This window comes from Spermophilus citellus (assembly GCF_964194105.1).
Source record: "Spermophilus citellus genome assembly, chromosome: 3".
Classification (NCBI taxonomy): Eukaryota; Metazoa; Chordata; class Mammalia; order Rodentia; family Sciuridae; genus Spermophilus; species Spermophilus citellus.
In genome coordinates, this window is record NC_138184.1 from 111,101,623 (window position 1) to 111,245,801 (window position 144,179).

At 36.2% G+C, this 144,179-nt stretch overlaps 1 protein-coding gene and 2 pseudogenes across 5 annotated transcripts; 1 reads left to right on the forward strand and 2 right to left on the reverse strand.

Moving 5' to 3' along the window:
* Positions 1 to 15,390: 15,390 nt before the first annotated feature.
* HORMAD2 (HORMA domain containing 2) lies at positions 15,391 to 98,178 on the reverse strand (the record flags this gene model as incomplete). 3 transcript variants are annotated; one of them, XM_081286144.1, is made up of 10 exons in its annotated part: positions 15,391 to 15,495; positions 64,579 to 64,832; positions 65,000 to 65,151; positions 67,644 to 67,711; positions 79,964 to 79,990; positions 80,650 to 80,670; positions 85,794 to 85,830; positions 86,322 to 86,385; positions 88,229 to 88,370; positions 98,128 to 98,178. In XM_081286144.1, 10 exons carry the CDS (start codon positions 98,176 to 98,178, stop codon positions 15,391 to 15,393), a joined length of 921 nt encoding a protein of 306 aa, XP_081142270.1. The 3 variants fall into 3 exon arrangements, with proteins under 3 accessions (XP_081142270.1, XP_081142269.1, XP_081142271.1); XM_081286143.1 differs by lacking the exons at positions 79,964 to 79,990; positions 80,650 to 80,670 and having other exon boundaries at positions 85,755 to 85,830; XM_081286145.1 differs by lacking the exons at positions 85,794 to 85,830; positions 88,229 to 88,370; positions 98,128 to 98,178 and having other exon boundaries at positions 86,322 to 86,351.
* On the forward strand, positions 36,126 to 39,449 carry LOC308645243 (archaemetzincin-2-like; annotated as a pseudogene). Its single transcript has 2 exons — positions 36,126 to 36,189; positions 38,466 to 39,449. The product of its transcript is annotated as an archaemetzincin-2-like (transcript).
* On the reverse strand, positions 95,652 to 96,210 carry LOC308645245 (histone H1.0-like; annotated as a pseudogene). Its single transcript has one exon. The product of its transcript is annotated as a histone H1.0-like (transcript).
* Positions 98,179 to 144,179: the final 46,001 nt, after the last annotated feature.

The window sequence follows — 144,179 nt, forward strand, 5'->3', positions numbered from 1 at the left end:
GGCTTTGTGGTTTCTAGCTCCAGTCCCTGACTAAAAACCAATTACGCGCTTGGGTTCCATGATACACCCCTGCATGTTATAACAAATGCTCCACCTCCTTTTTTTTTTTCCTCTCTAGATTTTGCTTAAGCTAACTCAAGCTTGTTTCTGCTGCTTTCAATTTTAGAGTTATAATATACTCTGCAAAATATATGTCCAATCTAGTTCATAGGAGTATTATATGACCTAACTGAGATACCGTCATATGTCATATTAGTATTACATAGGTGACATAGGGTAGTGGGGGCTAGATTGTTAGCATTAATGCTAATTTATCTTATAGTATTTTTGTTATTACTGTCTGAATGTCCCTTTTCCCCTTTGAAAAATACTGGATTTCTAAACCCAATATTCGAGTGTTCTCTTATTTGGAATAAAGCATTAAAGACTGGAAGGGGTTTTGAAATGCAAAGAAGAGGGTGGGGATTTCAAAAAGCAAATATTTTCAAGTAAGAGTAACATACCTGAAAAATAATTGAGCACTTTCTATGTTCCAGGAAAGGTGCCAGGAATATTCATTCACTCCTTACTTGTTTGCCCAGAAGCTCCCTGTTTCCTTCCCCTCCAGAGCTTACCCTCTACTGTGGGAGGAGAGGACAGTTACTGTGTGTTCTGTGTGCAAGAGGAGAAGAAAGACAGGAAGGGACACAGAGGAAGGCATCTGACTCAACTCAGAAAGCATTCCTGGAGGGAATGATGCTTACACTGAGATCTGAAGAATGAATGCAAGTTGGAAAAGGTTACTGAGAGAAGAGTGCTGTAGGAAAAGAGTCTGCTCAAAGCCCTAGGGGTGAAGCAGCATGTGCCAGAAGCTCTGCATAGCGGGTGCTGGTGAGGTGAGCAAGGCCCTGAGTGTGCAGAACTTCCGAATATGTCAAGGTTTAACTTAACCTGGGGTCCTGGGAGCTGCTGCAGGTTTTAGGCACACAATAAACCTGGAAAAGCTTATACTCTGGAAAGATCCTATCTTCTTTGCCTCGTGGAGAAAGGTGTAGTGGTGACCATGTCTAGAGTAAGGGAGACTGGACAGGAGGCTGTTGCAGTCCTCTGGGTAGGAGAGAGGACACTGCCCTGAAATGTGTGTTAGGAGTAATAGAAGGGTGTGGGGAGAGAGAAGGAAGTAGTTGGGATGATAATATTCCAAATGATTTTACTTGCTCCTCACCTGTAAATAATTATGATCCTCATTTTATAGGTGACATAGGGTGGTGGGGGCTGGATTGTTCCAAGCTCACATAGCTAATAAGTGGAACCGAGGGCCCTGGAGTACTAGAATATGGTCATTGCTCTCTTGTAGTCTCTTAGTACAAATTGGTCCCCTAGGAAGACTTAAGAGAGATGAGATATAGGACAAGTGACTTTAATTTTGAGAGAAAAGTTGTAGATTCAAGTCCCAAATGGTTTTCCAGGAGAGCAGGCCTGGTGGAGTGTGGTCTATGGAGGACCTGGGGAAATGAGAGGAATAGCATGAGAGGGCAGGAACAACAAGTACTAGGGGCTTCAAGAGGGGGTACCTCAGGATAGGGTAAACGGTCCCAAAATCAAACACTAACTACTTAATAGATTTGTTTAACTGATCAGTATGTCTTAGAGAAAGACAGCCTTTGAGAGCAGTTTACTAAGGCTATAGTAGAGCTGCATAGTAGATTTGGACAAGAAGTGGAGCAAGACTCAGGGTGAGGGGATAACCAAGGCACAGGACACATGCACAGCATTCAGACCTGGCTCCTGCATAAACTGTGTGATCTGGGGCAGCTGACTCAGCCTCTCCTGGCTGTGGAGCTCTACTTAATGACAATAACATGTCCTAAGAAATGTGTCACTAGCAATTTTGTTGTGTGAACATCATAGAGTGTGCTTTTACAAACAGAGATGACCACGACATCACTGGGTGACATAATCTCGTGGGACCACCATTGTATACGCAGTCTGGTTTTGGCTGAGATGTTGTTATGCAGCATCTGACTATATATCATCCAGATATATTGCTATTATCTATTTAAGCCTTCTCTGAAGAAAGACTGTCAGTCTGGTCCTTGGCACTCACTATTCCCCAAATCTTCAACCCTTCCCTAGGAGGAGTCTCTTTGGAATTGCAAGATTGGTAAATTGAATGGTGACCTTCAATAGCTGTCAGTGGATGAAACAGCTAATTAGTTTCCTCTCCCAATGCCTTGTCATTCTCCAAAGATTAGAGGGAAAGACTCAGAAAGAATTAGAACTGGTTTTCAAAACACTTGAAACAAAGAGAGATGACTTTAGCTTTAAGGATAAAGAAAAATTTCCTTTTATCCATTTGGCTGCCTGGTACCACATCTTAAATTTCAAACTTCTCCAAGGGCACCTAGGACCAGGGACTGAGAGAAATGGAGAAAAGGGAATTTTAAAGGGAAAAATAAGAGAATAGGGGAGAGATTTAGGGATTTAACTCAAGTTAGTGAGTTTTGGTTTCAAGAAAAGTTCAGTTTGACTTAGCAACCCAGATGTACCTGATTTTCAAGTAGCACAATTCAAGTTAGAACACTGGACAGAGATTTGAAAGAGCGACTAGGTTGTATCAAACTCCAGAAGGTACTTATTGTGGAAATTTATGTGCATACAGAAGTAACTCACAGAGAGGACCCTATGAGAAGGTTGGCCCTTGCTTTTCCTCTCCACTTTCTCACTGAAGAAAGGGCAAGACAGCTTGGGACAGAGGGCGGGTCAATGCAGCCCTGTCTCTAATGACTCCACGAGACTCAAGACTCAATTGTTTTTTTTTTTTTCCCTCTCCAGAGATGAGTGTCATTCCTTAACTTTCCCTTTTGAATATTGTTTTCTGTCTGCCTTTTTAATTAGAGCTAGATACTCAACTAACAAGGAAGAAAAAAGAGAAAGTCTTTTCAAGCCAATTTCCTTGTGCTTCAAGAGTGCTTCTGAGGTTAGGTCAGCACCTACTGTGTTGTTTACCTCTGTGGCTCTTGACAGGATGGCATGTGACTTGGCCAAAAGCTGTAAATGGCCATAGCAATGATCACTACTGTCTTTGCTTCAGAGACTGCTCTTTAATGTATTGGCAGACAGTAAGAGTTTTGTTTACTAGGATAATGTTTTTTTCAAAATATTATTATCATTATTAGTATTGCAACATCTATCAAAGAAAGAGAAAGCAACCATACCAAGCCAAAATTAGAGGCCACTGTGCTGTATCAAGGACATTGGGTTTCCTGTTGATTAGCCTACATTTTTCTTCACACCAAGACTTACCGCCCCATCTCACCCCTCAGAAAACTGAACAGTAAGAAGTAAGAAGTGGACGGGACATAAATGCTTTGAAGGGAAACGGCACACTGTTTCTAGGCTACAACACTTTTTTTCAGGTTGCTTAAAAGAAGTTATATTTACTCTATTTTTAGGGCAGTTCTTTGAACCTGGGGGAAATAAGACATCTGCCAAATTGGCAACTCCCTGCCTTACCCTACTAATCATAAGTGCTTCCAAAATTTACTGTGCTGGTATTTATGAAGCAAACCAAGAAAATGGTTTGAGTGTTCAATGAAATTAATCTTTATCTATGGAAGAATGTTTACAAGGTATAATTAACAACAACAAATCAGGAAGTTAGTATATATAGTCCACTAAATGCTTGCATACAAAATATTCTAAAATAGGTGGTAAGTCTGCAGGTAATTTTTAAATTTTTTATGCTTTTAATAATTTTCCAAACTTTTTACCATAAGCAGATATTATTCTCTGCTGGTAGTTAAAAGCACAGTCTTTGAAGCAAGGTTGCCTAGTTCAAATCCTGGTTTTATCACTTTCTGTTGTGATATTAAGCAAATTATTCCATTTCTCAATGCCTTAATTTCCTCATATGTAGGGTAGGGATAAAGATTGTAACTATCTCAAAGGGTTGTTATGAGAATAAAGAGTTAATATAGATGAAGAGCTTAGGATTTTGAGTTCAAAGCCAGCTTCAGTAAAAGTGAGGCACTAAGCAACTCAGTGAGACCCTGTCTCTAAATAAAATACAAAATAGGGCTGGGGATGTGGCTTAGTGGTCAAATGCCCCTGAGTTCAATATCTGGTGCCCCCCCCCCAAAAAAAAATAAAACACCATGCAACATATAGTAAGTATTACATATTTGCTATGTAGAGAAAGCATTACTTTTTAAATTTGGTCAAATTATGGTTAATTTTCTCTGGCATGCTACTTGTCATATTTTCTAGAACATTCTGACTAAAGTCAGGACACATATATACCTATTCCTGTGTTTTTCCTCAACTAATACAGTGGATGTATGACACTTGGTGGGTAACTAAAATTCTTAAAGGTTTTTGCTAGGATATGACAAAGAGCAGGGATTTCCCAAGGATATACCGTACCCCATCTCCATTTGGTCATAGTTGAATTATGGAAAGCCTAATTCTCCACCACAGGCTGTACTGTCACAATTAGATTAATGACATTCACAGACCTGGAAGGATCCTTTACCTTTAGTAAATTCTACCCCCTTGCCCAGGAATTGAAATGCCTTGGGTAAACCTGTGTTCAGTGATACGTGTTTCACTTCCTCATGTAGGCCTAGGAGGAGTAGAGGGAAATGAAAACTGGCTTTGCGGTAGATATTCAAATAATTGTGAAATTGTTAATAAATGACAGCAAAGATGAAGGATGTAATCACAAGGCAGCATGAATTTGAAAGGATCTTTTCCCATTGTTAATAGAGTTTCCACACAAAAGCAAACCATAGTTTTAAAAAAAATCCTAATGTGTGCAAAATGAGAAACATACTTTTATATTATCTTGCAGACAACAGAACTGAATGAGACAATTTTTTATTTTTAAATAAAAATATTATATTGGAGAAGTGTAATCCAAGAACTGACAAAAAGAATTGAAAAAAAAAATCACAAAGTTTGGGGAGGGAATATCCTGCCCAGGGAAGAGAGATCAGGATGGCACTGAAAAGTCATATAAAAATCACTACTGATTCCGGTTTCTTTCAGTCAATAAAGAATCTTCCAGAAAAAGGAAATTCCAAATCGTTTGTTTACCCAGCTGTCTGTACAAAGTGAATTATTCATGATTAAATGTGAATAATAAGCCTATGCAAATATTTGTCATAGTCTCAATTTTGAGGAGGTTAGGGGAGCAGCAGGAAATGAAATCACTTTGAAGTGATTTAGTTAACTCTCGTCTTTAGAAATAAGTTGAGAATTTTTAGATTTTTATTGTTATTTATATTACCCCCCCCCAAAGAAAAGAGCAGGTTGTTTTTCCTTAGGAGACTTATGTCCTATTAGAAATGACAATTTGAGGCTATTCTTGTTATCATGACCTTCATATAATTTCCTTAGAAACTAACCATGAAAGTTAAAATTTTTTTTTTCTGACTTTAGAGGGTTAAAAGCTTACAAACAGAAGTTCTTCTATAATGGGAAACCTTAACTGACAAGTTTCCAAGTATTTTCTGCTTACTGTAAATTCTTACCTATAAAGTTCAGTTATAGGTTTTTGATAAAGGGAATATTACAATAATACCGATACCTGGCAGTTTTAAGTTGTTTATCTTTTTGGTTGCAGAATTGGTTGAACAGTTTCCATCAGAACTGTTAGACTAATGACTTTTAGCTAGACTTTGTTAGATTTTATTTATCCTATCCATTCTAAGAAGCAATAGCAAGATCTTGAGAGGTGTTTTATTATCATGTAACCTCAGTAACTTAGTTCTAAGTCACTTTATACTCTGTGTATCACCATAATCTCCTAAAGAGTGTATAACATGTCAATGACTGTTTTATATACTATAATCCTGAATGAATTTCATTAATAAAAACAACTCCCCCTTGAGCTTCATCCCAAAGGCTGTTGATTCTAACTGAAGCATATGTTTTAGTTAACTATGAACTAAGTTCAGATGAATCTTGCTTTTGCTCCACAGTAACACCAATGCCTGGGGGAGGGGATAGAGAACTGGTCTGTTCTCCCCTGGTTCCTGGGGATCAGGCCTTTTCTAGATTCACTGATAGATGGGCTGGTTCCCCCCCATTTTAAACCTCTCTATCCATCCTCTCAGGTATCTTAGAGCCCAGAAACTGTGCCAGGCTTGGATAGGCTGATATTACAATCTACTATTTATACTTCCTGCTTGATAAAACCTCTGGGTAGGAGGTGGGTTCACCATCATACACATTTTTTTTGTGTGTGGTACTTGGGATTAAACAGAGTGCCTCTTGAATGCTAGGGAAGTGCTCCACCATTGAACTATATCCCCAGCTCATCATTACCCTCATTTTGCAGCTAAAGAAACAAAGGACTAGAAAGCTTAAAGACTTGTCCAGGAATAAAAGAATATTAAGACTAAAATCCACACTTTGACAAATCTCTAGTAAATTCTCCATGTTACCCTGCTATGTACTATCCCCCACAATCTGCCTAGAAACCATTAAATTTGTGGATTGTCAGTTACCAGCACAAGCCCTAACAAAATCTTCTGCTATTATCTTCTTCTTCAGTTATTGCCATTTCTAGAGATTTTCACAGTGTGAAAATGGACCATAAAGAAGAACAAGTGAGCCAAAAGTTATCTAATCTAATCCCCAGGTTTTAGTTGAAAATTTAGAAATTCCTAGAAATTTAGGACTTAAATAACGGTGGTAATAAAGAATTTGATAAATGAGATGGTATCAAACTAAAAAGCTTCTTCACAGCAAAGGAAACAATTAAGAACGTAAACAGAGAGCCTACAGAATAGGAGAAAATCTTTTCCACCTGCACCTCATTTACAGCATTAATCTCCAGGATATATAAAGAACTCAAAAAACTTAATACCAAAAAACAAATAACCCAAACAAAAAATGGGCAAAGGAACTGAATAAGACATTTCAGAGAAGAAGAAATACGAATGGTCAACAAGTAATTGAAAAAATGTTCAAAGTCACTAGAAATTAGAGAAATGCAAATTAAAACTACAATGAGATTTCATTTCACTCCAGTCAGAATGGCAATTATCAAGAATATAAGTAGGTCTAGGATTGGGGCTCAGTGGTAGAGTGATTGCCTAGCACTTGTGAGGCACTGGGTTCAATCCTCAGCCCCACATAAAAATAAATAAATAAAATAAGGTATATGTCCATCTAAAACTAAAATAAATAGATAAATAAAAAGAATACAAGTAACAATAAATGTTGGCAAGGATGTTGGGGAAAAGGTACATTCATATATTGCTGGTATTTCTGCATATTGGTGCAACCACTCTGGAAAATAGTATGGAGATTCCTCAAAAAATTTGGAATGGAACCACCATTAGACCCAGTCAGTCCATGCCTCAGCATATACCCAAAGGACTAAAAATCAGTATAGTATAGTGATGCAGCCATGTCAATGTTCATAGCAGATCAATTCACAATAGCTAAGCTAGGGAACCAACCTACATACTTTTCAATAGATGAATGGTTAAAGAAAATGTGGCGCAATACCCAATGGAATATTACTCAGCTAAAAAGAAGAATGAAATAAAATAATATTAAGACTAAAATCCACACTTTGACAAATCTCTAGTAAATGCAAGAAAATGGGTGGAACTAGAGGCTATCATGCTAAGTGAAATAGGCCAAACCTGGAAAACCAAAGGCAGAATGTTCTCTCTGATATGCAGATTCTGACTCACAAAGGGGAGGAGAAGGAATGGAGGTTCACTGGATTGGAACAGGGGAGGATGACAGAAAGGAAGAGGAATGGGAATAGATAGTAGAATGAATCAGACAAAACTTTCCTATGTTCATATATGAATACATGACCAGTATAACTTCACATCATGTACAACCACAAGAATGAGAAATTATAATCCATGTATGTATGTCAAAATACATTCTACTGTAATGTATAACTAATAAAAATTTTAAACAACTTTTAAAAAGTTAATAGGCAAAAAAAACTTGAAAAAAATATGATATGTATCTAATAAACCCCCATTGGAGAGTGAATATTGGTTCCATTAGTAACATTTTCACTATCCTGTTTCTCATGGTGTCTATAGTTATCTTAGCAAACTACATTTCATTTGTTAAGAACTTATCTCCATTATGATTTAAGTCAATGGTTTCCTTCTCATATTGTTATAGCTGGGGAGCCATTTCATCAGATTGGGAAGTTTCTGAACATTCATGTCATTAATTTCTCTAATAGGCTGCTCTTTAGGGAAGGCCCATTAGTAGGCATCACTGTGAATTAACATCTTAGTCCAAGAGAAAAGCTCTTTGGAGGCAACAGTAAAATGGATAAATCTTTGTTGAGAGATGTGACCAGGGGACTTAACCACATTCCTTGTGGTTTCAGAATGACATGCATATTCTGGGACCCATAGATAGGCAGAGATAGTTGTAGTTCTTAGTAATACCCTGACCACACCAGTTCTTTAACATAAAGAGATAGTTCTAAATGTTTTAATTTCTTAGAAGAAAACAGCGTGGCTGGTGTGCAAGTGAAAGCAGGGGAATGAAGTCAAATTCTGCCCACTAATCAAGAAAAACTACTGGCTGTTTAAAACATGCTTGAAGTTTGCTGAACAAGTTGTTTCTATATTACCCTGCTAAGGATTCCCCCCTCCATCTTGCTGAATAGTAGTGAAGTCTTTCTGTTGGGACTTGAGTGTCTTTATTTTCATAAACGGTCTTTGGAAGCAGATTGTTTTGGTTTCAAAATTCTGGCTCTTGCTATTTACTAGCTGTTCTTTGGGCAAGTGATTTCACTTTATGTCTTAGCTAACTCATCTGAAACTGGGTTAACAATAGAACTTGATACAATTAGTTGTGCTCATTAAATGAATGAGCACATATATGTGCTTAATAGACTGCTTGGCCAAGCGAATGTCATGGATGTTGACTGTGATTAGCCATGCTAAGTAGAGATCCCACCACATTCAAATAGACTTATAACTCTGACAAAGCAGAGGACTGGGTGCCTAGGCCTGAGGAGGGTGGGCTGGCTGTGACAGAAATGATCTATATCTTGATTGTAGTGATGGTTACTGTAGTGTAATTTTAAAAAGCCTCCAACAATTCTTTCTCTATCTCCTCAGTACACTAGTCCAGAATTGGGGTTGTAGCACAATGGTAGAGTGCTTGCCTAGCAAGTATGGGCCCTGGGTCAATTCCTAACACCACACCCACACACCCACACACCCACACAGTCACAGTGTGTATGTATCCTAGGTCTCTCCTCTCTCCCTCTCTCTCCTTCTCCCTCTCCCCCTCCCTCCAGGGCCTAGTCATAGTCTATGGTTGATATTTCTGCTTCTGAACTTTTTCTTTTCTAATTCCTCCTTTGCATACCCACGCTCACCCTCAAGTTTGGGGCCACTTCAATAATTATGCCTACAGCAGTGTAAGATGTTATTTGTTTAAAAAGGTGGGAAAGAAATGAATGTGCGTAAGCAAGCATGTTTCCTTGTTTATGCCAAAAATAGCTCTGGAAAGATATATGAGAAAGCGGTTGTAATAGTTACCTGTGGGGAAGGGAACTCGACGGTTAGCGGGCAGGGGAAGGAATGTTTTTCTCTATATATCCTTTTGTTCCTTTTGAATTTAAAATCATGTGAATGTATTACCTAATCAAAACTAAGTAAATAAAATGTAGGAAATAATAAGAACCATGCCAAGTTCATCTGTTCATTGAACAAATATTTACTGGGTATCTACCACTTGCCAGGCACATAGCACCATAAGGGTGTCCACAGCCATGATTGTGTTTCATCAGAGGATCCTTTGTAAATTGCATATCATATCACAGCCTCTTCCTGCTTGTGCAGTTTTAAAACTAGTTTATACGAAAGTGCACTCACTGGTTCATCACAGTGGCCAAGGCTGGCAACTGATTCAGGAGAAAAACCAGGTCAGGGTCAATTATGCTATTGATGATGTGCCTCCACATACTAAAAAGATGTAAAAAGCTTAGAAAAGGTAAGGGTATCAGATAATACCTCATAACTAACATTGACTGAACATTAATCTTCTGTGTGTGTGTCAGACATTCTTCTAAGCACTCCACCTGGATTACAGTACTTATTTAGCTCTCACAATAACTTTGTGAGAAAGACACTACTATTGACCCCATTTTATAGCTAAGGAAACTGAAGTACAGAGAGAACAGACAACTTGCCCCGAGTCACACAGTAAGTAAATAGGATGACCAGGGTTTGAATTCCAAGACTTCAGTTTTAACCACTTCACTGCCTTTTGGAAATTATGAAAGAAAGAATTATGAAATATTCTTTGCTTCAAAATATCTGTTAAAATTGTACCATTAATAAAAGTGTCATAGAAATTTATGGCCAGAAGAAGGTTAGTATTCAGTTGGTTCAAATAGAAACATTCTATACAGTTAGGCTTGAACACTTCTAATGGTGGGAACTCATTACAGCCCGAAGCAGTCACCAGCTGGCAGCTCTAATTACTAATAAAAACAGGACAATGTTGGTTGCCTTCCATGTGCCAGGCACTTTGTTAGAGCATGGAGGAGAAATATTTTAATATCAAGGCCAAATTTGCCTCTCTGACTTCCTCCACTGGCTCTGTGTTCTGCTGTTTGCAACAAAACAGAATGTATCTGTGGTTCCCTGCATTTCATGCCCTTCATTTATTTGAAGATAGCTACAAAGTTCTCTTTAAACTTTCTTCTTCCGTTTATTCAGTCTGTTCTTATATGGCAGTCCCAAGTGAGACTCATTTTTGTTATTAACAAGCTTCTGTTTTAAAATGCAAATGTGGGAGGGCAGCTCATTAAGCATAAGTTGATGTTTCCCTTTTAAAAGCTATGCTAAGAGAAAGGGAATTTTTATTTGGGAAAAAGGAGTGGGCAGGTGCTGAGAACACGGGCAAAGTCAAGTGCTTGGAGAAGATGTTGATGCAGGTAACTCTAGATAGACAAAAAGCAGCACAGGGATCCTAAGCTCCTGGAGACTACAGTAGAAGAGGACTTGTTGAGAGTTTAAAAAAATAGCAATAATGATGGATATCTGTGGAGCACTGGCTAAACGAATGGTGGGCAGTTTGCTTGAATTGCTCAATTTAGTCCTCCAAAGAGTTATAAGCAGATACTATTATTATCCACATTTTATAGAATCATTACTGAGGGCCAGAGAGGTGAAATAACTTTCCTACAAAATGGCAGTCAGGTTTTGAATGGTAGTTCAAGTTTGTTCTTAACTTCCTTGTTAAAAGGAAGATGGAAAATTAACTTTGCTTGTTTATCCTAGAGCCCATTAGTAATTATCCTAACAGAAGCTATATGTCCCAGACCTCTCCAGCCTTCAGGAGTGCTGAAACATTCAAATAACAACTCCTCAAAAGTCTCTCTTATAGGCTAGTGTTGTGGCTCAGTGGTAGAGTGCTTGACTAGCATGTATGAGGCCCTGGGTTTGATCCTCAGCACCACATAAAAGAAAAATAAATAAAGGTATTGTGTCCATCTACAGCCATATATATATATATATATATGTGTGTGTGTGTGTGTGTGTGTGTGTGTGTGTATTTTTTTTAAAGTCTCTCTTACATCAGGTTTCTGTCCTTAAGTATTTGAGACCTCAATGCTTATTCACTCCACCAATGTCTCCTAAGTGTTTATGGCTGCTTCAACTAGGCTGCCCCATCTCCTGCTACAGAGAAACCCTTGTACTGCTGACCCTGTGGCACAGTTAAGACCAGAGTAAGGTGGAGATGTAACTCAGTGGTAGAGCACATGTGAAGCCCTGACTTTCTCCCAGCCCCAAATAGCAGTACCACCACCACCAAAACAACAAAAATCACTCTAAAACATTTAGTGAGAATTTACTGAAGGTTCAGGGATAACACAATCAAATTATAACACAGGAAAAACTCAGATGCTGAATAAATCAGCACAGCTGGCCAAACCCTTTCCCAGGGTTCCCTACTGAGCAAATCTAAAATCCAACTTCTGGCTAGGCTGCAGGGACCAGTTTCCCCTGCAGAGAGTGAGCCAGGGTAACTATGAGCTATAAGAGTGAATCTCAACAACTTTGACCCTCCCAGAAGATGAAGCCCTATTTTATTTGCAGAGATGTAGTAAACCCAAGAGGACATAATATGAGCAGATTAGCTACTTAGACCCTTAAGCATTGCCATTTCTGATTAGAACTCGACTTTACCATTGCATAATCAAAAGGCCCACTAATTTAAAAAAGGGCCCTTTTATTTACCTTATTTATTTATTTTTGGATACCAGGGATTGAACTCAGGGGCATTGAGCCATATCCCCAGCCCTATTTTGTATTTTATTTAGAGACAGGGTCTCGCTGAGCTACTTAGTGTCTCACTGTTGCTGAGACTGGCTTTGAACTAGTGATCCTCCTGTCTCAGTCTCCCTAGCCACTGGGATTACAAATGTGCGCCACTGTGCTCGGCTATTTTTTTTTTTTAAACCAAAATAATGATGCCCTCACTGATGCTCTCTCTGTCTTCCATAGAAATGGAAAATTATGTATCAAGTCTCAGCCAGGACCTCAGTACACAAATCACATAAACACACTTAAAATATTATCTAAAAAACCCTTATAGTTTCTAAAGAGGATACATTTAGGCATTTTCTCACTTGTATAGAATCTAGATTCACAGTGTGGAAGATTTTGCCTTAACTCTTTCAAGCACAGTATAAATTTCATCTTATTACTTGGGATGACATATTTCTAAATGACAACTATAACTGAGAATTATTTTTACTATAAGAATCTATGAAAGTCCCTAAAGATCCAATATTGTTTGGTTTGAAACCATACATAAATTGACAATTTTAAGTTACATTGAAAATTGGCTTTAATGGTTAGTGAAAATTTAAAAGTAACTTTGAACTTAATGTGAATGCAACTTCAACATTGATCACTATTTCCAGCTTCTTCCTGGCAGAAGTGAGCTGGAGAATGAAAGAACCCAGACACCAGAGGGACCTGCAAGAGGGGAAATGAAGGTGCGGTTTCAGTGCCTGGCTTCAAAGGCTGGTGGCAATCACGAGCCTCACCCATTTCTTTCCAGCTAGACTAACTTTCTGTAAAGACAGAAAAACCCCAAACAGCCAAATTCAAACTTCCTCTGCATAATTTTTTAATTTAACAATGTCCCAGTTTCCAAGCTATCGTCATCTAATCTTTATAATTGTGCTGAAGAAGCAAGCACAGTCAGGGTGAGGGAGGGGCTAGTCTGGTTCAGCTCAGGCTTCCCAGCTCGAGGCCTAGGTCATCTTTTTTTTTTTTTTTCTTGGAAGTTCCAGCTCCCTGTGTTTATTCATATCATTCTGTTAGGGACAGAAATGGATCGACTAGAGAAAAGATTTCTTTCCTTCTAATAAATCATTTGGTAAATGGAATTGAATACCCTCTGATCTTGATAGCTGGTTGCATATATGAGCTATGCTGTATAAAATCAGCTAGTTCATATTTTCATGTTTCTCAGATCTTCCTGATAACAAATCTCCTTCCCTGTGAGCCCAGCCAAAGGCACAGGCTCAGCAACTTCTTTCTACTGCTTCATGCTGCATCAGAAACACACATTCCACCCACTGGCAGCAATATAATCGTTCCATCGGGAGAGGAGTATTAACAGATAATAAAATCACTACAGAAATTTTCTAGAAACAGATTGTAGACTTTGACTTAAAGGATTTGTCAATCTTACTGACAACTGTAAGATTGAGAACTCAATTCCCCCTTTAAATAAAATGGTTCCTTCTGAAATCCAAATTGACTGATTACATAATTTGCTTTGCCAGGTCAAAGACTCTAGAGTCTCCGTAAAACTCCATTGTATTCAAAGGCTTGCAGTGAAGGTATGATGATTACCTCACAAGGTAGCCTATTTAAAATTTTTGACAACCTGTGAAGTTAAAAGCTCCTCCTTCTACTGAGCCAAATTGACCTCCTGTAGCTTTCGCCAATTTGGTCTTAGATCTGCTCTCTGGAGAGACACAAAACAAACCTAATCCCTCTACTAGACAGCTAATCTCTTTATGTGATGCTCTTAAAAGAAATTATGGTGACTCAGGCTACAATTCTATCAAGGATATAATAAACCCAATACCTTTTCCCTCCTTCTCCTTTAGTGGCAGAGCAGGCTTACATGAATCCACTTAATATACTGGGCAGGGAAAATGTACTCCCTTTACCCCCCTCCCCCCAGGTCCTGGTGCTTCAGCCCAGATCAAGGTCCCACTTGGTAGGCTGCCCTGGATGGTCAGAGTCCAGCAAGGGGTGGTGCTAGACAGGCAGACTCCCTTGGATTTTCTTCCCTGTTACTGTAACACATAGCTTTCTGCTGGTACTTGTGTATATCTAGCCCAGAGGCTCTCTTTAGTCTGGGTCAGAGGTCACAGATTCTCAATTATTTCATGTGCATTAAAATCCTGAGAATTTTCTACAGGGTCCAACTCCCATGAGTTTAATTTAGTAGAAATGAGGCAGGCTCAGTAATCCATATCTTAATAACCACTTCAGGTGCTGATTGCCTCACTACACTTTACATTTGAAGAAAACACACTGATCTAAGTGAAGACACTATACAATGTGGAAAAAAAAACGAGTAAAAAATACCTTGCATTTTGGTTTTATTTAACTATAAAACACATACATTTAACATTAAAATTGTCCATTAATAGAAATAATACTTTAAGTCTATCAAAATTATTCCAGATTAAGGAGGGGACAAATAGCATCATTTGTAGGTTACAGATGGATAAACTGAAGTATTTACTGGGAAATATTTAACATAGGCCTTAAAAGGGAGACAGACACTTGAATTATAGCATGTCCCTTGGTTTGGACTGGCCAACAGAATAGGGGTAAGAATTGAGGAACTTTACAAGGAGAGCACATGCTGGTCCACACTTAGCTGATCAACCTCATGACTGAAGTTAACACAAATCACACCTGGCTAAGCATCACCACACATATCCTATGTAACTCTGGGAGAATTTTAATAAAGCTATAGAGGCATTCCAGCATACAGGTTACAACAAGTTAAAACATTTCAGAGTAGTCTAAATACCTGGATAGTTTAATTACACAAAGAAAACCCTTCTTTCCTTTGGGAACAACATCTTATAGCTGTTGTGGTTCTTTTACAAATAAAAGGGTTGTCTTTAACTCAGGTTTGAAGTAATGTTATTCCAAGGCAGCCCTGGAGATTCGAGGCAAAGTGAACCCATATCCTACTCAGTAGCTTAACAGTAAATTGACTAAAGAAGTTGAGTAACAAATTTAGAAAAAGGTTTTGGTGATAAGATCTTACTTTCCAGCTAAGATACTTAACACATATCTTTGCAAAATAAAATTATTTTAAAATAAATGTAGTGAAGGCATCTAACTTTCATTTTCTGTTAGGGATGAAGACTTTCACTGGTTCGCTGACCTTCCTCTTCTTCCTGGAGCTTTCAGAACTTTGCTGACTGTACACAAAATTCATTCTTTGAATCTGTGAGAATCACCAGAGAAAGACACAGTTCAGCAGAGATTTTGACATCTGCACAAGACATATATAAGACAGGTAGACCAAAAATTAATCCCTCAAGCTGCATAACGGATCCAAACCTGCTTTCCTGTGGGTTGGTTTGGCCCTGCATGAAGGCCTTACTGCCAGTATCAGAGTCTGGTATTACAAGTTTCAGGAGTTGAGGTCTCCTGGAGGCAGCCAGTTTTGGGGACAGTTTCTTGGATCTCTCTTGTGAATTCAGCACATTCAACTCTTCAAGAGAGAGTTGTCAAGGTGTGGGGCCAACTAGGAGCAATTCAGGGTTAGGAGAGATTTAGAGCATTGATTGCTTTAGAGACAGCCATAATTTAAGTCCCTATTTCAGTTAGCAGAGATACAGTCTTATTTTTTTTCTATCATATGTTCAGATTCATGAATTAAGAAAGATCCCTCTAATATGATATTGATTAAAAGCAAGTTGAGGGCTGGGATTGTGGCTCAGCGGTAGAGCACTCGCCTAGCATGTGCGGGGCCCGGGGTTCGACCCTGAGCACCACATAAAAATAAATAAATAAACAAAGATATTGTGTCCAACTACAACTAAAATAAATAAATAAATATTTAAAAAAGCAAGTTGATTAGTGAGCCATCATTAACCATCATCATCTCCATTGGGCTTAGCTTTGGTAAGGATTTTAGGACTTGTTTTTGCTTAACTAAGTAAAAATCTGGATATAGTATAATCTGTCAGACAATCTCTAGTGCCTGGAATTCCAAGAAATACATAGAGAACATTTATATATTTTCTAGCTGCTAGATGGGAGAAAAGGGTTTTCCATATCCTTTGTTCCTTCTTTGAAAGGAAAATGGAATATGATTTTTTTTTTTTTTTTTGGTACTGGGGATTGAACCCAGGGGCACTTAACCACTGAGCCATGTCCCCAGCCATTTTAAAAATATTTTATTAGAGGCAGAGTCTCAATGAATTGTTTAGTGCCTCACTAAATTGCTGAGGCTGGCTTTGAACTCGAAATCCTTCAGTCTCAGCCTCCTGAGCTGCTTCGATTAGAGGTGTGCACCACTGCAACCAGCTGGAATAGGATATATTTTAAATCAAGACTTGTCAGAATGTCTAGCACAGGGTCCCACATTATCCCTTTTTAATTTTGTACTAGTTTCATGTTATTATTATTATTATTATTCATATGATGTTACTACACAATAGTGGTACTGTAACTAAAGCATTTGAGTACCATTTAGAAACAAACATTGGGTCTTAAAAGGGTAATTTAAGTACTAATTTATCCTTTAGTTGTAGAAAGCAGTTAAATTCCTGATCTCAGAAACCATAAATTCCTTCTGGCTTAAACGGAGACATTGACTATATATAAAATAGTGGAACTCTGATGAAATAAATAGAGCTGCTAATCGAATAACTGGTTTGCTTATACATGCAAAAGTTTGAAATGGTCTACTTAAGGGAAAGTAGTAGAACATAAAACCCCCCAAATACATAAACCAACTTCTTTATCTAGGAAATAAATTTGCTATAGTTTGATTGTAAGAAAAAGTACTTGGTGAAATTCAACTTGTCTAGAAATGTTGCTTGAGCATGCTTTCCATTCAAACAAAATTATTCTTACTTCTGTCAATTCTGAGAAGAAGTGAGAGAAGAGAAGATGGGTTTACAAATTCTCAAGTGACAAGTTGGCTTCATGGTTTAATAGTTTTGTTCTTTTTTTCTTCTTAGTTCAAATAAGCCAGAATTTTATTACAAGTTGCAGAACTACAATTTTATTGCAATGAATTAGTCAAAAACATTTTCTATAATGTGTATATTCTCAAGGCAACCAGTGAGGCTTGGGAGTTCTCAATGATTTACAGAAAATTAATGGATTCTAAAGCAAGTTTGTTATTAGTCCAGGGACAATTCCTAACACAGATAAATAATATATATGAATGATATAAACCAATAAACTCATCTATGCAAAGGAACATTTGAGAAACATTTTTCAGGTATATCCCAACTGGCTGATTTTAGCATATTTGATGCTAAATCTGACTGGCCAAACAAACAGCCAGTAATCAGATAGGCTAAACAGATTATCTGGGTGAAGTGAACATTAAACAAGCATCAAATTGTTTCTAATGCAGTTCATATTTTAAGGTGTTTCTTGTATGCAGACTAATAAGAGTATATGTTTCTAAAAAAGACCTGATGATATGCTTTTTTAATTTTTTATTTTGAGACAGGTTCTCACTAGGTTGCTTAGGACCTAAATTGCTGAGGCTGGTCTCAAACTTGCAATCTTCCTGCTTTAGCCTCTTGAGTCATTGGGATTACAGGTGTGTGTCACTGTGCCTGGCTGAAGATATGCCTTTTCCTGCTCCTATTTTCCATTATTTTTGGTTTAATAACATTTTCACCATTTGAGAAACCTAAGAACAGCTTTGCCTTATACATAAATAGGGTAGCAGCTGATTTGGTAGCAATTATCTATCTTTTTATCTATCTATCTATCTATCTATCTATCATCTATTTATCTGTAGCAGTATTTAGATAGCACTGGAAAGAGTCCCTTCTTCTAAATGATTCTTTTTATTATTTATTCTTTTATTCATTCTCTTAAAAATGCATATTACTTGAATATTTTCCTTGAGTTCTGTCTTTGGCTGTCTTTTTTTTCTTTTCTCTAGTCTGTGAGTGATCTTGTCCACTCCCAGGAATCAATTATCACTCACAAGATTCCCACTTTTTTTGGAGTGGTGGTGGTGGGTACTGGGAATTAAACTGAGGGACACTCAATCCCAGCCCCCCAGCCTAATTTTGTAATTTATTTAGAGACAGAGTCTCACTGAGTTGCTTAGTGCCTTGCTTTTGTTGAAGCTGGCTTTGAACTCAGGATCTTCAAGCCTTAGCCTCCAGAGCTGCTGGGATTACAGGGATGAGCCACCACACCCAGAAAAGACTCCCACATTTATATGATCAAAATCTAGATCTGCCTTCAGAATTCCACAGCCATGTGTCTACCTGATTGCCTATTAAAAGTCTCCACATAGATTTTCCAAGGAAAACTCAAATGCAGTGTATCCAAATTGGAATTCATCACCTACTTTTCTAAGCCTACTTCCAATCTTTGATCTCACTTACTTAAGGTGTCCAAGTTAAAAATCTGAGTCATTTTTTGATCACTCCATCATTCTTACTATAACAATCAATCACTAAATCTTATTGATCCTACCTTCTTAACATCTCTCAAATCTGTCCATTTTTCTCTGTCCCTACTACTTCTACTTTATTGGAGGCCAACATCATCTCTCCCAATTACTATTACTGCTTTTCCAATTCACTCTCTAGTCTGGAACACAAGTTGTCTTATACGTAAATCTGAACACATTCTTCTGCTTCATCATTCACTCTTTAATGTCTTCTTATTGACTTTAGGATAAATTCTAGATGTTTTATGGCCCTGCCCTATCTCTGTGGCTTCATCTTGATCCCACATTGCTTCTTTACTTGCAGATCTTCAAATGGGCCTGGCTTGCTTCCCTCTGGACTTTGCCTTTAATGTTCACTGGCATGCTGTGCTCTTCTCTCCCCCAAGACAAGTCATAGAAACTCTAATTTTATCACCTTTCTTTGAAATATCTTATCTGATAAGATAGTAAATGATAAGCCTCCCCCCCATTTCAGAAGGGATATTGTCCTATACCCAGGAGGTAGGAATGCTATACAGAGAGACCAGGGAGACTCTGAACAGACAGGCCTTTCTAGGTTTCCCCACCAAGTCTATTAGTATTAGATATGCAATGAAATGTTCATTAAAATCCAAAAGGATAGGGTTTGAAGAGCTTCCAGATAACTGAACATGTGGAAATTGCTGGTCCATAGAGAGCATGTGCCCCTTCTCCTTTCTCTTACCCAATGCATGTCTTTATCTGTATCCTTTGTAACATTTATAGTAAACTGGCAAACATAAGAGTGTTTCCCTGGGTTCTATAAGCTACTTAAGCAAATTAGTCAAACTTGAGAAGAGGGTTGTGGGAATGCTGATTTATAGCCAGTTGGTCCAAAGCACAGGTGAAACAACCTGCAGCTTGTAATTGGCACTTAAAAGGTGTGTGGCTGCATCCTCAGGGACTGAGCCCTCATCCTGTGGGATCTGACAGTATCTCTGGGTAGACTGTAACAGAACTGAGTTGGAGTAGAGGACACCCAGAAGTTCTTGCTTGCTTGTTGGTGAGGAGAAGTTCCTAACTTTGTAGGTCATAGAAGTCTCTTGTGTTGATTTTGGCATGAGAGCAGAGGAAAGAGGATTTTCTTTTTCTATACCACTTCCACCCAATTAAGTTAGATCCCCCAACCATACTCTTTGTAGAAGTCTAGGAGAGCAGGAACAGTGGTCTTGGTCACATTTATCATCAACCTCTAAGAAGTGAGCACATAGTAAGGGCTGAATAAAATTTTTTGATGAATAAGTGAATGAATGAATTATCAAAAAGCACTCCACCTGCAGTGTAGAATTAATTATTCTGGAGGCATTAAGTGCATTTAGGGTGATGGGTCTGCTATGGTGGTAGTCAGGTGATAATTGTGTGGCAGTAGAGATGCAGAAAAGTTGACATTGAGAGAAACATTTAAAAGGAAGAGTCAGAAGGATGACCAATTGGATATGATAATAAGGAAGAGATAGGTGTGTCAACTATAACTCCCCAGTTTCTAATTAGGCTAGTGCACGGATGGGAGTGCTGTTCTTAGGAAGGTAACAATGGGAATTTTGAGTCTGCTATATTCAAAAACTCCCCCAGGGAAACACAAATAGGTGGCTGTTTGTGGAAGTGTGAAGCTCAGGAGAGAGGTCTGCATTGGAGATGTAAATCTAAAAGTCACCTGCATATGTAGGATAATTAAGGCCATGCGTCTTGAAGAGCTTGCTTGTTGAGTGGGAGAAGGGAGAAGGGGAAGGTGCCAGGACACAGCCTTAAGGAACTCCAATATTTAAAGATTAAATGAAAGATGAGTCAACAAAGGAGATGAAGGAAAAGAGAGGTCAAAGACTGTTGTGTCAAGAAAGCCAGGAGAAAAGCGTTTTGAGAAGACCGAATAGAGAAAATAAAAGGTGGTGGTCAGTAGCATTGAGTGTTGCTGAGAGGTCAAGGAAGACGAGGACTGACGTACGACACTTGATTTAGCCACATGGAGGCTATTGGGTACTTTGGATTGGTGGGAATATAAGTTGCTCAGAAGTCAATTTAAGAGTGCATAAAAGATCAAAGAAATTGAGACAAGTACACAATGTTTTATAAAAGTCAAAAGGGAATAAATAACCAACTTAATCTGGGGAATTAGAGAGGGCTTCTTAAAAAAGGGACATTGATCCGGGTCTTGAAGAATGAGTAGCAGTTCACTGCACTGGAGGTTGTGGTGGAGGAGGGTGATTCCAGGAAGAAGGTTCAGCTTGTTTAAAGCCCCTGAACCATGAAAAGACATGGAAAGTATATGGAACAGTGAGAACATCCCTTTATTAGATTGGCTCCCAGGGTTAGGTATTATGTCATCTAAAACACTACAGATAATAATGCAAAATCTCCTGGAATTTTTACTCAATATGATGTTAGTGTAATTTATCAAACGATCTCTAAATGGCAGACTGTTGGAAGCAGTTTCCTCACATTTGGAAAACAGACACAGGTATGTTTTCATACAGAAAGAGCAGTTCAGGCCACAGAGATTGTTTTGTATTTGGAGGTAGACCTGTTTGGGAGAGGAAGAGAGAGGTAGCCTCAGGCAACCAGGAAATACTGTGAGTACTTTATGTACCTGGGATAAGAGTGTAATGAATTTTGTTTACTTCAAAATTATTTTTCAGGTCAAATCTGGCAAAATGTATTCTCTTTAGAAAATAAGTCCTCACCAGTATAAATTTATAAATAAGGCCCCAATCCAAAATCTCTGGATTTGGCAGTTCTCAAATCAAGAAATTCTTTGGTTCACAGAGTCTGTGCCCCTTGCCCCTATAAGGAAGTTATAGCACTGATGTTAGTTTTGATTTCTCTCCCATTTATCATTTGGCACAATGAAATATCAATAGCAATTATAAAATAAATAACATTAATATAAATGCAGCTTATGTTAATATTCATGATCAAAGAGCAGAAAGAATGCAAATGCTTTAAAAGAATACTTATCTCCAACTCCAGTAGAACTTTAAGCTCTCTGATATGTTGGGAAGTGTCCCATGTTTTACTGGGACTTGTGAAGGGTTTGCCAATTTGCTTAATTTCCTTTTCTTCTGTAGTTTACACTAGGGTACTGAACCATCACTATCCCTAAATATGAGATAAATATATATTCTTTGTAGGGTTGTGTGAATATCCAAAAGTAATTGTATCAATACTCCCTCCTTATTATCTAGGGCATAGTATGACTTCAAATGTTTTATAATTAATTAATTAATTTAACAAATGTTTTCTGAGCACCTTCTCTGTTCCTGACATTGTGCTAAACACTAAATATATACAAAGCTGGTCTCAAAGAGAGCTTCATAGGGTGAATCAAACACATTACAGATGAAATGATAAAGTCAGATATAAGGCACACCAGAGGTTCCAAAAAGATCATATCAGTTCTTCCTGGGGAGATTTGGAAAGGCTGCAAAGGGGATGTGAAGTTTGAATTAAGTAGTACAAGAGGAGCAGAAATTGACCAGGCAAATGGTGTTGGAGAGTGGGATGCAGATAAAACATTCTAGACAGAAGGACTACAGCTATAAGGATATAAAGAAGAATACCTCTGGAACCAACAGCAATGGGATGAGGATATCATTTTCTAAAATTTGGATTTTGTCCTGTAATAGAATACCACTGAAGTATTCCAAGAACAGATCTATTTTAGAAGGATTCCCATGGCAGCAGTGTGAAGGGTGACAGGAGAGAACAGAAATGAGACGAAATGAGGCTACTACAATCTGAGCAAGAACAAAAACAGTGCAAAGGATAGAGGGATAGTGCCAATAGGATAGTAGGACAAGGCAAGAGAAGATGAACCTAAACCCTGCTGAAGCCAGGGAGCAGAAAGATGGTCAATATAGATAATAAATAATCAGGTCCAATCAGGAAGGTGGGGGCTGGTTGAAAAGGAAATCAAATGCTGTCCTTTCTCCCCTCCTCTTTCCAAAGCCCCCCCCCCCCACTCCTGCTCCAGCCTGTTGCTAAGGTAACCTGCCTCAGGAATTATTCCTCTCTGCAGGGAGTTATAAGAGTTGCTAATTGATACCTACTGGCTTGTACCTTACTTCCTGGATCACTCCAGATTTGGCCCTTTTCCCCTAGTCCATTTGCTTTTTGGTGCATTCCCCGCGCCCCCCCCCCCCCTCCCCTGCCAACTGGTCCCATACACAGGATGGGAAGAAGAGGGCAGGAGAACAGAGAGAATTTAAAATTTATTAGAGGGGCAGGATATTCCTACTTCTTTGGATACCAGCTATGGCCCCTTTCTTCCTCCCAGGAAAAGTCTGTGTTACTATTTTTTAAATAAAACTTGCTTTCTATGCTTGTCTCAGCACTTTTTGGAGGTTCCCACTTCAACACCTGGGGAAACAGAACCTATCACTGGTAACTAGCAGTATCACTATCATGACTTGACCGTTAACTGGAATGGGCACAGGGATGAGAAGGAAAGAAGGGAATAAAAAATGACAAATATTACTGGAGTTTCTGATAATGCCATTGACCAATATTGAAATAGAAGAAGCTGAGGACATGGGGTGTGGGAATATGGTAGGAAGGGTGAATGGAGAAATAATTGACTGTGTTTTCAAGATTCTGAATTGGAGAGAAAAGATTCAAAATAAAGATGTCCATAAAGGTGTTGATTACATGACCTGGAGCCAAAGATGGAAGAAGTTGCAACAAGAACACATATGAAAAGAATTATTCACTTTGGATAAAAAAAAAAAAGAATATTTCTTCTTCTGAGATCTAAAAGAGCTAAAGTGAACATATAGATTCTTCTGAACTTATGATGGGTTACATCCAAATTGACAAAGCCACTATAAGTTGAAAATATTCTAAGTAAAAAATGCATTTAATACACCTACCCTACTGAACATCATAGTTTAGTAAACACAGTACTGGAGGGTGTCTGTTGTTTATCCCTGTGATTGTTTTGTCAACTGGGAGCTGTAGCTCTCTGCCACTGCTCACCATCATGAGAGAGTATCTTATATTGCTATCTCATGAAAAGATCAAAATTAAAAATTTGAAGTACAATTGATGTGTATATAATTTTAAAGTAAAAAATTATGAGTTGAGGACATCATAAGTTGAGTTCCACAAGACAAACCTTTAAATATGAGGACAGAGGTGTTCATGCTTGATGGCCTTAATTATCTTTATGAGTTTAGATTATTCTCTTAGAAAGGGAAAGAATTGGTGTTAGGTAGCTCTTATGAACTTCAGTGACGAATATGAGATACAGAATAGTCATATGGATAATGGGAAAGGGAGCTGAAAATAGACTTGCAAAAATAATGTTAACATTACTTAGGATCCAGCTAGCTTTAAGATATATCACCTTCAAATTAAAATACTTGTGGTTGACATATTTACATTTTTGTTGTTCTTTTCATAAACATTTGAAAGTTTATAACAGTCTGCACACTTAAATGTCATATATATCATGTCATATATTCCTCACGGATGTGGAAATTGAAGCTCAGAGAAATAAAGTGATTTATCTATTTCACAAATTTAGTAAGTGGAAGTCATGAACCCAGTTCTGATTTCACTCAGTGCTCCTTATAAATTGCTTCTTCTGAAGAGAAGAGCTAAGGTAGAAAATTGTAGGTGAGGGCTGGGGTTGTGGCTCAGTGGCAGAGCACTTGCCTAGCATGTGTGAGGCACTGGGTTTGATCTAGGCAGCACATTAAAAATAAATAAATAAAATAAAGGTATTACAATCATCTACAACTAAAAAAAATTTAAAAAACCCAAATAAAACAAAGTAGAAAAGAGTATAACCATTTAAAAGAAAATTGTAGTAGGTGAGGTCATCAGAACTTCTTGCAAGGCTTCTATGGGGGATTGACACTTTCTTGGGCTTCGCCTACTGGGACCTCAAACTAAATGCAGCCAAAGCTGAATTCATTGCTTTTCCTTTGTAACCAATTTTTCCTGTGACTTTCAATTTCTATTAATCATCATTTCTCAGTCATCAAAGATGGCCTACACAGTGTTCTTGTAATGAGTAAATGGAATAGCACAGAGAGAGTGCCTAGTACAACACTTGTGTGCAAGTCATTCAGTAACTGACAGTTGTTATCATTCCTATTACCCCAAGAATCCCCTATCCCAGCCAAACTGGATCCTTGTGGTAGGTTGAAAACTGGGTCCCAAAAGATGTCCATGTCCTAATCTTTGGAATGTGTGAATATTACCTTGTGTGGGAAGTGGAGAGGGCGTCTTTGCAGATGTGATTTAGGGTGTTGATATGGAGAGATTATTCTTATTTATCTAGGTGGGTCCTAAATGTAATCACATGTAATCCTACAAAAAGGAGGCAGGGAGATATTTGAACACAGATTGTAGAAGAAAATGTGACAACACAGGAATAGACTGGAGTAATATGGCCACAAGCTAAGGAATGCCAACAACTACTAAAAGCTGGAAGAGGCAAAGTTCCTCAGTTGCCTTAGCCACATTTCAGGTATTCAATACCCACATGTGATGAGTGTTATCTATCAGACATCACAGACATAGAACCTTTCATTATCACAGAAAGTTCTATTGGACAGAGCTGCTCCACATAGGCAATCTGGGTATAACATAAACAAATAGAAAAAGTACTAGGAACCATGGTGGTAATAGGAATATAGGGATTAGGAATAATGTTTCCTCAAAATACAAACTTACTATTATAAAAATGTCAACTTTCTCAAGACCAATTTATCAAAATAACACAATCTTGGCCAAAATTCCAATAATATATCTGTTGGAACTTGTTAAGCTGATTCTAATAGTCATGTGCAAAAGAAAATGTGTGGGTAAACATTAAAGACACTGAAAAACAAGAATAATGAAGGGGAGTCAGGTGCCCTTCCAGATATCAAAACATACTATAAAGTTAGAGTGACTACAATAAGAATAGGTGGGTGTGGTGGCCCATGCCTGTAATCCCAGCTATTCAGGAGGCTGAGGCAGGAGGATCACAATTTTGAGGCCAGCAATGATAACTTAACAAGACTCTGTTTCAAAATAAAATAAAAAATAAAAGAGTTGGGGATATTGCTTATTGATAGAGCACCATGAGTTCAATCCACAGAACTTCAAACAAAACAATAACCAACCTATAAAATTTTTAGAATAAAACACAGGGGAAAGTTTTATAACATTGGTTTTGGTAAGGATTTCTTGGAAAAACACAGGCAATAAAAGAAAAAACAGGTAAATTGGACTCGATCAAAATTAAAATTCTGTGGTTCAAAGGACACAAAATGGAATGGGAGAAAATACTTGTAAAATCACATATCTGACAGAGGATTAATACCCAAAATATATATAAAAAAACCCCTACAACTTAACAATGACAAAACAACCTGCTTTTAAAATGGGCAAATAATTTGAAGAGACATTTCTCTAAAGAAGATATACAGTTGGCCAATAAACACATAAAAACATGTTCAACATCACTAATCATTAGAGAAATGCAAACCAAAACCACAATGACATATCACTTTACACCTATCAGGATGGCTATTATTTAAAAAAAAGAAAAGAACAAGTGTTAGATGATGTGGAGAAATTGGGACACTTGTGCATTGCTGCGGGTATGTAAAATATATAGCAGCCATGGAAAACAGCAGGGTAGTTACACAAAAATAATAAAACTACCTTATGATCTAGTAATTCCACTTTGGGATATATTTCCAAAAGGACTAAAAGCAAAACCATGTAAAGACATTTGTACACCCAGGTTCACAGTATTATTTACAGTAGCCAAAAGGTGGAAGCAGCCCAGATGTCCATCATTAGATGAGCTGAAAAATGGATAAACAAAATATGGTTTATACATACAACAGAATATTATTTAGGCTTAAGAAGGATGGGGCTGGGGTTGTGGCTCAGTGGTAGAGGGCTTGCCTAGCAGGTGGAAGTGCTGGGTTTGATCCTCCGTACCACATAAAAATAAATAAATTAAATAAAGGTATAAAACAAAGTTTTTAAAAAAAGGAATACAATTTTGATACATGCTTCAACATGGATGAATTTAAGGAAGACTAAATGAAGTAAGGCAGTTACAAAAGGACAAATATTCTTCGATTTTCCTTGTACGCGGCATCTAGAGTAGTCAAATTCTTTTTTTTTTTTTTTGTACCAGGGATTAAACTCAGGGTACTTGACCACTGAGCAACACTCCCAGCCTTATTTTGTATTTTTTATTTAGAGACAAGGTCTCACTGTGTGCTTAGCACCTTGCTTTTACTGAAGCTGGCTTTGAACTCACTATCTTCCTGCCTTAGCCTCCTGAACCACTGGGATTACAGGTATGAGCCCCCATGCCTGGCTTAGAGTAGTCAAATTCCTATAGACAAACATAAAAAGATAGTTGCCAGGAGAAGAGGGGAGAGAGAGATGAGGAGTTATTGTTTAATGGTTATGGAGTTTTAGTTTGGAAGGATACAAAGTTCTAGAGATGGATGATGGTGATGGTTGCATGACAATGTGAATATACTTAATGCCATGAAATGATACAATTAAAAATGGCCAAAATAGTAAATTCTATATTATGTATATTTATGATAGTAAAAAATAAAAGCAGCACATGATTATTTTAAAAAGACGAGACCACAAGGGAAAATATATTTCCTATATTTGAATAGGACAGTTTAGAGATAATTTCAAAAGAATGTATCTTCTGATTATTAGAAATCAATTTATACACACATATACACACACACACATATAATAGTGTTATCCAATAGAAAAAGAATGTAATACATAGACACAATTATAAAGCAAATATATAATTTTAGAGTTTGGCCATATTTTAAAAAGTGAAAAACAGATAAAATTAAATTTTAATTATATATGTATATATATAAGTACATATATATAAATATATAATTATAAACTTAAATATATATATAATTATATAATTATAAACTTAAATATATAATTATATATGTATATATATTTAAGTATATAATTATATGCACATAGTATATATATATATATTTAGAGAGAGAGAGAGAGAGAGAGAGAGAGAGAGAAAGTGTGTGTGCATGTATGTTTGTGTATATCTATGAGGTACTGGTGATAAAACCCAGAGCCTTGCACAGATTAAACACTTATTCTACCACTGAGCTATACCTCCATCCCAATAATATTTTTATTTAATCAAAAAGATTATCATTCCAATGTGATCAATATAAAATTTATTGAGATATTTTGAATTACTACTTTTTTTTCAGTATTGGGGATAGAATTCAGGCACTTTATCCCTGAGCTACATCCCCAGTCCCTCTTTTTCTTCTCTTCATTTTGAGACAGAGGCTAATCTAAATTGCCCAGGCTGCCCTTAAACTTTCCATCTTCCTGCCTCAGCCTCCTGAGTGGTTGTGATTATAGGCATGCACCATCATACCTGGCCTACATTCTTTTTTGGTAGTACATGTACACATTCCAGTATATTTTTTTATACTTATAACGCATCTTAATTCAAATTAGTCACATTTGAAGCGCACAATAGCCATATGTGGCTAGTGGTTGCCATATCACACACCTCACATTTTCTGTGTGTGCCTACACACACACATGCACATTTTAAATGTGAAATAAAAGGTACAGAATATCCTCACTAGTAATTTTTGAACCACTAAGATAATGTATTTGTGTGTAGCTTGCACTATTAAAGTTTAAATATGACATTCTAGGGCTCAATGGTAAAGTATGTGCTTAGCATGAACAAGGCCCTGTGTTCAACCTCAATATTCAAAACAAAAAATAAAATATGACATCTTATATTAATTTATAAGTTCTGTTAAATTTATTACTTTTATTACTTGATGTTTATAATCAATATGCTTATTACTTTCATCTCTTATTTTACTTATTTCAATATGGTAAAAACGTTATTATAAAACTCTTTTTATTTTCAAGTTGAAAAGATAATAAAATGATATTTTTTAAAAACCTTAAGCTAGGTGGGTGATGTAGCTCAGTGGTAGAGCACTTGCCTGGTATACATGAGGGCCCTGGATCCCCAACACCATAAAACAAACAAATGAACCAACAGAAAACCCCTTAAAATTCTTAAAATTAATTTGACTTATTTTTTAGAAAATATTCTAAAATATTATATGCTTTTTAAAAATTAAATTATTTATTCTAATTAAATATTATATGATTTTAAATTGAAAAATGTAAGTTCCATACTTTTAAGTGCCTGAGTAATTAATTTTGAATTCCATGGTAGCTAAAGATGGACACATAAAGCACAGCAACATCCTCAAGAACATACTTAAGTAGTTATAAAAATGAAAAATTTGTTTTGTGGCATGAATGGAAGAAATCCACAAGCAATGACATGATGGTGCTATTATATGTACTAAAATCAGAAGTTTTGCTGATTCTTCAAAAAAGAGAGGTACAGATTATAGATACAGAATTGGAAATGTGATATGCTGCTTGTCACAGACTTGCTATGTAGGTCATTTGCTTGTATCTGAGGTTCTACAAAGTGCTTTAACAGGTGTGGAAAGGAACACATAAAACTGTAAGTACAGAAATGACTACAGAGCTAGATCTTATACAATACCAAAGACCACTTTGTCTGCAATGATCTCTATTAGTGAGATATCCAAACCTTGGGTCATAGAGCTGCCTATTCTTGCTGGCAGGAAGAAGAGAGAGAAGATGACCTTTGGGAACTCTGGCATCCCCTGAAATGTTTTTCCACACAAGGAGGAGGCAGAATGCAAGACATGCTCACTAAGAATTTGGGTTTTCATTTTATGTTGGCATAAGCTCACCTGAAGAGAAGAAAAAGAAAACTTCTAAGAAGTAGCTGGATATTCAGAGTGTGGATATATTTTATATAAGAGATAGATACCTAAACTGAATTTTCATGTCATTTATGAAACAATGAAACAATGAAATTAAGTTCCTAACACAAAATAATCATATCTTTCATCCTGATACACTTTTATTTTTTTTAGTACATTTGAACCCTTTCCTATAAATAACAGAATTTTCTGTCATCATTTCAGTTCAAGTCTAGTTATTTAATTGCCTGCTTCCATTTTTGTTTTATTTACCTATTTCAATAGCTAATGCATTCACCTAGTATACAGTTCAAAAGGTAATGTAAGAGTATATAGCAAGAGTCTCCCTGCCATCCCAGAGTAACCCAATTCCCCTCCTAGAAGACAACTACAACTGCTAGTTTCTTGTATATCTGAAAAATGGAAGAGTAAAGAAGGAGGGTCAGGAAAGCAGAAGATTCAAGTTTCCATCAAGTGCCATAGTGCTGATGGGAGCAGGGCAGGGTGCAAGCAAGATGACAAGAGTTGACAGTACAATGTTTCAAGATGGCAAGAGACACAGGCATATAAGCCACAAACTCTAACCAGGATCCAATACAGAAAAGAGGAAGTAAGGGCAATTAGTGTGCTGTAGGAATATAGAAAGAAAAGAATGGAGGGAGGGACTTCATAAATTAGCCCAGGGCTGATTAAGCATGTCCGATGAGACTCCTGTTAGAACATACATGTTTTTCCCCTGACTCATGAAAACCTGTGAGAAAGCCAGACTAGTGTGCTGAACCTCAGTCAGTAAGGAAGTCGTTTGGAACCAATATGGAGATGAAAAAACTAAAAACCTTGCATGCATATAAATAGCAAGAATAATAATTAAAGCCCCACTGCAGCCCATAATTGGTCTTAAGCTGTGAATCAGAGAAAAAACATGGACATTTCAAAAGCTTTATTATTCAGTTAAAGTCAGGGCTGCAAGACACTGTTAAACTCCAGGGGCACCAGTTACATTTTTGTCTGTTTTAGGTATCTAGAATTTTGCAGTGTACCATCAGCATAGCTATACAGGGAGACACTGATTGGACAAACATCAGTTTTTTTGGGGGGGCAGGGGTACTGGGGATTGAACTCAGAGGCACTTGACCACTGAGCCACATTTTGTATTTTATTTAGAGACAGGGTCTCACTGAGTTGCTTAGTGCCTCACTTTTGCTGAGGCTGGCTTTGAACTTGCGATCCTCCTGCCTCAGCCTCCCAAGCTTCTAGGATTACAGGCGTGTGCCACTGTGCCTGGCTAAACATTAGTTTTTTTTTTTTAAACATTTATTTATTTGATTATATGCGGTACTGAGAATCGAACCCAGTGCCTCACACATGCTAGACAAGTGCTCTCCCACTGGGCCATAACCCCAGCCCTAAATATTAGTTTTTGACTAGCACTTTCTAAATTTCCCCATCACTAAATTTTTTATTTGGGACACCAGATATTCCTTTTGGTTAATATTTCCTATGACAAGAAAAAACAAATGCTTGAAATGTTATGTATATGTTTTTTTAAAAACTTAAATTGTTGAGTATACACTGCAGTATAACTATGCTACAGAATATAGCTAGATTATATACCTAAAGTATGACATACTATACATATTTTCCAGCCTATAAAGATTTTCCATGATGTAGTAGGGCTGCTCAGTTTCAAATTAAACACTATTTAGAAATGTAGGCCCATTTCAAATCTAGCTGGGCTAGAGACCAGAGCGGAACAGTATTGTTGCAGGGTATATGACACATTTTACTCTAAGGTTTTTAGAATTTAGTGATTAATAATTGAAAGTTTCTGCTTTGTTTCAGAAGAAGAGTTTTTCTGATTCTGCCCAGTATCTCTCATCTCACTATCAGTATCTAATTCAGCAAAGTATAGGCATCTACCAACTTAGAAAAACAACACAAATAGTTCATATCAACTTATTTAAAAATGGAATGTAAAACTGATCTTTATGAGTTTTAAAGTTTTGTCACTATAGTTCATAATTCTTGATTCTAATAATCCTGATTAGGTAGTGTCTAACCAACTAAAATAAAGAAATATTTGTCATCTTTAGCTATGAATACGTTTTGTTCTCTTCTCTGTGCCTTGTGTTAACTGCAAAGTCTTTTGTGTTAACAGTCTTTTGAGGTGTTTTTGTTTTGTTTTTGACTTGAGCTAATTCCTGATAATTTTTATAATTTACTCATATTTTCCACTTTTGTGGAAATAGTTACCCCAGGGGTTTCCACTTAGGGAATTAAGAGTTAATTGAGAGGGTTCTTTTTTGGGTGGGATATAGTAGATGAGGCCATATTTTATTAGTGCCTCTCTTTTTCTTGTGTTAGTCTAGGGAGTGTTTCCATACACATAAGACTTAAATCTAACAGGTTCTCATAAAATATTACATATGTAAAATAGGATTATGTGTTTGAAAATGTTTGGCACAAAATTTGGTACTTGTTAGTCATTCAATACAAATTGCTTATATCTAGCTGAACATTACCTGATTTTAGTGAACATGGGATTGCTATAAAATGAAATGTACCCTGAGTTGTCATGGAAACTTAAAAAAACTAATTTATTTTGGGATATAAGAAATGTAAGGAATCTCTGAGTGGTAAATAAAATAGCATATCCAATAACAAAGTCTTTCACTTCAAATTTCAGCTACAAACTTCTATTTTGCCATAAATGCAACAGTGAAAGGTAAACTACATACGCTTGAACATGCGATCTTGTAATGAAGAAAATTGTAATAGAAGCTAGAGACACTGAAGATTGAAATGCATACAAACTGAGACATCTTCTCAAATCCCACCCAAGAAGCTATGAATAAACGTGCAGAAGTATTTGTCTGGATTTTTTCATGGTATAATGCATTAAACTAAGAACTAGGGGGCTGGGTTCCATCACTGACTTGCAAGTTTCCATCACAGCAAAAAAAAAAAAAAAAAAAAAAAAAAAAAAAAAAAAAGGGAAGGGGATCATATTAGCCCTGTACCAAACAGGGATGCTTTGAGGATTAATGACATAATGTCTGTAAAGAAGCTGGAGTTCCTTGGAAAAAAGACACTACATAAATATAAAGTTATAATATTTAGGCTTAGTCCACAATGTGAGACCTGGTTTCTTTGGCTCATGAGGTCATTAACAGTTTTGTAAAATGTGCTCAAACACCCACAGAGGAGCTTTGTTAGCTTCCTCCTAAGTGAACTGTACAGCTAATCTGACACACCTGGTTGGAGAAGCCACAGAGACTGTTTTTCCTCTTCATGGTCTCCAAGAGGATACAGATGGGGAGGGATGACTCCCTAAAGGAGCAAGACACAACCAAGAGAGTACTTTTATAGCATTTAGGACTCCTGGGAATTCACTGGGAGTTTGGGTATGTTTTTGGCTTAGAATTAAAAAATCATTCCATGTCATATCTTGATTTAGAAGAAAGGCTAAATTTGTAATTTAGAAAGGAAAATATGGAGTAAAAGTAAGAATGAGAAAGCTACTTATTGAAAGGGTTAGTTTATATCTTGAAACGCTTGGAGGCAAACTCAGGTACAGTATTTTTGTCCTGGGAAAGCTGTAGTTTCCAGGAGTTTAGACTCTTTGATGGAAATATCTTTATTCCTTATTAGCACTTCTCTGTGAAAAGGTCATCAAGGACCATCTGGCAGAGGTTTCAATTCAAATGTTTCAAGGAGCAATCAATTCAATGTAAACACTGCCTTGAAAAATCCTGTGGTATAACTGAATGACAGTAATGTTATTGTGACTAAATATTTGCATTTCTCAGTTTTAAAAGATAAATTTTTATTCAAAAGCATCATGCATCAGAAACCATCTTCTTCAAAATGTGCAAGATACTGTCATGTATAACTAAAAAGAACAAAAAAATTTTAAAAATGCAAGATTCATGAATATATTAATCATTACTATTCAATACTGATTCTGAGATTATGTTCATAATACCAAGACATTTGAACAAAAGATAAAAAATGTGAAGAAAATTTTCTCTTTCTTTCTTTGGTTTCTACATTGATTTGTTTGTTTTAACAGAAATCCTTGTCCATCAATTGCCATGGTATTCCATACTGATTGATACTCTACTTTTTTAAGAGAAAGAGAACAGAAATACAATAGCCTTCTTAACATATTGTTATATCAACACTAACTAGAAAGCACATTCTAAATAAAATGTTGAACACAGTTCTTATTCTTCCCACCTCTTGATGACCAGCTCATTCCTAAAGCCAATGTTAGGTGTGACAGCCAGTTAGGCATCTGCATAGATAGATAGCAAAGTGTGAGAAGGATGAGAAACATACACATGGAAAATAGGGTTGAGGTGAGGAGGCAGAGCCTGAATGAAATAAAGAAGGCATCACATATGTGAGTGATCCACAATTGGGTGTCAGAGCCTGGGAAGGATGAAGAGGGCATCTACATGAGGAGAAGAAAGGCCCAGGGCAGAATGTCAAAGCTCAAGCAGGGTGAGGAGGCAATCTGTTTGGGGAGTCAGAGTCCCAGAAGGATGAGATGGCAATCTATATGTGGGACATATGTGGTGAGAATGGGAGTTTGTTTATATTTCAGGGAGCTGATCAAATAAATAAGTTAAGGATGACAGGAGACAGGTTTCTTACTAATGAAGAAATTACAAATATGGAAGTTGAGAAAACTAGAATGACCTTTATAGTACTGGATTGGAATTGTCAGTATAGGTGTAACCTCTTGGACCTCCACACAGACACACAAATATAGGCGTATGTGTGTGTATGTGTGCATGTACACACAGCTATAGATATTCCCTTGTTTTGTTCACCGAGAAAGCCCACATCTTGGCTACTGAAAGGAAAGGTTACAAACCAGGGGTCTTTTTTAAAAAAATATTTTTAGAATTTGGTCTTTTTAGATATCCTGACAGTAGAGTGTATTTTGACATACTGTACCTACATGGAGTGTAACTTATTCTAATTAGGATCCCATTCTTGGGGTTGTAAATAATATGGAATTTCACTGGTCATGCAATCATATATGCACATTCACTCTACTATCTTTTCCATTCCCATCTCCCATCCTTCCCTTCATTCCTTTATCTACTCCAATGAACTTCTATTTTCCCCCGACCCCCTATTGTGCATTAGCATCCACATATCAGAGAGAACATTCTGCCTTTGGTTTTTTGGGATTGGCTTATTTCCACTTAGCATGATCATCTCCAATTGTATCCATTTACTGGAAAATGCCATAATTTCATTCTTCTTTATGGCTGAATAATATTCCATTGTGTATATGTACCACATTTTCTTTATCCTTTTATAAATGAAGGACACCTAGGTTGGTTCTACAGCTTAACTATTATGAATTGAGCTGCTATGAACATTGATATGGCCACAACACTATACTATGCTGAATTTTAGTTCTTTGGGTATAAACCAAGGAGTGGGATAACTGGGTCAATTGATGGTTCCATTCCAAGTTTTCTAAGGAATATTCATACTGTTTTCCATAGTGATTGCACCAATTTGTAGTCCCACCTGCAATGTATGAGTGTACCTTTTTCCCCACAGCTTCACCAACATTTATTGTTACTTGTATTTTTAATAATTACTATCCTGACTGGAGGGAGATGGAATGTCAGTTTTTAATTTGCATTTCTCTAATTGCTAGCAATGTTGAAAATTTTTTCATATATTTGTTTATCATTAATATTTTTTTCTGTGAAGTGCCTGTTCATCTCCTTTATGCATTTACTGATAGGTTTTTTTTTTTTTGGTGTAATGTTTTCTTTGTATATCCTGGAAATTAATGGTCTAAATGAAGGACAGGGGGCAAATATTTTCTTCCATTCTGTAGGCTCTTAAGAGAAATGGCTGATTCCAGAGCTGGAATAGGGAAAGTATAAGAAGACTCTGCATGCCAGAATGTAAGGAAATGTGTAAAGAATTAGGCGGATCATATTAAAGAATGGAAGCCTTCTTGAGAGGGCTCCTACTGGCAAAATATTAGAGAATGTGATCATCAAAATAAATAATGATGGTAATAGATATAATAAGGACTCATGAAGAGTTCATACTGATATAAATTAATAAATGGAAATATTTGATGAGGATCAGGATCATTTATATAGTTTCAAATTATTTCCCTATAAACTATTAATTGCAAAGGGGAAGAAAAGAGTAACTTTACAGTAAAGCCTGATAGACATCTTAACCAATAAACAAATAAACACTATCATTAATGGGACAAATAAAAATCATATGCCACTTGAAGGAAGTAATGATTACTCAGCACCATTTCTATGGTGAATACTCTGAAATCTAATCCCAAGGAAAATTCAAGCAAACACAACCCAAAGAAAACTGTACAAAATGAGCCCATTCTATTAAAACATGTCAAGGTCATGAAAATCAGGGAAGGAATGACGACGACCTGTTTCAAGCTATAGGAGGCTGAAGAAATTTAACATCTAAAATACTTGGTTCTGACCTGAATACTTTTGCTATAACAGACATTTTGGAGACAACTGGTTGGAGATCAGGTATGGCCTTAAAGACCATAGAAAAAGAAGGAGCATGAACATATTCACATCTTTAAAAGATGACTCTGGATGCTTTGTGTCAAATAACACTATGCAAGGTCAGTAAGACCACTGAAAGGTACTGTTTGCTTGAATTAACAGTGAGATAATATGGTCACATTTGAATTATATTTGAAGGGAATGTTCGATGGACTTGCTTTGAACTGGATGTGGGTTATGAGGAAGAACCAATGATGGTTCCTAGGTGTTTTGGTTAGAGCAACTGGATAAATGATGGCATCACTAACTGAGATGGGTAAGACCAAGGAAGTGAGTAATGATAGAAAAATAAAAAGAACTGTGGATTGGATAGTGCAGTGGATGAAAGCCTGGGTAAAGTGGGCTAAAGAGAGTAGAAAACAGGGAAGTGGAAACAAGAAGCATAGTCAATTCTCTTGCAAGATGTGTATAATTTAGGTCTATGATAAGACAGGCATTATGGACAAAATAAATTGCATTTTTTAAGCTATGGGGGCAGAAAAGAACTTGACTTGTTCTTGTGACACTGCAAAAGCCAACTTAACTGAAGGAAAGGGAATGTATTGAGTAATAATGAGAAATAAGGCAAGTAAGGTGGAGCCAGATTATGAGCAGCCCGAAAGCCAAACAGAGGTGTTTAGACTTGATATAGTAGGAAATAGGAGTAATGAAATATTTTTGATTAGATAAGTTATATTTAAAACAGATTAGATGGCAGTGGTATGCAGGGTTGAGGAGGCTGTGGGAGAGCCTGAAGTGATAGCATCAGATCAAATGAAACAGGATGAAAGTCTGTCAGTAAGAAAACACTGGAAAGGAAAGGCTTGGGGGAATTCTGATACCTGACTAAATAAGGAGAATGATTTCAAGATTCTGAACTTAAGACATTGAGATAAAGGTGACACTGAGAAACAGGAAAACTGGATAGGGAAACTTATTCTGGGTGTGGAAGGGGAAGAACAGTGGTGAACAAAATGATGTGCACACTTGGCATGATAGTGAGACATCAAAGAGGATATATGCCCAACAGAAGGCATAGATATGAAACATTTGTGCATGGGTAGGTTCAAGATAAGACATTTGGACATTGGCAGTATATGTATGTGATATATGAAGCCCTAAAATGAATGGGTGTTCCAAAAGAAAGTGTGTAGAACTGAAAGACTATGTGGTTAAACATCTTGGAGATGCTGTAAGAAGACCACAATTTGAGGTTGGAGGAAGAATAAAAGTGAAAGAGAGAAATAGATGATGGTCAAACAGATGGAAAGAAAATGAGAAGAGTATAAATATCACAGAAACGAGGGAATATTTTTAAAAGAGTATAGTCAACATCATAAATTAGATCTAGAAGCCAGGTGCAGTGGCACATATCTATAATCTCAGCTACTATGGAGGCAGAGGTGGGAAGATCCTATATTTGAAAACAGCCTGGGCAATTTAGTGAGAACCTATATCAAAATAAAATAAGCACTGAGGATGTAGCTCAGTGAGCATTTGCCTAATAGATGTGAGCCTCTGGGTTCAACCCCAGTACCACACACACACACAAAATTTCTAAATAAAAAACTGGAATAGACCAAGAATCAATCAGGAGCAAAGACTATGAGCTCTTGTGACCTCTCCATTCTGGGAATTGAACCCAGAGGCACTCTACCACTAAGCAACATACTCAGTCCTTTTTATTTTTATATTTTGAGGCAGGGTCTCACTAAATTGCTGAGGCTGGCTTTGAATTTGCAGTCTTTAGTCCTTTCTCAGTCTCTCAAGTTGCTGGGATTACCAATGTGTGCTGCAATATGCAGCTAGGAGATCTTTTTGATAGAAATCATTATTTATTTTGAAGACAGTAGTTACGAAGTTGAAGGTGAAGAAAGAAGCTAGCTCTGCAAGTTAAAGAACAGGTGGGAGCAGTACAGTAAAGAGAAAGCATCTTGTGAGAAACTGGGAAAGAATGAAAAAGGACAATAATTAGAAGTAATAATTAGGAACACTTGAAGGTTTCTATCTAATGCTTAGACCAATTTCATCTCTCCAAGAATTTCAAAATCTAACTTTTGAACAAAGTCAGCATTGTGACACAAAGCATCCAAAAACAAGTGGAGGGGCACTGGGGTATCTGTGGGAGGCGGGTGGGCAGCGGCAAGACCCGTGGGGGTGAAGGCACCCTCCTGAGCACCTTTCAGTGTACCTGTCCTTTATAAAGAAAGCCTCATGGGAGCCTTCCTTTATAAAGAAAGCCTCATGGTGTAACATCTGTTTGCCCCACTCAAAGGAAGGATGAAAGCTCTACATAGGAACATAATGTGAATGGATGAGACCTGCCATCATGCAAGTATTACATCATTCTGAACAGCTTTCGTCCCTAATAACCCAGTCCTTGTGTCACAGTATGAGAAATTAGATGCTAGAGAACAGCAATTAATAAATGAAGCCCTCCAGCCAACCAGATCTCTGTGGCACGATCTATTACTTTGCATTCATACTTTGCATTCACAATCAGATTGGATCACTTCCTATCCTGAGGCTCCCCAAGACTTTGAACAGCTAATCCCTGCAGAAATATACCCTCTCCAGAGAAGCACAATGTTTATATGTTGTCCATTAGATCTCTAGGAAACACCAGAGTTATCAGTGAAGAATATATTAAATGGCTCAAGGGTTACTATGAAGCATTTTTCTATGGCTTGTCTGTAATACTCCTAGAACAGGTTTCTGTTTCTGCAACACGGTGTTCTTTTAAATGCTTACATGGGCAATTTACAAATTAATGCAGGACATATCCTGAAGTTCTTAAAAAAGAAGAAATCTGAAGATGCCTTCAGTTTGTGGGAATAACAATGACTGATCTTTATAAAAGAGAATCCTGGAATTTTGCTTTGGACAGGCTTCTTTGACAGATAGTGTGGGCATATTCAGCTTTGCTAGATATGGCAGTGAATTCTATAGCTCACACTATGAAGGCACAGTGAAGAAGCTCCAGAAAAAATCTTCCAGTGACTATTTCATTTTTGATAACTACTTTATTCCTGAAATCACTAGTGTTTTGCTGCTGTGATCCATGAGATTGAACACATATTTGGACTGTGACAATGCCAGTGGCTCACATGCAAGGCTCCAATCACTTGGAAGAAGCTGTCATCTTCTAAACCTTTGCCCTTTCTGTCTACACAAGTTGCAGTGTGCCATTGGCTTCAATATTGCAGAAAGATACAAAACACTGGTAAGGTGGATTGAATATGTATCTGCTGATACACCAAGAGCAACTCTGAAACATAGTTGTGAAAATAATGTGTATTTACCGAAACTTGTGGAAACTTTTAAGGAATGGAAAGAGTGAATAATTAAATGCCTTTCTGTTCTCAAAAAATAAGTATCTTCAGATAGGAATAATTAAAATAAATATTTGTGCATTATGAAAAAAAGTGGAGGAATTTAATCTTTCTGTGTGTCCTTATAAACGAATACAAAAGTATCTAGGTGATTTTCATATTATCTTTTACCAGTCCTTTTTTCCCCCTAAATTAAGCCTAGGCCTAGAATGTTCTGGTAAACTAAAAAAATTCTGTATAAGTGAGAATTTTTAAAAAAATGCAATTTTTTTGATAATGTAATTTATTACATTCAGTGGCACAGCTGAGATGTTTATTTCCAACTGTCTCTTCTAGAGACCATTTGCACTTAGAGTCTTTAAATATATTTGCAGTATTTTTACATATTACAGAATATTTTTCATGCTAAAATTCTCAAGCAATCTTTACCAATTCTTAGAAATCCCGCCTGATACAAGTAGTATTAATTTCATTCGTCAGACCAAAATGCTTAAGGAAAAAATGCATTATTTGTCTTATAAACTATCTCTTAAAATATTTGTTTTTAGAAATAAATTTGCTAACTTTGGATAAAGACAGTAAATTGATAGCAAAAATATGGCACATTTATTTAGTTTCTTCCCCAAAACTCACTAGAATGATAGTGAAGAGATTTCTTTAAGAGGCAGACATCCAAATAGACAGAAAGAATGAGAGGATAACAGCAATGAAATTTTGAAAGCTAGAAAGCAGATGGAAGAGACATACCTAAGGTAACAGACCTAAGAAACCTAAACCAGCAGTGCAAAAAACCAAGGACCAACCAAATAAATGTCCATCAGTGTAAGGAATTCCCAGCAGCATGATCCTTAGAAGATGGGATGAGCAAGATGGGCAGAGAGGCTAAAATAAGAAAATTCAGATGAAAAACATTTATGAAGCTTCTGCAGTCCTCAGACCCCCTACCCAATTTTGTAGAAGTAAATAGTTGCCCCTCTTTTATAACTTGGAGGCTTATTCTCTAGAGAACATGATATAAAGTGTTTGAACAGTAGAATACAAAGAATAGTTAAGTCAGAGTGTTATGGTACTAGAACTAGGGAGTTAAGTGAAAGCATGCATTCTGAACATTCTTAATGCAGAGACCCTTGGCATCTATCTCTGTTTGACTCCCTAAACACTGATGGCCAGCCAAGTTTCTGAGTAAACTGACCAAGAAGAAACACTTAAAAAGACAGATATTGGGAATTCCCCCAAAGATCTGGATAAGTCATTCTGTAGTGAAATCCATAATAAGCATGCCTCATCCTTAAGCACAGACATTTACAGTCTCCCCCCATTAAATGTGAGCAGACTCTCAAGCACTAGCAACCCTCTGAGAACCTTTAAGGAAAGCACGGAAGAGGGGAGAGGGAAAGGAGGAAACAGAGTAAACACTGGAAATAAACACAGACATACAGAGATTTAAAAAATCTATATAGAGATAATTAATATCCTTAAGAGACAATTTTGTAACCATACACAAGAACAGAATACCATAAAAAGTGATATTCAGAGAACAACAATAACAAAATGCTCTTGGGAATGAAAATGCAATAGCCCCAATGAAAATTAAAAGAGAAAGACCAAATTGAGCAGTTCTTCCTAAGACAGGACTAAAGCAAAAAACACAGAAAATTTGAAAAGATTTTTTAAAAATAGAGTACCCGTATAATAGGTCCAATACCTAAAAATTAGGAGACCTTGAAATACATGACAGAGAAATTTGATGGGATACAATTTTCATCAAGAAAATAATTGAAGAAAATTTCCCATAACTGAAGAAGTACCTGAGTTACCAGATTGAAAGGGAGCACTGAATACTTAGCAGAAATAATGGATGAAAACATATCTACATCAAGGCACATGTTATGAAATTTCAGAACTCTGAGGAAAAAGATTCCAGACAAGAAAAATCAGAAAACACACAGAATTATAATGGCTTGGAAATTATCAAAAACAATACTGGAAGCTAGAAAAAAGAGGATAATGCCTCAAAAACTGTAATAAAATATAGTTGATTTTTAAAATTTCTAGCCTAATTAGCAGTCAAGTATAAGAGTAAAATAATGGTATTTTTAGGGCATGTAAGATCTCAAAAACTTACCTCCCATTCAATCCTCACTAAGGAAATTACCAGAGAAGGTGCTCCACTGAAATGAGAGAATAAACCAAGAACAGGAAACAAGATATCTAACACTGGAGGGGGCAAAGAATTCCCTGGAAGTTGATGAAGGGAGATTCTAGGATGACAGTCCAGCACCATCCAGACTTGATCAAAGGTGAAAAGATTCCAGAGAGATTTCTCAGTAAGGATGAAATTGCTGTCTCTGAATATCTAAGGAAGATTTAGACTAACTTTGTTTTTAAAATTTTCTGTGATGATAGAAATGTTTTACATCTGTACTGTCCAGTACAGTAGAACCTAGTGGAGCACTTTAACATGGAACTGATGACCAAGGGAACTTATTCTTTTAATTAAAATTAATTTAAGTTTTATTAACCACATGTGGTTAGTTGCTATCATTTTGAACAGTGCAGATTTAGATAATCAGTAGGTTTGGAATTGAATTAGGAAGAAGTAAAGAGAAAACTAAACAAATGAAAATCAGCGTTAATTGGAGGGAAGACAAAAACTTGTTCAAGAAAGAAAAAAGCAATCATGGCTTACTATATGACTCAGTTCAGTATAAATTATATAGTTAGGGCTGGGGGTGTAGCTCAGCAAGCTAGAGGTCTTGCGTTCAATCACCAGCTCCCTTCAAAAGAGAATTATATAGTTATACAAATATAAGTACCAGTTATAGATATAACCAAAATTTTATTATATATGGCGAGATTATTAGGTGTTATTTTTGTTTTTTTCCTTTAAAAAGTATAAATATTTTAAAATATTTTCTCTAGAACAATAATTTTTTTCTTCATTTTATTGTTGTATCAAAATTTACTGAAATAATTCTTCACAGGGGAACATTTAGGCTACTTCCAATATCGACCAATTATTAATAGGACATTAAAGATTAACACTGGATCACTGCTTTTTAAAATTCAACTGTAATGAGGCAAAACTTTTTTACAATAAAATACATCTATTTTAGGTGTTTATTTCTGTCTATTGTATATATCCTTGTAACCACTATTACAATGAAGATGTAAAACACTTTACCATCCTAAAAAGTTCCTTTAAACCTCTTTGCACTACATCTCTACCCACCAGCCAAACACTTGATTTATTTCCTCTCATTACGGCTTGCTTCTTCTAGAATTTCATGTAAATGAAATTATACAAAATTCACTCTTTTGTGTTTGACTTTTCTAACTTTAAAAAATTCATTCACATACTTGCATGTAATCAGTTGTTCTTTTCCATTGCTAATGATAATTCATTTCCCAAAGATATTACAATTTGCTGATCCTCTGACATACCAATGGACATCCTAGGAGCTTCTAGTTGGGATCTGTTATGAATAAAGCTGTTATGAACATTCACATATATAGGTCTTTCTGAGATTGTATATTTTCATAAATACTTAGAAATGAACATTGCTGCATCATATAGTCAGTACTGCTTAATGTTATAGGATATTGATAAAATATTTTCCAAAGTAGTTGTGCCACTTTACACACCCACTGGCAATATATGATAATTCTAAAAGCTTTACAACCTTGACAATACTTGATAATGCCAACATTTTTAAGTTTCATTATTCTAGCAGACAGGTGCTAATATTCTATTTTGATTTGAATTTACATTTCTCTGATGACTAAAGAAGTTAAGCATCTTTTTCATCTGTTCATTTGATCTCTGATAAATATTTCTGTGAGGTACCTCTCAAATTCTTGGACATATTTATAACTCAATAAGAGTTATAAATGCTTAACTCAATAAGAATTATAAATATCCTTTACATAGTCTGACTCCAAGTTATTTTTATTTTTTATTTTATTTTGTGGTATTGGGCATTGAACCCATGGCCTCATACATACTAGGAAAGTGCTCTACCACTGAGCTATATTCCCACCCCTGACTATAAGTTCTTTATTGGATATATGTATTCAGAATATTTTCTCCAAGTCTTTGGCTTGCCTTTTCATTGTTTTAAAAAATTATAGTGCATTATAATTATACATTATAGTGGGATACACTGTGGTATATTTTCACATGCACATAATATAATTTGGCCAATTTCTTTTCTCAGTATCTTCCCTTTCCCTTCCTTTTTCCCTCTCCCTGATCCTTATCCTTTACTGGTCTTACTTATATTTCAAGAGATCATTTCCCGTACTTTTTTTTTTCTATCTAGCTTTCACATGAGAGAAACTGAGACTGTTGACATTTTGAGTTGGGCTTATTTCACTCAATGTGATGTTCTTCAATTTCATCCATTTTCCTGCTTTTGTTCTTCTTTATGGCTTCGTAAAACTCCATTGTGTATATATATCACATTTTGTTTATCCATTCATCTGTTGACAACACTTAAGCTGGTTCCATAATGTGGCTGTTGTGAATTGTGCTTCTATGAACAAGGCCTAGTGATACAATGCAAGTTATCGCTATAGTATGCTGTATGCTGACTTTAATTCTTTTGGATAAATACCAAGGAGTGATATTTCTGTGTCATATGGTGGTTCCATTCCTAGTCTTTTGAGGAGACTCCATACTGATTTCCATAGTACTTCTACTAACTTGACAATACCACCAATGGTGTAAGTATTCCTATTTCCCTAAATCCTTGCCAGTATTTATTTTTATTTTTATCCTTGATGATTGTCATTCTAACTGGAGTGAGATTAAAATCTCAGTATAGTTTTGATTTGCATTTCCTTGATTATTAAAGATGTAAACTTTTTTATACTTTTTGGGCATTTGTGTTTCTTCTTTTGAGAAATGTATGTTTAGTTTATTTGCCTCTTTATTTATTGGGCTATTTGTTTTTTTGGTTTTAAGTTTTTTGAGTTATTTATATATTCTGAATTTTAATCCTCTGTCAGAAGAGTAGCTGGCAAAGATTTTCTTCCATTCTGTAGGTTCTCTTCACACTCTTTTTTCTTTGCATGAAGAAGCTTTTAATTTGATGCCATCCCATTTTTTTTAATTCTTGTTATTACTTCCTGAACTTTAGGAGTCCTATTGAGGAAGCTATTGCCTGTGCCACTCAGTTGGAGTGTTGAATCTGTTTTCTTCTAGCAGTTGCAAAGTTTCTGGTATAATTCCTAGGTTTTTGATCCATTTTGAGTTGACTTTTGTGCAAGGTAAGAGATTGGGCTCTAATTTTTTTTCTGTGGGTATAGAAATGATCCTGTAATTTTTCCCCATGATTCTTTTAATACAGGAAATTATGTTGCTTGATTTTCAAATCTAAAACCAATCATGCATTCCTGAGATTAACTACATTATTCATGATGTATTATCTATTGCTTATATTGCTGAACTCACTAATATTTTGTTGTTTGCATATATAATTATGAGAGATATTGGTTGGTCCAAAGTTTCCTTTGTTTGGAATGCCTTGGTCGGTTTTAGCATCAGCATAATGTTGGCCTCCTAAAATGAGTTCTGCAATCTTCTTTTCTATATTCTTAAGGACTTTTAAGGTTACATTACATCTCTTTATATTATTTTATAGAATTAAACATTTTGTAAAACTTACAGGCACTATATTTTAAACTCCCATCCAATTTCTGGGATTTCAGTTACATATTTGTTGTCCCACCTTTCACTGAGGGGTGATTTTTTTTTCTTTTGTCTTCTCAATATGTTTCAATTTGGATAGTTTCCATTGCTCCATCTTCAAAGTCACTGAGTTATTGTGGCCTCTAATATGCTGATAAATTCATGCAGTGATATTTTAAAATTTCAAATATGGGGGCTGGGGTTGTATCTCAGCGGCAGAGTGCTTACCTTGCACATGTGAGATACTGGGTTTGATCCTCAGTACCACATAAAAATAAAGATATTGTGTCCATCTACAACTGAAAAATATTTTTGAAAATTTCAGATACCGCATTTTTAAGATTTTGGGTTTATGTGCACCACTTTTAACACTTAATTTTTATCTCATCATATTCATGTTTTTCTTTAAATCTTTGAGGATATTTGTAAAAACATTTTCCATTTATTTTATTAAACTATAATTTGCACACAATAAAATTACACTGTTACTAAGTCAATTCTGTGAATTTTGATAAACATATACACAAGAAAAATGTATACCAGTTCCCAAATACCCTATGCCCCTTTGTAGTTAATCCTCATACATTACTGGACAACTACTTATCTATTTTCTGTCCCTATATTTTACCTTGAAAAAAATTGTATAAGATATCAACATTTCACATGTTCATATGAGAAGCTCCACAATCTGGTTTTTAGCAAAACTGGTCAAAACAATTTTAAAAAATTGGTCCTAAAGGCATCAGTCAAATGAAGACACCTTTATTCAAGAATATCTACTTAAGAACTGACGTCATCAGACTGCGGCGGAGGAGATAACTTCATTGAAACCTGCGGCTACAGCATCTAATAAATTTATAGGAGTAAACAGTAACTCATCAGTCAAACAGAACAAGAAATAACATGAGCAGCTTCAAAAAGCAAGGAAGAAAAGGAGTACAAACAATGCAGGACAGCCTAAATATTCAGGAGGACCTAGAGTCATCAGAAAAATGGTCATATAAAGAACTCAAGGAACACCTTAGACAGATGGAATGGAACCTTAAAGAGGATACAAGACAGCAAATTCAAGCGACGAAAGAACACATTGAGAATGAATTACATAAACAGATAAAAGAAGAAGTTAAGCATCTTTATCAGGAGATAGAGATTATAAAAAATAATCAAACAATAATTCTAGAAATGAAGGAAATGATAAATCAAATTAAAAACTCAATTGAGATTATCACTAACAGAGTGGAGCAAGTAGAAGCCAGAACGCCAGATAATGAAGACAAAATATATCATCTTGAAAAGAGTCTAGCCAACTGAGAAAGGCTGGTAAAAAATCACGAGAAAAACATCCAAGAGTTATGGGATAACATAAAAAAACCAAACTTACGAGTCATCGGGATAGAAGAAGGTACAGAGATTCAAACCAAGGGAATGAGTAACCTGCTGAATGAAATAATTACAGAAAACTTTCCAGAAATAAAAAAGGAAACAGATATACAAATTGAAGATGCATACAGGACACCGAGCACACAAAATCACAGTAGACCAACGCCAAGACACATTGTTATGAAGATATCCAATATACAGAACAAAGAGAAAATATTAAAAGCTACAAGAGAAAGGAGACAGATTACATTCAGGGGTAAACCAATAAGGTTAACAACAGATTTTTCATCACAGACACTGAAAGCAAGAAGGTCATGGAACAATGTATTTCAAACTCTGAAAGACAATGGATGCCAACCAAGAATTATGTATCCAGCAAAATTAAGCTTCAGGTATGACAACGAAATAAAAATCTTTCATGATAAACAAAAGTTAAAAGAATTTGCAGCCAGAAAACCAGCATTGCAAAGCATTTTGAGCAAAACACTACACGAGGAAGAAATGAAAAACAATAACCAAAACAATCAGTAGGAAGTGCCTCGGTAAAGACAGAGGGCGAGGGGAAAGATAATCATGGAGAAACAAACTAAATTTTTTTTAAAAAGGATAAATAATCAAACATGGATGGAAGTACAAACCATATATCAATAGTAACTCTGAATGTTAATGGCTTAAACTCTCCAATAAAGCGACATAGGCTGGTATCCTGGATTAAAAAAACAAATCCAACAATATGCTGCCTCCAGGAGACACATCTGATTGGAAAAGACATACACAGGCTGAAGGTGAAAGGATGGGAAAAAATATACCATGCACACGGTCCTCGTAAGCAAGCAGGGGTGGCCATCCTCATATTGAATAAAATCGACTTGAAGACTAAGTTAATCAAAAGGGATAAAGAAGGACATTATATACTGTTAAAAGGAACCATTCACCAACAAGACATAACAATTATCAATATTTATGCACCAAATAATGGTGCTGCGACATTCATAAAACAAATTCTCCTCAAGTTCAAGAATCAAATAGACCACAACACAATAATTATGGGTGACTTCAACACACCTCTCTCACCATTGGACAGATCCTCCAAACAAAAGTTGAATAAAGAAACTATAGAACTCAATATCACAATCAATAACCTAGACTTAACTGACATATGTAGAATATATCAACCATCATCAAATGGATATACTTTTTTCTCAGCAGCACATGGATCCTTCTCAAAAATAGACCAAATATTATGCCATAGGGCAACCCTCAGTAAATATAAAGGGGTGGAGATAATACCTTGCATTTTATCTGATCATAATGGAATGAAACTGGAAATCGATGATAAAAGAAGGAAGGAAAAATCCTACATCACATGGAAAATGAACAATATGTTACTGAATGATCAATGGGTTACAGAAGACATAAAGGAGGAAATCAAAAAATTCTTAGAGATAAATGAAAATACAGACACAACATATCGGAATCTATGGGACACAATGAAAGCAGTTTTAAGAGGAAAATTCATCGCCTGGTGGTCATTCCTCAAAAAAAGAAAAAACCAACAAATAAATGAGCTCACACTTCATCTCAAAGCCCTAGAAAAGGAAGAGCAAAACAACAGCAAATGTAGCAGAAGGCAAGAAATAATTAAAATCAGAGCGGAAATCAATGAAATTGAAACAAAAGAAACTATTGAAAAAATTAACAAAACTAAAAGTTGGTTCTTTGAAAAAATAAATAAGATCGACAGACCTTTAGCCATGCTAACGAAGAGAAGAAGAGAGAGAACTCAAATTACTAACATACGGGATGAAAAAGGCAATATCACAACAGATGCTACAGAAATACAGAAGACAATTAGAAATTATTTTGAAAACCTATATTCCAATAAAATAGAAGATAGTGAAGACATCAATAAATTTCTTAAGTCATATGATTTGCCCAGACTGAGTCAGGAGGATACACACAATTTGAACAGACCAATATCAATGGATGAAATTGAAGAAGCCATCAAAAGACTACCAACCAAGAAAAGCCCAGGACCGGATGGGTATACAGCGGAGTTTTACAAAACCTTTAAAGAAGAATTAATACCAATACTTTTCAAGTTATTTCAGGAAATAGAAAAAGAGGGAGCTCTTCCAAATTCATTCTATGAGGCCAACATCACCCTGATTCCAAAACCAGACAAAGACACCTCAAAGAAAGAAAACTACAGACCAATACCTCTAATGAACCTAGATGCAAAAATCCTCAATAAAATTCTGGCGAATCGAATACAAAAACACAACAAGAAAATTGTGCACCATGATCAAGTAGGATTCATCCCTGGGATGCAAGGATGGTTCAATATACGGAAATCAATAAATGTTATTCACCACATCAATAGACTTAAAGATAAGAACCATATGATCATCTCGATAGACGCAGAGAAAGCATTCGACAAACTACAGCATCCCTTTATGTTCAAAACATTAGAAAAACTAGGGATAACAGGAACTTACCTTGACATTGTAAAAGCTATCTATGCTAAGCCTCAGGCTAGCATCATTCTGAATGGACAAAAGTTAAAGGCATTCCCTCTAAAATCTGGAACAAGACAGGGATGCCCTCTATCACCACTTCTATTCAATATAGTTCTCGAAACACTGGCCAGAGCAATTAGACAGACGAAAGAAATTAAAGGCATAAAAATAGGAAAAGAAGAACTTAAATTATCACTATTTGCAGATGACATGATTCTATACTTAGAAGACCCAAAAGGGTCTACAAAGAAACTACTAGAACTAATAAATGAATTCAGCAAAGTGGCAGGATATAAAATCAACACGCATAAATCAAAGGCATTTCTGTATATCAGCGACAAAACTTCTGAAACGGAAATGAGGAAAAACACTCCATTCACAATATCCTCAAAAAAAAAAAAATACTTGGGAATCAACCTAACAAAAGAGGTGAAAGATTTATACAATGAAAACTACAGAACCCTAAAGAGAGAAGTAGAAGAAGATCTTAGAAGATGGAAAAATATACCCTGTTCATGGATAGGCAGAACTAACATCATCAAAATGGCGATATTACCAAAAGTTCTCTATAGGTTTAATGCAATGCCAATCAAAATCCCAACGGCAATTCTTGTAGAAATAGATAAAGCAATCATGAAATTCATATGGAAAAATAAAAGACCCAGAATAGCAAAAGCAATTCTAAACAGGAAGTGTGAATCAGGCGGTATAGCGATACCAGATTTCAAACTATATTACAGAGCAATAGTGACAAAAACAGCATGGTACTGGTACCAAAACAGGCGGTGGACCAATGGTATAGAATAGAGGACACAGAGACTAATCCACAAAGTTACAACTATCTTATATTTGATAAAGGGGCTAAAAGCATGCAATGGAGGAAGGATAGCATCTTCAACAAATGGTGTTGGGAAAACTGGAAATCCATATGCAACAAAATGAAACTGAATCCCTTTCTCTCGCCATGCACAAAAGTTAACTCAAAATGGATCAAGGAGCTTGATATCAAATCAGAGACTCTGCGTCTGATAGAAGAAAAAGTTGGCTCCGATCTACATATTGTGGGGTCGGGCTCCAAATTCCTTAATAGGACACCCATAGCACAAGAGTTAATAACAAGAATCAACAAATGGGACTTACTTAAACTAAAAAGTTTTTTCTCAGCAAGAGAAACAATAAGAGAGGTAAATAGGGAGCCTACATCCTGGGAACAAATTTTTACTCCTCACACTTCAGATAGAGCCCTAATATCCAGAGTATACAAAGAACTCAAAAAATTAGACAATAAGATAACAAATAACCCAATCAACAAATGGGCCAAGGACCTGAACAGACACTTCTCAGAGGAGGATATACAATCAATCAACAAGTACATGAAAAAATGCTCACCATCTCTAGCAGTCAGAGAAATGCAAATCAAAACCACCCTAAGATACCATCTCACTCCAGTAAGATTGGCAGCCACTATGAAGTCAAACAACAACAAGTGCTGGCGAGGATGTGGAGAAAAGGGTACACTTGTACATTACTGGTGGGACTGCAAATTGGTGCGGCCAATTTGGAAAGCAGTTTGGAGATTCCTGGGAAAGATGGGAATGGAACCACCATTTGACCCTGCTATTGCCCTTCTCGGACTATTCCCTGAAGACCTTAAAAGAGCATGCTACAGGGATACTGCCACATCGATGTTCATAGCAGCACAATTCACAATAGCTAGACTGTGGAACCAACCCAGATGCCCTTCAATAGATGAATGGATAAAAAAAATGTGGTATCTATACACAATGGAGTACTATGCAGCAATAAAAAATGACAAAATCATAGAATTTGCAGGGAAATGGATGGCACTAGAGCAGATTATGCTTAGTGAAGCTAGCCAATCCCTAAAAAACAAATACCAAATGTTTGCTTTGATATAATGAGAGCAACTATGAACAGAGCAGGGAGGAAGAGCAGGAAGAAAAGATTAACATTAAACAGAGACATGAGATGGGAGGGAAAGGGAGAGAAAAGGGAAATTGCATGGAAATGAAGGGAGACCCTCATTGCTATACAAAATTACATATAAGAGGTTGTGAGGGGAATGGGAAAATAAACAAGGAGAGAAATGAATTACAGTAGATGGGGTAGAGAGAGAAGATGGGAGGGGAGGGCAGGGGGGATAGTAGGGGATAGGAAAGGTAGCAGAATACAACAATTACTAATAGGGCATTATGTAAAATTGTGGATGTGTAACCGACGTGATTCTGCAATCTGCATTTGGGGTAAAATTGGGGGTTCATAACCCACTTCAATCTAATGTATGAAATATGATATGTCAAGAGCTTTGTAATGTTGTGAACAACCAATAAAAAAAATAAAAAAAATAAAGTCACTCACATTCCTAAGTGTTCTTATAAAAGTTGTATGTTGAAAACATTGAAAGACCAGTTTGATGAAGTACTCCTACTTTTCCAGACCTGAACCTTCCCAATCACAAAGCTATTTCTTTTTATTTACATGCAGAACATTTTTCAGAAACATGCATATATGTATAGCACACAATGAAAGTGTGAAATGCGTTCATTATGGTAATTAAAGAATCAAACAAATTAATGGTCATTAGAGCTTATCTAACTCAATGTTTTGTAAACTTTGGTCTTGTGACCTACCATAAATACATTCATGAGATAATGTCTACCTTACTATTTATGAAGCCATTCAATATTTTTATTCTATTTATTTCATTTCTTTGAATTTGATTGTGATCCACCTTGTTGATTTTATGACCCTCTAATGGATCACAACCCACAATTCAAAATACACTAAAAAAATTCCCAGCTCTCTCATCTTAAAAATGAAAAAAATTGGAAGTTATTTTTAAAAATAAGGTAAATGGATGCAGTTCGAGAAGATAATGCTAAGTGAAGTTAGCCAATCCCAAAAAAATAAATGGCAAATGTTTTCTCTGATATAAGGTGACTGACACATAGTGGCATAGGGAGAGGGAGCATGGGAGGAATAGACAAACTCTAAATAGGGCAGAGGGGTAGGAGGGGAAGGGGGGCGGGGGTTAGCAATGATGGTGGAATATGATGGACATCATTATCCAAAGTACATGTTTGAAGACATGAATTGGTGTGAACATACTTATACACAGAGACATGAAAAATTGTGTTCTATATGTGTAATAAGAATAGTGATGCATTCCGCTGTCATGTATTTAAGAAATAAAAGCAATTAAAAAATAAAATAACCTAGCTGAACCAAGATCAGAATCTACCAGAAACCATTAGAATTTTTCATTCTTTTCTTTATCTCTACCTCTAATAATTCATTTTGTCCAACAAAAAAATAAAGAAAATAATAGCTTTTGAAATCAAAAGCTAGTTCTTTAAAAAGATAATAAAATTGACAATTGATCAGGACCAAAGGAGGGAAGATACAATTTATCTATATCAGGAATGAAAGAGATGACATCACTACAGATTCTACACATAAGAGTAGGACAATAAGGTGTTAAAAGCAATTTTATGAGAATCATTGTTTGTCAAAAAAAAAAAAAAAGAAAAAAAAGAATATCTACTTAAACTTGCTAAGAACATTGAAAGTTGATGGCAACTGAACAACCATCTCAGTGAGACTGCATTCCACTAGCCTGGTGCAGCCAAGAATACAAGGCTCCCTCCCTCTTCCCGAAGCTCTCACTCCAAGAATTATTTTCATAGGAGCCAAAGAACATCATCATTTTTTATGCTACTTCCAGTTATGTATCACAGAGGTTAAATTCCATATTAGTATGGCCATAAGATGAGGGTTCCAGCCACTGTTGGTGAAATAGACTTTACCTTTGGCATAGCACTGTTGAGAATTCTGGAGTCCCAATCACCCTTGCTGTGGCTTAAAACGCAGTGGCTTCATCTGGGAGAGACAAACTGAGGACCTGAGTGTATTGGACGCCTAGCACTTAGTTCCCAAAGCAGCAGTGTCAGAGAAAAGCATGTTACTATTCCAATCTCTAGCTTCTGATCTGTGACTCAAGAGATTTTTTTTTTCCCCCAAGGGAGAGAAGTGCAGAACAAAACAGATAACTCCTTCCAAGGATAGTGACTTTATTTGCAACAGAGCATGGAAAAGTTCAAAGCTAAGGACATTCTCAAATATAGTGGAGCTTGTATTGAAAAGCAATTGAGAAGAGATTGGTAGATTCATTGGAGATAAAGGCTACATTTATAGTTTGACAACTTCACAGCAAATAATCAAGTAAACAGGTAGTTGAGAAAAGCCCTTCTAGGGTAAGAACAAATTTTAAACACTGGAAACTCAGAAACATCCCTTCAAAAGAGCCCAAATTTGACTGAATTAGACTAAAGGACAGTTTCTGGCTGAGGCATTTTTGAAAACATAGCAATCACTAGTAATTAGTTGAATTTAAAACCTGAGTATGGTCAGGGAAAGAGATAATCAAAGAAAGTCATGATAAAACCCACCATCATCCCAGGGTGACTGTGGACATACCTCAGGCTGCACCCCTGAGTATCAACATCAGATGTTTAATACTGCAGCAGAGAATTAAATTTCATTAAAATAATCTAACTAGTCACTAAACAAATAGATGAAGAAAATATAATGATGAGTCCAGGAAGTGGAGGCTAGACCAGAACACCAGTTGCTATCTAAAATGTCAATTCTCAAACAAAAAATTTTGGGACATGCAAAGAAACAGAAAGTATGACTTGAAATATGCAAAAGAAATGGGTAATAGATAATGCCTATGAGACTAGTCAGATGTCAAATAAGACAGGCAAATATTTCAAAATAATCTTATAAATGTGTTCAAAGAACTAAAGGAAACTATGATTAAAGCACTGAAGGAAGGTATAATGATGACAATGTCACATAGATAATGTCAATAAAGAGATAGAAATTATAATAAGTACCAAGTGGTAATTCTGGATTTGAAAACTACAATAACTGAAATGAAAACTCACTAAAAAAGTCAGCAGCAAATTTAAACTGGCAGAGGAAAGAATAAGAATAACTGGTAGTTAGATCAATAGAGATAGTGACATTTTGAAAAAAGAAAACTGATAAGTGCCTCAGAGAAATGTAGGACACCATTAAGTGCATCAACATAAATATACTGAGAGTACCAAGGATGAATAAAGAGAAAGAAGCATAAAAAATTTGAAGAAATAAGGACTGAAAACACCCCAAATGTATTTTAAAACAATAACTCACATGCACATTCATTCAGGAAACTCAACAAACTCCAAGGAAGACAAAAGAAAAAAGATCCACAATCAGACATATCATATTAAAAAAATGTTGAAAACCAAAGACAAGGAGAAAAATTTGAATATCAATGAAAGAAAAAATAACTCACTGCTAGCAGGGGGACCCCAGTAAGGCAACAGCTGTCTTCTCGCAGAAACAATGGAGGTCATGGGACTGGGGTTGTGGCTAAGCTGTAGTATGCTCGCCTAGCACCTGCGAGGCCCTGGTTTTGATCCTCAGCACCACATAAAAATAAATAAAATAAAGGTACTGCGTCCAACTACAACTAAAAAAAAGTATTAATAACAACAACAACAACAACAACAACAAAAAAACAATGGAGGCCAGTGAGGTAGTGCAACATATTCAAACTGCTCAAGGGCAAAAAACAAAAAAAAAAAAAAGCAAAAACTGTCAACCAAGAACCAAGAATTCTTTATCCATTCAATAAAACTATCTTTTAAACAAAGGTAAAGGGGCTGGGGATATTGCTCAGTTGGTAGAGTGCATACCCCGAAAGCACAAGGCCCTGGGTTCAATTCCCAGCACCCAAAACAAAACAAAAACAAAAACCAAAAACAACAAAAAACAAAGGTAAAATTTAAAAATTCCCAGAAAACAAAACTAAGAGAATTTGTTGCTAGCAGACCCATCTTAGAAGAAATACAGTCATGCACCACATACCACCATCTCTTAGAATGACAGGTCTAATAATCATTTGTGAGGAAATTCAGGAAATGAAGTAATAAAAGGCAATATGAAAAATCAATGAATTCAAAATATGATTCTTTGAGAAATCAAAAAAAAATTGATAAAACTTTAGCCAGACTGACCAAGAAAATAAGAGCAAAGACTAAAATTACTGAAATCAGAATGAAAAAGGAGACATTATTATTGACTGTACAAAAATCAAAAGACTATAAGGGAATATTATGAAAAATTTTGTATCAACAAATTAAATTAGATGAAATGGAAATTTCCTAAATTATTAAAAATATCCAAACTGACAAATAAAGAAATAGAAACTATGAATACATTTATAATAAGTGAAGAGACTGAATTAATAATTTTAAAATTACCCACAAAGGAAAGCCCAGCTCCTGAGAGCTTCACCACTGAAGTCTACCAGTCTTTTGTTTTGTATATTTAAAAAAAATTTGTTCTTTTTACTTATACATGACAGTAGAATGTATTTTGACATATTACACATAAATGGAGTATAACTTCTTGTTCTTGTGATTGTACATGATGTGGAGGCACACTGGTTGTGTATTTATATACGAACATAAGAAAGTTATGTTTGATTTTCTACTGTCTTTCCCATTCCCAACCCCCTTCCTTCTCCCCTCTGCTCCTCCCTCCCTGCCACCTAATGTGAGTCAGCATCTCTGTATCAGAATATTCGGCCTTTGGTTTTTTGAAAGTAGTTTATTTTACTTAGCATAATAGCCTCCAGTTCCATCCATTTACTGGCAAATGCCATAGTTTTATTCATCTTTATGGCTAAGTAATATTCCATTGTGTATATGTACCACATTTTCTTTATCCATTCATCTATTGAAGGGCATCTAGGTTGGTTCCATAGCTTAGCTATTGTGAATTGAGTTGTTATAAACATTGATGTGGTTCTGTCACTATAGTATGCTGATTTTAAGTCCTCTGGATATATGCCAAGGAGTAGGATAACTGGGTCAATTGGTGATTCCATTCCAAATTTTCTGAGGAATCTCCACACTGCTTTCCACAGTTGTTGCACCAATTTGCAGTCCTACCAGCAACGTAGGAGTGTACATTTTTTTCCCACATCCTTGCCAAAATTTATTGTTACTTGTATTCTTGATAATTGTCATTCTTACTGGAGTGAGATGAAGTCTCAGTAGCTTTAATTTTTTTTTTAAAGAGAGAGAGAGAGAGAGAGAGAGAGGAGAGAGAGAGAATTTTAATATATTTTTTTTTAGTTTTCGGTGGACACAACATCTTTGTTTGTATGTGGTGCTGAGGATCGAACCCGGGCCGCAGGCATGCCAGGCGAGCGCGCTACAGCTTGAGCCACATCCCCAGCCCAGTAGCTTTAATTTTTATTTCTCTAATTGCTAGTGATGTTGAACATTTTTTCATATATTCGTTGCCATTCATATTTCTTCTTCTGTGAAGTATCTGTTCAGTTCTTTTGCCCATTCATTGATTGGGTTATTTGTGTTTTTTTTTGGTGTTAAGTTTTTTGAGTTCTTATATATCCTGTAGATTAATACTCAATTTGAGGTTCAGGTGGCAAAGATTTTCTCTCATTCTGTAGGCTCTCTCTTCATGTTCTTGATTGTTTCCTTTGCTGTGAAGAAACTTTTTAGTTTTTAAAATCCCATTTATTGATTCTTGATTTTATTTCTTGCACTTTAGGAATCTTGTTGATGAATTCAGTTCCTAAACCAATATGATGGAGATATGGGCCTACTTTTTCTTCTAGTAGGTGCAGGGTTCTAACAAACTTTTAAAGAATTAATACCAACTCTTTCAAAAAGTAGAAGAGGAACAAACACTTTTGAACTCATTTAATGAAGCCAGTGTTACCTGATATTAATACCACACAAAGATATCACAAGAAAACTATGGCTCAGTATCCCTTATGAATTGGGCACAAAAATCTTCAATATAATACTAGCAAACAAAACTCAGCAGGACAGTATGTGCGTGCGCGCGCGCTCGCACACACACACACACATTTTTTTCTTTTTTTAAAATCTTATAAGTTTATCTTAGTAATTTTGTTTTTCTGGAGAAACCTGACTAATACACCTGCTGAACTCCTTTACTGTAATAGATTTTTAGTGGATTCTTTAGGATTTTTTTATAGATAAGAACATCCCATTGGCAATGACCTTTTCAATTTGGATACCTTTTCTTTTCTTATCTCATTGACCTGGCTAGAACCTCCACTACAATGTTGAATAGAAGTGACAATAGTATTTATTTATGATCTTGGGGGGAGAAGCATCTATTCTTTTACCATTAGGTATGATATTAAGTATTTTTCAGGATTGATGCCCTGTATCATGTTGAAAAGGTCATTGCCCTTTCTAATTTGCTGAGTGCTTTCTTTAAGTCATTAAAACAGTGTCGGATTTTGTCAAATGCTTTTTCTGTTTCTTTTGATAGAATCATGTGATTTTTGCTTTTTATTGTTTTACATAATGTATTATATTTATATTTGTATTATATTTATTAATTTTCAGATATTAAATCAAGATTGGTTATAGTGTGAGCTTGTGCATGCATGCATGTATATATGTTGCTGGATTTATTATTTGTAAAGACACTTATAAGGAATTTGCTCATGTGATTATGGGGGCTGGCAAGTCTAAAAAATCTACAGTGTGTGTCAGCAGACTCCAGAGGGATGAAAGCCAATGGTGTAATTTCCTGTAGGCTGGCAGGCTAGTGACCCAGGAAAGTCAATGGTGCAGATAAGACAAAAGGCAGTTTGCTGGAGATTGCCTCCTGTTCAAGGAGGCCAAACTTTTTGTTCTTTTCAGGCCTTCAACTATCTGAAGACCACACACATTATGGAGTGCTGATTTTACTTTACTCAAAGTTCACTGATTTAAATATTAATTTCATCTAATTATACCCATGACAAATCAATCCTCTCAAAAAGGTTTCAGGATATAAAATTAGCACACAAATTCATCTGTAATTTTATACACTTATGATAAATAATCTGAAAATGAAATTTAAAAATTCCATTCACAATAATATCAAAAGAATAACATACTTAGGAATAAATTTAACAAAATGAATGCAAAATTTATACTCAGGAAATTATAAAACATTGCTGAAAGAAATTAAGGAAAATCCATGTAAATGGAAATAGAAAGGGAGAAAATATTCATAAATTATGTATCTGAAAAGGTATTCTACCCAGACTTGATAAAGAACTCTTATACCTCAACAATAAAAGGAAAAAGAAAACCAACATAAAATGAGCAAAAGATCAGAATCAATATATCTCCATTAAGATATATAAGTGGATAATAAGCACATGAAAAGATACCTCACTTTGTTAGTCATTAGAGAAATGTAAATCAAATCCACGATGAGTGACCACTTCATACCCAGAATCAAAAAGTGAGACACATATAAGTAAGAATGTAAAGAAATTGAAACTCTCATACACTGATGTTGGAAATGTAAAAAAAAAAAAAAAAAAAAAGGTGCAGCCACTTAGAGTACAGTTTTGGAATTCTTCAAATGATTAAACATACAATTACCACAGGGATTTGGTCTATTTATCTTTGTGCATATGACCTTTGTACTGTGACTCAAACATGGTAGGCATCAATATAAAATTGTTGGCTGAATAAATGCTAATAATTTATGGTTATCACAATATATTCAATTATTTTAAGCTTTCTTCATGGTAAGTTTCAAGTAGCCTTGTTTAAATGTCAAAATAATGTTTTTAGCTTAATGATTCTGTTTGTTCTGTATTTGGTTATCAGAGCAGGAAGAGCCTCTACTGTGCAGGATGAAGCACACTTGAGATGGGGCTCCATAAAATACATAGTTGTTTCTAACTTTTCTTTACCACTGTCTGAAGGATTGGTCTTTTGAAGTCTTAGCTCTCAATTTGGATTTCCTAATATAAATGCTAGAAGAATTACTTGCCATGATGCCTAGATTTGTTATAAGCATAATATCATCAGTATAACAATAGACATTTAGCTTCAAATGGAAATCTAGAAGGACATACAACAGTATTAGATAACCTAGCAAACTGATTATAGTTCTAGACAAGTAACATTATCATTATTTTCTCTAGTGTGTAATTGACCAAAAATCTGAATTGAAATAAAAACTAATATCACACTGGGCTTTGTGAGATGATAACACACGCTGGAGATTGAACCCAGGGCCTTGAACCTAATAAGCATGCATTCTACCACACATCCCCTAGAAAGCACTTTAAAAAGCAATATCATAATAACATTAATTTAAAAAGCAATGCAAGTCTTCTAACTGCCTTTCCATCCTACATATTCATACACACACACTCACATATTTTAAGGTGGGGTTTAACTCCAGGTATTCATACTTTTTGGTATGAAGTTATTCATTGGAGTTTTATTGATTTGCCTGCCCTGTCCCTGCAGGGGATTGAACCCAGAGTCACAAATGCTAAACAGGTACTCTACTACACACAGCAGAAGTTTTTCTTATAATTAAAAACAAAACAAAACCCTTGTGTTTCTGCAGTTATTTCTCCACCACTTTTAGAGAAAAAAAAGATATAGAAAGTTTCTATAATCTTTGGAGCAAACAAAAATTTCTTAAGCAGTACCCTAAATTGCTCAATGTAGTAATTCATAAATTGAATTACATTAAAATGAAGAACTTCTATTCATAAAACACCTTATTAAGGGAGTAAAGATAGTATTATATTGTGTGCACATTATCAATATGTAATAATGAATCTCATTATTATGTACAACTGTCATGTACCAGTAAAAACTGGAAAAGAAAAAATAAGATTAAGAGGCAATTTATAAAGTTAAAGAAGATATTCAGCATATATTATCTGACAAAGGATTTATATGCAGAATTTCTATAAATCAATAAAAATGAAAGATAAATAAAAAATAGCAAACAACACGAACTGATAACTTCTCAAAAGAAGATATACAACATGGCCAATAAATGTACGAAAAGGTGCTCATCTTCATCAGGCATCAGAGAAATGTCAATTAAACCATGAAGACATACCATTGCATACTCACCAGAATGGATAGAAGTAAAAAGGTGGAAAATGCCAAGGGTTGGTGAGGATGTGACCACACTTTCATACATTGATGGAAATATAAATTGGCACAACCACTTTGGAAACTGTTTTGTGGTGTCTCTTATGCATACCCTTTGACACAGCAATTCTACTCCTGGCAATTCTATTCCCACTACATATTTCACTAAAACACATGTTCCAGATGTCTGAGCAGTACTATTCATAAAGGCCCCAAATTGAAAATCACTCAAATGCGTATCAACAGTGGAATGATAAATTATGATAATGGTCTACAACAATGTGTAAAAATATGCATAAATCTTACATTGTAATATCAACTAAAGTGACAGCTCATACTATGTGATTCTACATCTATAGAATAATCAAGAGAAACGAATGGAAGTCAGGACAGCAATACTCTTGTTGAATGAATAGTGACTGAAAAGTAAGAAGTTTCTGGAAGGATGGTACTATTCTGTTTCTTGGTCTGACTGTTGATTTCACATATTTATTCAGTAGAGCTGGGACAAGGTGCGGAAAGCAATATACTCAGAGAGCACAATTTAAGCTCACTCTTGGCACCTGAAAGCAACCTTAAAATGTGCCTCCTTAGACCAGTAGAGCAGAGAAAGGAGACCAGGGAGATGGAGAAGGGGAGGGAATGGGAGTTACTATGGAATGGAAATGACCAAATTTTGTTATTTGCCTGTATGAATATGTAACAACAAATCCCACTGTTATGTACAATTATAATGTGCCAATTAAAGATTTTTAGAAATTAGAAAAAAAGGTTCCCCTAAGCATCTTATTTGTCTTACCCTTCTACCACCAGTCCTAGTATTCAGTTTGTGAATATTTATTGAAATATATTATTATGACATATATATTTTATGTATATAGATTATGCTTAAATTTAACAAATGTTAACGGGGTCTAGTCTACCTCAGACCATAAATGAAAACAAACTTTTAATGATCTAAATGTGATGTGGGCATAGTGGACAATACCTATCATCTCAGCTACTCAGAAGTCTGAGGCAGGAGGATAGTAAGTTTGAGGCCAGTCTGAGAACCTAGTTAGGAAAACAAAACAAAAAAAGGGCTGAGGATGCATCTCATTGGTAGAGTGTGCCTGGGTTCTATCTCCAGAACTGCAAAACAAGTAAACAAACACTTAAATGTGGGTATGGGATGTGGCTTAGTGTTAGGGTGGTTGCCTAGTATGTGCAAGGCTTTGGATTCAATTGCCAGTACTGGGGGAAAAATAAAAGGAAGAAAGGAACAAAAATTAAAAACCTAAATGTGAAAAGAAAAATTTTAAAACTTTCAGGATAAAATACAGGAGATTGTTATTAATGCCTTCAGGTAGAAAAGGATTTCTTGAGATACCCATAAGCACATATTAAAGAAAAAGAATAAACTACATTAAAATTAAAAACATTTCTTTATCAAAGACCTTTTAAAGATAAGTTAAAAGACAAGCACAAACCTGGAAAAAATATTAAAACACAAATAAGTGAAAGAAAAATTCAAAACACCTTTTAAAAGTCAATGAGGAAAAAATAAATAATAGAAAAATGTATGAACCAGGCATAGTGGTGCATGCCTGTAATCCCAGCAACTCAGTAGGATCACAAGTTCAAAGTCAGCTTCAGAAATTTGGCAAGGACTTAGGAAACTTAGTGAGACTCTGCCTCAAAATAAAAAAATAAAAAAAAGGACTGGGGGTGTACCCTGGGTTCAACCCCTGGTACAAAAAAAAAAAAAAAAAAAAAGAAAAAAGAAAAAGAAAAAGAAAAAAAATGTATGAAAGACTTGAACAGCTACTTTCTATAGAAGACTGGCCAATAAGAAGATTCTCAAACTCACTGATAACCTGGGAAATTAAAATTACAATAATGAGATCTACCTCCTACCTCAGATCTAGCAAATTGGCAGAAGACGTAAACTCTGACAATATCAAGTGTTGGCAAGAATGTAGGGATTCTCCTTCACTGTTGGTGGAATATAAATTGGTACAATCATTTTGGAAAATAGTTTTGTGTTACCTAATGAAGTTGAAAATGTGCAAGACTAGAACTCTCTGATATAATCCCTAGAGATATTCTTTCACATGTGTACCAGGAGATGTGTACATGAATGTTTCTAACAATTAAAAAGAAATAACTTCAACAAGAGTAGGATATTAGCTGGGCATGGTGGCACACACGTGTAGTTCTAACACTTAGGAAGCTGAGGCAAGAAGATCACTAAGCCCAGGAGTTCGAGACCAGCCTGGGCAACAGAATAAGACCCCATCTCAAAAATGAAACAAAACAAATGAGTAGAATACATTACAACAGTATAAATGAAAGAAAAACCACACATAATGGATGAATCTCAGTTTTGATGGTCAAACTAAGGACTAAAATCATAGAAAAATACTTAGAGTATTATTATTTTTATATAGAAATTTTAAAAGGGCCAAAATATTGGTAGATGATAAAACTAAAAAGACCAAAGGAAGGATTATAAAATAACTCAGGATGTATTTATCTTTAGAGATACATGAAGTGCATTAATAAAGGGATACCTGGTGGCTTCTAGTGGTATATTTCTACTTCTTGGCCTGTGTGGGTATACGGATGTTTTCATTATTCTTTAAATGGTACATATAACTTTTGCGTACTCCCTTTGATGAATTATGTTTCAAAATACAGTAATTTTTAAAAGCAATAAGGTTAAAGTTCTACATATGTACACATGCGTATAAACATTTGTATTTTCCATGAAGTAAAACCAAAGGAATCTTTAGTAGAAAAATGTCAGTAGCACTTCAGTATATTTGCATTCTCTCATATGATTGGCTGGTTGAAAGGGAAACTAATATCAAATATAAGTTTACCATGAAAGCCAGATCTTTGTACATATAGTTTCTGTTAAATATATACTTGGAAAATGTCATCACCTGCCTCATTTAATCTATTAATTAAAATATACTTTTCTAGGCTGTCTTATTTAAATCTTATTTGGCAAACAAGAAATTCTTAATTTTTTAAGGATAAAAATCCAGTTGAAATCTGTTCATTATTTTCTTAACCTTTATTTATTTTTCTTAGCCTTTCTATGTTAGCTATATCTTCCTTGAGTAGAATCAGAGAAGAAAACTGTACCAAAAATCTAAAGCCGGGGCTGGGGATGTGGCTCAAGCGGTAGCGCGCTCGCCTGGCATGCGTGCGGCCCGGGTTCGATCCTCAGCACCACATACAAACAAAGATGTTGTGTCCGCCGAGAACTAGAAAATAAATATTTAAAAAAATTCTCTCTCTCTCTCTCTCTCTCTCTCCTCTCTCACTCTCTCTTTAAAAAAAAATCTAAAGCCTTTTTCATGAACATTGTGAAGATACTAAAAATGAAAACAAAACAAAACAACCTTGTTGTTTGTTTGGTTGTATTATTTATATTAATTCAAGTAAGACTGGGACTTGTTTTCCATGCAGTAAACATATATATCACTGAGTTAAAGATCTGGAAAGAACCTTCAGAAATTACCTAGTAGTCATCTTCTGTAAGTAGGACTCAGGTTATCTCAGGCAAATAAGTTATTATCCTAATCTTAAAATGTCTCCTGAGAAGATTTTAAAAATGTGTTTGTCTCAGAACCCTTTTAATACAATGTCAGCCTACAGTTAGCAGCCAGTAAACAGTAAGTCAACAGTATAGATTTACCTAGGGCACAGTAGGGCCCTAGCAGTACCCAACTCTAAAGTCTCTATGCAAAAGGCAAGGTAAGGGGCTCAGAGCCCTGCCTGTTCAGCTCCTTTGGCTGCAAACCCATCAGCTCCCTGGCTTTCCCCAGTGATATAGACCCAAAGCTTGTCTCTCCACATAAACAAGTGCTGACATTTTGTTTTCACTCTGATTTGGGTTAATCCACAAACTTTCTTTCTTGGCTCCTTCCCACTTGATTATTCCAGAAAATCAAGAGCTGATTTGTATTTGATATGAATAGACACCTAAAATATTTGTAAGTCCTAAAAATATGTCACTTATGAAAATTAGAAATATATTGGGAAATATTTTTCTCCTAATCATGGGCAATAGGCAATTTCATCTAAAAACATATTTCTTTCTTGAGGCCCGTACTTTTTCTTTTGGTACTAGAGATTAAACCCAGGGGTGCTTAACCACTGAGCCACATCCCCAGCACTTTTTTGTATTTTATTTAGAGATAGGGTCTGTCTCATTGAATTGCTTAGGACCTTGCTAAGATGCTGTGGCTGGCTTTGAACTTGTGATTCTCCTGCCTCAGCCTCCATAGCTGCTGGGATTACAGGTGTGAGTCACCTCACCTGTCCTGGCTAGGACTGTACTTTTTTAGACTAAAAAATCCTTGATGTCAAAACTAGTTTTGTTTCCGTTTTTATACCTGGCATGCTCCACTGGACTGTTGTTACTGTGATATGACCTGTATGCAAAGTGAAAAATGTCAGTTGTATTTAACTGAAGAAATGGAGGCTCACTAAAACTTGGCCTTACTTGATTGTTGTACTCCTCTTCTTCATCATCACAGTCTAGACCCTGATGGGCAATTTCAGTAGTATTATTCTCCTGAAACAGATTGTTCTCCAAATCAGATACTCTGGCTGCCTCCGTAGTGACTTTTACTTTCATGCTATGAAAGCCTGTGGAGACCAATCCCACTTGCAGATTGACAGGTTCCCCATCAAACAGCAAGAAGTGTGAATTCACCCCTTCTTTAAAACCAGGCGGTTGGTAATCATGTGGAGTCACTGCAAAATGAAAAGAGCAAAAAGCCATGAAACTTAGTTTCAATAGAAGCCAGATTAATATTTTAACTATAGCAACAGGTATCTTTCAGATGTTTGTAAAATCCTTCTATTAACATAAAATATTAGTTTAGTACTTAAGAAGAATTTGAATAAAGGTCTCCACCTACCTGAATTGTAGTAATGGAGTTTCATAGTAAGTATAACATCGTTAGGAAGGGGTCCAAGGTTCTGCATCAGTATATATAATTTACGAATCAGTAGTACACTGGCTTTTTTAATATCTTTACTATGTGTTCCACTTTCAAAGCTTGTACTACTGCTATAATCACATAGAAAAAAGGTATACTTTTCAATCATATGCAATACTGACAATATATTCCCAAAAGAACACAACTTTTGAGTATATGATCAAATAAATAAAACACCTAGACATTTTGGAGAAAATTTTTAGATTATAAATTAAAGGAATAATTATACTCTTTCAATGCAATACAAAAGACTTCTAAATAATATGTTCACCTAAAGCATTTAAAATATGACCTTATTTTTAAAAATTTGCTTATTACAAATAACCACATGTCATAATAATGAGAACACTGGATTTGGAATTAGGTATCCTGGCATCTAATATCATCTCTGCTGTTAACTAGCTGAATGTCTTCAGTCAAATCATTGAGATACACTTTATTGTTTATGTCATTTGTAAGATAAGCTTACAGACATTTCTATAACTCCCTAACCATAAAATCAGTTACTAGCTCTGTATCTACCATCTGGTTATCTCTCAAAGGCATCCCATCCTCACACTTGCAGGGATTACCTCAATGGGAATCTTAACTATTCTTCCTCCTTTCCTTTATTTCCACATTGCAAACCATTTTCCATACCACCGACAAAATAATAATCCTAATAGGAAAATATGCTCATATCACCTTCATGCTTAAAATTCTTCCATTAAATTAATAACCTTTCAATCAAATAAAGGATGGTGTATAATGCCTTTAATGTCCATTCATACTCTTCTCTATTCTCACCAGCAGCTACTGTCCAATTTCCTCTCAACCACGTGCATTTGCTATTCATTCCACCTGTATTGTGCTTTTCTATTTCTCTTCTAAAACCTAATGCAATGTGTCATCTTTTCAAAGAAGTCTTCCCCTATAATCCCCACAGCTTTCCCCTTAGGAGAACTGTTTGTTCCTCACTAAGCAGCGAGTGACTGTATATTTCATCAGTATCTTTCATTCAATGAATATGAATGAACAAGTTGGACTAAATTACCTTCCAATTCTAAACTTTTATTCTCTCTGAAATTTTGTTCTCCAATTAGTCTCATATTTGAGTAGTTTTGGGGAAGAGCTATGATTGTTGGTATAATTGCACAGTGTTGAAAAATAATCCTAAGTAATTGAACTATTGAGTTTTCCCCTAACTGATCTTTAGAGGCAGTGTAAATTCATAAATCAAACCTTTATTAAGCTTCTCCATCAATTTCAAACAACTTAGCTTTGTCTGCCAGAATTTAACCAATTTAAACAAGGTAACCTGAGTGAAGGGCTATAGCCAGGTGGCCCAGGGGATCCTCCAGGATTCATCAGTAAAATCATTCAAAACTCTGATGTAAACAAATACTATTTTTTGGCTTCTAGGAAATTCTAATATGTATTATTTTCTTGACTCCCTAATATCTGGAAGATTTGGCCATTTTTATTTTACTGCTTACCTCTTGGCATATGTGTCTTTAAAACCAAAGAGATTAATCTGGTTGCCAGGGATATTTATATTTGAGTTTTAGAGAGTAAAAACAACAGCTTTATGTGAGAAAATACGTGTAAATGTGAATATAATCTGTAAAATGCTATACAAATGTTAGCTAGTGATGATTAAAATTTTAACTCTCATTTTTGGAACTTTGTTCTCACATTTGAGTATTGCCTATAAGTTTTATAAATGAGGGAATAATTAAGGAAGTGAGTATTAGAGAGAAATCGTCAAGCTCCAGAGAGCTAATAATAGAGAAAAGGGAGAATTCTGCCACATTTCTCTTAAATTCATTCCTTTTGGAGATATCCATCCCCCTCACTTGGAGCACTCACTACCTAGGGCTTTTCACTATAATTTGCATCTTCCATTTCTATTGTATCAGTAAATCTTTAGCTCTCTCTACCTCCTGGCTGATCTGAAGCCAAAAAACTACTGAAAGAAGAATATTGCTCCTCAACAAAACATCTTCATCTGCAATGGGCCCTTCTGAACTACTATTTAATCCACTAGTGTGCTATTTAATCCACTAAATGTGTTTAAAACTTGGAGTTTTAGATTTGATAGGACAATAAGGTGTTTTCCAGTCTTTTCCATACAGAGAAGCACATAGAAAATGCTATTTGTACATCACTGTGAGGTAGGCAGATGACAAAGTTATGCATGTAGGCAAATAGTCCAGGGTTTTTTTTTTATCTAACCCTGGCCCCAACTGACTATATAGAATGTGTAAAAGATCAATATCTCAATATAGCAGTTGAGGAACACTGGGTTAGTAGCTAGACAGGGCTTTATGGAGTTCTTCAATCAACATTGTGCAGATAGCCTTGTTAATATAATGGCGATGCTTATCATCTCCTCTACTCTCATCAATTAAATCCATGGATTTCAGAAATTTAATTATTACAGTTCATTTTTATAATAGTGAAGTTTCATAGGATTTATGGAAAAATGATAAAAGAAGTATAAAACTTTTTTCTGGCTTATAAAATCTTATGTTTATCTCACTTCTATATGTTTTCTTAGGTTCATTAAATAATTAGATTCTACCTGTCAAAATCCATAGTGGCTCCTTCTTTTGTGTATTTGAATTTGAACTGGTATATCTCAGTCACTTTCTAGAAAAACCAAAGGTAATAAAGAAATTAATTTTAAAAAGAAATCCAGAATTTTACCTGATAATAAGGCACATTTTCATCATATACCTACCATGCTTCCTATATACCTGTTTATTTCACAGTATTATATTATTTAGGAGTAATATTTCCAGATATAAAGATACTTTTTCTCCAAAAGTGAGTTAGATGATAAATGCTTCCATTATAATTGAAGTTGGAAAAACTAAGGCACAGTCAAGTATCTGACCCACTAGGTTATGATGGGGGAATCAGTTGAGAAACTATTCATTCACATAATACCTATTTTAGTGAATGTCTGTTTTGTATCAAGCATTGGAGTCACAGTAATGAACAAAACTTTTGCTCCCTGTTTTTCTTGAATTTACAGTCTGATCAGGAGATAATCAATAAATTATTTCACCTAGTACGATTGCTGTGAACAATATGAAGCAGATGCTGTGATGGAAGATGAAGGGGGAAAAGTACTGATTTGGCTTGAAAGGGCCAAGGAAAGCATCCCCGAAGAAGTGATATTTGAGTTGAACCTCGAGAGGTGAGCCATGTGCAGTCCTTGGGTGTGATGATCCAGGCAGAGCAAACTGCAATACAAAGCCTCTAGAAGGGATGTCCCCCTCTTCCAAGATCTGAGAGGAGGCTAAAGATGAGAGAGCAAGGGGGAGAATGTAGGAGATGAAGTTGTAGAGAGGGTTGTTATGTTTTATTGACCATGGTAAGGGGGCGTTGGATCTTACTCCATATAAACCAGAAGGGTTTTAAGTCGGGGAGTGATTTGCATTTTTAAAGCTCACCCTGCCAATCTTAAGAAAGGTATGGAAACTGACATGTTAAGAGGCTACTGCATTGGGATTCCAACATGGCGGCGGGTGCAGAGAGATCAAGTCTCTGACCTCTTCAGCTGTGCAGGCATAGGGAGTCGTAAACAACCTAAATCTGTTTGCTCAGGATCACTAGGCAATGCTGAGCTGACGTGGATCTGGGGTGAACAGTCTGGGCCTTTCAGAACACACAGTGAGCCCGGATCGGCTGAATTCAAGCTCCCGTTCGCCTGCTTCCCGCAGACAAACAGCTGTGACTCAGCACTAATCCATCCTGCTGAAACAACTGGTCAGCCCTTCCCATCCTACAGAGGTAAATGCCTACCGAGCCTTCATAGGTAGTCGCCACAGGTTTGAAACGGGGCTTCGGAGAGACAGTAAGGACCCACCCGTTGCATTGGTCACCCGGCAAAGGGAAACGAACTGTCGCCATTTGCAAGAGATACCGCCATGGCAGAGAACTGACGTCATCAGACTGCGGCGGAGGAGATAACTTCATTGAAACCTGTGGCTACAGGTGTGTAATTCCCTAGCCTTCCCTCTCCACACATTGGGGAAACCTTAAGGGCCCCTCCCAGCTCTCCCATGAGCACGATAGCCAGACCCAGGGAATCAGAGGTGGCGCGGGACCCGCGGCACGGAACTACCGCTCCCACCAGTGCTGACAGCTGAGGTCTCTTGCACCAGCTACTGGGAGCATGGCTACCGGAGGGCAAGTAAAATTCGCTGAGGATTCTCAGCCCCAAGCTCTACAAACTTAGTGTCTGAGGGAATGGCAAACTGGAAGAGTGTGCCCAGTCGTTCATGAAAACGGGGCTCCCGGGAGCAGCAGACCTGGCGTGTAGCCAGTATTGTGGTGAGTGGCACCCGTGAGAGGGGCCTGGCTAGAGGAAAAGTGGGAAGTGACTAGACACAAGGGGAGGCCCTAGGCACTCAGGAATGGAGACTCGCCCAGTCTGGGAGGAGCTGCTGCACAGTGATTGGTTCCTGTGTATTGACAGGAGAAACATGGCCTGGTGGGCACAGCGCCTCCTACTGGAAGAGAAATTAATCAAACTCTAAGACTGCATTTATTAGTTTTTTTTTTTCTTTTTTTCTTTTCTCTTTTTTTCTTTGATTTGGGTTTTTCTTTCATTTTCATTTTTCTTTCTTGTTGTTTTTTAAATTTTTTTTACAATTTTTTAAAAATTTTTTTTCTTCTAATTTTAATTTTAATTTTTTTATTATTTTTTTTAAATTTTTTTTTCTTTTTTTATTTCCTACTTTTTTTTCTTCTTTTGTCTTTTCATTTCTTTTCAATTATCTTATCCCCCCTTCCTTGAATTCTACCTGCTTACTCTCATTCTCTTTAGTGACTTCTTCCCTTCCCTTCTAATACTTTCCTCCCAAGCATCTAATAAATTTATAGGAGTAAACAGTAACTCAGCAGTCAAACAGAACAAGAAGTAACATGAGCAGCTTCAAAAAGCAAGGAAGAAAAGGAGTACAAACAATGCAGGACAGCCTAAATATTCAGGAGGACCTAGAGTCATCAGAAAAATGGTCATATAAAGAACTCAAGGAACACCTTAGACAGATGGAATGGAACCTTAAAGAGGATACAAGACAGCAAATTCAAGCGACGAAAGAACACATTGAGAATGAATTACATAAACAGATAAAAGAAGAAGTTAAGCATCTTTATCAGGAGATAGAGATTATAAAAAATAATCAAACAATAATTCTAGAAATGAAGGAAACGATAAACCAAATTAAAAACTCAATTGAGAGTATCACTAACAGAGTGGAGCAAGTAGAAGCCAGAACGTCAGATAATGAAGACAAAATATATCATCTTGAAAAGAGTCTAGCCAACTGAGAAAGGCTGGTAAAAAATCACGAGAAAAACATCCAAGAGTTATGGGATAACATAAAAAAACCAAACTTACGAGTCATCGGGATAGAAGAAGGTACAGAGATTCAAACCAAGGGAATGAGTAACCTGCTGAATGAAATAATTACAGAAAACTTTCCAGAAATAAAAAAGGAAACAGATATACAAATTGAAGATGCATACAGGACACCGAGCACACAAAATCACAGTAGACCAACGCCAAGACACATTGTTATGAAGATATCCAATATACAGAACAAAGAGAAAATATTAAAAGCTACAAGAGAAAGGAGACAGATTACATTCAGGGGTAAACCAATAAGGTTAACAACGGATTTTTCATCACAGACACTGAAAGCAAGAAGGTCATGGAACAATGTATTTCAAACTCTGAAAGACAATGGATGCCAACCAAGAATTATGTATCCAGCAAAATTAAGCTTCAGGTATGACAACGAAATAAAAATCTTTCATGATAAACAAAAGTTAAAAGAATTTGCAGCCAGAAAACCAGCATTGCAAAGCATTTTGAGCAAAACACTACACGAGGAAGAAATGAAAAACAATAACCAAAACCATCAGTAGGAAGTGCCTCGGTAAAGACAGAGGGCGAGGGGAAAGATAATCATGGAGAAACAAACTAAATTTTTTTTAAAAAGGATAAATAATCAAACATGGATGGAAGTACAAACCATATATCAATAGTAACTCTGAATGTTAATGGCTTAAACTCTCCAATAAAGCGACATAGGCTGGTATCCTGGATTAAAAAAACAAATCCAACAATATGCTGCCTCCAGGAGACACATCTGATTGGAAAAGACATACACAGGCTGAAGGTGAAAGGATGGGAAAAAATATACCATGCACACGGTCCTCGTAAACAAGCAGGGTGGCCATCCTCATATTGAATAAAATCGACTTGAAGACTAAGTTAATCAAAAGGGATAAAGAAGGACATTATATACTGTTAAAAGGAACCATTCACCAACAAGACATAACAATTATCAATATTTATGCACCAAATAATGGTGCTGCGACATTCATAAAACAAATTCTCCTCAAGTTCAAGAATCAAATAGACCACAACACAATAATTATGGGTGACTTCAACACACCTCTCTCACCATTGGACAGATCCTCCAAACAAAAGTTGAATAAAGAAACTATAGAACTCAATATCACAATCAATAACCTAGACTTAACTGACATATGTAGAATATATCAACCATCATCAAATGGATATACTTTTTTCTCAGCAGCACATGGATCCTTCTCAAAAATAGACCAAATATTATGCCATAGGGCAACCCTCAGTAAATATAAAGGGGTGGAGATAATACCTTGCATTTTATCTGATCATAATGGAATGAAACTGGAAATCGATGATAAAAGAAGGAAGGAAAAATCCTACATCACATGGAAAATGAACAATATGTTACTGAATGATCAATGGGTTACAGAAGACATAAAGGAGGAAATCAAAAAATTCTTAGAGATAAATGAAAATACAGACACAACATATCGGAATCTATGGGACACAATGAAAGCAGTTTTAAGAGGAAAATTCATCGCCTGGTGGTCATTCCTCAAAAAAAGAAAAAAACCAACAAATAAATGAGCTCACACTTCATCTCAAAGCCCTAGAAAAGGAAGAGCAAAACAACAGCAAATGTAGCAGAAGGCAAGAAATAATTAAAATCAGAGCGGAAATCAATGAAATTGAAACAAAAGAAACTATTGAAAAAATTAACAAAACTAAAAGTTGGTTCTTTGAAAAAATAAATAAGATCGACAGACCTTTAGCCATGCTAACGAAGAGAAGAAGAGAGAGAACTCAAATTACTAACATACGGGATGAAAAAGGCAATATCACAACAGATGCTACAGAAATACAGAAGACAATTAGAAATTATTTTGAAAACCTATATTCCAATAAAATAGAAGATAGTGAAGACATCAATAAATTTCTTAAGTCATATGATTTGCCCAGACTGAGTCAGGAGGATACACACAATTTGAACAGACCAATATCAATGGATGAAATTGAAGAAGCCATCAAAAGACTACCAACCAAGAAAAGCCCAGGACTGGATGGGTATACAGCGGAGTTTTACAAAACCTTTAAAGAAGAATTAATACCAATACTTTTCAAGTTATTTCAGGAAATAGAAAAAGAGGGAGCTCTTCCAAATTCATTCTATGAGGCCAACATCACCCTGATTCCAAAACCAGACAAAGACACCTCAAAGAAAGAAAACTACAGACCAATACCTCTAATGAACCTAGATGCAAAAATCCTCAATAAAATTCTGGCGAATCGAATACAAAAACACAACAAGAAAATTGTGCACCATGATCAAGTAGGATTCATCCCTGGGATGCAAGGATGGTTCAATATACAGAAATCAATAAATGTTATTCACCACATCAATAGACTTAAAGATAAGAACCATATGATCATCTCAATAGACGCAGAGAAAGCATTCGACAAACTACAGCATCCCTTTATGTTCAAAACATTAGAAAAACTAGGGATAACAGGAACTTACCTTGACATTGTAAAAGCTATCTATGCTAAGCCTCAGGCTAGCATCATTCTGAATGGACAAAAGTTAAAAGCATTCCCTCTAAAATCTGGAACAAGACAGGGATGCCCTCTATCACCACTTCTATTCAATATAGTTCTCGAAACACTGGCCAGAGCAATTAGACAGACGAAAGAAATTAAAGGCATAAAAATAGGAAAAGAAGAACTTAAATTATCACTATTTGCAGATGACATGATTCTATACTTAGAAGACCCAAAAGGGTCTACAAAGAAACTACTAGAACTAATAAATGAATTCAGCAAAGTGGCAGGATATAAAATCAACACGCATAAATCAAAGGCATTTCTGTATATCAGCGACAAAACTTCTGAAACGGAAATGAGGAAAAACACTCCATTCACAATATCCTCAAAAAAAAAAAATACTTGGGAATCAACCTAACAAAAGAGGTGAAAGATTTATACAATGAAAACTACAGAACCCTAAAGAGAGAAGTAGAAGAAGATCTTAGAAGATGGAAAAATATACCCTGTTCATGGATAGGCAGAACTAACATCATCAAAATGGCGATATTACCAAAAGTTCTCTATAGGTTTAATGCAATGCCAATCAAAATCCCAACGGCAATTCTTGTAGAAATAGATAAAGCAATCATGAAATTCATATGGAAAAATAAAAGACCCAGAATAGCAAAAGCAATTCTAAACAGGAAGTGTGAATCAGGCGGTATAGCGATACCAGATTTCAAACTATATTACAGAGCAATAGTGACAAAAACAGCATGGTACTGGTACCAAAACAGGCGGGTGGACCAATGGTACAGAATAGAGGACACAGAAACCAATCCACAAAACTACAACTATCTTATATTTGATAAAGGGGCTAAAAGCATGCAATGGAGGAAGGATAGCATCTTCAACAAATGGTGCTGGGAAAATTGGAAATCCATTTGCATCAAAATGAAACTGAATCCCTTTCTCTCGCCATGCACAAAAGTTAACTCAAAATGGATCAAGGAGCTTGATATCAAATCAGAGACTCTGCGTCTGATAGAAGAAAAAGTTGGCTCCGATCTACATATTGTGGGGTCGGGCTCCAAATTCCTTAATAGGACACCCATAGCACAAGAGTTAATAACAAGAATCAACAAATGGGACTTACTTAAACTAAAAAGTTTTTTCTCAGCAAGAGAAACAATAAGAGAGGTAAATAGGGAGCCTACATCCTGGGAACAAATTTTTACTCCTCACACTTCAGATAGAGCCCTAATATCCAGAGTATACAAAGAACTCAAAAAATTAGACAATAAGATAACAAATAACCCAATCAACAAATGGGCCAAGGACCTGAACAGACACTTCTCAGAGGAGGATATACAATCAATCAACAAGTACATGAAAAAATGCTCACCATCTCTAGCAGTCAGAGAAATGCAAATCAAAACCACCCTAAGATACCATCTCACTCCAGTAAGATTGGCAGCCACTATGAAGTCAAACAACAACAAGTGCTGGCGAGGATGTGGAGAAAAGGGTACACTTGTACATTACTGGTGGGACTGCAAATTGGTGCGGCCAATTTGGAAAGCAGTTTGGAGATTCCTGGGAAAGATGGGAATGGAACCACCATTTGACCCTGCTATTGCCCTTCTCGGACTATTCCCTGAAGACCTTAAAAGAGCATGCTACAGAGATACTGCCACATCGATGTTCATAGCAGCACAATTCACAATAGCTAGACAGTGGAACCAACCCAGATGCCCTTCAATAGATGAATGGATAAAAAAAAATGTGGCATCTATACACAATGGAGTACTATGCAGCAATAAAAAATGACAAAATCATAGAATTTGCAGGGAAATGGATGGCACTAGAGCAGATTATGCTTAGTGAAGCTAGCCAATCCCTAAAAAACAAATACCAAATGTCTTCTTTGATATAATGAGAGCAACTATGAACAGAGCAGGGAGGAAGAGCAGGAAGAAAAGATTAACATTAAACAGAGACATGAGATGGGAGGGAAAGGGAGAGAAAAGGGAAATTGCATGGAAATGAAGGGAGACCCTCATTGCTATACAAAATTACATATAAGAGGTTGTGAGGGGAATGGGAAAATAAACAAGGAGAGAAATGAATTACAGTAGATGGGGTAGAGAGAGAAGATGGGAGGGGAGGGCAGGGGGGATAGTAGGGGATAGGAAAGGTAGCAGAATATAACAATTACTAATAGCGCATTATGTAAAATTGTGGATGTGTAACCGACGTGATTCTGCAATCTGCATTTGGGGTAAAATTGGGGGTTCATAACCCACTTCAATCTAATGTATGAAATATGATATGTCAAGAGCTTTGTAATGTTGTGAACAACCAATACATAAAATAAAAAAAGAGGCTACTGCTGAAATTCAGGGAAGACTAGACGAACAAAAAGAAGGGATCTATCAAGTATTATTTTTTTCAATTCTACACTAAAAACTGGATATTACTGCTATCTGCTCTTCTGTTAAGAAAGCTAGAAATAACAAGGGACAGATTTCAGAACACACAAAAGTGCCCCTCATTCATCTGGTTGAATATTTAATCCTTGATAATGTGGGAATGAAAATGTTAGATTGATCAGAAAAAGTCCCAGTGCTTCTATTACTTTTCTCTACTCTGAAATTTAGTCTTCTAGTTCTGCAGATCTTGCACCTTAATATATACCTTAATCACAGGTGACCATGTACTGGGAAAACTGGCTCATGTTGGTTAAACTCTAAAGTGAGAGATTTATCATGGAGTTAATTTTAAGATATAAGTATTTTTCTAACTAGACAACCTACTTGAGAAATGAAAGTTCAGAAGGCTGTTTATGGCTACAGTAGGAGAGATGGGTGAGATTAGAAGCATCTACAGCTGCCTAACAGCAACAAGTTCACTCTGGACAGGCTAGATACACACACAGTATCTTCTCTTAACCAATGCTGGATGTAATTGCCCTGTCAAACAATGCCTACTTCCTGCCTGCCCATGTTTCTGAGTTAACTATAGCTATTTAATGTTGTTTTTATTTTTTAAATGAAAGAAATCTTTCAGTAGCTGATAATTTTACTTGTATTTTATTATTTGATCACTGAAGCAATAGGCTTTACATTTATAATTGTTTTATAGAAGATGCTAATTCTTATTAACTTGAAACTAATTTATCAAAGAAGGTATATTATAACTCACAAAATGTTCTCCCACTTTTCAGGCTGTTGCCTGACAAAGGTGATATTTTAAATTGAACATCAATTGTTTCTATCAACCATGCTGATCACATTCATATAGACCAAAGCAACAGCAACACGAGTAGCCTCTTCTCCCTCACTTTCCAATCCATTGGTAAGACTTTTCAGGACTATCTTCAAAGTGAATTGGAAGACCATCTAATATTCATTCTCTATTCTATAGCCAAAAAGTTTTTGGAAATACAAATCAGACCATGCAATACCTTTGCTTAAAGCCCTCTACCTAATGGCATCCCATTGCCCTGATTATCTTTTAATTTATGAATTATGTTGGTCTATAAGGCCGTAATCATCTGTCCCCTACCTACTTCTCCTGCACTTTCCCTCCCATTCACTAAGTGATAGGATCATGGCACCTTTTCTTTCATAAACATCCAAGATTCCTTCCCCTCTTAGGGCCTTTGTATAGTTATACTCTGGAACATGCTATCTCCGGTTAATGATAATATTTGGCCACTGCCCAAAATGCTGTAGCCATGAAGTAGATTTCAGTAGCCCTTGCTACTCTGAAGTATATATTATTATTCTCATTACTGAAGAAGCTGGTTAAGTGGTAGAGCTGAGATTTGACTCTAGTACCTGTAATGTTAATTAGCATATTATTCTACCTGTTATATGCCATTGCCTCTCATAGAACTGCAAAGGCTGACTCCTCTGGTCATTCAGTCTCAGCTAAAATAGTGGTCTGGTAGGAAGGCTTTCTATGAACTGCCAATCTAACACAGCCATTCATTTCTTCCTTTTCCATCTCTACATCAGCATTGTTTAGTAAACTACATTTAAATTTTTTTCATACATAGTAATATAACTATCTGAAAGTTTTTGCTAAATTTTGTTTACTTATTTATTATTTGTCCCTCCACATAAGAATATAAAGCTTCAAGAGGGCAGGGACCTTATTTATTCCATTTACTTTCATGTTTTTGTAGTTTGAATAATTTTTGTAGTTTGAATTGGGCACATAAAATGAGCCCAATTCACATATAATATGTATATTCTCTCTCTCTCTCTTTCTCTCTCTCTCTCTCTCTCTCACACACACACACACACACACACACACACAAACATAAACACACACACACACATTTGGCACTTAATCACTGAGTCACATCCCCAGCCCTTTTTACATTTTATTTTGAGACAGGGTCTTGCTAAGCTGCTGAGGCTGGCTTTGAACTTGTGTTCCTTCTGCCTTAACCTCCCAAGCTGCTGGGATCACAGCCATGTGCCACCATGTCCAGCCCCAATTTATATTTGCTGAGTGAATAAATATTCAGCCCAGAGTACATGCTCAGTTAGGGTTTCATCTTATAAACATTTTTAAAAACCAAAATTTCTGAAAGCATAATGTGGTTAGAAACAGGGACCACCTATAGTTCAGTTCCTGAAGAAGACTATTATAATTGGACATTGACTACCTCTAATTAGCACAAAGGAATAGATGGTAATATCATAAGATCTGTATTTTTACAATATTCATGTATACTAATTCTTTATGTCACAAATTAAACCTTTATTTAACATATTTACATACAGCTTACATATCTTATTAATACCCATCATACTTTTTGTAGTATGCATCTATGAAAAGCTATCATTCTTTACTACTTCAGCTGCCTTTGTCAATTTCTCTTTCAAAAGATGGAGCAAGCAGAACAAAACTTCATGTGCAGAAATGCCAGAACTTTGTGCAGTACCCCAAACTTTGTTGGCCTTTGAACTGGGGAAGCACAATTTATCTTAAGCCAAAGTCTTTCACTGTTGTATCATAACATACTTGTCACAAGAGTCCTGCAAATTTAAATTGATGTGTAAAGTATATTTTTGCTGCTTTAGGTAAATATTAACATTGTTATTGTTTGTGAAATTTTGTCTAGGGAAAGATATATTTCTAGGGATATGACTCAAATGTTTGGCACAATATCAGATAAATGCCAAAGACTGTTTATGTGAGAATGTTGTTTTGTGAGTACATAAAAGAATATGATCACGGAACTAAACAGTAGTATCAGTGACATGATGCTAAACAGCAAATAAAACAGTGTAATCTTGTGGATGGATGCTTTTAGGCACTATGAATGTTGTTATGCTATAGTAGTAGTTATACTATAATTATTGCTGACTCTGTTATTCTTTTGAGTTTTTTAATATCCTCAAGTAACCATCAAATCTTTTAGTAATCAGAAGGGCGCCATGAACACCTAGTAGTTAGGGATCATCACTACAGGGAATAATTTACAAATATTCAAGATATTTTCTTGGGTCATAAGTGATAGCTTAGAACTTACCATATAATAAGTTTTTGTTTTTTATCCTCATTGTTGTATGTGCTAGCATTGAAACTCATTTCAGTTTTTTTCCCATTCTGTTAAGATTTTTTCTGTATTTAAGGCTAAGTTAGTCAGCATTTCACTACCCACCAAATTACTGATTTATAACTAGGAGTTTTACATTCATAAGAAAACATGATAAATGCTGTACCAAGAAAATAACCAATTAACAATTTATCAGAAACTTGTAGTTTAGGAAACTTCTGTTTAAACCTAAGAAAAAAGGAAGACAAGAGACAAAGACAGCTAGGGCTGCAGCTCAGTGGCAGAGAACTTTCTTAGCATGTGTGAGACACTGGGTTTGATACTTAGCACCACATAAAAAATAAATAAAAAAAGGCATTCTGTCCATCTATAACTTAAAAAAAAATTTAAAACGAAAAAGAGACAAAGATAAAGAAAGGTAAAACTAGTTTAGAAATTGAGAAATTGTGATCCATCTGTATTCAAAGGTTGCTTCCCCTTTGCTTACATGGTTATTCATAATTTTGCAAAGAGAGAATTTTAAGAGTTAAAAACAATTTTGTCTTGAATATGAGCAGTTAGACCAAATACATTGGCTAAGAGAAGAAAAACTGAAAGCAAGGAAAAAGTAAAGAAAGCTAGGAAGAAGATGAAGAGAACAGAACAAGAGGAGAGAACAGAGGGCTTCTCCTTCCAACTCAGTACTACAGCCACAGAAGCCAAAGTGGCAAAAGTAACTATTATGTGTCTAGGACTATAATATTCACTCTGGAAGATAGAAAACAAGACAAGAACCTTGTCCTCAAGAATTCACAGTCTGCTTGGGAAAATAATCTGCATGAGTCAATTGAGAGTGTTAAATTGTGGGGTTCTTCTGGAAAATAAATTTAGAGAAGTTAGTGTAGACAATCTAGCCAGAGAGGCTTTTATGAAAGATTTGAATTTAAGTTGGCCTTGAGGATAAGTAGCAATAACTAAGGTAAAGAAAGAAATAGATAGGGAAGTAAAGAGGTAAAAATTCTGAAACTCTGTAAAGGTCAAAAGGGGAGAATTTAGTTGGCAAAAAAAAAAAGTTTAGAATTATGCCATGTCTGGTTTATTTTACTAAAAGACCATAAGCAATTTTCAGAATCAGTTAAAAGAAATAAAATGTGTTTTTTATATATTTATATATCAAGAGAGTCTTTTAATGTTAATATGTTATGGAAGAGGCCCAGTTCTACTCAATGCCTTTTTAAAAAAATACTCCTAGGTAATATTTGAAAATCTCCTACTAAAGGATTGGTCACATTTATAAGAAAATATGTCGAAAGAGCTCACTCTTGCTGTTCAAATAGTAGTGTAGCAACATAGTCTATAGTCTCAACTCAGGTAAACATACTTAAATATAATACACATATATTATCTACCTATACGTTTGTCTTCTTACCTCAGGTTCCTTTGGATTTGTGTAAAGCTGTTAAAGGAAAAATAAACAGCATTTAATTTCTGAAATTTACTAGATTATTCCTCACAGAATACATTTTCTATATAAAGAGGACAATTTGTACTCTATTGAGTATTGTATTGATACATATTTCAAGCTGGAGATAGGATAAGCTCTTGTTTTGTGAACATGGATCCATTAGAATACTTTATGAACACTGACTATTAAGGATTAATTCCATACAAGAAATATAAGGTATTTATAACTACTGTGAATGAGCTACAATAAATTCTAAATAATTGGCATGGTTTAAATGTTTAAACAAATCATATATCTAAGACTCTTAATGGCATATTCTCATTTTTTAAAAATACATATGCCATGTGATAATCAGGAGTATACAAAATTTCAAAAGAGTCTATAAAATTTCAAAACCAAAAAACTTTGAGCCTCTAAGTAACTTTAAAAATATAAAAATCCTGATAGCCAACAGGTGAAGTAGATAGTATATCTCATATTTCTCCATGTCTATAATCTACCAAATATATAATTAATGTTTTAATAAAAATTCTGATGAACTATTTTTTAAATTCTAAAATGTAATAATATGGATAAAAAAAGGAAGAGGGAGAATACAAAAGTCAAGGAAGTAGAGATAGAGGTTTAGTTATCTTTAAGTATGTACTTACTGTAAGTACTGCCATATGTAGCTTCAAGGAAAAAGAAAACTTTGTTAGAATATAATTACTTCTATATCATTGTTATTTTCAACAAAAGCTAATTAAAATATTATTTCAGAGAAAGTAGAGGAAAGGAACCAAGGGGAGGTAGAAGGAGATGGAAAGGGGAAATATTGAGGAATGATACTGGCCAAGTTAATATTGTTATGTTATATGTATGCATAACATACCATTATGTACAACTATAATGCACAATTAAAAATATGTAAAAGATAGTATTTCAGACATATTACAAATATTTAGGTAGAAAAAATTATTCAAAAAGTCAGATAAAGGAATACTAATTATTCATTCATTCAAGTAGTACCTATTACATACCCAAGACTGCTGGAAAGAAAAGGGATATATAAAAAAAGGTAACTACCCTATTCTCAAGAAGTTATATTTGAATTTGTGAGGCAATAAATGCATAAATGCATCAAGATATATTAAATAATTCCTTGTTTCTAAAAATTAAAGATACTCCAAGTATCTTAAAAAAAGTATCTCTTTTAAAACTAATCTCCTAGAATAAAAATCTAAGGCTGATGTCTATAAAACTCTTGCCTCTATATATACACTACTATTAAGAGAGTCTCTCTGATTAATAGAATAGAATATATAGACATAGATAGAAATAATCAAGCTTTTTTTTTTTTTTTTAAGCCTAGAATTCAAATAGGAAAATTTTAGGACTGTAATTTCATTGCAAATAACTAAAACTTTAGTGACACCCTGTGGTTATTTTGGTTGTTGCATATAATTGATTTTTAAGATCACTCAGTGAAACGGTATTAATCAATTAATAGTTCATTCATACATGTAAAATACATATGGCCCCTGATCTCAGGAAACCTGCAGATTAGCAGCATAGACCAATATTAAACCAAAAAACCCAGCATAATACTACATCATTGCAATTGTATTAATGGCTATAAAAAAGCAGCATGAGATGCCTTGAGAATACTAAATAGAGGGATAATCTAGACTGGGGAAGAGGGAATGTCATGGAAGCCTCCTGGAGAAGTAAATATTTAAGCATAGACTTAAAGGATAAATTGGAGTTAGGTAGATAATGTGTATGGGGTCAAGGGGAGAATTTTCTAGACAAAAGAAACAATATGTGCAAAATTCAGAGGAGCTTTGCATATACTAGAATCTTTGTGTTGCTTGAACATGGAAATTAGAGCAATGCTTTGGGAAGGCAGATAGGGATCATACAGGTCTTGCAGGTCATGTGAAGGACTCTGACCTTTATTTTAAAAGCCCTGGATATTGTTTAGGTAAAAGAATGACATGATCAGATTCAGGTTTCTGAAAGAATATAATTGGGACAGGGATTTGCAATGGTGGGGAACTGAGAATGGGAGTAAAGAGATAAATATATCATCTTTTAAATAATAATTATATAAAAATTTACATAATTATTTGAATAATTCAAGCATAGTATACATACAGCACAAGGAAAACAATGTAAAAATCACCAAAAATTTCATAACTGTAAATAATCATCTACTAGTACATATTCTAAGAATCTCTAGGTAATCCAACTTGACTTTACTTAAACTACTTTTAAAATCTTATTCCCTACAAGCACAAAATCACCTGAGAGAAGTTATAAAATATTAAAAACTGAAAAATAATGTAAATACTATTTATCTAAGAGCTTAAGTCAATTTCTAAAACATCAGTTATACACATAATCATTTAGTATAATAAATGCATCAAACTAGTTAAGATATTCTTGTACATTACATGTTACTTTAGTACATAGAATGTTAGATTTATTTTATTTAAGAAGTAACTCTCTAGTACACCGTGACACCCCTGGAGAGGAGGAATCACATCTTCATCTCATTTGTATCCAGTGTCTAGGCACAATGTCTGGTACAGATTAAACAGTCAAGGATAAAGAATGAAGGTATAAATGGTCAACATCTACATTGAGCATATTATGTGCCAGGCATTGTTCTAAACATTTCAGATCGGTGTTCCTCAAAGTATGGTCCTAGAGCAGCAGTGAGAGCATCACCTCAAATTTGTCTAAAATACAAATTCTCACATCAGAAATTTGGGGATGGGGCTTGGCAATCTGTGTTTTAACAAGCCCTCCAGGTGATTCAGATATGAACTAAAGTTGGAGAACCATTGTTTTCAATTATTAACTCATTGAATTCTCAGTTCTTAGATAACCCTAAAAGGTAGGTTCTATTATTATGCCCATTATATATGTAGTACTAAGAGGTAGGTTACTAGACCAAAGTCACACAGGTATTAAGTGATAAAACTGGGATTCACCTAAAACTGTTTGATTCTGAAATTCTATCTCTTAAATATATTGTTTGGCACCTTAATGATGAACACCCAGAAGATGTTGCTAAATGAATAGATGAATGAGAATAAAAGAATGTTGTTTAGTATGCCAGTGATGACCTCCTTTTTTCAACCTGTCCAAACACTCAGAGTATCAAAAGCTCAAAAGTCTTTCAAAATTTCTCCTTATGTCTTTATGGAGTACAATATTTCCTTTCCCATGCCTCATACTGCAGCTGATTAGTAGCTCTCCTTTGACATCTATCACTTTTTTTCTTTCCAATATTGGACTGAACTCAGGGATGCTCTGCTACTGAGCTACATTCCCAGCCCTTTTTTAATTTTGGGACAGGATCTTAATAAGTTGTTCAGGCTGGCCTCCCAACTTGTGATCTTCCTATCTCAGTCTCCCAAGTAGCTGGGATTACAGGCATGTACCATCACACCCAACTTGGCATGCATCATTTTCTTTTAAAAAAATTTTTAGTTGTAGATGGACACAATATTTTTATTTATTTATTTTTATGTGGTGCTGAGGATTGAACCCAGTGCCTCACATGTTAGGCAAGCACTCTACCACCAAGCCACAACCCCAGTCCCAGCATGCATCATTTTCTGAGTCTTATGGTTACTTTTACTTGTTATAGGGGTGATAGTCAAATGTGTATATATATATATATATATATATATATATATATATATATATATATATATCATATCATATTTTTAAATAAAAATATCAAACTGATATGAAAAAATCAATATTTAAAGTCCAACATGGCACAGGTATTGACCAATCAGAAGGGGTGCTGACTTAGTCTAGAGCTGGACTTGTAGACACAACTTTTGGACAAGAGGTGTTAATCCTTAGTTGCTAGATTTGAGAAAAGTCTAGAGAGAAAAAAAAACGGTGGGGCAACAGGAAGGAAGTTGGTGAAGGTTCACCTGGGGCCTCAGAAAAGCAGTGATTTATCATCAATACAGAAGTACAACCAACATTTTCTCAGCAGGTAGGGCTGGGCCAGTATGTGACCATTGATCATTAAGCCCTGCATATAAGTAGTGCTCATTTTCTACTGTGGTCTATGAACTTTTGCCCTCACCTGTTTTATATTTGTATCCCTAGGTCCCCAAGGCCAGAGTTGAATAAGTCATAAATAATAATTTCAGTGAAGAGAGGAAATATATGAATGTACTAAATAATCCAATGGAAGGCTCCTCCCACTCATGAAGGCTTAATCACATAAAATTTCTTAAAGTAATCAGAATTCTGGCTGGGGATGTGGCTCAAGTGGTAGCGTGCTTGCCTGGCATGCGTGTGGCCCGGGTTTGATCCTCAGCGCCACATACAAACAAATATGTCGTGTCCGCCGATAACTAAAAGATAAATATTAAAAAAAAGTCAGAATTGAGGAGTAAAAAGAAGACATAGATGGGAAGAAGGAGGGAAAGCTGTGGTAGAAATTTAATTTATATGCACCTTGTCTCTTCAACTAAGACCAGTGCCTCCATTTTTTCACACTTTTCGTAGCTCTCTAGGGAAGCATGAAAGATCAGATGCACTCAAATTTGAGTTGTGTTTTTATTCTTTCTTATTTTTGTAAAATGGGCTTTGGCAGCACATTCTTTATTGTTCAGAACAATAGTAAAAACTAGTGATTGCTATGAAGTTTATAAAGTTTTTATAACCCAGTGTTCCTTGGCATAGTTCCTTGCTCTGGGTATCATTGTGACATTGCTATATCATGACTGAAAATGATGGAAACAGTTTCATCAAAATATTATTCACAAAGATATATGATATATTTAATTATATTTAAATACCACATGACTCTTATGCCATGTTGAACTGCACCTTAATTCATGCAAGTAACTGAATGGTAAGAGGAACAGTATTACCTATTTGCCTTGCAGCAACTCAGCAATTAAGCAGTTTCCTACTTTATATTCAATAGGGGTATATTTCACATAATATATGAAATTGTGGTAATTCTGGAGGGTTATTAAAACAAATATGAAAATCTTAGAAACAAAAACTTTATAGCTAAATTACTAATATTTGGAGAACTGGTTAACATTAAATGACAGTTTTCTAAAAATACTTTAAAAATACATCTTTATAATTATTTTTAGTTTCTGGATTTTCTAAACAAATTTCTCTGGCTGATATTTTTAACTTTATTGAGAAATCTTATAAGTATAAATATTATATTTTTAAATCTTCAAATTTGAATTTAGGCTAAATAAAAGGAACTTATCAAATAATAAATACTTCCATGTTTTTTTCTTTGAATGTTTGCATTTTTTATATAAAATACAATGTCTTCTATTCAGTTGCGTTTTTTAAAAAATTCTAGGTAAAACAGTAGTTAATTCAGAGAACAAGTTACATACATGAATTAAACACAGTTACCAAAATAACTAAGAATAAAAATCAATTATTCAAGTCATTTTTTTCCTTTCATATCTGCAAATGAATCACCACTATTTTGAATATGTTCAATGTGCTAACTATCAGATTCTTGCCTCCTCTATCCCACATCCTGTGGATATCTTCCAGTGACTTCAGAGGAAATTTTGTGGTCAAAAAGATACGCATATGAAAAATAAAAAAATAAGGGTTTCACTTCTAATTGTCATAAAGGAGACATCAATGAGACTACAAAGACATAAAGTAAAAGGAAACTGGTTTGTGAATGCAAATGTAGGTACTGATACACTGTTAAACACAACAAAATAAAATATAAGATAAAAATCTAAACTTTTTTAAGACCCTGGTAAAGATTTAAAAACATTCTTACATATCTCTTCTCCAAAGCATCAAAACAACCTTGAATCCTGTCAAGAAATAAACGTTTCATGTCAATTTGGACCACATGAAAAAAAGTAAAAAATATTGCCAAGTACAGAAGTAGTTTACCCTTTTCCTGCTTTTAAATATATTGAATTGATAACCATTTAACCATTTTACCTTTCCCATTTAATTATTTTTAAATCTCCCAACATCTTTTAAATGCTTTTAGAACTTTAAGCAATTCTAAGGCAGTGGAATATCTTTTTTTTTCTCTCATAATGTTTATTACACTGAGGTTGAAATGATAATAAACAAATCTTGATGTTTTTCTTTATACAAGTTTATTTTCTTTTGAAAACAAATGAGTATCTTAAAATAATCTTAAAGTACTATTGAAGAATTGCTACACATTTCTAGAAATTTTTTTTAAAGAAAGAAATGGTTTTAAGGAAATGATCATACTAAATCAAATCTTATGGGCAATTTCGGCTATTATAAAAATTTGTTCAACTTTTTTGAAATTTCAGTTACTTACCATTTGATAATATGCAGTGACCCAGGACATTTTTTGTCTTCTCGAAGAATTTTTAAACTGAGATCTATAAAAATAGAAACAGTCTATTTTCATCTGCTGAGTACAGTACTGAGAATGTCCATGCTAGGGTTTTTCCATTATTTTAGTTATAAAACTTATTTAGTTTTATGGCCTATAAAACATTTTGAATCTCTAAATATCATTTTAAAAATAAATCCTATGTTGATAATTATATTAGTCCCAATTTGATGACAGTTTAGCAGTCTTTCATGTTTATAACACAGAACAACTGGATTGCAAAATTGATTTGTTACTTCTTTACTTCTTTTCAATTTTAAGTAATCATAGCATTGAGACTAACTCCATTGACTAATTTAAAACATACACCTCAATCTCATTTCTCTCCATCTCACTGAATAAAATATGAAAAAAAATTTGCATAGATTTTTCTCAAGGTTCTTTTCTTCCCTAAATACTTGGGTTTCAGATGGAAATAATGTTTGGTAATAAAGCCAAGTGTTTAGGGAAGAAAAGAAACATCATATTAAACGTGTTTTGATTAAGATCAGTCAAAAGTCAATCACTGATTTGTTATAATTTTGTATGAGTCAATTACCTTTTCATATTGTTTTCCTACCCTAAAATAGACATCATCTCTTCTTCAATTGAAGGACATGAAAATCATTCCAGGTTGGCATAACATTTAAAGATTATTAGAAAGAAAATGACATAGGAGAATTGAGCATTTTAATAATGTGGGTTACTTTAAGTACAAATGGTGAGAAGGAGACAAAACTTCTACTATAACTGTCAAAGGAATGGTTTTAACCCCATGTCTAGGATAGTGACTGACATACAGTAAGTGCTTAATTACCTAAAACATGTCCTTCACAATTCCATATTATAAATACAAGGAGAAACTGTAACGAGATGCTATATAAACATATTCACTACTACAGATTTATATACCATAATTTTTAAAAAAGTCATATAATACAAATTAAGTTATCATGATCACAATATCATGCTGATATTGTTTATAGTACACATGCATTTCATTGATGCTTATATAGAGAATTAAAAACTACTTAAAAATTTAATTGGAATGAGGCTAAGTTATGCCATTAAATATGAATGTGAGAGAGTTAAATTTAGATTTTGAAAAAATAACATCTTAACAAGGAAACTTGTGGCTCTATTAATTTTCCAAATGACAGTTCCCATTTTAATAACAAACCAAAAAGATCCAAAGTCCAAAATATTAGTGTCTTTAAAAAAAAAGACACTAATATTTTGAAAAACTGAAGAATCCCAGGTAAATTTTTTTTTTTAATATGAAGGAAGGAAAGGAGCCAGAAATAGCTTATGATACAAGGCAATAAAGTGATATGTTTAAGGGCACAAGAAACAAAAGGAGTGAAAATGGCAATTGAGAAAAAGACAGAACTAGTAAGAATAGTAGTTTGTCTAAATATCCATAATAATCAACAAATAGATTTGCCTTTTTCCCCCCAGCATAGTTATATATGTTAATAGGGAGAAGAGTTTTTCACCTGATTCCTTTGAACTTCCTCAAAGAACAAATTCAAATAAGGTGAAGACTAAAGTGAATCTTTAGCATTCAGATTTTGTTCTGGCTATTATTTTACATGGATAGCTTAGAAATACTACTATGCTTGTCCATACAGATATATTTTTTCACTAGTAACTTGTCAGAAGTTAATGTTTCTTTTAAGAAAAACCACTAAAATAGTGAAATGGAAATAGTTAAAATGGAAAATGGATTAGCAACTTAGTCTTGTAGACCCATGAGTTGAAATTAGTACATTGTGAGAAATGAATTTACTCTTGCTAAATAGAGAAAATGGCTATAACCACCAAAAGCAACCATTTTAATTAAATTTTACCATCCAAATGGCGTTCTCCATAAGAACTCTCTGGGAACAGGCCCCTTAGGTATGTTATGCATGAGATAGAAGTAGCAAAAAGTTTCTTCACCATTATCAGTGACTCATGCTCATTAGTGATTTGGGATGGAAAAACTGTTTCCTAGAAAAAAATAAGGTAAAAAACTTTAGTATTTTTAAATATATTCATCCCACCAACTATACTATTATCACAGCTAGGATAGAAAGATTTTTTTTACTTCAAATTTGATACATTTAGAGGTAATAAATGGAAATATATTGCATTATATTATGTAGTCAGTGCTAGAGCACTGCCTAATGTGGGAGGTTCAATCCCCAACATCTCAAAAGGGGGAAAAAGGAGCTGGGGCTGTGGTCAGCAGAGGTGCACTTGTCTGGCATGTGTGAGGCACTGGGTTCGATTCTTGTTATTAATAGGTTGCACATTTGTGTACTTTCTTACTCACTACAATTTATTTGTAAATCCAGAACCAACAATTTTTCATTTTTGCAATCATTTACAGATATGCATAGGGCAGCAACAAATTTGTCATCTGAAGCTCATGTTTCCATGTTTACAGTATGATAGCTGAAATAAAGCCACTCTCATTCTTCTCAGTTCAGCTATCATACTGTAAATATGTGTACTTTTTTTAGTCTATTTAGTGCCCAATTATTTAACTCTTTTGGGCTTCCTTTTATGATTTTGCTATTTAAAATGGCCCCAAGCATAAGGAAATGCTGATTGATTCCTAAGTTCCTGTGATATCCATTAGAGAAAAAAAATGCATGTGTTAGATAACTTTCATTTAGGCATGAATAAGTGTGTGCATGTGTGTGTGTGTGTGTGTGTGTGTGTGTGTATTCACAGATAATTGTGCACATTTGTATAAGCAAGGAAAAGGGTGTAGAAAGAAGCAGGTGAAGTTCTTAACAGCATAACCTCAGAGGGTGATTTAAGGGTAGAAGGATAACAGTAAGGGAGTATAGTAAAATGATTAAGAGGATGGACAGTACAGTCAGAGAGTCAGGTTTAAGTCCTTATTCTGTTACTAACAAACTGTATGGTCTTGGTCACAGGTCAGAAAGTTTTTCTGTCAAAGGGCCACATAGTAAATATTTTAGGCTTTGCAGTTGATTTTGCCATTTTAGCATGTAGGAAGATATAGATACTCTTAACTGAATGGGAGTAGGTTATGTTCCAACAAAACTTTATTTACAATGTATGGTGGAAAGTTCCTGATATTTACTTCTCTGCAACCTATTTCTATCATCTGTAAAATATCGATAACAGTGACAACTACTTAAAAATATTTTTTAGTGATACATACTTTGTTGAATTGTTGCTGAGAGTAAATGAGTTAATGTTTATAAAGTGCTTAAATAGTGCCTGGTTCAACAGTTTAATAGTTTTCATGTATTGTTTCAATTGTTACAACAAGCATGTATTACTCTGATAATCTGTAAAATATTAAATAAAACCAAAATTAAAATAAAGAGAACACTTGAGCCAGGCGCAGTGGTACATGCCTGTAATCCCAGCAACTCAGGAGGCTGAGGCAGGATCCTAAATTCAAAGGCAGCTTCAGCGACTCACTGAGGCCCTAAGCAACTTAGGGAGACCCTGTCTCAAAATAAAATATGAAAAGGGCTGGGATGTGGCTCAGTGGTCAAGTGACCCTGGGTTCAATCCCCAATACTAGAGGGTGGGGAGGAGTAGGGGGAGGGAAAACCACCAGTAGCCTCATGGAATTTACAATCCTATCAAAAAGAAAAGACTTGGACATAAAAGAGAAGTTAGCATACCAGACAGCAGAGACTAAGTAGTAAATGAATGGAGAGACACTAGAGGCTCCAGGAAGAGAAGGTGAGCTATTGGTTACCTGAGGCTGGCCCTGAGTATGAAGGCTTTGTAGGCAAAATGAGACCTAGTTGGGTCCTGGAAAAAAGGAAGGATTTGAACAAGTGGCAAGAAAGAGGAATACAATTAGTTCAGGCAAGGAAGCAAGAATGCTGTGACACATCTGGGACACAGGTATCAGGTTGAAATCGTGATGCTGAGAGTTCAAGCAGGGTATAATGGGAATAAAAAGGGAGAAGGACATAGAAACCAAGATGTAGCAAATCTAGAATGCCACATAAAAAAAAATTGTATTTAATCCTTAAAGAAACAGGAAATTCCTGAAACTTGGATAGGGAAGTTTTCTTCTATTATTAAATGCTTGAGTTAAAAAACATCTACAGCCCTAGGACCACCAGAAGTATCTTATATGTGTAGCAAAGTAGTAGTCCTCAAATCTGATGAAGTTCTTTAAAAATTTTTATTTTTTTAAAATTTTAGCCAGGCTCAGTGGTGCATGCCTGTAATTCCAGCAGCTTGGGAGGCTCAGGCAAGAGGATCGTGAGTTCAAAGCCAGCCTCAGCAAAAGTGAGGTGCTAAGCAACTCATTGAGACTTTGTCTCTAAATAAAATACAAAATAGGGCTGAGGATGTAGCTCAGTGGTAAAATGCCCCTGAGTTCAATCCCTGGTACCCCACTTTCCAAAAAAAGATTTAAAAAATTTTACATATGATATATATATATGATAGTTACACAGAGTATAACTTATTCTAATTAGGATCCCAATCTTGTGGTTGTGTATGATGTGGAGTTTCACTGGTCGTGTACTCATATATAACAGGAAAGTTATGTCTGATTCATTCTACTCTTTCCTATTTCTATCCCCCACCCTTTCCTTCATTTCCCTTTGTGTAATCCAATGCTTCTATTCTTCCCTCCTCCCCCTCCTTATTATGTGTTAGCATTCACATATCAGAGGGAACATTTGGCCTTTGGTTTTCTAGGATTGGCTTATTTCACTTAGCATGATAGTAACCAGTTCCATCCTCTTACCAGTAAATGCCACAATTTCATTCTTCTTTATGGCTGAGTAATATTCTACATTCTCTTTATCTATCCATCTGTTGAAGGGCATCTAGGGTTGGTTCAATAGCTTAGATACTGTGAATTGAGTTACTATAAACATTGATGTGGCTGTTACTATAATATGCTGATTTTAAGTCCTTTGGGTATATGCTGAGGATAACTGGGTCAATTGGTGGTTCCATTCCAAGTTTCCTGAGGAATCTTCATATTGTTTTCCATGGTGGTTACAGCAATTTGCAGTCCCACTAGCAATTTCCTCGCCAACATTTACTGTTACTTGTATTCTTGATAATTGCCATTCTGACTGGGGTGAGATGGAATTTCAGTGTAGTTTTGATTTGCATTTCATTAATTGTTAGAGATGTTGAATATTTTTTAATATATTTGTTGACCATTCATATTTTTTCTTCTGAGAAGTGCCTATTCAATGCCTATTCTGTGAAGTGCCTATTCAGTGCCTATTTAGTGCCCATTCATTGATTGGGTTATTTGTTTTTTGGGTGTTAAGTTTTTTTGAGTTCTTTATATATACAGGAGATTAATGCTCTGAAGTGCAGGTGGAAAAGATTTTCTCCCATTATGTAGGCTTTCTCTTTATATTCTTGCTTGTTTCCCTTGCTGCAAAGAAGCTTTTTAGTTGGATACCATTCCATTTATTGACACTTGATTTTACTTCTTGTGCTCTAGGAGTCTTACTGAGGAAGTCTGTTCCTAAGACAACATAATGGAGATGCGGGCCTATATTTTCTTCTGGTAGCCATAGGGTCTCTGGTTTAATGCTTACTTAGGTCCTTGATCTACTTTGAATTGAGTTTTGTGTAGGGTGAAAGATAGGAGATAAATTTCATTTACTGTATATGGATTTCCAGTTTTCTCAGCACCGCTTATTGAAGAGGCTATCTTTTCTCCAATGTATGTTTTTGGTGCCTTATCTAGTATAAGATAACTGTATTTGTGTGGGTTTGTCTCTGTGTCTTCTATTCTGTTCTATTGGTCTTCGTGTCTATTTTTATGCGAATATTTTGCTGTTTTTGTTACTGTAGTTCTGTACTATAATTTAAAGTCTGGTATTGTGATGCTTCCTGCTTCACTTTTCTCACTAAAGATTAGTTTGACTATTCTGGGCCTCTTATTTTGCCAAATGTATTTCAGGACTGCTTTTTCTAGTTCTGTGAAGAACATCATTGGAGTTTTAATAGGAATTGTATCAAATCTGTATGGTATTAATTCTGCCTATCCAAGAACATGGGAGGTCTTTGCATCTTCTAAGACCTTTTTCAATTTCTTTCTTCAGTGTTCTGCAGTTTGCATTGTAGAGATCTTTCACCTCTATTGTTAAATTGATTCCCACTATTTTTTTTTTGAGGCTATTGTGAATGGGATAGTTCTCCTAATTTCTCTTTCAGCTGATTCATCACTGGTGTATAGGAACACAATTGATTTATGGGTTGTTATCTTGTTACTTATCTGAATTTATTTATGAATTCTAAAAGCTTTTTGGTGCAGTGTTTTTGGTCTTCTAAATATAGAATATCGTTGGCAAATTGGAGTAGTTTGAGGTCTTCTTTTCCTATCTATATCCTTTTAATTTTTTTTGCCTAATTGCTCTGGCTAGGGTTGATGAAGTTTTTTTTTTTTTTAAATAAATGACAGTGGAATGCATTACGATTCTTATTACACACATATACCACAATTTTTCATATCTCTGGTTGTATATAAAGTATGTTGACACCAATTTGTGTCTTCATATGTAATTTGGATAATGATGTCTATCACATTCCACCATCCTTGCTAACCCCCTTTCCCTCCCACCCCTATGCCCTATCTAGAATTCATCAGTTCTTCCCATGTTTCCCTTCCCTACCCCATTATGAGTCAGCCTCCTTATATCAGAGAAAATATTCGGCATTTGTTTTTTTGGTATTGGCTAATTTCGCTTAGCATTATCTTCTTCAATGCCATCATTTACCTGAAAATGCCATGATTTTATTCTCTTTTATTGCTGAGTAAAATTCCACTGTGTACATATGCCACATTTTTTAAAATTCATTCATCCATTGAGGGACATCTAGGTTGGCTCCACAGTTTAGCTATTGTGAATTATGCTGCTATAATGTGGCTGTGTCCTTGTAGTATGCTGTTTTTAAGTCTTTTGGGTATAGATCAAGGAGAGGGATAGCTGAGTCAAATCGTGGTTCCATTCCCAGATGATGAAGTTATTTTTAAGACCAAGTCATACTTATAAGCTTCTATTACCAGCAAGCCTCAATATGATAAAATACAAATTTGGTTAGGTTCTGGGGATTCCAAAACTTGGTGATAGAATATACTTTAACTGTTACAATTGTAGTGAGACTACACTAACATAGATGAAATTATTTTTAATACTTATGTGGCCTTAATAATAAATAGGCATTTATCTTCAGATTAAGGTCGAGAAAATTAGTTGGGTAGATCTACCCTCAATCCTTTTTTAGGCCTTGCACAGCATTTTAAAACTGAAAGGATCTTTGAGTTAATCTAATAAAATGTACTCATGCCTCAGGTACCAAAAAGAAACCTAGGAAATAAATTATTTGCCAGATCATAGAGCTAGCAAGTGACTGAGATCCTTTTACTATATAACACAATTCTACTGCTTAAGTTTTATATTTCTGTCACACAGAAGCAGAAACTACCCCTCAACAGGTCTTTAGATGAAAAAGAACTTCCCCAAAGCTTTTCTATATCCATAAAAATGATTTTAGAATGTACAAAAGACATTCTAGATATAATTATGATGCATAAGAATGAAAAGTTTTAAAATTATGATGACAGCAAATCTTTTCCTGGCACAAATAACACTTGTTTCAAAAAGGTGTGAGTGTAGGGGGGGGGAATGCAAGGGGTGATTTTCCTATTTTATTAAAAATAAAAGGAAGACAACTGTACAGTTTTTTTTTCTTTTTCTCCCAGCTCCCAGTGTGTAATGTTAAATATTAGCCCTAGACAGGCATATATACATATACACAGACCTAGTCTCTAAAACTGCTTGGCAAATTCAAAATCAACTGCATTGTCTTACTGTCCACTTCCTGTCCTTCCCCTTCCCTGTCTATAACTATTTATAAAAGACTCAGAAGTAAAAAGAGGTCAGGAGGTTTTTAAGTGGCTAGTGAGACCAGATAAAGCCATGTCTTATGCAATAGAGACAACCACCAAAAAGTCCTCCTAGGACACAATCCATCAATTATGTGGAAAACCCCAAAGTTTCAACAGTGCACACTGAAGCACTTGGCTGACTGATTGCTCTCACCTTCCCCAAAAGTTTCCACTTCCATTTAACAGGGGACTTTGTGAAGCCCAAAGACCCTCCAATGGATAGTTTCTAGCTGACTGGCAAAAGCTTTAGCTTCTCCCAACCGTTACTTGGACCCCATCCCCTTCCCTAAGAAAACAGAGAGACCATAAGGGCAGATTAACAAAAGTGAGAAGGAAACTGGGCTTGGACCTGCCACTGCTCATCATTGGGAAGTCACTCCAGGGAGAGTTTTTTCTACTTCCCTTCTTTGCTGCTCGAAGCTGCCACCCCTTTCCTCCCCACCAAAGGTTCTGAAAGTCTCAAAAGGGGTGCCCAACTGAAAGACTTAAAGATACTCCTACAACCCCTGTAGTTCTGGGTTCCCTCTCGTCTAGCCAGAACAAACTACCTTGCCTGTTCTGTCCTCTGCCATCTATCTTCATAGTGAACAAACTACTCAACAAAACACACATACCCACCTAAATCCCTAACCCTGTAATATTACTAGCAAATCAACAAAACAAAATATAAGTATATCCTCATCATTACACAGATGAGATTGGTTGCTGCTGTCCTTGTACAACTGGTTAAGTCTACCACGCGGCCTGCGCAGTGGTTTCATTAATGAGGTTCTAGGCATTAAGTTAGTTAGAAGAGATCGAAATAAAACACACAAACCAGTACCTTATTTTACATTGCTAGGTCCGAGAAGGCTCGCCTCCCTGGTTCCCACCTCCAGCCGCCCAGCAGGGCAGCAAGGATTACTCTGGGCTAGCAGGAGAGAGAGAGAGTGAACACGCCTGGGAGTAGCTTTTTATTTGGGGGACAAGAGATTCAGGGGAGAATTCCATCCAATGAAGGTTGAGGGGGGGCTGCACTCCAAGGTCAGGGTCAGTGATTGGGTCTCCGGGGTCAGTGGTCACGCACACCCCCACACGGATGGGCTCTCTTATCAGGAAAGGGTCGGGAAAGCTCCGACACAGCCAGAGCGCCTCAGGCCCTTAACGGGAGTCACCCAATCACGTGTCAGAATGGCTCTCCACAGTTAAGGAAAAGGAAATTATTCTACAATTTCTGAGGAATCCAAATTCTGTCTCTAATAAAATCAGAATAGAATGGGGCAAAGGGTTATAGATGAGGACCAAGAGAGAAGAATGGAGAAAAGTATTTACAGAAAATAGAGAGGAAGGAGTGTCCATAAGAAAAACCTTCATTGTCACTTCTTGGCAGCCCTCTTGGCACTGGACTTGGCTTTGGGCTTCACTGGTTTGGCCTTATTGGGTTTGGATGCTTTGATGGGCTTGGCTTTGATAATCTTGGTTTTTTTTTTTTGGTTTTCTTGGGTGTGGTAGCCAGCTTCCTCTTGGCCTTCTTGACTGGGGGTGCTTTGGGCTTCTTGCTGGGGCTTCGAGGCAGCCTTCTTGGCATAGCCACCTTCTTGATTTCTTTTTTGATTTCTTTGGCATAGCCACCTTCTTGATTTCTTTTTTGATCTTTTTGAAGACCACTGACCTCTTGGGCTTGCCACTCTTGGCCAAACAGAAGGACCCTGAGGCACCACCCTTTTGGTTTGATTGAGGACACTGGTGGTCACCAGATGCTTGATGGACAACTAGATCTGGGAGTTGGTGGTCTTACCCATCTTATAGAGACTCTTGTTATATTTCCAGATGGATTTTCCCCAAGGAGCCAGTGCTGTTCTTCTCAGCCTGGATGGCAGCCATGATCATTTCTGAATACATAGGGTGGACTGTGGATTTCTTGGAGGCTTTCATCCACGTGGGTTTGGCTGTAGGACATGGAGTTCTCAGTCATGGTGACCCACCTGGTCCTGCTGTTGAAGGCACCTTCCAAAGGACTAGCCCTTGTGGAAGGCTGAATAAAGCCTGACTTGGGATCTGCTCTTAGTCCCCTGACCAGCAGGCCAATCCGGAGTCTGGCTATCAGGGATGAGGGTGAGGGATCACTGTTTCTTCTTGCCCAGCCAGCTCCTCATGGCTTGCTTGCACCCGTGTGCACTTGCATCTGGCTCCAGCTGTGGCTTAGGCCTGGGTTTGGGTTTGGGTTTGGACTCCTGCTCCTGCTCTGCCTCCACTTCTGTTTCCCTTTTCTCAGCTCTGCACCTCAAGAATGCCTCTTGTTTGGTATACTACACAGAGAGTGGTAATGAATTACCATTTCATTCTTTTTGTCAAAGCATAGTACATACAGTTGTTAAAAGTTATATAATAACATCATTAATTTTGCATGAAACATGTATTGAGGTATGTGTTTGTGTGTAAAATTTTTGAAAAAAAATGCTTTTTGTATCTATAAATCTTGATGAATTAAGGTTCTTTTAAGTAATTGGGTAGTAGCTGGCATAGCATGCATGTATTAACTTATTGAAAACAATCCAAAATGTAGAGGCAATACTTGAATAACATTTATAAAACTGAATAATTTGAAACTATGAAGATACTTTACATTAAATGTGAAATTTAAAAGTAATAATAATAATAATTTGTAGTAATGAAGATCAATGGTTGGTAAAGCCCCCTACAGTTTGTTACTATAGGGATTTTTTTCCCTCTGCTTAGCTGGTATAATACTTCGGGATTGTTATTGGTAGTTTTATAAATGCCTAATATATTATATATTTCATATCAATATATGAAATATATTTCTTCCACACTTAGTTAAATATGGTTACATCAACTTACCGTCTATAAATCTTATTATCCTAAACAGATCATAAACTTTTGGAAGATAAAATTTTAGTTTTGTCTGTTTGCTTTATTTTGGTGTTCTCTTAGAAAATAAAACACTATTACATATATTTTATAATACTGAATCTCAATGAATGATGTATTAATAAAGGTTTTAATCCAGCAAGGTTGCCTGGTCTTGGCATGTATTCTATTATGGTTTGGATCTAAAATGTTCCCCCAAAGTCCCATATGCAAAGGACTTGGTTGCCAGCCTATGGTGCCATTTGGAGGTGGTGGAATCTTTAGGAGGGGGGCCTAGTAGGAAGAAATTAGGTCATTGGGTGTACGCCCTTAAAGGGAATATTGGGATCCTGGCCCTTTTTTCTCTTTTTCCTTGCTTCCCAGCCACTGAAACGAGCAGCTTTACTCTACCACGTGCTTCAAGCCATGATGTTCTGCCTTGCCAAAGGTCTTGAATCAATGGAGCCAACCAACCATGCACTGAAACCTCTGAAACCATGAGTCATAATAAATTTTTCCCTCTTTTTAAATTGATTATCTCAAGTATTTTCTCATAGCAATGGAATGCTGACCAACACACTCCCCTAGGCTCCTAATATCTGCATTTCTCTCAGTGCTTTACCCTCTAGTTCCTCTAATTACATCACCATGTGCAGCACAAATTTCCTAATTGTTTCAGGAGATGAATGTCTTAACAAAGAACCAATCTCTTAAAATGTCTTTTAGTTCTTATTTCTTTTACTCTAGAAGACAGAAATATTTCAACATGAACAAGCACCCAGTCAATAACTTTGTGATCTATTTTAATTTCCCAAATATCCCCAATCCATTAGACAATTAAAATGTAGACATATTCTCCAAGAATATTATGTGACAATTATAAGTGGTAAAATTGTTTCAATAAAAAGCAAAGATTAACATCTTGATTCTGAAGTGACACAATGAATGGTCATTGATTTTCTTTTAACTTCCAACAAATACCTTAGATGCCTTGTGAATTCTGATGGAATGAGAGAGTTGAGCAGTAGCCATTTGTAAAAATGTTTCAGGAGTCTTTCAATAATTAAAACCTGTTGAAAAAAATTAATTAGAGATCTTGTCTATCATAGTACTTTCTATTTTATTCTTCCAAAAGGTAGAACTGAAAGATAAATGAAAAACTAAAATCAAGGACAGTTAAGTATAAACTATTTCTCAGATTGTTCAGTTAGAGAGAAGCTGACTAAGCTTAATTTTGAAAACATAAAGGAAGAATGAATACTACAATAGTGCTATCAGGCCTTATCCAAACTATAAAATAAATTTGGATCCTTATTGAGAATTTTCCAAAGAATTACATAAGTTATAGTTGAATGTAATCTTTGGAAAATAAGTTTTTAATTTTTTTCTTGGTTGTAGTTGGACATAATACCTTTATTTTATTTATTTATTTTTGTGTGGTTCTGAGGATCGAATCCAGCACCTTGCACGTGCTAGGTGAGTGCTCTACTGCTGAGCTACAACCCCAGCCCCAGCAAATAAGTTTAATAAACATTTTAATTTCCACTACCCATTTTTCTATAAATTTAGCATAAAGTCACTGGATTAATTTTTTAAGCTACCCAATTAAAATCATATGATGATTTATTCATTCACAAACACATACTGAGGAGAAAAATAAGTTATAAACCATCTAGAGAGTCAATAAAATATTTTGCTCATCCTCGTTACTTCCCTTAGAGTTTAATACAGCTCTGTATATAGCAGGGGCTGAAAAACATTTCTTGAATTAACTTCAGATGTAATTTATTTGCAAATTCCAAATTCAAAAGCTAATGTGTATACTTCATATCCATTACAATGACTACTCAAAAAGATGGAAAAGAGTGTTAGTGAAAATGTGAAGAAATTAAAAACTGTATGCATTGCTGCTGGGAATGTAAAATGGTCCATCCTTGTGGGAAACAGTATGGCAGTTCCTCAAAAATTTAAACAGAATAACCTTAATAACCAGCAATCCAATTTCTAGGAAGATAGCGAAAAAAAAGAGTTGAAAATGAAGGTTCAGATTCTTATAGACTAATGTTCATAGCAGCGTTTCAAAATATTCAAAAGGTAAAAACAACACAAATGCCTATGAATCAATATTGGGAGCAGTAGCATGCACCAATAGTCCTAGCTATTGAAAAGGCTGAGGTAGTGAGGTAGGAGGGCTATTTAAGCCCAGGAACACATAACAAGAACCTATTGCAAAGAAAGAAGGAAGAAAGGAAGAAAGGAAGGAGGAAGGAAGGAAGGAAGGAAGGAAGGAAGGAAGGAAGGAAGGAAAGGAGAAAGAAAGGAAGGAAGGAAGAAAGGAAGGAAGGAAAAGAAAGGGCAGATGAATAAACAAAATGTGGTATACATCAGGGAATATGTTTAGAAAGGATTGAAATTCTGATACATGCTACAATGTAAAGAACCACAAAAACATGCAGAGTGAAAAATTCTAGACACAAGACAAATATGTTATAATTTTATAGATTATGTACCAACAGTTGGTAAATTCATGGAAAATATAATAAAGGTTATCAGGGGCTGGGGGATAAAAAAGGGGAGTGAATGGGTAGGGTTTTTTTTTTTTGTGGGGGGTGACGAATAGTTTTGGAAATGGATAGTGGTGATGGCTGCACAACATAGTGAATGTAGTTAGTGCCACTAAATTGTACACCTGAGAATGGGTGAGGAGATGAGTTTTATGTTAAATATAGTTTACCGTAATAAAAAAGCTAAGGTTTAGAATATCTGGTTTTCACCTCTTTTGCTTCATGAACATAAAACAAAAGCAAATCTTCCCTTTTCTTTCCAGAAGCCTTATTTAATTTCATTTGGAGCTTATTTTCAAAGATTTGTGAAATAACTCATCTGAATAAATTTCATTTTGGAGCACCCAGGATAGGCTGTGACCTATTGTATTATCAATTGATACAAGATTCTGGAAGATTTTTGCCAATAAGTTGAAGACACTGCCACAAGGTGGTGATAGAGATTATAAATAAGTAACATTAAATTTCTCTCTTCAGAGCAGCAGTAGGGAACACTGTATTACAATATTTTATATGAGGCAGTAAACCACCCAATAGTCTTTTAGTCTTTAAGCTTCCACAGTACCATTTATTGACTTCAGAGTATAACCTCAAATCTTACTTAACAGATCGGTTGCCTCCCTTAAATTTCAAGAATTAAAATGAGGAGAGGGGAAAAGTAGCAATAAGAATTTCTATCTAATTCTAGCCCGTTAAACCATTATCCCCCACTGGGTGGTAGTTATTAGATTTAGAGACAATAAGAGGAACATTGATTTTTAAATAGCTTTCTATATTGGTGGGGTTCTTTTTATTTCTCTATGATCATAAGCTATTCTAATGGCCTATCGAGAGAATCAAGCCCTGAAAATAGCATCAGCCAACTAAAATATAATGCATTACTACACCTATATTTTACAATGTATAAATGGCCTATATTAAATTTATATTATGAGTAAAGACATGCAGGGCATTTGCTTTTCAGAAAGGATTCAAATTAGGCTTTTTTAGTATTTGGTAATTTCCTAAGGAATCAATATTTATAAGATGAATAAAATTAAAATTTATATACACAAATATATGTATTTTGAGAAAAATAACCAGCATAATAACACAGTAGAAAGAAGCATTGGAGTTAAGGAAACTGAATTCAAATTCTGGCTCAGCTACCTAGCAGTCATGTGACTCTAGACAAATTACTTAATGTCTCTGGGCTTTAAAATCCTTTTTTGTAAAATGGAGGCAATTGCGCCTACTTTCCAGGCTTGTTCGGTGTTCTATCTGAGCATGTGTTTATCTGGAGAGGTACCACAGCACCTTATTTAAGCACATGAACTCTAGATGACCTTCCTTACATATGTATGATATGAAGGATAGCTTAACTCAAATGCAGCATAAGTGAGTTCAAAAGATTAATGAAGTTGGAAGACAACATAGAATCCTTTACTACCAATCCAACCTCTTCATTTTAAAGAAGAGGAAAGTCAGTTTAGTGGAGGAAGGATAGTCTTTTCAACAAATATTGCTAGAATTAAAAGGATTTACAGAGGGTGGGGGAGGGAGAGAAAGGGAAAAAGAGAAAGAAAAGAACCTCAACCTAAAATTCAACAATATACAAATATTAATTAAAAATTAATTATGGATTTAAATGTAAAACATATAACCATAATGAAAAATAAAGTGAAGTTCAGCAAGGAGACTTGGTTTACCAAAGTTCATCCAGTGATTTAGACCTGTCATTTAGAGCTTGCTTCAATAAATTATTATTCACTGGTTCAACACATTCCATTTGCCCCTAATAACTCTGCTACTCCATGCTCCTTCAGAGTAAAAGATTTCCACTGCATTAACTGGGTATTTGTTGATGCTCTTTTGATCTTGCATAACTTTTTCATGCTACTTCAATGGTTCATGCAACATTTACCAGACAACTATGATGTGCCAGGCATCCTGCAGGATTACAAACTCTAAGAGGTTTCCCATTTCAAGGGTCTTAGAGTCAATGGGGGCAAAATGGGAGTATCATCCTAACGAGTTTTTTTTTTTTTTTTTTTCCTCAAACAAGGTTTAAAACCCAACTAGGGCCAACAACCAAGCTTTTCCTTCCTTTTTATCAGGTGAGCACAGCTAGGCCATTGGCTAATCTTGAGGGTTTTTTTTTTAATTTCAAATTTTTAACTTCTAATTGATTTTTTAAAGATAAATGACAGCAGAATGCATTCCAATTCTTATTACACATATAGAGCACAATTTTTCATACCTCTGGTTGTATATAATGTATGTTCACACCTGACGACACTGGCTGCCTTGTCCTATTAGGACGACTGTAGTCTACAGAGATTAAAGGCAAATTCTCCATAAAGTGAAAGAGGAACCCAGGTCATTCCCTGGGTACTAGTGGCCACCTCTCTCATATCTTGGTCTGCGCCAGGCATGGGCCGAACACGTCAATGGCTGGAGAAAGCCTGACCAGGTGAAGGAAAAGCCCCAAAGCTCCACACGCTTTTTTCCAGTACACAGCCAGCGGCGGCCTCGTGGCAAATTAAAGGCTGCTTTTCCTCGCCAGACCCATCCCTCCAGCTCCTCAAAAGTCAGAATTTTAAAGTTACTGGACAGTGGGGATGCGGGTGTTCCCACCCCATTTGTATTTCCTTCTCCGTCTCCTTTTTTAAATGTATGAAAATTTTCCTCATCAAAAGTCGGGGGAGGGGGCTGGGGTTGTGGCTCAGAGGTAGATCGCTCGCCTACCATGCGTGAGGCCCTGGGTTCGATCCTCAGCACCACTTGAAAATAAAGACCTTGTGCCCACCCTATAAGTAAAAAATAAACATAAAAAAAAAAAAAAAGTCGGGGGAAGTTACCTATAGCCTCCCCTGGGCCGCCTCCTCAGCCCCGGCGTTTCTGCTTCTCAGAAAATGTTTGACTCTGTGAAATACTTTAAAATCTAACAGAGGCTCAAACAAGAAGAAAAGAAAAACGTTTTTAACACGAAGAACACAGGACTAACAACGCGCAAGCGTCCTTTCTCAAGAGACCTGGGCTCTGAACAGCTCTCACCTTAGCGGGTCGACGCCTCCCTCTCCCCCGCACTCAACGGCTCAAACAAGCCCTCTCAGGCTCATGAATAATCAGCAAAGGCTTCCTGGGCGGGGTCAGATGTTTCCTCATGAATAATGTATTTTTCCTCCACCGACCGCGGGACGGGTAGCACAGCCAAATGAATATGCAAAGCCGGGGCGTGTGGCGGCTAATGCTCGCCGGCTGGAAGGCGGGGCCCCCCTCGGCTCACAGCTGAGTTCCGGCGCAGGCTCTTAGTGCCGCTCTACCGCAGCTAGAGCCGCATATCTCCTCACTTCCTAGGGCTCGCGCCGCGCTCCGGGGTTAGAGGGACCCCCACCAAGCTAGTGCTGCCTTGGGAGCTGGGGGCGCGGTCAGGGACCCGCACCGAGTTCACGGGGCCTCGGGAAGCTTGCGGGCGGACCTGGTCTGTCTGGGCAATCCGTAGAATGAGAACAGTCTGTTCGGGGGCTCCCACAGGCGGTGCCTGCCCGCTGAGGTGAGGCGGCCGGGCTGGGTGGGGGTGAGGTCCCGGGGGACTTTGGGACCCATAGACGGGCCACTGCGACGCGGGGTCCCAGAGAGGTCCCAGGCCAACGCAGGACTGAGGGAGCCCGGGCCTGATAGATCTTGGAGGGGTCTGGCATTGAACAGAAGGACGGGTTAGGGATCCAAAGGGCAAAGTTCCTCAGTTTTCCAGGGCATCTCCCACCTCTTTCCTGCTAGTGACCCATTATGTATTTTCAACTTTAGTGTGTAATTATGCAAACTAAAAAGTCTACATGGATTGTCCTTACCCGGTCCTGAGCTCAGTCCCTTCCTCAGAGGTAACCCTTGGCAGCCGCAGGGTCTGGTTTCCCTATGGCTTTTCCCATGTGTCTAAGTACATCTTTTCTAACCTGGACAACTTTCCAAAGCTTCTTGTAGTCCTTTCAGCTTCTGCAATGGGATGTCCTGAGACAGTGGAGTAAAGAGTGGGCCACTTGACAGCTAGCTGTTCTTATTTTGTTCCTGCCGGAAAGAAAAAAGATCCAAGCTGCTGAGAACAGGAGTTTCAGAAAAATGAGATATTATATCCCATGTGATTCAAATGTATGATATGTCAAGGTCATTGTACTGTCATGTGTAACTAATTAAAACAAACAAACAAAAGAATAGAATGAAGAAAACTAATTTCCAATGAAATACTCCTTCCTAGCAGGTTTTTGCAATCTCAGCACTAATATCATCCTTCTCCTCAGTCCTGACAATCAAAGCTGCCTCCAGTCTTGGCCAGAAGTTCCCTGGGGAGCAAAATCACTTTCAGTTGATTACTGCTTTAATTCTGAACTTGCCAGAAGTAACTGCTTTTGAAGCTCCAACCACACACATAGATGGTCTTGTTCCATTCCAATGGACCACTGGCTCCTCTATGCTGGCTGTCCTAATTGTCACCTACCTTCAGGTGTGAGCTCAGTCAATTTATACCATGTCCAAAAACCTCTCCCTTGCCCCTTACTAATGGCAATCCTTCCCACTCAATTATTTTCTCTCACTTTTTATTATTCTGTTTCCTTCATAGAACTTATGTCAACCTAGATTTCATCTATCTGTTAACCTGTTCTTCTTTCTTAACCATAGTCTATAAATAAGCTGCATCAGAGGCCTGAATTACCACCCCAGGATTCCCAGTACTCAGCACAGTACCCAGCAGACAATGGGTATTAAAAAAAATATTGGTGGACTGAAAAAAAAAATTATCCTCTCTTTCTTCTAGTTGCTTCTGTGAAGTTTCTCTTACTCTTTCTCCTGCTTATTCCTTGCTGATCTCCTTGAGACTTTTGTTTAGAATCTGAATGGATAAATGAGCACCTGGCCCTGGCCCTGCAGTAGGAGCTATGGGTAAAGCGTTCACCTTTCCGACTAGCTTATCAACTCATTGAGGGCAGGAGCTGCTTAATTTCATTTTATTGGTTATATTCATGGAAGGTTTTCAATAGATAATTGAGTAAACTAACTCAAACAATTTCCCAGCTTCTGCCCCTACATCCACCCTTTTAGTGATAAGAGACTGAAAATCCTCGATTTCAAAGCAAAATATCTTGTTTAGGGATGGGGAAATGTGTATTGCACTAGAAGTTGATCATTATTCATGAAAGATGTCAAAATTCTCTGGTTGTTAAAGTTTTTCCAAAACTTATTATACACATAGTAACAGGCAAAACAGGTGAAAGGAGGACAGGGAGGAAAATCTTATTCGAGGTGACTTTCACTGGCTGGATTTAATTAGTTATTTTGAGATGAGATCTTACTGTGCTGCCCAGGTTGGTCTTGACTTCCTCAGTTCCAGTGGTCTTCCATCCTCATCCTCAAAAGTGCTAGGATACAAGCAGGTGCCACTGCACCCAGATTCACTGGCAAAATTTTCTCTTTCCACTTTAGAAACATCTGTGTCATGTGACTATCAGATACAGTCACATGACACAGATGTTTCTAAAGACACAGTCTCTAATCATTGACCCTTAATCTTTGAGTGCTAAGGATGATTTTTCATTCTCAGTTAATAGGAATTCATGGTTCTCTCTTTGATCTTAATAATTTTATTTTGGCAACATGTGTTAATAGAATCTTGTGGAGGCAAGCTCTCAGCTTTTAGAATCTCAGAGGTTCTGCTGAGAAACCAGACAACACATTGTGATACAAAACAGCTCACTTTTGCCTACTTAAACCAATCAGAACTTTGCCCATCAAGTTCAGATAAATCTTGGATATCTTCTCCAAAAGATGGGATACTTGAGACTTTTCAAAACACACATATTGAATAGAATGTGTCCCCAGGACATCTCTAGAGGTGTCCCTGTTCAGTGTGATTATGCACACTGAGAAGAGATTGGTTAGAAAGAAGCTAAGTAGGAAGGGTGGTTTATTTTTTGCTGTTTGCTTTCAACTTTCAATAGAACTCCTAAAATCAATATAACTCCTAAAATCAATATAACTTCCAGTTATCAAAAGCGGACACCACTGTATTTGTCCATTCATCAAGCATTTATTTTACACTACCATTTTATAAAGCATTCCAGTTGGTACCATATGGATCAGAGACATAATGACTTGGTCCCTGAGCTGTGGGAGATTATGGTGTAGTGAGAGAAGGAGACTCATAAACATATTCCTTACATGGAAAATAGTGGTTAATTTGAATTGTCAACTTGGATTAAGAGATGCTGAAGATTAAGAGGCTTCTGGATGTGTCAATGAGAGTGTGTCTAGGAATGATTGGCACGTGGGATAAAGAACTACAGTAGGGACCCTCCCTAAGTGTGGGCAGCACTGACAATGGGGTGGTGGCTTGGCTGGAATAAAAAATTGTGCTGCTATGAACATCGTTGTAGCAGTATCCCTAGCTAGACTGTGATAAAGGAAACAAGATGTGTAACCGATGTGATTCTGCAATATGTATACGGGGTAAAAATGGGAGTTCATAATCCGCTTGAATCAAATGTATGAGATATGATATGTCAAGAGCTTTGTAATGTTTTGAACAACTAATAATAAAAAAAATTAAAAAAAGAAAAAAAAATACAGTCTATGGGCTGGGGTTGTGGCTCAGTGATAGAGCACTCGTCTAGCACGTGTGAGGTCCTGGGTTCGATTCTCAGCACCACATAAAAATAAATAAACAAAATAAAGGTATTGTGAAAAAAAAATAAAGCATTTGATAACAAGATCATGGCATTTGCAGGCAAATGGATGGCATTAGAGCAGATTATGCTAAGTGAAGTTAGCCAATCCCTAAAAAACAAATGCTGAATGTCTTCTCTGATATAAGGGGGGTGACTCAAAATGGGATAGGGAAGAAGAGCATGAGAAGAAGACTACCACTAAATAGGAAAGAGAGGTGGGAGGGAAAAAGAGGGAGAAGGGGACTTGCACAGAAGATGGAAGGAGAACCTCATTATTATACAGAATACATATATGATGTTGTAATGAGAAAAAGAAAAAAAAGTGTGTCACATTAGATTGGATAGAGAGAAAGGATGGGAGAGGAGGGGAGGAGTAAGGAGGATAGGAAGGGCAGCATAATAGAACTGACAATATGGGATTGATATGTATATTCCATGTATGTATTATATGTCAAAATTCATTCTGCTGTCATGTATGACTAAAAATAAATAAATATTCTATAAAAAATAAAGTATTTGATACACCACAGTGAATCTCAACATGTGTACATGCATGAGACTGTAATCCTAATTAGAATAAAATATATTCCACGCTTATATAAATATATCAAAATAAATTCTACTGTCATGTATAAATAAAAAAAACAATTAAAAAAATAAAATAAATAATAAATAAAATAGAATATTTGAGATGTAGGTCAAAAGATAAGCCTAAAGTGATTTTTTCCCAAAAGAACACAGAAATCTTGACTTTTCAAGATCATTAATTTTTGTCACAGAATCAGCATATCAAACATAAGAGTGAATGATATGGATACGCTGTGAAATTTCAGATGTTTATGGATCCAATATGCAAGCAAATACACAAGCAAAAGACACTTGAAAGAGTTCTATTTTTAATTTCCAAGGAAATATCTTCTAGGTTTTAGATATTGAATCAGAACAAGGTGATTAAAAAAATCAGAGCTATTCTCTGAGAGTGTGTGATCTCTGATAGTCATACCTCCTGGGTCCATTAGCATGTGAGCTTTCAAAATTAAGCAGAACTGGGCTGGGGCTATAACTTAGTGGCAGACTGCTTGCCTAGCATGCGTGCAGCATTGGGTTCAATATGCAGCACTACATAAAAATGAACAAAATAAAAGCATTTGGTCCATCTACAACTAAAAAAAAAATTTAAAAAAATTAAGTAGAAGTTGTACTTCAATAGGAAACTTCCACAAGACACTTGCTCAAAGGGAGAAACAATAGTAGCAGCAGAATATTAAAGACTGAAAGGGGCTTGGCTATTTTGAAAAATGATTTATGTCTTTTTACCTTCATGAAGCAAGCTCATTCTAAAACATCAGAGAAAGAATCTACCATGTTTAGACACAAGCAAGTAAGCAAGCCCAACACTTAGGAAAGCAATGGCTACTTCATCATTTTAAGTAAAGGGAAAGAAAAAGGGAATTTTCATTTTGGGGAGTCAGTCTAGAAAAACTCCTACGTTGTGAATTAAACTTTTGGCATTTTAAAAAATTTTATCTAAAATTTTAATTTTTTATATATGACAACAGAATGCATTACAATTCATATTACACATATAGAGCACAATTTTTCATATCTCTGGTTGTACACAAGTAGAGTCACATCCTTCATGTCTTCATAAATGTACTTAGGGTAATGATGACATTGCGTTCCACCACCTTTCCTATTCCTATTCCTCCTCCCTTCTACTCCTTCCCCATTTCCCCTTTGCCCTATCTAGAGTTAATTTAATCCCCTGCCCCCAGTAACATATTATGAATCAACATCTTTAAATCAGAGAAATCATTCGGCATTTGGTTTTTTGAGATTGGCTAATTTCACTTAGTATTCTCCAGCTCCATCCATTTACCTGCAAATACCATGATTTTATTCTCTTTTAATGCTGAATAATATTCCATTTTGTATATATTCCATTGTGTATGAACCACAGTTTCTTTATCCATTCATCTACGTAGTATGATTTGGGTATAGACCAAGGAGTGGAATAGCTGGGTCAAATGGTGGTTCCATTCTCAGTTTTCCAAGGATTTCCATACTGGCTGTATCAATTTGCAGTCCCACCAGTAATGTATGAGTGTGCCTTTTTCCCCACATCCTCACCAACACTTATTGTTGTTTGTATTTTTAATAGTTGCCATTCTGACTAGAGTGAAACGGAATCCTAGAGTAGTTTTTATTTGCATTTCTGTAATTGCTAGAGATGTTGGACATTTTTTCATATATTTGTTGATTGATTATATATCTTCTTCTGAGAAGTATCTGTTCAGTTCCTTGGCCCATTTATTAATTGGGTTATTTGTTTTTTGGTGTTAAGATTTTTGAGTTCTTTAAAAATTTTGGTGCCAATACCTGGGCCTGGGTCCTGCATATGTTGGTGTGGGCAGATCTGGGCTGGGCCTGAGCTCCTGTGGTGGTCTGCTAGTCAGAAGAGGCAGTCCTGTGCCAGAGCTTGAGCTCTGGCAAATGTCTGCCAGTGGCGGGATGGACCTGGGCCTACTGTGGGCCTGGGTCCTGTGCCAACATTTTGCATTTTTAAGTCTCACTTTTACCACTAAATGGCTGACTGACCCTGGGTAAGTCAATGATATTTTGGATCTTGATTTCCTCATCTAGAAAATTAGAGATTTGCACTGGATGATATTTAAAGTTCCTCCTACCTCTACAATTTTGTAATTTCTCCCCCCTAGACCATTAATTCTTTGTTACAATAGTATTTCTTCATTGAAGGAGCAAATATTTATTGAGCACCTGTTTTGTTCCCATACTGTGATGATACTTAGGATTTAAGAATGTGATAAATAAGACACAAAGGATCACATATTATATGATTCAATTTATATGAAATATCCAGAATATACAAATCCATAGAGATGAAAAAGATTAGTAGTTCTGAAGGCTGAGAGAAGAAGAGTGAGCATGATGACTAATGGGCATGTAGTTTCTTTTAGGAGTGATACAAATGTTCTGAAATTTGATAGTGGTAATGGTTAAATGGTATATATATATATATATATATATATATATATATATATATATATATTAAAACTTTGTCCTTATTTTAGCTCACAGTATATGGTCAGTAGGTAAAGGCAACTATGATACAGTATATTTTGCAATGGACACATAATCTGAACTTGATTGTGGTGATAATGAGAATCAGGAAATCATTACTTGAGGAAATTATATTAAGCCATCTCCAGGATATGAGTAGGACCTTGGAATAGAGAAGGACATTTCAGATGGAGAAAATATTGCCAAAGCCTGAAAGCCAGAGGGCATAGAGTACCTTAGGGTAATTAAACTAGGTAAGAAGGGCTAGTGCATAGAAATGCAAGAGGAAATTAGATTAGAGATGAGGCTAGGGAGGCTTGAGCTAAATCTTGAAACATGCTAAGGAGTTTGAATTTTATTCTGAGGGCAATGGGGAACCTTTGAAGTTTTTCAGCCTAGGAAATAATACATTATTAAGTTTGTGACTTGAAAGGAAATCTTTAGCTGCAATGTAAAGAACAGAATGGAGAATGGTAAGACTTGCAACAGGCAGATTGGTGATTGCAACTGTTCAGGCAAAAGTCAAGTCTGGTCTGATCTAAAGTGGAGATTACCATAACATGGATAAACTGAGAAGTGAACACATTTGAGAAATATTAAAATGATTGGGCAGGGGAATATGGAAGGGATCAGGGTTGAGTCATATATTTTAGGCTTGGATGATTAGTATTTGATAATGTCTTTCACTTAGCTAGGAAACAGATGTAGATTTTTAGGAAAAATAATTCACATTTGGATATGCTAAGTACATCAAGTGGAACTGTCTAATGGAGAGGCAGAGGTACTGGTCAGCAACTGACAAGAACAATCTGGGATGGGGATATACATATAACAATAGTTAGAATATAAATTGTCACTGAAAACGAGAGTATATTTGTTCATCCAGGGAGTGTGTTTAGAAGTGAAAAAAGGAAGAGTTCCTAGGACAGACCTGGAAGAACATCAAAGTAACAAGGAAAAAACGGACAGGGAGAGAAGTCTAAAGTAAACAGTGAGAAAGAACAACTAGGAGGCTAGAGGAAAATCAGGAGATTGTAATGTTTTTAAGCAAATATGATTTGTTACATATAATGAAATGTGTATCAGAGAGTGTACAAGTTACAAATAATGACTAATTTAATATTTAAATAACCTTATGAAGTAGATACTATTATTATCTCTATTTTGTAAATGAGAAAACTGAAGCACACTATTTGCCCAAAGTCATATGGTGAGTAAAGTACAGATATGATTTTAGGCAGCCACCTTCAAAAGAGTGCAAGTACTTAACTGCTGTGCTATGCTACCTCTCCAGAAAAACACATGCTCAGAAAAGAGCCATGGAAAGTTGGATCTATTGTCTCCATTTTACAAAAAGAAAACTCAGGCCCAGAGAAATTAAGTAATTTGGCTACAATCACATAACTGCTAGGTAGTTGAGTCAGAATTTGAATCTAGGTCCCTTAACTTCAAAGCCTTTTTCTACTAGATTGTACTGCTGGTTATTTTTCTCTGTATACATAGATTTGTGTGTATAAAATTTAATTTTACTCATAAATATTAATTCCTAAGGAATTTACCACATATTACCATATATTAACTTGTTCTCAAAAGCAAATGCCCTAACTGTCTCGGGTTTTTAGTGATAATAAAATTTACATTCTGAAAATATAGGTGTAGTAATGTACCATGTTCTAATTGTTTGACACTATTTTCAGGGCATGTCAGATGGCATCAGTTTCTCTAGACATGCTCTCAGAATATCTTATTATTGTAGATCCATAAAAAAGGACCCCACAAGTATAGAAAGCTATTTAAAAATCATCATTCATCTTATTTATTGTCTCTGAAACTAATAATACATCAGTAGGGGGTCCTAGTTTAATGAGCTAGAACTAGATCTGAAACTCATATTGCTACTCACACCCCCACTCCTCATTTTTTTTAAAAGGTGATAACTTAATGGATTCAAACACACCAAATGCATTTAAAAATCTATGACTTCACAATAATACCAATAAATCAAAAATAATTGTTTATCATTGCAGGATATTTGCAAATCAATTTATTTTTTCAGAAAATCGAGTGAATAGAGGAAAATAATCAAGTATTTATCTTGGTTTTTCTTTTATCTTATCTACAAGTAGGTAACAATTATAGTTGGAAGAATTGTTTCATAGAAATATTCCAACTTGCAACTAAGAAAGAACTGATAGAATAACACTATATTCCAAACTCCCAATGAAGGTCTAGACAATAACAATTTTTTTTAAATTGTTGAAATTTAAGGGAGGCAACAGATGTGTTGAATCAGGTTTAATGGTTATAATTTGAAGTCAACAAGAGACTTTAGAAGTTTTAAGGACTTACTTGATATTTTCAGTCTCATAAAAATATTGTAATAGTGTCTCCTAGTGCCTCTCTGAAGAAGTAATTTGAGAAATTAAATATTACTGTTTGTAATCTCTATCACCACCTTGTGGCAGTATCCTGAAATAATTCTACCTTCTGTTACTGGCAAAAGGCTTCTAGAATCTTGAGTTAATTGATAACATAACAACCTATCCTGAATAAAATTTCTTCATATGGGTTATTTTACAAATATTTTAGTCAGAATTCCATAAAACACTGAAAATAACCTCAACTGAAATTAATTAAGGTCTTTGAAAAGAAAAGGGAAGTTTATGTTTATGTTGTGAAGCAAAAGAGGTGAAAACCAGATGTCTTAAATACTACTTTTTTTTTTTTTTTTTTTACTTTGGTGCACTATATATAAAACTCATCACCTCACCTATTCTCAAGTGTAAAATTTAGTGGTACTAGAACCTTTACTATGTTGTGTAACTGTCACCACTATGCATTTCCAAGTCTTTAAAAAAATTACCCCCGAAAGAAACTCTACCCACTAAACTCCCCATCTTTTCCATTCTCTAGCTCCTGATAACCTTTATTCTATGTTCTATTTCTATGAATTTGCCTGTGATGGTTACTTCATCCATGGAATCAGTCAGTATTTGTCCTGTTGTGTCTGGCTCTTTCATTTAGCATAATGTTTTCAAGGTTCATTTATCTTGTAGTATGCATTAGAATTTTACTTCTTTCTAAAGATTGAATAATATTCCCCGTATGTACCACCTTTTGTTTATTCATTTGTCTACATTTTGTTGTTGTCATTTTTTTTTTTTTTTTTTTTTTTGCGACAAGGTCTCATTTCAATTTTCTGGACAGTAGTAATCTCCCTGCATCAAACTTCTGAGTAGCTAGGACTACTGGTGCATACCACCACACCTATTGATTCATACATCTATTGTTAGACATTTGGATTATTTATACCTTTTTATTATTTCAATTGATGCTGCTATGAGCATTAGTCTACAAGTACCTGAGTCCCTACTTTCAATTTTTTTCAGTGTATACCTTGAAGTGGGATTCTGGATAGTATGGTAATTTTGTTTAAATGTTTGAGAAATTGCCATACTGTTTCCCACAATGACTGGACCCTCTTACAGTCCACTATCTGCGGATTAGGGTTTAATTTCTTCCACATCCTAACACTTACTCTTTTCCTCTTTTTGGATAGTCATTCTAATGGGTATAAAGTATACATGTTAAGTTTTGAGTTTGAAATTTACAAACAAATTACATATGAAATTAATTCAAGAGATATTTTGAACCCCTGCTGTATGCAGAGCAGTATTACACTCTGAGGGAATCACAAAAATGAGTAAGATATATTTTTGAATTTTCACATGATTTATAATTTATTTTTCTCCTCCAAATGTATTTTTAATTTTTTTTTACTTATACATGACAGTAGAGTGTATTTTGATATATTATACATGCATGGAGTATAGCTTATTCAAATTAGGATCCCATTCTTGCAGTTGTACATGATGTGGAATTTCATTAGTCATGTATTCATATACGCACATAGGAAAGTTAAGTCTAGTTCATTCTTCTTTCTGTCCATTCCCATCATCCTGCCCTTCCCTTCATTCCCCTTTGTCTAATCCAATGAACTTATATCCCCCCCTTATTGTGTGGTATCAGAGAGAACATTTGGCCTTTGGTTTTCTGGGATTGGTTTATTTTACTTAGCATGATAGTCTTTAGTTCCACCCATTTACCAACAAATGCCATAATTTCATTCTTCTTTATGGCTGAGCAGTATTCTATTATTTTTATATACCACATTTTCTTTACCCATTCATCTGTTGAAGGGCTTCTAGGTTGGTTCCATAGCTTAGCTATTGTGAATTGAGTCACTCTGAACATTGATATGGCCACGTCACTGTACTATGCTGATTTTAAGTCCTTTGGATATAAGCTGAGGAGTGGGATAACTGGGTCAAATGGTGGTTCCATTTCAAGTTTTCTGAGCAATCTCCTTACTGCTTTCCAGAGTGGTTGCACCAATTTGCAGTCCCACCAGCTATATATGAGTGTGCCTTTCCCCCCATATCCTTACCAACACTCCTTGCTATTTTTATTCTTTTTTAAAATATATTTTTTAGTTGTAGATGGACACAATACATTTTATTTATTTATTTATTTTTATGTGGTGCTGAGGATCAAACCTAGTGCTTCACACATGGTAGGCAAATTTTCTACCACTGAATTCAACCCTAGCCCATTACTTGTATTCTTGATAATTGCCATTCTTAACTGGAGTGAGATGGAATCTCAGTGTCTTTATTCACTTACTTATTTTTGCTGTTCTGGGGATTGAACTCAGGGCCTTGCATATACTAGGCAGGTGCTCTACCATTGAGCTACATCCCCAGCCTCAGTGTCATTTTAATTTGCATTTCTCTAATTGCTAAAGATGTTGAACTTTTTAAAATATATTTGTTGACCATTCATATTTCTTCTGTGAATTGCCTATTTAACTCCTTTGGATTGGGTTATACAAAAGTATTTTTGAATGAACAAATCATCCATGATTTGCATTGAGCAGTTGATAAAATTAATCCAGAGACCATATGTTAAATTTATAGATAATTGGTAGTGGAGATTAAAATGTTTATTAAACTTATTTACCAAAGAAGGCAACCAATCTCAATAGTTCTCCTTTGGAAAATTCACAATAAAGATATTTCCCACTCAGATTCAGATAGGGTCTGATAAGACTATTTTTGTATTCATTCTTCCTTTGTGTTTTCAACTTTGAGCTTGTTAAATTTATCCCTAACTGAACAACCTGGGAAATTATTTATATAACTATCCTTGATTATAGTTTTCAGAATTTTTCATTTCCATCCTTGGGCCAAGTAAGATAGGAAGTAGTGTATTAGGCAAGCTCTCTAAATTTTTTTAAAAAAGTTTTAATTGTTGAAGGAACTGAAACATTCTCACAAATAGCTCCTGCTCAGCTCTCTAATTCCATCAGAATACACAATTTGGGACTGGGGCTGTAGCTCAGTGGCAGAGTGCTTGCCTTGCACTTGGGAGGCACTGTGTTCAATCCTCAGCACCACATAAAAGTAAACAAATTAAATAAAGGCAAGCCATCCATCTACAACTACAAAAAAAAATTGAAAAAATACACAATTTGTGTAGAATTTAAAGAGTGGTCAATGATCATTTAGTGAGTCACTTCAGAATTTTCATGTGTCTTCCCTGACCCCATTTAGCAGCTTTTTTATCAGTTAATTGGCACATAATATTCTGGGAGAGTATGTCTACATTTTAACTGTCTACAAAGTTACTTACTGCCTATTTATTTCATTTTTATGTACTTTTATCGTCTAGAGTAAAACAAATCAGAAATAAAGAGACATTTGAAGAGAATGATTCTTTGTTAGTTATTCACTTCCTGAAGCAGTTAGGAAACTTGTGCTGTATATGGTGGTGAAATGATATAAATTAAAGGGTAGGGACAGCACTCAGAGAAACTTGAATGCTAGGAGCCTGGGGGAGTGTGTTGATCAGCATTCCACCACTGTAACAAAATATCTGAGTCAATGATCTTTACAGGTGAAAGAATTTATTTTGGCTCATGGTTTCAGTCCATGGTTGGTTGGTTTCATTATTTTGAGGGTTTTCAAGGCAGACATCATGGCAGGAAGTAGGTGGTAGGGCAAAGCTGCTCACCTCATGGTGGCCAAGAAGCAAACAAATATAAAGAAAGGGTCCGGGATCCTGATATTCCCTTGAAGGGCATAACCTCAATGACTTAACTTCTTCTCACTAGTCCTGACCTCCTAAATTTTCTATCAACTCCCAAAAGTGCTACAGACTTGCCATTCATATTAATGTAAGAACATTTGGGGGACATTTAGGATCCAAACTATAACAAGGGGCTATGTCAGGGACAAACAAACTTGCTGAATTAGGACAATCATTAATGCATCTTTTTTTTTTTTTAAGAGAGAGTGAAAGAGGAGAGAGAGAGAGAGAGAGAGAGAGAGAGAGAGAGAGAGAGAGAGAGAGAATTTTTAATATTTTTATTTTTTAGTACTCGGCGGACACAACATCTTTGTTGGTATGTGGTGCTGAGGATCGAACCCGGGCCGCACGCATGTCAGGCGAGCGCGCTACCGCTTGAGCCACATCCCCAGCCCCAATGCATCTTTTTTTATTCATTGATATTCAGTATTATATAATATATGCAACACTGTTATATTGTAAAAGTATATACAAATTAACCCAAACCCCAAACACTTCCTCTTACAGAAGTTTGTAATCTTATTAGGGAAATAACATTTATAGGAGTTAGGTCAATTTGCCTATATTTGAATATTTGTAAAAAAGGGTAAGGCAAATCAAATCATAGGAGTTGAGAGATTTAGTATAGACTGGAATGAATTGTCTATTCTTTATGAAGAAGGTAGGACTTAAACTGGAACTTAAATGATCAAAAGACTTTGGAAAGAGGAGAATTTCATGACGAAATTATGAATAAGAATAAGCATGGCAACAGACTGGTGTGAGATGAAATTTTAGAGAATTTTGATTTGCATTTCTCTAATTACTAGAGATGTTGAACATTTTTTCATATATCTTCTTCTGAGAAGTGTTTGTTCAGCTCCTTATCCCATTTATTGGTTGGAACCATCATTTGACCCAGCTATCCCACTCCAAAGGAATTAAAATCAACATACTACTGTAATGCAGCCACACAGATGTTTACAGCAGCTCAATGCACAATAGCTAAACTGTGGAAGCAACCTAGATGCTATTCAATGGATGAATGGATAAAGAAACTGTGGTATATATACACAATGGAATATTAATCAGCATTAAAAGAGAATAAATTATGGCATTTGCAGGTAAATGGATGGAGTTGGAGAATATCACGATAAGCAAAGTAAGCCAATCTCAAAAAAACAAAGGCCAAATGTTCTCTCTGATAAATGGATGCCGATCCATATGGGGAGGGGGGCATGGGAAAAATGGAGGAACTTTGATTGGGCAAAGCAGGGAAGGAAAGATGGTGGAATGAGAGACATTATTACCTTATGTACATGTATGACTATACATATGGTGCGATGCTACATCATGTACAGAGAAATGAAAAGTTGTGCTGCAATTGTATACAATGAATCAAAATGCATTCTGCTGCCATACATATCTGATTAAAATAAATAAGTTAATTAATAAAAAATAATAAGCATGACATGTTTCTGAGAATAACAAAGAACCAATCTTTTATATATATATATATATATATATATATATATATATACATATATATATATATATATTTAGTTATCGGCAGACACAACATCTTTGTTTGTATGTGGTGCTAAAGATCGAACCCGGGCCACCCGCATGCCAGGTGAGTGTGCTACCGCTTGAGCCACATCCCGAGCCCCAAAGAACCAATCTTGAGTGTAGAGCTCATTATATTGGACACAAAGAGGGAATACATTTGGATAGCAACTTTGGAAACATATTAATAGGGATATTAAAAACTTTTCTAAGGAATTTATGACTTTATTCTGTAGGTAATGGAAAGCCAGAGGGTTTGTTCATGATAGCAAGTAAAATAATTTTCCTAGGAATATTAAATTATAGTAGAGATAGGAAAGATTGAAGTTGAAGGAGAAATAGAGCAGAGAGAAAGCTGTCACATTTCTGGCCTGATTTCAGTGTACTCACCAAGTAGACCCTGATCTCATTTGGGCTCCTAAATGTGTTTCCTTCCTGAGAGGAAAGTTCTGAACTGAGTATATGAATAGTTTCACAGTTATTTTTTTCTCACTGTAAATTAACACACTGACATTTTGCTTCAACCAAATCTTTGTTATTTGGACTTTTTGAGCTACTTCTCTCAGTAAATTTTAAGTGTCTGTGTGATTTTTGTTTTAGAACTAAAAACAACAACAATAATTATAAAAACCAACATTTATTAAGCACTTAACTATGTGCCAGGTGTTGTGCCAAGAACTTTATCTTATTATTTTGCCAGGCTTGGTGACACACACTTGTAATCACAGTGGCTTGGGAGGCTGAGGCAGGAGGATCAAGAGTTCGAAGCCAGCCTCAGCAAAATGGAGGTGTTGAGCAACTCAGTGAGACCCTATCTCTAAATAAAATACAAAATAGGGGAGGGGATATGATTCAGTGATAGAGTGCCCCTGAGTGAGTTCAATCCCTTGTACTGCCCCCCGCCACAAAAGAACTTTATGCTATTATTTCAATTACACCTCACAGTTAAGGAAGAAACTGGAGAAGTAAAGTAACTTGCCCACAATCACTTACTTGATAGCTGAACTTTCAAACAGCACTATGGCACTAGCACACTACATTATTAAAATAATTTTATGATAATGTGATATAGATTTTCATGTATTTGACATTTATTAAAATATCAATAATTTTCTTTAAAGTACTATACAAGCTGAACTGAGTAAAAATAATTCTTCTAGTAATAAACCTAGAGAGGTCTTTTCCAATCATTGATCTTTATTACTACAAATGGACTTTCAATTGGCATATTAAAAATAAAACACCTTTACATAGTTATTTAGTCTTACAAATGTGTTTTTCAAGTATTGCCTCAACATTTTGGAGTGTTTTCAACAAGTTAACACATACATTCTATGCCAGCTATTACCCATCTACTCAAAAGAACATTATTTTCTTAGGATCTATAGATACAAAAAGCAATTTTTCAAATATTTTGCAGCCCTCACACATGATACATGCAAAAAGCAATATTGTTATATAACTTTTAAGCAACTGAATAAAATAACTTTGACAAAAAGAATGAAGTGGTAATTCATTACCACTTACTACATAGTATACTAAACAAGAGGTATTCTTATACAGCAAATGTCTTAACCACATTCTAGGAGCAGATTTATAAATACAGATAAGCTTTTGGGAATATATTTTTCATATAAAGAAAATATTTGTGGGTAGTGAAAGAATAATCAAGGCTTGCCATCAGAGAAAATGCTCTTGTGGCAGCTATGAGTTCAGTGTATTGGATGGGAGAGGTTTTGCCTCTATGATGGATGAGAGGGAAACGACAGCATACCCCACTACTTTAACCCCTTCGTGTATAAAGGAGCTACCATCTGAGAACATAATGCTAATTCTCCCCCTCATTTCTGGCCCCTCTTGGGTTCTCTCTTTGCCCTACATTCAAGGCAAGTGACCCTAAGAGCCCCCTCCCACCAGACCCCCTTCTCTTCCTTACAGGCCCCCTACTTGCTTGGATCTGGCCGGTAGTGGAACTGTTGTGTGTTGTCCTTCTGACAAACCACTTAGATGTCCAGAGCATGATGACCCCTGAATAAGTGTGATCATAAGAGAGCACTTTACTAGTTACCTTTTGGGCCTAAGGAGGAACATGTGTGTTTTGTTTACCCTCCCAGTTTTGTAAGAATTTCAAGTATCAGTATTTAAAGTTGAGGTGTTTCACATAAAATCTGGAGAGATCTGACTGCTCTCAAAGGGAAATATGGTAACAATGGGTCACTGTTCTCCCTTGGCCACCTTTGAGAAAAGCAAAGAGAGAAGCAAGCTGGTACACCCAGTTAGGAGAAAGTTTGAAGAGCAGCCTTAATAGAGAGGGGAGGGAGCTAGATTGTACTAGGAATGAAGAGTGGAACTGAGGGTGTTAGGTGCAGGACAGGCTGGTCTGCAGGTCATGCCAAACAAAGTTAGCTGTAAGATGACCTGGCTTCTCAAACCCTCTGTCTGGTTCTTTATCACCTATTTGCTTCAAGCCCAAATACCCACACCCCCTCCACCGTTTCCTGCCCACCAGTTAACATTCATCTCAAAGATCCTAACACCTTCCCAAATCAGGCTCAATCCCCCTGTCCACAAAAGCTCTTCTTGAGCCTACAACCTATTATTCTTAGCAAGGGATACCTCCATCCTGCTCATTCCCCTTACAATTCTCCCATACTAGCAGTAAAAAAGCCCAACGGGTCTTACCTATGACTCATCAACATCTCCATTAGGCCCATACAGCCTTTGGTTCCCAACCCATACACTCTGCTGTCTCAGATCCCCCACACTGCCACCCACTTCTCTGTCATAGATTTAAAGGATATCTTTTTGCCTTTAACCTGGACTGTCCTTCCTCAGGGATTTCAAGATAGTCCACACCTCTTTGGACAAACCTTGGCCTCCGACCTCCAATATTTTCACCCCTAGTGCCCTGAATCCACCCTCTTGCAATATGTTGCCCACCTGTAGGGAGGAAAGCATCCCACTACAGCCTTTAAGGCTATGGTGGCCCTCAGGGATTCCTTCCTTGGGCAGATTCTAAAGTCCTAGTCCTCTCACCTTAAGACTTGGCAGCTAGAGAGACACTTACCTCCCCTTCCTCTCCCCTCTTTCCAGCCCTGGGAGTATCCGGCCTCTCCAGGAGGGGTCCCGAAAAGCCTTGGCCAAGGTCTCCCACAGCTCTGGCTCCGTCCAGGATGAGAGCTTCGACTGCCAGTATTTGGTGACGACCAATATCTGCAGCTCGAACCTGCCACTTAGGCACTCCTGATTTTTTGGCTCTAGTGGGGACGCCCCTTTTGCCAATAAATCAGTTTTCTCCTTCTCTGCATCCTCTTCCTTCCTCCTTACATGGGTAATGTGTCCTCTCTGCCGGTTGACTCTCCCCTACAATGTCTCTTGGATCAAATATAGCACCCAGGCCTGGCCTACTTATCCCTTAGACAACCAAAGCAGATGGCACCTTTTTGGGTCCCTGGATCCCTCCATTCTAAGGGATCTCTTCCAGGCTTTCTTCTTGCTCCAATCCAATCCTGCTCTCTGCACCCCTTGCAAACCTCTACAAATTCTTCTAGCCCGTCCAAAGGGCGCTCAACAGATGACACAGTTCTCCTATTAATTTCTTGGCCTTAAAGGGATATCGGGCCTCTCCATGAAAGACCCAAATAGCATGTATCTAGGGTTCTCTATCTCTCAAGGGAAAAAGGCCATTACAGCAGACAGAAAACAGCTTATTGTGTCTATACCTACACCAAAGACCAAAGATGACTCTCCTTCTTGGGTTTGGCTGGGTACTTCATGGCCTGGATTACTTTTGAATTTCTCCCTCCTTGCCAGGCCACTATATAATCTGGCCAAGGGCCCCCAAGATGAACCCCTACTCTCAGCGGTAGGGAAGCCCTTTACAAAAAGACCCTCCTCTGGGCACCCGCCCTGTATCTCCCTGACCTCTCCCAACCCTTCACCCTCTATGTACATGAAAAACAGGGACAAAGTCTGGGTGTTCTGGGTCAGAAATATGGCCCCACATTTGCACCAGTGGCCTACCTATCCAAACAGTTTGACCCCACCGTCAGGGGCTGGCTCCCATGCCTCAGAGCCCTAGCAGCAGCCCATGACCTCCAGAAAGAAGCACACAAGCTTACCTTTGGCTCCCCACTAACCATCTCATCTCCTCACCATCTAAAGGATTTCCTCACTTATAAGGGGCTACGGTCACTTCCTCTTTCCAGGGTTCTAAACCCTGCCTCCCTCCTCCCATCTTCTCCCTTACAAGATCCCATCCACAAATGCCTGGAGGTATTAGAGACGATTTTACCCTGCCCTACCACCATTTCTGAGGGACCCCTGCCCTCTTCAGACCTCCTCTGGTTCTAAGATGGTAGCTCCTTTATACACAAAGGGGTTAAAGTGGCTGGGTATGATGTTTTTTCCCTCTCATCCATCGTAGAGGCAAAACCTCTCCCATCCAGTACCACCGACCAACAAGCTGAACTCATAGCTGCCAAAGGGCATTTTCTCCATCGGTAAGACTTGATTGTTCTTTCAGGTAGTACCTTAGGGGTTCTGTGTTGGGGATTTGGGTCTCTGATGACTTCATGGCTGTGGCATGCTTGGTGCCTGGGAAAGTTTCTGTGCAAAGGCACAGGATGCCCAGTCACTATGGTAATGCCCTCCATGCTAGAGTCTTATCAGCTTCAATCTTAATCTTAGGCACATAACTCCTGGAAATAAAGGAACTTGTTTGCTTGATAACTACAATGTTTCACCAATCTCCAGTGCTCCTGGAGCTGCCCACCTAACAGTAATTTCAGACAATGGACCTTTTTTGAAAACTGCACAAAACTCCCAACATTGCATATTGTAACTATGATACGTAACTGCAAAATAAGCAAGCTTACTGATAACTCTAAACAATAATGTGGCTATGGTACTAATGACCTAATGTAACCTATTGTTATAAATAAACATGACCGATTGAACAAAGAGCCACTCTGCCACCTTCCCTGCCCCTGCACCTTGTCTGTGTCTCCTCTTTATTAGTATTCTTTGCAAGTACCTGCCTCTAGTAACATAATTATTAGAATTCAAGTTGTTGAACTGTGTAGTATAGTAAAAGGACCTCTGTCATTTGCTAACTCTATGATATGGCAAATCAGTATTTTCTAGGTTTCTTTTTGGCATCTGTATGAGTGTATTGTATTATATTAGTTTGAAAGTTTTTCCAATTTAAAAATGCTATTCAAAGCCTAAAAAGAACTTCAGATTTGAACTACCTGTGAAATTGTGTAAACTTTAATCTGATGAAGAAAGAAAAATTCTTCTGCCTGTTTATTATTAAGGCCCATCTAGATTAGTATCATATCACTACAATTATAACAGGTAAAGTTTATTTTGTCACCAAGTTTTGGAATCTCCAGAACCTAACCAAATGCATTTTATCATATGGACACTTATTGGTAATAGAAGGTTATAAGTATGACTTGTTCTTAAAAAGAATTAATCAGGTTTAAGGACTAGTACTTTGCCACACATAAAAATACTTCTGATGGTCCTAGAGCTGGAGTTTTTGTTTTAACTTAATCTTTATTAAAAATCTTTATTATATAGTGTTTCCCATTTTTAAATGATTAAATGCATTTCTTTTTTTAAAAAAGTGACATTCTAGATTTTCTACATCTTGCTTTCTATGTACTTTATCTTTTCTCTCACTCTACTCTTTTTTTAACTCAGCGCCAGCAACACTAACCTGATTCTTTTGTTCCAGATGTGTCACAGCATTCTTGCTTCGTTGCCTGGACTGATCACATTCTTATTCCTTGCCACTTGTCTGAATTCCACATTTTCTTACCCAACTAGTTCTTACTTTGCCCACAAAGTTTTTCTTCTTTGAACCAGCCTCAGGTAACCAACAGTTCACTTTCTTGTTCCTGGAGTACTCATTTGCTGCTTAGTCTCTGCTGTCTTGTGTACTAACTCCTGTTTTATGTTTAAGTCATTTTGACAGGATTTTTAAATTCCCTGAGGGTACAGGTGTTCTCTTTATTTTACATTTGGTTGTCTTTATTTGATGTTGGATAAATTACCAAAGTAATACACACTTATTGTAAAAAGGGAAACCATATATGAAAAATAAGTAACAGTTGGATCAGGCACTATCTGTAAACATTAACTCATTTAATATCACAACAATACATTGTCACTATTATCTGTTTCTCAAATGGAAGTATTAAAGTCCAGAGGGATTAAACAACTTGTGGAAGACCAGGAGTTTCTTCCTTCCAGATATTGTAAATAAAGATTTATTGGTACCTAGCTGTACCCATTCTGTTACAGAATGTTACCCATTATGTCTATGGCTTCTTTCATGTTATAATAGTAGAATTAACTGCAAAGCCTAAAATATTCACTGTTTGGTTCTTTGATAGAGAGCTTGATGACCCTGCCCAAGACCATACAACTTGTTAGTAGCAGAATAAGGATTTGAACCTGGTTCTTTGGCTGTACAGTTCTTGCTCTTAGCCATTCCATCATACTGTCTCTTTCATATCCTTCTACCCTCAGTCAATATCTGAGATGACTAGTGTTAAAAACTTCATATGCTTTTTTCCTACACCTTTTTCCTTGCTCATACAAACATGCACATCATGTACAAGTGTATTCACACACATCCTCACCCACTGATGCCTAAATGAAAGTTATCAATCATATATACTTTCTCTCTAAAGAATATCACAGTCTTCTTGAACTTCAGAACACTAACCAGCACTTTAGCACAATGTGTGAGGCCATTTTAAATATAAAAATCACCAAAGGCAGCATAAACATTTAATGTAATTGGGCACTAAATATTGTAAACATGGGAACATGTGCTTCACTTGTCTCAAATTTGTTGCTGCTCTGTGCTTATCTGAGAGTGATTGCAAAAGTGAAAGAGTATTAATTTTGGATTTACAAATAAATTACAGTTATTAGGCAAGTACACACAAATGTGACATCTACTAATAAGAAGGATCAATTGCATACCTAAAAATCAATTTATTGATTTATTTGTTTTACAAAATAAAGTCATTCTTATTCACATTACTCAGAAATTTGATTTTTTCCTCTTAACCACTCATAAATACTCTGGAAAGGGGATAGGGGAAAGAAGGATGAAGAAAGGTTGGCTAACAGAGATGCAGTTAGGTAGAAGGAATAATTTCTAACGTTCCATTGCATAGTCAGACAATAATCATTGACAGCAATTAATTATTTCAGATTATATAGTAGAATTTTGAACCCTAACACAAAGATATGATAAATGTCTGAGGTGATGTATATGCCAGTTACTCTCATCTGATTTTTACACATTCATGAATGAAATCTCACATTTTGGGCTGGAAGTATAGCTCAATTGTAGAGCACTTGCTACATTCACAAGACCCTGGTTTCAATCCTTAGCACTACAAAATAAAAATCACATCTACCCCATAAATGTGTGGGTAATTTAATTTTAATTAAAATATGTAAAAAAGAGAAATCATAAATATTTACAAAACTTGGTAGATATAAGTTTGTGTCTTCTTTATGTCCACATTTATTACCACATGCTTTTTATTCTTTTTATTTGTTCTTTTTAGATATACATGACAGTAGAGTGTATTTTGACATATTATGTATGCATGGAGTACAACTTATTCTAGTTAGGATCCCATTCTTGTGGTTGTACATGATGTGGAGTTTTACTGGTATTGTATTCATGTATGAACATAGAAAAGTTATGTCAGATTCATTCTATTGTCTTTCCGATTCCTATCCTGCCTCCCTTCTCTTCATTGCCCCTTGTGTGGGTTTATATCCTGCATGGCTGATCTTTCGATCTCTGCAATTGTAAATGTTTATTATTTCAGCAAACACTTATTTATTGGCACTTATTCATTGTGCCAAACACTGAGTTAGGTAGTTCACAAAAATAAATAAGACATGGCACTCTGCTTTAAAACATATTAACTGGTACTAAGTGTCATCCTTGTATTATGAACTAAGAGTAGAACAGAAAAGGGAATAATTATTTCTGCCTTGAAGAGACTGGGAAAACATTAAACCAGAAGTGACACTTGAATGTAAGCTCCATGAGGGAGGCGGCAGTATCTAAGAACCTGGAATGTAATGAGATTAGGTAAATACTTTAACTAAAATTTCTATATATTGGGAATGGAAAGAAGAGCAATTCTGGCAAACAATAAGAAAAACTGCATAAGATATTTTCTAATCTATGATTTGGATAGATGGGAAGACATTAAAACAATATGGAAAAACCCCAAGGGAACAAATCACCCAAACCACCCCAAATGCCTCAACAACAGACTCAATTGACATCACAGGAAATGTCAGAGAAAGAATTTAGAAAGTTTACAGTTAAACTAAACTAAATGACAAAATCATGGAATTTGCAGGGAAATGGATGGCACTAGAGCAGATTATGCTTAGTGAATCTAGCCAATCCCTAAAAAACAAATACCAAATGTCTTCTTTGATATAATGGATCTGAAACAGGAGAGTTTCTACCCTATGAACTTATAGTGTCCTTGTAGGTTTCCAGTACCTCACAGATTAGAGGGAGACAAATAATAGCAACAACATATGCAAACAACTTATAGCAATAAATTAAGTACTTGATTCTTACTATGATGTACAATGTTAAGTGTCACAATAAAGAGATATGGTGGTATCAGCAATTTCCATCTTTAAAAACAGTAAGAAATCATGTATTATGCCTGGTGGTCCCTGGTCCTTTGTTGTAGGACTCCCAACTCTTGTGTCATTACATATATTCCTAGCAATTCACAGAAAGCAATGTGATCAGAATATATCACACTGTATGTAGACAAAGACTGTGTGGAGGTATTGGGAGTGAAAGTACTTGATACTTAAAATATTTAAGTATCAAGTACTTTGTTATGCTATACAATGAATGGATTATTTTGGTTGATGGTAGAGTGAAAACATCTATATTTTGTGATTTAGCCAGTGTTAGAACTGTATATCCTATCCAGCATTTTTAACTGCAAGAACTTTATGTTTGTCCAAGCAGGGCACATTTTCCTTTGTTCACATTCTCTTGAGAAATTGGAATTCTTGTTTCTTTTCCAATTATCTGCCTTCTTTTTTTCCCTCATATTTCCTTTAGGTTCTAGATAGCCCTCTCTAAAATTAAAATTGACAGGACCAGGGATCAAGTTACTGATGGAAATACAAAATGGTATAGCTCTTTGGAAAACAATTTGGCTGTTCCTATAAAGTGAAACACACTTATCTCATGGCATGGCAATTCCACTTCTAGGAGTTTATTTAAGGGTAGGGAAAATTATGTTCACCCATAGCCTTTACATGAAAGTTCATAGCATAATAGAATGAAGACAACCTAAGTGTCCATCAAGAGGTGAAAGTAAAATAAACTGGAGACCCATATATTAGAATACGTTTTTTTCATAATAAAAAGAAACTGCTGAGAAAAAAATAAGTGGTGATTGTTTTTTTTTTAACAATTTTTTTAAAGTTTATTTTTTTGAGAGAGAGAGAGAGAGAGAGAGAGAGAGAGAGAGAGAGAGAGAGAGAGAGAGAGAGAGAGAATTTTAATATTTATTTTTTAGTTTTCGGCGGACACATCATCTTTGTTTGTATGTGGTGCTGAGGCTCGAACCCGGGCCGCACGCATGACAGGCGAGCACGCTACCGCTTGAGCCACATCCCCAGCCCCTAGTGGTGATTGTTTTAAGTAATAAAAATAATAAAAAATAAACTTTTCCTGATTGCTATTGAATTTGAGTCTTACTCTCTGACATTCCTCTTAGATCTATATAAGAGCTAATAGCTACAAGTACCCTGCCTTTCATTTCATGCTTTTCATCTCTTTGTCTCTGTTCTACCTTATGAATAATTTCTTCTGTGTTTAATATGTTTAAACAGTATATTTTAATTTTTAGATGTTCTATTTCTTGAGAAAATTTTCAAGGTCATTATTTTTAGTCCTTTTTCCTTATAGAATTTTAAGGCCCTTTACTAATATTTTTTAGCCAATTAAACACACATTTTTTTTTGTGCAACTGATAATGATAATATCTAATATTTTGGTTTTAATTTTTCTACTTTGTTTCTTGGATATTCCCTATAGTGTCTTGACTGCTTGTGAGTTTTGAGATTTCCCATGGTCAAATCATACTCTTTGATGATATTTGGTGGAAACTTTTAGACATGGGATTTGAAGGTGGTTTCCTTTAGTAAAGATCTTGTTTGTTGAAATGATTGAAACTTGTAACCAGCCTACATTTTCCCTTTTTATCTTGAAGTTTTTTTTCATCCTCATAGATATAAAATGTGGAACACAAACTCCTATTTGGTTTAGTTTGTAGTTATGAATTTTCAGGGGTGATTTTTACACCCTTCTATCCAACACAGTATAGTGGTCAAGATGAAAAAATTTCCTTACTAAAAAAAAAAAAAAAAAAAAAAAATTTCCTTACTGCTTCTATCTGTGGGATGTGTTTATATCTAGTGCACTTGTCTCCTGAAGGTGTTGCCATTTGGGATCCTAGCTACACCTGGGACTCTCCTATTAGACTTTACATTGGTTGGGTTCTGGGCTTGTTTCTTGTCCCTTTCATCTCATGCCACTGTCAAAAGCACGAGGAAGGCTATGTTCAAAGCACTCTCATCTTTCAGAATTCCCACATGTTTACTTCTGATATTTTATACTCTTATCAACTCAGTGATTCATTTAATAATAACTTTTAATTCCAACATTTTATTTAGCATTTTTGTTTCCAGTGAAGGGATGTTCAGAGTAAATAATTTGCTACACTGAAGAAAAGAGGAATTCTGTTATATTAATTATTAGTTTTTGTATGCTTGAAGTATTTCATATTTAAAAGAATAAATATTTTGGGCTGCATTGTGGCTCAGTGGTAAAGTGCTCGCCTAGCAAATGCAAGGCACAGGGTTTGATCTTCAGCACCACATAAATAAATAAATAAATAAAGATATTGTGTCCAACTAAAAAATATTTAAAAAAAGAATAAATATTTTAAGAAAAACTCCTCGAAGGAAATAGACAACCCCCCTGTTTTAGGTTAGGATGGCAAGATTATTGGTAAGTATTTCTTACCCCCATTTTTCAGTACTATACATAGAAAAATTTTGAAAATAAGTGGTGATGAATCTCTAAAATCACATCCTTTTTTCATGTTTTTGTTTCTTTTTCAGTACTAGAGATTGTATCCAGGGGTGTTGTACCATTGGGCCACATCCCCAACCCTTTTTTATGTTTTATTTTGAGGCAGGATCTCACTAAGTTGCCCAAACTGTCCTCATACTTGGATCCTCCTGTCTCAGACTCTAGGATCATATCTTAAAATAACAGTTCATTTCTATAAACTGAATTGCCAAGTAATTCTTAAATTATTTTAATCAAGTAAATTTAGAGAGGAAGTGTACCTACCCATGGAAAATATCCAGGAAGTGGGTAACAAGCATTACTAAATGTTGAAAAAATATTGCCCAGTTGTAAAATACATAAAATCATCATATCTAGAACTTTTTCAGGAACAGTAGAATACACATTTTCCCCTTAAAGAATTGGCTTTCAGGGATGTAGTTCAGTGGTAATGGTAGAGCACCAGTCTAGCATGTCTGAGAGCACAGGGTTGATCCCCAGGACTGTTAAAAAAAACAACCCCCCCAACAAACAACAAACAACAACAAAATCACTTATGTTTCTATGGAAAACACCTGAAGAAAATTTAATTTTAACTTTCATTCATTAAACAATAGAAATCTTTAAAATCTCTTAAATATGTAGAAAAGACCTTGGAGTATTTTATAAGTAAATAATTCAATTTCATATCACATTAAGTATAGCATATCAGTCTCCTAAATATTTTTGTAGATTATCAAACTTGAGGATAGCCAACCCTGTCAACAGCTCCCAGTAATCAATAAGGTGAGTGTTTATGGCCCTCATTCATAATACTCTTGACACCCCTCACTACTGACTATACACCCCAGAGGCATGCCCCCAGGACCCACCTCCTCCAGTGTCACCCTACTGTGTCTACATTCACTACTCAGTTAATCCCTATCAAAGGATTAATGTACTGATTGGGTTAAGGCTCTTCTAACCCAATCATTTCACCTCTAAACCTTCTTGCATTATTTCATACAAGAGCTTTTGGGGGATACCTTATATCTAAATGATAACAGTAATCTTTCTCCCAGGCTTTTGACAGGATCAGCACCCTAATGTCTTAGTTTGGGTTGCCATAACAAAATACCACAGACTGGTGACTTAAATAATTATTTTCTCACAGTTTTAGAGTCTGGAAAGTCTAAGATCAAGGTTCCAGCATGGTCAGTGTCTGTGGAGGGTTTTTCCTTAGATTGTAGATAGCTTATTGTGCCTTTGTATAGCCTTTCCTTGCTGTGTGCACTCAGAGATGTAGACCCTTTCTCTTCTTATAAGACCCTTAATCCAGGTTGGGGTTGTGGCTCAGCAGTAGAGCACTTGCCTAGCACATGTGAGGCACTGGTTTCAATCCTCAGTACCACATATAAATAAATAAAATAAAGGTATTGCATCTACCTACAACTAAAAAAAAATTTTAAAAAGACCCTTAATCCCATTATATGGTCCCCACCCTCATGACCTGATCTAACCTTAATCACCTCCCAAAGTTTCCACCTCCAAAACCATCACATTGAGATTTAGGGCTTCAACATTATGAATTTGGTGAAAGGGACACAAACATTTGGTTCATAAACCTAGTCTCTTATTCCTTTCCAATTCTGGTTTTCTCTCCAGATCTTCTGGCCTGTGTGTCTCATGTCTGACACACCATGACACTCAGTTCCAGGCAGCCAGTCCAGCTGGGTAACAATGTGGACTTTCAGCACATGCCCCTTCTCAGACTTGGCTTTTGAGTCCTCCCACTCTAGTCATCAATCAAAGTCTCTGGACCTTACCCCAAAGCAGGTTGTGGATGTGAAGGGAAGATGGTAGGGGTGATAGCTGGGGTGATAGGCATCATTTGGGAAGATCTTAGGAGATGGGCCACGTTATGAAGGATGTTACTGAGAGTTTGTGAGCAAATTGCCAAAAATAGTGTCGAGGCCAATCATCTATAAGGATGCATGGGATCCAAGACAACAGTGAGATGAATCCATGCTCACTGAGCAGAAGAACAAGTGGGGAGTGAGTGCTGGAACAGAGGAAGTTCCAAGTAGAGATCTGTAAAGCATGCCCTGTGTGTTGGGTCTGGCTGCTCAAGGATGTCTTATTGGGTTGGACAGAGGCACTCCATCTGTGGATAACAATTCCTTCTGCCCAGATCAGAGGCTGTTGTCAATGCTAAGCCTTCAAGTTTTGAAGCCCAGAATCAAGATTGAACACCAGGACCAGAAGCATTCAGTGTTGATGTCAGCATTCACGCAGGAGCCTAGGCACAGATAAAAGAAAGTTCAGAGCTAAACTGTAAGCCAGGAAACTGCCAGGAGAGGAGCCAGGGGGCAGGTAGGAGCAGGATGAGCAGCCACTCTGCACAGAAATCAAGGGGTCAGAGGATGCTCTGAAGACAGCAGCTGGGGAGACGGAGATATTCATCAGCAAGGCTGGGAAGATTGGCCAGGATCCCAGCCCTACTGGAGGAAGGGGAATAAGAATCTGGTAAACAGAATCAATGAGGTCAGGCATTTATGATGGTCTCACTGATAGTAAGAAAGCCTGAGGTACTTCCTGTTGAGTCAAGAATGATGTCAAATCAGTCCAAGGCTTCTGGGTCCATCTTAGGAATTCAATGGCAAGGGAATGGGTCTCTGTGCTAGTTAGATGAAGGGTCCCTTCTGGGCAGATGAAGCTCTAGTGTGGCAAGCAGTAATTGCCTCTATAAGAAGAAAAGGGCCCCCTTTCTCCTGGGAGATGCAGGATACAACCAGACCCCTGGGTCTAGTGAGCAGACTGCAGTCTGGATTCAGGTCCAGTGCCCCTCAGTCAGAGCCTTCATGAAATGCACAAAGTATCTAACTATAGTGTGATCCCCCTGTGGTGTAGGCAGGAATGAAGTTCGGTTTTGGTCCTGAAATACTTGGAAACAATAGCCAGATCATAGCAGTTTCACCATAAGTCAGGAAGACTTTGGGTTTCTTAGAGTTACTTGTTTTTCCTCAGACTCAGGTGCTCTAAATCCTTCATTACCAGAGTTGTAGGAAATGTTAACACTGGTCTAATTGGTTAAACAAGGGCAAGTGGGTGAACCCTGTGGGCCTGGTGCATGAGAACTGAGGTGCCCCAGCTTGTCAAAAGAGTGGCTGGCTCAATTAGGGAGTGAGCTGGGAAATGCCACTAAAAGTCCTATTGGATGGCCAGCCTGGCTCCACTCCTGGTGACTAGAGAATAAAACTTCTACTCTGCTTTTTTTTTTTTTTTAATGATTAACAAAGTCCATTTCTCTTTAAAAATACAGAACAATATTAGCAGCTTACAGATACTTAAGCATTCAGTGAATCTTAATGTAGTTCTACTTGTCATCAAGACTAATCTCATCAAAACGGTGGTATATTCACCATACCTAATTATTTTGGGTTTAGGAACAAGAGGTTGCAACATCTAGAAAGAAGAGAAGAACAACAAACAGCAGAGAGTTCAAACTGCAGTGGTGGGGACTACTAAGGAGCTGACCCTGAAAGCAACCAACATAGAGCCACTGTAAACTCTGCCAGAGGAAGTTGAACACAGAAAACTGAGGTACCAGGATACATCCAAGGGACAAGAATTCCCAAGAATTCAAACTAAAATCCCTGGGGGTCTAGGTAAGGCAGAATGATTGAGAAGAGTCATTTTAGGGGATCCTTACATAGTTCTTAGATCATCTGGAGTCACATGCCCTTTGAGAATTATAAAACCAATGGTTCTCTTTTCCAGAAAATTGTACTCACAATTTTGCATATAATTTCAGAAGGCTTATAGAACCCATGAAGCTCATCATTGGTTTCTTGGGAGAGGGGAGGTGCTAGGTTCTCCATTTAGTCCTGAGCCAATACCACCTTGTCTGCCTAACCATAAATTTATGAAAAAATTTTTTTTTCATACTGGAGATTAAAACCAGGGGAAATTTACCATTGAGCTACATTTCCAGTACTTTATTTTTTTTTGAGACAGGATATCATTAAGTTGCTAAAGTGGGCCTCAAACTTGTGATCCTCCTGCCTCAGTCTCCCAAGTCGTTGGGATTACAGGCATGTACCACCACACCTGGGTTAAGAAAAAGTTTTGATCTCTGGAAAGTCAAATTCCCTCACCTTATTCTTCTTTACAGGTGGATAAACATTTTTAGACTCTGTTCATCAGCATATGTTAATAGTAGGGAAATTGTGGTGAATCTATAGATCTGCTTGAGGACAACTGACATCTTTATAATGTTGAGTTTTCCTACTCACTAAAACAGCGTGTCTTCATTTATTTAGGCTTTTAAAATGTTTTTATTCTTTCAAAATTCTTTTTTATTGGTTGTTCAAAACATTACAAAGCTCTTGACATATCATATTTCATACATTTGATTCAAGTGGGTTATGAACTCCCATTTTTATCCCGTATACAGATTGCAGAATCACATCGGTTACACATCCATGTTTTTACATATTGCCATACTAGTGACTGTTGTATTCTGCTATCTTTCCTTCAATTGCTATGCACCGGATATTATTCCAAGGGGCAAACCCCTCTACCCTTACAGAACATACTTTCTTGTAGGAAGAAGACAATAAACAAAATAATTACTTAAATAACTGAAAAAAAAGTGAAGGGTCTGAAGGCAATAAGGATACCAGCCACATCACCAAATTCATGCAGGTTTGTTCAGGGGGTGTTTGAAGAACTGTGAGAAGCCCAGGACTCAGGAGTGGAGACAAAAAAACAGGAGTTATAGGTGAGAATGTGGAGGAAAAGGAGCCCCTCTGATGGGTAAGAGAAAAGCCTTTGCTCAGCTCAGGAGTGATAAGTTCTGATGGTGTGTAGCAGGACTGCCCTGAATGTTGACTGAGAATGGATGAAGGGGGCATGGGAAGAAGCAGGCAGGCATTCTGAGAGGTCCTAAAGTAATCCATATGAGACTGAGTTTGGAACAGACTAGTAGTAAAATAGTAGCAACAAGGTGGTGAGCAGTGGCCAGTGGACAACAGCACAACCAGGACTTGCTGACCAACTCAGTGTAAAGTGTGAGAAAGCAAGAGCTGATTCCACCAGGAAGGACCTTGATGCCATTGATTGAGAAGCCAAGGATGAGGGATGAACAGGTTGGAGAGAGAATGCCAGGAGCTTGGCATTAGACATGATATTTGAGATTTCTATTAGATATCTTAGAGATGACCTTTTTTTTTAGTTTTATTGATTTTATTTTTTTTAAATACATGACAGCAGAATGCATTACAATTCTTATTACACATATAAAGTTCAGTTTTTCATATCTTTGTATCTAGAGTATGTTCATACCTATTCATGCTTTATACATGGACTTTGTTTTTTTGCATTACAATTCTTATTACACATATATACCACAATTTTCATATCTCTGTATATAAAGTATATTGACACCAATTTGTGTCTTCATACATGTACTTTGGATAATAATGTCCATCACATTCCACCATCCTTGCTAATCCCCTGCCCCCTCCCTTTCCCTCCCACCCCTCTTCCCTATATAGAATTCATCTATTCTTCCCATGCTCCCCCTCCCTACCCCACTATGAGTCACCCCCCTTGTATCAGAGAAAACATTCAGTATTTGTATTTTGGGGATTGGCTAACTTCAATTAGCATTATCTTCTCCAATTCCATCCATTTACCTGCAAAGGCCATGATTTTATTCTCTTTTAATGCTGAGTAAAATTCCATTGTGTATATATGCCACATTTTTTTTATTCATTCAGAGATGATCTTATACAGCCTGCTGATTAGAGAAGTCTGAAGTTCAGAAGGGAGACTCAAAAGGAAGCTGCACAACTGAAAATCATCTGCATCGTATCTTTCAGGATCCCAACAGAGAACAATGGAATACTCAAATTAGGAACATTTAATGAGGGTATTTATAAAGGGACTATTTTTAGAGGTACGAGTGCAGGTATACATAAAGCATTCTTCTTTAAATGCAAAGTCCAGGGCAGACAGGGTTTACAGAAACTTGGAAGGAGAGGGTTGAATAAAGGAGGAGGGGGCCTTGGAAGAGTCATCATTGGTTAAAGGTCCTCACACAGAGGGAGTTAAGGAAATCAAAGTCCAGTGTCTCTCTTCTTTTTTACCGTACTAACTTGCCATCCTCACCATAGTCCACACCAAATTAGAAATCCAAAGACCTGCTAGTAAAGTACATAGATGCCAGCTTCTTGGGTAGAGACCAGGATGGAGAAGAGACCAGGATGGAGAAAGGTGGAGAATCAGTATAGAGGAAAGAGAAGATACATGGAGCAAGTGGATAAGATGGCATTTAAAACCATTACTGGATGAGATGAAGGGAAGTCCTGCAGACAAAAATGGTCTTGGAGAGATCAAGGACTGAAGTGTGGAATATTCCAGTTCATACAGGCTTAGATAGATAAAACAGAGTCAGTGAAGGAGACTGAGAAAAAGCAACCAGAAACGAACTCCAGGACAGTGTAACATTAAGTGTGCTGCATGCTGTTGGGAAGTCTGGAGGGTTGATGTGTGTCTGCTGACCACTGGACATGGCAAACAGGTGTCACTGTTGACCTCAGAGAGAGTAATGTTAGTGGAAGGTGGACCACACTGAAGTGGGTCTGAGAGAGGAATTGAAGAATTGAGACTAGACAACTCTTTTAAGGGAATTTTGCTATAAATTATAAAATAATACAAAAAGGAATTGGAGTGAAATGGGTGGGTCACTGACAGGGAACACGGATCAAAACAGATTGTTGTTGTTTGGTTTATTTGTTTTCAGTACTGGGGATGAAACCCAAGGCTTCTTGTATGCTAAGCAAGTGCTCTACCACTGAGCTATATCCCCAGTCCTGTTGTACTGTTTCTAATATGAAAGAAAATGCAGAATGTTTGTATACAAATAAGGATGATCCAGTAGAAAGGGGAAAAGATGATGAAGGAGAGAAGTAGATTGCTGCTCAATTCCTTGGAAGAAGCAAGAAGAGAGGGTGCCTGGTACAAAGGAGGGGGATTGGGCTGAGTTAGCAGCTTTCTAGGAATAGGAGGGTTAGCAGAGGGAGTAGGTGCAGATGTTAGTGTACAGATGTGGCAGGTGTTTTGTGGGGGGGATTTTGCCTTGAAAGTCTTAATTTTCTCAACAATAGAAAGCCAGGTCATCTACTGATAGAATCTGGGTAAAGTTGGGGTTTTGAGAAGAGAAGAAAAAAATAGGAAAAACTCAAGTCATCAAACATTTTCGGTTTGCATGCCTTCTAAAATAATTTTGAAAAATAGTATCTTCTAGTATATTTTAAGGTGATATATGTTTTCATTGTAAATTTAAATCATTGTAAAGGAAATAATTTTTATCTTATAAAACCAGTTGGGAAGGGAAGTTTTGCTAAAGCACTTAGGGTTTTTGAGGCTCTTCTGATAGGAGTGATAGAGGAGACTCTTGAATCTGCAGCAAATAAATTTTGAGAAAACATATATTTGCAGATTCTCCCTTAAAAGTATCCTTGCCAACATGTCTCTTAGAAAGTCTTCATGTACTTATTGTGTTTTAAAATTGTAGTAAAAAAGTCTAGCATGAACATGGCCTGGGTTCTAACCCTAGCATTTCAAAACAAAATGAATGAACAACAAGAAAAGAAACCCATCCAACCTCCATTTGAGCTGATTTTAAATGGATGCTTCTAACATGTCATCATTAATAAAGATATTAATTCTAGGTTTTTGGTAGGCACTGTTAAGTAAAGGAAGTTCATAAGAGTTGGTTAAGAGTTTTCATTATGCTAGGCATGGTAGTGCACGCCTGTAATCCCAGGCTCACAAGGCTGAGGCAGGAGGATCATGAGTTCAAAGCTAGCTCCAACAAATTAGCGAGGCCCTAAGCAACTCAGTGAGACCATGTCCCTAAATAAAATATAAAAAGGGCTGGCTATGTGGCTCAGTGGTTGAGTGCCCCTGGGTTCAATCCCCAGTACCAAAAAAAAAAAAAGTTTTCATCATGATTAAATATTGAAGTTTTTCTCCAAAAATCTTTTCCATCTATACTGAGATGATCAAATGGTTTTTCTCTAATCACTGTTTAATAGATATATTAAATGTATTTTAAAAATATTAAATGACTTATCCCTTAGGTAGTCTCAACTTGGTCATGATGCAATATATATTTTGATGTGACTAGAGGCTTTAAATATTCACAATATCAGGAAATAAGGTTTATTGTATCTAAGTTACAGAGAGAAAACAGAGAAACATGGATATACACACACACAAGTTGTATATATATATGTATATATATATATACAAGATACACACACACACACACACACACACTGACAGCAGTTCAGATCTTGGCCTGGTTATAAACTTAAGCTCTTTCCATCAGCTGTCCTCCTATGGCAGAGATCAGGTGTCTTATGTCCCACATGTCCAGGGCAGTGCTATACACTTCATAGTGTTCCTTTAAGAATTCGTGTTGAATGAATATTGAGTGTGTTTCAAAACCCTGGATTCTTTAAAATTCCTTCGCTGGAAAAAACCAAGCAAAATCAAAACAATACTTGCTCACCAAATTAGTTCATCTTAGGTATTGGTCACAAAATGATGTTAAATGTAAACAGAGGAAAAATTCTATAAAAGTGTACCTAACAGCTAATCCTAGTGGTCCCTTATGATTAAAGTTCTTGAAATTTTCCACACTGTTTTGGAATAGTACAATGAGGTCAGCAGGAGATAGATAATAATGAAATGAAGAGAAAGTCTCTTGATGTACAGCCTTCCCTTGTTCAGTGTTTTTACTAGTGTATTCATGCTCAAAATCAAAGAGAATGATGCTCAAGTCTTCCTCAGAGCTTCTGCATTTAATCAGTAAAAGAAGTGGTGTTTATGGAGCAGACATGTTATAGAGAGATTGGGAGTAAACATTCCCACTTAGAGAAGTGTGCATGAGACACATATGAGTGGGGGTGGCAGGGGATACATACAGACAACTAGGCCTTTGAGGATCCAGGGGAGGGGAATTCCTTCCATCCACAAGATCCTGGGATGGGGCCCTGGGTGTAACCAAGGGCAGGAGACTCTCTGTATCAACCTTCCTTCCCCTCCCCAACCCCCGGTCCCTTTCCTCTACTCTATTGATCTCCCTTGGATGTTCATAAGATCCTGACCCTCCCTTTCGTCTACTTTTTCCTCTCCAGCATCAGCAAATAAGAGAAAATACAAAAACTTTGACCTTCTGAGTTTGACTTTTTTCACTTAATATAATAGTCTCTAGTTCCATCCATTTTTCTGCAGATGACACAATTTCAGTTTTCTTCATGATGAATAAAACTTTATTTTTTATTATATATCATATTTTCTTTTTAAAAAAATTTAATTGATTTTTAAAAAATAAATGACAGCAGAATTTTTAAATTATTTTTTTAAAAATAAATGACAGCATTACTATTCTTATTACACATATACAGCACAATTTTTCATATCTCTGGTTTTATATAAAGTATGTTGATACCAATTTGTGTCTTCATACATGTACTTTGGATAACGATGTCCATCACATTCTTTATCCATTCATCCATTGATGGATACCTAGGCTGGTCCATAGTTGACTTTTGTAAATTGTGCTGCTATAAACATGGGTATGTATGTATCACTGTAGTATTATGACCTTAATTTTTCAGAATAAAAACCAAGGAGTGGTATAGGGGGGGTCATATGGTGGTTTCATGCCTAGTATTTTGATGAACCTCTATACTGATTTCCATAGTGGTTATGCTAATTTACAATCCCATAAAGAGTATAATATGTTTCTTTTTTTCAAATCCATTCTAACATTTTTTTCTGATATGTATTCTTGATGACTGCCATTTTGACTGGTGTGAGATGAAATCTCAGTGTAGTTTTGATTTGCATTTCCCTAATTGCTAATAATGTTGAACACTTTTTAATGTTTAATGTATTGGCCATTTGTATTTCTTCTTTTGAGAAGTGTCTGTTTAATTCAATAAAAATAACTCATATATCTATAGAAGGACTGGTAGTGAACATTAAATATGTAATTACTTGTAGAACTAAGACTACAGATAATTAAAGATAATTAACTGTATGCTCTGACAATGTAGATATGGCCCAGAACAAACAATGAAGGAGCAGAAATAGAACATATGCAGAAACAAACAAACAAAAAAAGAATTGAACTGTTTTTAGTAAAAATAATTGCTAGTGGTCATATAAAAATTATTATTATGAGGGTAGTGTACATGAAATTGGAATAAAACAAATGAATTATTATGGGATATTCTAAGTGTCTCATGTGTTTTATCTTTGAGAATCAAGATTCATGGTGTCAAAGCAAGAAGATATAACAGACAAGAAGCCAAGCTAAAGCTCTATAATCATGAATTTGCATTGAACATAGTAGTATGTGTTAAAGAGATACTTTATCTTTAAATACGTGTGTGTGTGTGTGTGTGTATTCCTACTTTCCTGAAAAGCAGACTGTGGCCTAGAAATATCATTTCTTACTGAAGGAAAGCAGAGCTTCTATGAGAAATGGTTGACTTCCAGGTCTGAGAAAAAAAGTATTTAAAATTAGTAAGGAACATGTCATACAAGAGATACAATTCACTAACAATTTAATAGGGTCATGTTTAAAGGACTCAAGGGATAATCTAAAGAGGCTCCCACTGGAAAAAAAATGGAACATTTGAGCTTCTTTAAAGACAGGAACTGCAATGTGCTGGAATTTATCAAATTCATATAAAGATGTCTGTTTATACATCTTATACATTTATGGTATTTAAAAATGTCTACTTCAGAGGATGACAACAAACAAATTCATCATCTAGAAAACTGATACAAGAAAAATAAAGGATTTATCTCACCTTTCCTACATGTACTGTATTACTGTAGATTAAAAGAAGCATCTCTTTAAAAAATTATTCTAGCTAACAAATAAAAATAAAATTACAGAAATATTTGATATTTCACCTTTTTTTTCAAATTCTTGAATTAATGCCTCTGAATGATGATGACATTATAAAAGGCAGAAAAGACAATCATCTCCATCCTGCCAAAGGGATCTAATCTGAGTTTTATCAGGTGTCTGGACCCAATTTGCAGGAAATGCCGAAGACAGAGGATCTTGTTGAATGGCACCATCAACAAAATCTTAGACTGTGGAAACACTAGAAAATTTCACAGGTTCTTCCACAGATTGTGAAGGAAATTAAAAGACATATCAAAAAAATTTGGCAAGACTAAACTATAAAGTCTGATAAAGCACAATTGAGTGATAATATCATAAAAAAACATAAGGGATAATTTATCAAAAGTCAGAGAGTTAATTCTGGGGGTCTGATAAGGTTGGGGGTACCCAGGATGGGATACATATTTCTTGACTTGAGTGATGATTACAGGGGCATTCACCTCATAATAATTCCCTACATCATGAGATGAGACAAAATGAGATGAGCAGAAATGTGGTGAGGTGAGATGAAATGAGATGAGAGTGAGTTTGAGACTGTGATTGAGATGTGGTTGAAATAAAGATAAACTGAGAATAAGGAAGAAGTGACATAAAATGAAATGAGTAGTTGATAGACAATGTTGAACAGTTATAGTACTTTAGTACATGGAAGCATGAGATTAAGCATGAGATTGAGCATGAGATAATGATAATGGCAATGACAGCAACGATTCCCATATACTGAGTATTCACCCTGTATCAGGCACTGTGTCTGCCCTTTAGCTGCCTTATCTTCTACAATTCTCACAAGAGCCCTCTGGGGTGAGATACACTGGATGCAGCTTATTTATCTCTATGGCACATTTTATAAGACTTCAGAGTCTCGTGAATCAAGCACTGGTTGCACCAGCCACCTCTAGTGGTCCCCAACTCCATGGATCAGCTTTCTCTCCTTCTCTGTTACTGCTCATTTTAGCTCCCTATTATCTTCCCCCAAATAAACCATCTGCACATATGTCTTTGTTTCTTCTTTTTGGGGAGTCAGCATTTCAAGAAGAGAGGACTTGTGTGTTGAATGCTCCCAAGAGAAACCCAGCAAAGAGTTTCAGTGGAATGACTGGGGGCAGAAACTCAATCAGAGGAGGTTGGAGAGGATAGGAGATGAGGTCATGGAGACAACAAACTATAAATGAGAGTGAGTACAAATCCTGTGAAGTGTTGACGTCTCAGTCTCTCCTTTTAAAAATAAAACACATTTGCTAATGAATATGAAGAGAAATAAGGCAATATCTAGAAGTGGTATTCAGGGTCAAGGAAAGTCTTTTTTGGGACAAGAGAAAGAGGACATGGGAATGGTGAGAGTGTCCAGCAGAGGGGGAGAAACTCACAGGAGAGGAGGAGGGGAAGGTGGGACTCTAGGATCTTGGTCTCCAATGTAGGGTTGGAAGTGTTAAAAATAACTGAGGTGCCACAAGAAATCAAACACAGGCTCTAAAGTGGGTGGTCAAGGCAAACTTTTATTTTTACTCCTGCCAGAAGAGCAGGCTACTGGAACATGGCTAGCAAGTGTGCCTGTGTGGATAGTCTGCCTATTTTTATCACTAAGGCAGTACTGCCTTTGTCCTTGATTGGAGGAGCTGGGGGTTATAATCTATGTGATTGACTAATTTTAAAATGGGGTAGGCAAAAGGAAGGGCTATAATTAAAATGGTTACATTGGATTCAATTAAGGCTATTGGACCACCAGACTTTCTATTTCTCACACCTTCCTTTTCTTTTTAGACCTTTTTTTTTTTTTTTTTTTTTTTTTAGTTTTCATTGTACCATTTGTTATTGCCATCCATCTAACTTTTTGAGGTGGAATTCACCCATGGTAATGATCTCCCCTTTTTAGCAGTTCATCTCTTACAGTCCTACATACCCTTTATAATTTACCCAATCCTTTACTTAGTTTGGTATTATATGCCTTGTTTATTTTGAGATCACAGTAATCTTTACAACAAAAATATATTTTTTGAACACATCTTTATATAAGCTTAAGTCTAGCCTGGTTTGGAGCTGTCCTAACATGGAGTAGGGTGAGAAGCAGAGGTTTATCTCAGGTAAGGTGGAGCTCTTGACAAAAACCACAATGCAATATTACATCCGAAACATGAATCAAACAAAAACTAAACTCCTCCTAACTTTCTTTTTATGGAGAAACTGGTAAAATGCTTTTGTGTTTTACAGTGTCAACTTTTGAACAAATCAGTCTCTTCTTATTATGTGCCAAAAATGCACTTAAATTTCCATCCCAGTGTAAAGAGTAACACAAAATTTTATATATATTGACAACAGGTTACCTTTATCCAGTTACAAAATATCAAATGACATAAATACTAGCCAAATTTGTTACTTTTAGAGAAATCTGAAGAGAATTATTGCTATTAGTTTTGAGAACATCAACTTGATAAACTGCTCTCCCAAGTTTTACATTTACAAAGGCTTATCTACTTGAAGAACATAAATGCATCTAGTATACAAAGAAGCCAGTAGTCACAATTAGTGTCACAATTATACAGATTTCCTATGTTAATTAAGTTTAAATTTTAAAATAAAATATAGAATTCATAGTATATGGTAACAAAAATCATAGTTCTGTGTGGGTCAGCAGTCCTACCAAAAATCAACCAATAGCCTTAATCTCTTATGTATACAGGAAATAGATTTGGTTATAGAAAACAGATATAAGCCAGGTCTTCAAATAGTAATGTGGTCCTTCTATGTCAGATATAGTGTATAAAAGAGAGCACTTATTGGTTATCTTGCTGGTAAACCCACATAAACTTTCATTTTACAAACTTTTACATGATACTTAGACAAGGCTCATACAAACATGGTTCTCAGATGTATACATATCTCAAATCACATATATTTAGGGTGTCAACTCTATTCAATAACCTAAAATAGTAGTTGTTTAATTAACCATTTATGAAAGAATAATTTAAAAGACAGGTATAATTTAAACAGGTATAAGATCTAATTCATTTGGGACTGGGGTTGTGGCTCAGCAGTAGCGCACTTGTCTGGCATGTGTGAGGCACTGGATTCGATCCTCAGCACCACATAAAAATAAATAAATAAATAAAATAAAGGTATTGTATTTATCTACAATTAAAAAATATTTAAAAACCCAATTCCTTTAAAACTTAACTTCCCTAAATAATAAAATATAACAGAGACAAGAAATTTATCTTAATATAATATTATCTTAATAGATAATGTATCTTAATAGAAAAATCATCTTAACAGATAGGAGATCAATTGTTCAGACTTTGCTTCCTATTAGTACATTAAAATTTGAATAACTTTAGCTGATGTTGCTAATTATAACCAATTTAACCACTTACACAAACTTTATGAGATTTGCCTTTCCATAAACCTTCTGCCACCTAGACATTTTACAACTTTCTTATATCCTTAACTTGCTCTCTCTTTTATCTCTTTTATTCTTGTGCTAAAGCACAAGAATATTACTTTATCATACAAAATACTTTCTCATCCAGAAATAGTTCTTTTTCCATACTAAAATGTATTTCCATAGCTATAAATTTCTTTTATCTTTTCTAGTTTCAGACCCTTTCTTAAATTCATATTCTGACAAAAAGAACAATAACAAAAAAACTATAAAAATTCATATTCTGAAACAATTCTTATGAATGTCATCTGGGAACTTAATTTACACAACAAATTTCATACTAGGAGGTATTCAAGGGGTTGGAACACAAGATATTTTTTAGCCTTACTTGTCTCCCTTATTTTTATTATAACGGCATCACTTTAAGTGAGTTCCTCACCATCAAGTGAGTTTCCTCACTTACTTGTATAGAGTAACTTTGTATTCAAAGACTTCTTTTGGGCCTTCTTCTTATAGTAGGCATATTGATATTCAGTGGATGTATCCCTTTCCATATTTTCCCTTTTTGTCCCTCTTTCTGAAACTTACTGAGAGAGTAGAACCTCAGAGTATGAGAGAATGCCATAGAAGTTTGGATTTAAAAGGATACTTTTTTTTCTCTGGCCTTAAGTCAGTTTGGGTAATTGTTCATGTAAGTCTAGCTGTAAGATGGAGTTATAGTTTATACTTCCTTCAAGAGCCATCTCTCCCTATTCTTTAACTAGTATTTGGGCCAGAATTGAGTAGAGAAAATATTAGGCATTTACCTCAGGGTTTGAAGATCAAAGGAATCCCAGTGTATGAGTGCTTGTGTTACCCATCTGAAAAACAAGGGGGAAGAAAGCATCCCTTGAACCCCTGTAGACCTCAAAGTCATTAGTAACCATGTATTCAGGCTTGACTAGGATTTGGGCAGGTTGGATTTAGTTATTCCTTACCAATGTGTGACCCCAAATCCCTTTTATTTGTGTACTTTCCCTCTTATATGAAGAAACCCTGATTCATTTACCCCCAACTATGGAAGCACTGTCAATAATGTTGAGCATCTCAGAGGAGACAGACCAATGGCTTTCTTGGCTATTGTGCTAAGGGAGACACAATTAAAGAATATAAACTTTAAATGTTCTGTTAAAACTCAGCTTTTACTGTTGGTGTACATATTTCTGTTTCAGATTAGATCAGTGGCCAGAGGAGATAGCCTGTGACCTGTGTCTCATCCTCATGGCTAGGGTCTGGGGGTGGTGTTTCACTGACACACTTGATATACAGAAAGGAAAACACACAGTTTATGGCTAATTGACGCAGTGCTAAAAACTCACTTTAGGGTATGGTTCATCATGTCAGAACAAAAGGATATTTTCTTTTTTTTTAAATTTTTATTGTTGGTTGTTCAAGACATTACATAGTTCTTGACATATCATATTCAAAAGGA